At 39.9% G+C, this 144,179-nt stretch overlaps 2 protein-coding genes across 4 annotated transcripts; both read right to left on the bottom strand.

The window, feature by feature from the left end:
• Positions 1-30,814: 30,814 nt before the first annotated feature.
• Positions 30,815-39,966, bottom strand: LOC103185788 (transcription factor Sox-7-like). Its single transcript, XM_007904463.2, has 2 exons — positions 39,554-39,966; positions 30,815-32,523 (listed from the first exon to the last, which is right to left on the bottom strand). The coding sequence occupies exons 1-2, from the start codon at positions 39,777-39,779 to the stop codon at positions 31,667-31,669; spliced, it is 1,083 nt and encodes a 360-aa protein (XP_007902654.1). The 5' UTR covers positions 39,780-39,966; the 3' UTR covers positions 30,815-31,666.
• A 4,726-nt stretch (positions 39,967-44,692) lies between these two features.
• On the bottom strand, positions 44,693-104,407 carry pinx1 (PIN2 (TERF1) interacting telomerase inhibitor 1). 3 transcript variants are annotated; one of them, XM_007904460.2, is made up of 7 exons: positions 104,159-104,407; positions 101,118-101,227; positions 99,988-100,080; positions 97,813-97,885; positions 89,339-89,431; positions 84,453-84,550; positions 44,693-46,636 (listed from the first exon to the last, which is right to left on the bottom strand). In XM_007904460.2, the coding sequence occupies exons 1-7, from the start codon at positions 104,175-104,177 to the stop codon at positions 45,995-45,997; spliced, it is 1,128 nt and encodes a 375-aa protein (XP_007902651.1). In that variant the 5' UTR covers positions 104,178-104,407; the 3' UTR covers positions 44,693-45,994. The 3 variants fall into 3 exon arrangements, with proteins under 3 accessions (XP_007902651.1, XP_007902652.1, XP_007902653.1); XM_007904461.2 differs by lacking the exon at positions 104,159-104,407 and adding an exon at positions 101,704-101,809; XM_007904462.2 differs by lacking the exons at positions 99,988-100,080; positions 101,118-101,227; positions 104,159-104,407 and adding an exon at positions 74,424-74,502 and having other exon boundaries at positions 97,813-97,884.
• Positions 104,408-144,179: the final 39,772 nt, after the last annotated feature.

Raw genomic sequence — 144,179 nt, forward strand, 5'->3', positions numbered from 1 at the left:
CCCTCAAGCCAAGCGCCATGTCATTCCCCTTTGACTGATTAATTAACCAATCACGAGACATTTTTCACAAGGAGCAGGATGGTTTATTTCAGCTAATGTTCAGTCTCTAATGGAGACGCGTTACAGCCAACTCGGCTTTCTGGTCGGATAAACTGACTGAACAAAGGGCTGCTGATAAATCAAAGCCTCTCCCTTCAGCTCTGCAGTGGAGCTTAACAAAGCCCCAAGGAGCAAACAACCTGGGCCTGGCCTCAGCCAAAAAACTGCCACAACTGTCCTCGATTGAAGGTGCCGTTTCCTAGGTTTTCAGTTGTAGATCAGTCATCCAATGTGAATGATCGTACTGCAAAGAATAGCAACCGAAAAAAGGCTCGGCATGGTTCATCTCGCCATAAGCACAAACAGGACTAATGTTTCCAAAGCATTTCCTGGTTGTATTTCATTCATGGAAATTTATCTTTATTTGCCACTGTCCCACTCAGCAGTCTGGCCGCTGGGTTTAAATCCAGCACCAGGGGTAACTAATGGATGCTTCACTGCTTTGTTGTGTTGACCGGAAAGTTGGTTGCACAGCACTGTTCCCACTTGTGAGATACTATTTACTCAGTTAAAAATAAATGTCAATGGTTTGTACTCTTTAATGAGTTACATTTGTTATAGTCAGAATCTAACACATGCCTTTATAGACTGACCACAAAACTGAACTAAACATTAGTTAACATTGCTTTGAAACTCTATTTAAATCTGCAAAACATTTTATGCCCATTGCAAAAAAAACAAAGAACAATATGTGCACATATTTCAAGATATAATAATAATAATAATAATCCTCACATTTGATATAGCGCTTTTCACGTCGGGAGGACGTCCCAAAGCGCTTCACAGAACACACTGTAAAGTGAATTGACTGTATATTTGTGGGCGAAAGCAGCAGTCGATTGCGGACAGCAATGTCCCACAAACAGTCGTGGATTGAAAATGACCAATTTATTATTGTTTTTGTTTTTTTTGGAGGGATTATTATTAGGCGTGTGGAGTAAGGAAACTTGCCCAAGGTTTCGCCCTGCCTGGAATTGAACTCAGGTCTCTCGCTTGCAAAGCGAGTGCTCTAACCACTGAGCTACAGGACTCCATATGAAGAAATAGTGTCTCCTGTATGCTGAGCAGCCACCAGTGCAGTGATATCGCCTCAAAGGTAATCAAATGAAGATATCGTAATACCTTGCTGTAAGAACTTCTTCATAACTCTCATTCTACAGGGTTCCCAACAGCTGTGGTAATATCTGAGACGAGGTTTGGGGGGAGGAATCTCAAGATTAGAGAAAAGAACACCATCAACATGCAGCAAAATGTGAGATTTCCTTCTGGTTGTTCTGTTCTCATAATAATAATCTTTGTATTTGATATAGTGCCTTGTATCTAGGGTAACACATATGTATTTGCTGCTGAGCTCTTTCTCAGAAATGTACTTTATGGGGTCTAACACGCGGTTTCTAATGCGATTCCTTAATAAGGAAACGAGAGTACATCTCGCAGATCAGCAGGAACTGGACTGCCATCTACTTTCAGAGCAGAGTTCCCATGAGTCACTGTAATGAAATTGTAGCATTGAGTCAACGGCAACATTTGGAGCCTTTCTGTCAGCACACCAGCCCATTGCCTACTCCCATAAGGTGTCCTCTATAAAGGAGAGCAGTTCTGCAGCTTCTGATAATCCACATAGAAATTATCTTTACCAGGCACGGAGCCAGGATTACAGGTCCTTCAGGTCCTTCATTATACTTCTAACTATGAACAAACCACACAGATTAAATGTACTCTTCAAATAAAACCATATGCACAATGTAATACCAGGAGTACTGTCACTCTCTGATCAAATCAAGAATAAGCAAAATATCATGCTCTGATAATTGTACCAGTTTTACCAGTTAGATTCTTGTTTGTCACTAAGGTGTTGCCTTTAAAAGGTTCAATGGAACTGACAGCAGGATTTTCCAGTGTGAGTATAATATGTCTCATCACTATTAGAGAATGGGCTTGGTTGTTGTAACTATTTTTTGATCACTGCAGTAATGAATACATTAACACATAAGCTTGGCTCAGTTGATACCCCCTCGATTAGAAGCTATTAAGTTCAAACCCCATGTTTGGACTTTGAGCTTTCACTCTAGATTGACACTTCAGTGCTGTAGTGAGGAGTCACTCAGGGGATACAACATCTCTGAGACCACCGATAAAAAGATGCAATGAGCCATCAACCAACTGATTATGAGCTATGAATTTACACAGCTGGAACCCTGCTGTGAACAAGACTTAAGAATTTGATAAGATGTTTCAAAAGGTGGAAGGTGATAAAGGTTAAAATTTTACCAGCACACCAGGATTTAAACGAGAATAAGTTTCTGCTAACGTACGCTCCATTAACAAATAACACTTGTGCTGCTGAAAACCACTACTGATTGAGAAGTTGCCCATGGAAAACTAGCATGTGAATAGGGGTTAAGTAACTACATCAGTACATTAGTAGTATCTTTACTGTACATCAGCCTGACTCAGTTGTTAGCCCATTCAACTATGAGTCAGAAGGATGTGTGTTAAGCCCCGTATCAGGGCTTTGGGCTCATAGTCAAGGCTTACACTCTGATCCAGTGCAGTTGAAGTACTTCATTGTCAGAGGCGCTAGACTTCCGATGAATCGCAAAATTGAGTTTCTATCTGCCTGTTCAGGTGAATGTTAAAGATCTCATGGCACTGTTCCAAAAGAGAAGGGACTTTCTTAATGTATGATTCTATGATTGGTGCAATGTTTTAGGAGCCTGAAATTCTTCTGTTCACTAATCTTATTGAGAAGGCAGTCTTGATTAAGGGGGTGCAAAATATCAGGAAAGCACTGATGCTTGTTAGGGCTATTAATTCATACAAATGCCACACCTTCAACAAACAATTTTGTAGGTGGAAAATCCGGTGTATCGGGGCAGATCCGAATGATGGAGGAGTCTGGGAGGCAGAAAATATCAAAGGCTCACAGGTGAAGGAGCAGGCATTATTCCAGGTAGTGACTCCACTATAACATGTGAGTTTGAGGAAGGAGAATTGAAATACCAACAGCTGTGTCATCTGCTTGCTGGTTGTATAGTTGTAGACAGTTGAGCACAGGGAATATCTGAGTCTCCCACTGATAAGACAACTACAGTAAAACTTGCTTAAGTCTTATATTTATAAATCCGTTAATTGCCTAAGTCATACATTCACCCAAGTCCCATTCAGTTTCCTATCAAAACCTCTTAGCTTTCTTTGCGCTACTCGTATTATTCACCTCCTAACTCGTAACACTGGTCCCCTATCCTCCGTTACTCCCACACTTCATCAGCTGCATTGAATCACAAGAGACGTAGTCTTGATCTGTCGACGCAAACGCAGAAGAACTTAATTTCCCACGATTCAATGTGATTCCAACTCTTGCCGGTAAGTGGGCATGCGGGGACAGATAAAAACAAATTGAATCGAGAGAAATGTAGTCTTGATCCATCACTGCATGCACATTTACCAGCTACAGTGACAAACTACTGCAGTGTAGATAAATTATTGATTAAATCAGATTTTATACGATTTATAAAGTTTGCCTGTAACTCAGATTTCGTGCAAGTCATATTAAAAATTATGGTTCGACTGATATGTGAGTTTTACTATATCAGATAGACACCAAATCAAAATTATCACCCTAAAATTAATTCATAAAAATAAATTCCCTAAACCAATTTCTAATCTCAGTGTTCAGATGGCTGATTAACCATCAGTTGTTATCATTGCTGGTTTTATTATTACTGGTTTTATTGGGATCAGTAAACTGATGGAATGAATATATAGGGCAATACTAATCGTGGAACTGTTTGTGGAACACTGCTGTGCCCAATTGGCTGCCACGTTTCACCCACAAAATATACAGTCAATTCACTTTGCAGAATATACTGTGAAGCGCTTTGAGATGTCTTGACAATGTGATAAGGCGCTATATCAAATGCATTGATTATTATTATTAATATAGTAAATGAAACAACGTTCACCGAAAATAAGGCTTTTCTTTGTATAGCTCTGTGTAACATTTCTCCACAAAATACCAATCACTCCACATTACACTTGAAGCACACTGAGTCATTCTCCCAACATGAAAAGTGCTATATCACGTGTAAGGATTATTATTAAGGGTGGGCTGGGCTGGCAACTGAAGAACCCAGTTACCTTTGGCTCAAGTTTTGGAGTGTTGCAGTCACAATCATAATTCTGTTCCTTAAACGTTCCTAAGTTTCAGAAGTAACATTGTTACTATGGAAAATGTTAGCCTGTGAAATGTTCAAGCTCTGAAACATCTGTTTGCGAGACTGCTAAATAGCCAGAGGAATCGCCCTAGAGACATTTGTAGCAGAATATAATTTTGATAACAACAAGAATGAAGATTCTACGTGCCCTGACCTGCACAGCTGATGAGATCTCTCTATGTGCATATCATATAACTCTGACTAATATGGATTAGGCATCAAAAAACTTGTTCCTTTTCACATTCATTTACTGGACCTCAAAAACAGCTTGGTAACTAGTAAATTGTCATTTAGAATTTAACCCTGTCATGCACAGATGTTTGCACAGGTATTGTTTTTGTTGTCAGTTGAGTATTTGTAACTTTGAATTAGGATCCCATGAAATTAATGCAACTCAGCGAAGGCTCAACGCATTATTTGTACCTGCTAGAACAATTCATTATTGATTCTTGCAACAGAGTGATTGGGATCAGGAAACAAGATTTATATTTCACACTCTCCACATATCTCCAGTCAAGGGCTGAGGAGAGACCTGGGCATGAGCAGAGGTGATCTTGCTAACTCCAAACATTGTTTACTTTATTGATGTTAGGAAAGAGCCTGGAGTGTGACCAACTCCTTAAACATCATGGTCCAATAAACTACCAACATTTTTTACACCTTAGTTTAAATTTTGAAATCGGCTGCTGCACAAAAATATTCATAATGCTGCCAATGCATTGGTTCAATCTCCAAAAGAAGGTCTCGAATATGAAGTACAGTATTAAACCCAATTTAGAGTTCATGTTTAGTATTAATTTGATCCTAAACAGTGTCACAGCAACACATAACTGTGGAATAATTAGTGTGAAAATACAATTTCTGGATATTTGAATATATAATCTAATGAGCTGTTGTGATTTTAAAACAACTTATTAGAATATTATTCAGGACTTGGTTGGAATATGCGTTTCATATAAATAAAACAAAGGTAAAATCATAACTTTGCATATTCAAAACACAGAATTGAACTTCCAATTTTTTCCCCTCATTTGTTACTGGCTGATGCAAAGATATACTGTACTTGCTGCAAGGATGCCACACTAGGAATGTTTTTAAAATCAATCATTCATTCAAGCACATAGCCATACTTTCCATAACTCTCTTAATGAGAACAATTTTATACAGGTCACATTTCCGTGGAAAGCTGTGACTATACTTGGTTTCAGCCTGGCTCAGTTGGTAGTAGTCTCACCTCTGAGCCAGAAGGTTGTGAGTTCATCCTTGGACTTTCATCTTGTAGTCTGACTCTAGGCTGATATACTCAAATGCAATGCTGGGGAGATTTATTGTAGAGTGTCGTAAGTGTATTTTGTACGTGAGCATGACAGGCAATGTGCACCCAGCAATGTCCCACAAACAGTCACAATAGAAATTTGACCATCGTTCAAGAGTTACTGAAACTCACCTCAGTTAACTGGGAACTATTCTTGGCTCAATTATAACATTAAGCCATCTAGGAACAGCATCATTCACTTTAAAAATAAGCTTCCTTTGAGTTCATCAGGTCACCCTGGAAGTCAGTTCCTGTGTGTCACTTTTGACATCAGCACCACTTCCTTCACATCACAGCCATTTTGTTTTTAACTTGGGAAGCCAACCAGTCTCCCCCAGGAGCATACTGTCTTTCTAGTAATCATGTACACGTGTATAACAAGTGAATTCATACTCCAGTGAGGTACCTCATATCAGAAAGTATTATTCTGCATTTATTTCCTTTAACCCATTTAGTACCTTATATATCTCCACACAATCTTCTCCGACACATCTCTTATTAAGAGCTGTAACTTATTTAATTGTTCCTTATGAATCATTCCTCTAGCACTGGGAATCAGTCTCATACATTTTTTTAATAGTTTTATCACGTCGATACATCACAAAGTGTTTGACAGGAATTATTGTCAGGTGCACTGACTATTTTTGGAGGCAAACGCCACAGCTGATTGCACCAGCAGCATCACACAAATAACCATGAGGTTAATGGTCAATTAATCTCGGGGATTGATGGCCAGGACACTGGGAAAAACTCCCTTCTCTTAAATTGTCGCACAGGGTTCCACGTACAAGGACTCTGTTTCACATTTCATCCAAGGACATTACCGATGATAATGCTAGTTTGCTCCCATTACTACACTAGATTGTCACCTTAGACTATGCAAACAAGTTTTAACACTCAAACCCATTATCTTCTGACCCAGAGAGGGGAGTTACTCAATGAGCTAATCTGTATAGAATGCTCCAGGTATGGCATGACCAGAGCATTGTACATGTATTGGCCTTGAAGTTCAAGATCCTGGTCCTCACCTTCAAAGGCCTCCACGGTCTTGCTCTCCCCTACCTCTCCGACCTCCTAACCCCCTACCATCCTGTACACTCCTTCCACTCAGCGGGCTCTGGCCTGCTTCACGTCCCCCGCCTTGTTCATCCCACTATCGTCGGGTAGGCCTTCCGCCACTCTACACCCACCCTCTGGACCTCCATCCCACAGTCCCTCCATCTCACCCCTTCATCGCCACCTTCAAGACCCACCTCAAAACCCTCTTCTTCAACCGTGCTTCTGATCTCCTTGTTTCCCCACCTGCTTTCCTCCCTCCCCCACCCCGACCCTCAGCTCGGGTCCGTAACTCTGTCTGCCCAGCGCCTTGGGACGTCCTATCAATGTAAAAGGCACTATTTAAATGTAATTTTGTTGTTGTTGTTGGAGGTACATTAGTACACAATGAGAAACACAAAGGAATACACGAAGGAACTAAGAAGCAGAGCAAAGGACGAATAGAGAGTAAAATAAATTGGGGTGTTAACCTAGACTGTGAGCTCAAAATCCCAATTGAGCCAGGCTGACAATGCAATAATGCCCTAGAAGTTTATTAACAACAACAATTTACATTTATAGATTGCGCTTCACGCAGGATAGTGTCCCAGAGAGCTTGATAGTGGTGGAGCTGGGGGGAGGGGAAGGTGATCGTAGGCATGGTGGAATAGGGAGGCCTTCAGGTGCGACCTGAAGATGGTGAAGGAAGGGGCAAGGTCGAGGAATAGAGGAAAAGTAGTCCAGAGTTTTGGGGCAAACTCTGGACTCTGGACTACTCGCATTGTCGCTGAAAATGTGGTCACCAATGGTGGAATGGAGGGTACGAGGAACATGCAAAAGTCCGGAGCCAGTCGCAGAGGCAGCAAGTTGTGGGTTGGGGGTAAGCAGGTCGGAGAGATAGGGAGGTTCCAGGGCATGAAGAGATTTGAAAAAGAGGGTGAGGATCTTGAATGCAATCCGTTCGGCGATACGGAGCCAGCGGAGCCTGACTAGAACTGGTGTGATGGGAGTTTGGGATCAACTAGATCCTGTGCATGATGGAGCTGGGGAGATTGACAAAGAGGGCATTTGACAAGTTGAACCTGGGGTGACGAATGCATTGATGAGTACTTCGGCTGAGTCTGGTGTAAAGTTGGAGGCAGGCAATGTGGTGGAGGTGGAGGAAGGCAATCTTGGTGAGGATGTGGGGAAGGAAGGGCAGCTATGGGTCGAACCTGATTCCTAGGTTGCACATTGAGGTAAGTCTGAGGGATAGGCAGAGAAGGCTGAGGAGGTCAGAGACGCAGGATAGAAGATGTTGACAGGAACCAATGAGAATGGCTTCTGTCTTGTCAATATTTAGTTGTAGGAAGTTTTTGCTCATCCAGGCCCTGATGTCCGTCAGACAAGCAGAGAGAACATTAGCAGACCTGGAATCACTGCTGGAGGAGGAGAAGTAGATTTGTGTGTCATCTGCATACATGCAGAAGTTTACCCCATGTCTGCAGATGACATCGCCAAGAGGGAACATATAGATGAGGAAGAGGAGGGGGCCAAATATGGAACCCTGGGGTACACCACAGGTGACCGGCCGGGGTGGAAGGAGAAAGCATTTGAGGAGATAAAGTGAAGGAGGTTTGTTAGGTAGGACACCAACAAGTTACATTTGTATAGCTCCTTTTATGTCAGGAGGGGTAGGAGGGTGACCAAAGGCACGTTCAAAGAGGAAGGTTTTGAGACAGATTTTGAAGGAGGCCAGGTAGGGGGCGAGGCGGAGTGACTGTGGGATTTAGTTCCAGAGTGTGGGGGCAGAGAGGCTGAAGCCTGCCTACCAATGGTGTCGAACCAGGCTAGTGCGATCCCACTAAGGTGGAGGAGAGGTGATGGATGAGGATGGAGTGGTTGACTGTGTCGAATGCGGCGGAGAGGTCCAGGAGAATGAGGAGGCAGAGGAAGCCCTGGTCACAGAGAGAGGCAGTCCTCTAAAAAAGGTATGTGCTGGGTGAAGGCAGGGATAGAGAATATTAAAATAATTATAAATGTTATATTGTAACTTTAGATCAAAACTTTATTAGCATTTTTATTGCCTCCATAATTTTCCTTTTGTGTTCAGACTCATACAGGGGATGTTACAGAAACATAATACATTTTCAAAAGATGTGGTGTGTGAGGAAATGATTCAATTAAATAAACAGATGCACAGACTTGGGGAAAAAATCAGAGCATGTTAGATAAATCTTACAAATGAGTGTATAATTCTTCAGTAGATTGAACCGAGGAGTAGAGGAGTAAAGAGATCTCGGGATTCAGATCCACAAATCTCTAAATATACCAACACAGATAAGGCTGTAAAAAAGGCTGATGGGGTCTTGTGCTTTATATCCAGAGGAATAGAATACAAAAGTGAGGATGTAATGTTGACTTTGTGTAAAATGTTGGTTGGACCATATTTTGAGTACTGTACTCAATCCTGGTCTTCACACTATAAGAATAATATAGCAGTGATGGAAAGAGTACAACAAGGATCTAATTGGATGATACCAGGGCTGGCAGTTACTGCCATCAGGATAGACTGGAAAGGTAAGACCTTTTTTCATAAGAGAATGGACCTTTAAGAGTGGACTTAATAGATGTGTTTAAAATTGTGTTTTTAAAGGTGTTTATAAAGGGATTGAATGAGGTTAGCATTAATAGGCCCTTTCCTAGTTAGTTAGGGAGTCTATAACCAGGGGACACAAATATAAGATAGCAACTAGGGGATCAGAGAGAGAATTTAGGAGGAACTACTTAAAACAGAGGTTTTAAGATTGTTCAACTCTCTGCCCGAAGGGTTGAATCAGATAGTGTTGACGCAATCAAGAGGAAGCTAGGTGTTCACATGAAGGAGAGGATAATAGTAGGGTATGGGAGGGAGTAAGAAATGGGTCATTTGTAGTGTAAACACTGGCACAGACTGTGTGGGCCGAGTGGCCTGTTTCTGTGTTGTAAATTTCTTGTAAAACCTCCCCTCATCACAGTGAAGATCATAGATCTTCGAGTCACTTGATTGCCTCCAAAAGCATCATGAATAGAAATAACCTCAAAGGTTAGAATTTAGATTTGAAAAGTCCTTCTCTGATCCTAAGCAAGGTATATTTCAAAGCTTCATTGTATTTAAACCCTTCTTGATGTGTGACCTTGGAGTTTTCAATGCTGCCATCATGTACAGATCAGAATATTTATCCATTTCCTAACAGCTGCTTGGTTTAAATAAAGGTTAAACAGAACAAGTGGCTGTGCCTTGTAAGAATCGCACTTGACTCCAAACTATCTGTTCCTCAAAGCACGTAAGCACACAGATTGGCCACAAAACATGACCTCATATTAACCCTTTGCAGCCTGTACAAAACTCTCATCACATTTATAACAACTGATCCCCAATGGGGAATGCTGATAATTCAAAAACTACATCTGATAAGTGTCATTCATGGATTCATGGATGAATAACTAACATTCAGCAACATTTCCTAAGCACGTTCAAATCCCTCCACAGTCTCAGAGTCCTGTAGCTCAGTGGTTAGAGCACTCGCCTCGCAAGCGAGAGACCTGGTTTCGATTCCCGGCAGGACGAAACTCTGGGCAAGCTTCCTTACTCCACATGCCTGATAATAATCCCTCAAGAAAAAAAATGATAAAAAATTGGTCACTTCAATCCACGACTGTTTGTGGGACACTGCTGTGGGCAATTGACTGCCGCGTTTCGCCCACAAATATACGGTCAATTCACTTTACAGCATATGCTGTGAAGCGCTTTGAGATGTCTAGAAGATGTGAAAAGTGCTATATCAAGTGCAAGGATTATTATTATTATTATTATTATTTTACTACAACTGCAACCTCCTACTACCACAGCATCCCAATCATTCCCTTTGCTCAGTGAACACTGGCTACTTCATGCTTACCGCCCTCCATTATCTGTTGGCAGCTGTCAGCCATTCTGGTCTTGCTTTCCGAGACGCTCTGACTCTCTCTCCCTTTCTTCGTTCTTAGACACATCTCAAGATATACCTCTTCAACTGAGTTTTTGATCAACTTTCCCTTCCCCACTCCCCTTAACTCTTAGCCCCAGCTTCGGTGCCCATCCAGCACCATGGAGCACTATGAGAGATGCTCCCAGAAAGGCACTAAATAAATGTAAATTGTGTTAAATTGTAACCAATCTTTTGGAACATTCACAATGATTTGCAGATTGTGTTATTCTATCTGTGTTTTCCTCAGACATGCAGGTCAAGGTGTATCACAAGCATGCAGTTGTACAAAGTATAGAAACATGTTAGTTTTATATGGTTTTAGTGGTCAATTTGCATTCTTGTTTATGGGACCAACCCAAGCTTTCCAAGATTCACATTTCTTTAATCTATGATTCTTTTATGTTAACCCATAGTTCCCACAAATCAATACAATTGTAGAACTCTCAGTACTTTGGTTTGAATAGTGTTAAGCATGATGATGAGTTTCTGTGTGCCTCAAGAGAAGATGACTCAGAGTGGACCACATACAGGTGTATCAAATATTAATTGGGATTGAATAAATAAACCCAGATCACCAATTTAGGATACATCAAGACAGTAGAGCAGGGGTCTCCAACCAGTCAATCACTGCTAGGTGACACTCTCCCATATGATCAAAAAGACAAGAGGAAGGAGTGATAGAACTGTATAGTTATTATGTCCAATTAAAAACAAAATCATATATATGAAGTATTTCATGCATCATGAAATTACAATATAAACTTTATTGCTTAAACTGCGATAAATATCACACCTTCCTCTTGTCTTTATTGAGCATGGGCGAAAGGACACCTTGTGGCGATTGACCAGTTGGAGATCACTGCAGTAGAACAAGTGGTTTAGAGTTATAAAGGCCAATTTCAGGACACACAAAAAGGAAGTTTTTCTTTACTCAGAGGAGTAAACGAGTGGAACAGGTTGCCAGGAAATGTGGTAAAGGCAAGACACTAGACTCATCAAGCAGCTTGATTCAGTGATGGGGGGCAGTAGGGTGGGTGTTCTGGAGGGAAGAGATCTTGTGTCTCAGACATCTGGCTGACTAAAAAACTTCCTTGTCAAAATATTCACTCTCGTCTAATATCACCCTTTTTAACATTGATAAATATTCTGTCCTGTAAACCCTGTACAACAACAACATGCAGTGATATGGTGACCTTCACACAGGATAGCGTCTCGAAGTGTTTTACACAGCATTATGTTTCATGTTTTTGTACTTATTTCTCAAACCCTCCACCGTAAATTTCTTTCCGGGAGACAGAGCTTGGATTTTATTACTCCACCCCAGGCACTGGAACTGTTCCTAGCAGGATGCTCTGTGCAACCGCCTACCAGACTGGTTCCCAGACATTAGGACTCCTCCCTGCGTACATCGAGTGGTGTTCTCTGTCCTAGGTGTCTTCAGCACTTTTGCAGAGGGGTGGGGATGTGTTCTTTCAGTTCTGCAGCATGATTCATTTTGTTTGCAAATGGGCCAAAAAAATTAACCTTTCAGTGGCTCTAACATGGAACGCATTATGAAAGCAGATATATCTGGCAAGCTGAGATGCAGGATAATGAATATTACCGAACTGCCAGCCTTCAGATGAGATATTCCATTTCTCTATTTAGATAGGCACTAAAGATCCCATGTCACTATTCAAAAAGAGAAGGGAGTTTCTCTCTGTGTCCTGGCCAACAATCCTCCAGATAAAATTTAACATTAGTTTTGTGGCTATTTGCAGGACTTTGTTATACATAAATTAGCTGCAGCATACACCCACAAAATATTCCCAAACTGTAAAGGTTCTAAGTGATATGTGTTTTTTCAGTTTCAATTCAGATAGTAGTGATGTTTCATCACAGCATAAAACTACCCTTAACTTGAGGACAACAATAACAACAGCTTGAATTTATATAACATCCTTCATATCCCAAAGCACTCAATTGACAATTAGCTATCTCACACAGAGATCACAAGGATAGCAGGTGTGAAAATGAGAAAAATATACAGCATTATGGCATGAGATGTCTTCTGAGTTAAAGCTCATGAAGATTGAACAGTATAGATGAAGAATTATTTGTAGCTCAGTGGTTAGAGCACTCGCTTTGCAAGTGAGAGACCTGAGTTCAATTCCAGGCAGAGGGCCAAACCTTGGGCAAGTTTCCTTACTCCACACTCCTAATAATAATCCCTCCAAAACCAAAAACAATAATAAATTGGTCATTTTCAATCTACGACTGTTTGTGGGACATTGCTGTGCGCAATTGGCTGCCGCGTTCGCCCACAAATATACAGTCAATTCACTTTACAGTGTGTTCTGTGAAGCGCTTTGGGACGTCCTCCTGACGTGAAAAACGCTATATCAAATGCAAGGATTATTATTATTATTATTATTGTGTGTCTAACCAACGTGATGCTTGAGTTGTGAGTGCTTGTTACTAATATGGGGTGAAAAGTGGTCTATTCCATAACACTGATCAAACAAGCATTCATTTTGTTAAAATTCATCAATAAAGTAAATCTGGATTCTGAATCCTTCTTTGTGTTAATTACCTTTAGTTGGAGTAAATTTACTAACAGAATTCTTGTGAACAATAAAAAAAAGCTGTAATAATCTTGGTAAAAGCATTAATGATTCTTTAATAGATTTTTTGGGAGGTTGTGGGAGAAGGAAGCTGAACAGGTAAGATTTGATGTCAATAAATGGTGACATGTAACTCAATATTTTGTATGTAGGACTCGATTCTGAAAAGTCCTTACCTTCTAGTAAGTCTAAGGTACAGACAGAATTGTAAAAGAGCAGGGAATATTGCGGTCATGCAATTAAGTTACTCTATATTTCAATCTTTCCTGTATTAAACTGGTAATGTTACAACGCATTGTTTTACAAAGCTCATCTTAGTCAACACATTTTTTTCATCAATTTAGTTTTAGTGATCTTTCAGAATCTTTGGCTTACATAATTTTCTTGGTCAGTTAAGTGCAGTAGTTAAAGTAGAATCTGTTAGGACAAGGGGTGGACACTGAATGCTTTAAACAGTAGCCTGGTGGCAATGAACAACCTTACCAAGGCAAACCTGTCCAAATATTTGTTAACATTTATTTCCCCTCAGTAATATCCACTCTGGATCACTAGGGGAAAACAATCTATTTTTAAATATCCCTTAATGGCAGATAGGGAATTCTAACCCAGGTCAGGCCCCTGTTCACCATTATAGGATTTCAAAATAAAATAAGGCATTTTTAAACATTTATGCTGGAGGGAGACAGGCAATGAAAGAGAGAGCAGAAGACTGAAATTTCTCATTTGGACCAATATCTTAAAATTAAAGAGAAATTCCTATTTTCAATTTTAAACTGTATTCCCACAGTTCTTACAAATCTTGCTACCAAATTAAGACTTAATTTACGATTCATCTAAAATTCTGAATTGTCATGCTAGCTCAGTTGGTGACACTCTCTGCTCTGAGCCAGGGAGTGCTACCAACTGAGTTCAAGACCCAGGTCAACACTTTGAACTCGCAAGTCTGGGCCGATACTCCAATTCAATGCTGGGGGTGTGTTGCGTTGTTGCAAATGCTGACCTTTAAATCAAAGTCCTGTCTACTTGTTGAGGTGGATGTTATAGATCCCATGGCTATATTTTTAAAAGAGGAGTCCTAGCTAACCATTCCCCCCAATTAGCATTGATCATTCATTTCACGGCTATTTGTAGGACACTGCTGTATACAAATTGACTGCTATATTCATCGACAAATACATCGTCACTACACTACACAGTAAAATACATATCAAAAATATGATACAGAACTATATCAAATGCAAGAAATATTAGTATTTTAGGATAATTGTTTTATAGCCAAGAGAGACTTTGAACTTCTGGATCTTACAATAAGGGGCATTGCTCTGGGAGGAGATTCATGGTGTGTTTATGCTGCACCACAATTGTTTTAACTATTCTGTATTTAGAACATAAGAACATAAGAACATAAAAATCAGGAGCAGGAGTAGGCCATTCGGCCCCTCAAGCCTGCCCCGCCATTCAATAAGATCATGGCTGATCTTCTGACCTAACTCTAATTACCTGCCCTATCCCCATATCCCCTAATCCCTCTGTTTTTTAAAAATCTATCAGTCTCAGCCTGGTGCAGTGAATTCCATAAATTCACTATGAATTCCATAAATTCACTACCCTCTGAGTGAAGAAATGTTTCCTCAACTCTGTTCTAAAAGGCTGACCCTTAATTTTAAGACTGTGACCCCTGGTTATCGATTCTCCTACCAGGGGAAACAGACCCTCAGTGTCTACTTTATCCAGCCCTTTAAGAATCTTATATGTTTCAATAAGATCTCCCCTATTTCTTCTGTACTCTAGAGAATATAGCCCTAGTTTATTCAGCCTATCCTCATAGGTCAGTCCCCTCATCCCAGGAACTAACCAAGTGAATCTACGCTGCACCCCCTCGAGGGCAAGTATGTCCTTTTTTAAATAAGGAGACTAAAACTGCACACAATACTCCAGGTGGGGTCTCACCAAGGCCCTATACAGTTGCAGCAAGACTTCCCTACTCTTGCTTTCTAAACCTTTTGCAATGAACGCTAACATGCCATTCGCCTTCTTAGTTGCTTGCTGCACCTGCAAACTAACTTTTTGAGACTGGTATACAAGGACACCCAAATCCCTCTGAAAACTAACACTATCTAATCTCTCACCCTTTAGAAAATAATCTGTTTTTCTATTTTTTCTACCTGGGTGAATAACTTCACACTTCCCCACATTAAATTCCATCTGCCACCTACTCGCCCACTCCCCTGGCCTATCTATATCCCGTTGCAATCTTTTTGCATTATCCTCAGAGCTTACACTCCCACCTAGTTTAGTGTCATCCGTGAATTTAAATACGTTACATTCAATGTCCTCGTCTAGATCATTGATGTAAATTGTAAATAGCTGAGGCCCAAGCACTGATTCTTGTGGCACTCCACTAGTCACATCCTGCCAATTTGAGAATGACCCGTTTATAAGCATTTTAATGCACAAATCTCTTATTACTATTTATTGTTGATGTCAATCTGGTCTGTAATCTCACCTCTGAGCCAGCTGGGGGTTCATTCCCCACATTGGTGTTCACAGTCTATGTTGACACTGCAATGCCGAAGATGCTTTCCTTTGGTTGAGATGTTAAACTCAAGATCCCACCTGCCTGTTTAGGTGGATATTAAAGATCCCATGGCACTATTCAATAAGAGAAAGAAGATTCTCATAGTTTCCTGGCCAACAGATGAAACTGACCTTTTGAGAAGACTGTTTGTGTGACATTGCTATGCACAAATTGGCTGCTGCATTTGTCCTGAAATATAGTCACTACAAGAACAATTTATATAATGCATTTAATATAAGGAGGACATCTCAAAGCAATTTGCACAACTGACTGGAACCCTGAGCTGGGAGGGGGGAAGCTGAGAAGATCAGGGGAAGGTTGAAAGGTGGCTGAAAGCTACACTTTAAAGAGAACTCTTTGAACTGCCTATCAGCATTATAGGTTATATATCAATGATTATCTATAATAGTAAAGAGCCTCTGTTTACTATAATCAGAAGTGAATCTAGTGTCCCACTGCTGAGACCATCAATGAGAGGGTAGAGTAAAACCCAGACATGTCTGAATTGATTCTGGTTATTTAGTAAGATCAGAAACCAATATCTCATTTTGGAAGTTTGGAAAGTAACAACCACACGATGAAGAGCAGAAACTATAAATCAGCCTTCCTGCTGCACAGCTCTGTGCTGCTGCATTTGCAGCACTATAAAGGGACTCTAGTGGAGGGAGCAGGAGGCTGACAGTGGCAGAGAGCACTTGGTGGACCATATTGTTTGTTTACGAGCTGGATCTGGGTTCTAGGGCAGCTAACTCTAATCATTGGGTTTATGTCAGTGATTTGTAATTGATGTGTATCAGTGGTTTGCAGAGGACTGCCTTGGAAACACATAAATAATTGGCTTTACAAGATGTGTCGATGGAAGGATGTTGTTACGAGGTTTTGTCAACCACAGCTTGTGACCGCAACACCACACATATTTTCCAATACTTAATTTGGTGACTTTTTAAAACATTTATCTGAACCACACCTTGAAGCGGAAGTTTCAACTGACTGAGGATCACTGTTCATCAAAGCCCATATGTGTGATCCACATGTCCAATAAAGGCACGCGGAAACAATGCTTCAGCTTTACAGTTAGGAATTCATGAAAGTGCAACTCCCTAACTGAGATAGATGTGCAGCAGCAACATGTACTGCCAATTTGTTTTGAATCTCCGAAATGAAAGCCAAGTAAAGTCTATGAGTTTATCAGATTGTTCTTTTGAGATTCCATAACACCATTGGTAACTAGGAGACTAGGAACAACAAATGACCTAGAGCCTCCACTGCTTATTTTGCTAGCCTTTTGCAAGTGGTTGAAAACTGGATTACAAGGCTTGTTTAAATGACAGTAGGGAAAGGTGCCATTAGAAACTGGGATAAATAAATTAAGTGGAGAAAGGCAAAGGTTTTGACCAGAAAAGAGCTGCAGAAGCCAATGGTTTTCAGGAATCATCCATGTGTAGCAATCTACAGAAGAATGAGTGGGTGGGGTGAATTCAGCCAGGTGTCTGACACATGTGGACACCCATCACCATGGTTAATGGTATTCAAACCAGACTGTGAGATCCCTATATGTATGCCACCTGCATTTGGAACTTTCCCTGTGTCTGGAATAGAAAACATACTCATTCCGTGGAGAGAATGCATCCTGCTTACCTAGTTCTGCAGAGCATGAAGCATAGGTTGGCTAGAGCGAAGGCTTGGGGTCCCCTGAGTGTGCGTTCGGATACTTCTGGAGTTTAACCAACTAAAACCACATAGCTTGCCTTTGAGATTACTGTTTGGCAAGCTTTCCTGCTACTTGTCCAGTTAAGACCACACTGTGTGTTAGGGCTCTGGTTTGCAGAGTTAACAGGAGTTGAATGGGAAGAATCCCTGCCCCAATCTACCCCTTAAATTCCTGCCGAAGAGCCAGGCTGATCAGTCTGCCTTTTCTCATTTAATGCTTTTTCACCCAATGATCAATGTTATTTTTCTTCACATAAAGTAAGAATGCAAATATATAATTGTTTTGAATAATGACATGAATCAATTTTCAAAGCCATTTAATCTTAATTTTTCAGACAATAAAGAGTTTACTTGTAATTATTTTTAAGTCAGTCTTTTCTTGATCCATCAGCAATCACTGTGAGTTTATACTTATTTCAAAGCAATAAAGGACAAAAATATGCTTGTGTGACTTTTTGTTCAGTAGTGTGTATCCAATGAATATTCAAGTAACACGCTACAACAAAAACATCGACATGTTATACGTCATACAAAGGTACAGCACAGACACAGACCATTTGGCCCATCAAGTCCACACTTCTGTTTTTCTACACATAAACTACTTAATCTTATTCCACTCTCCTGCTACCTCCCCACAGCCTTGAATTTACCTCTTTATCAAACATCTAAATCTCCTTTAAAATAATTTATGGACTTTCCTTCAATAAGAGCTTCTATATTCTAACCACCTCTGGGTAAAAGCATTTTTTTAATCTCCACTTTAATTCCTTTTGTGATTATATAAAATTTGTGCCCTATCATTACTGACTTGCCAACCAGTGGAAATAAACTATTTAGTGTATCATGATCAGGTCACCCTGCTCAGCGCCAGTAAAATATAAGCTCTAACTTCTCAAGTCTCTCTTCAATAAGTGTAATCCTGTATCCCTAGTAACATCCTAGTAAATCTATATTATACCTATTCCTACAATAGGATGCCCCAAAACTGCTAATGGAACTCCAACAGTGATCTAACTAGGGTGTTGTACATTTAACACATTAAGATATGCATCAGTCGATTTACTGATGTCACAGTGTATTTATCATCTTAATGGTTTACACTCCAGCACCACAACTTTGCTGGCAGGTCTGGACCTGTCTGGTAACAACAATGTCCTGCTGTGCAGATGCAAACCCTTTACACTACTGGAGAAAGAGTCCAGGAGCTATCTATTTGGAACTATAAAAAGGAATGAGACAAGTTTATGGAACTTAAATTAATTCAGCATTATTGTATGATGTTATTAGATCCAACTGGTGGAACCAGCACTCAATGGGCGAGAGTGTGTGTCTAACTGTAATCAGGAGGATGCCAGTAATGCTATGTTGTGCTGTTCATGAAGAGGCTCGTGAGGAGGTCTTGGTACCTGCTATGCACTTATTGAAGAGTCAAATCTGTGTTTGTTAGATGTCTAATGACCAACTACTGTAGTGCGTATCCTCCTGAGGGGAGGAGGGGGAAAGTTAAGCAGGATTTCCTTAGGGTTAAAAAAAAACTGTGAATGCTGGAAATGTGAAAAGTAGTGGGTTAATAAACATCTGTAGGAAGAAAATATGTTAACGTTTGAGCGAAGATCATTCACTAAAACCCAGAAGTAGCATTAACTGAATGTAATCCTGCTCCAGATGTTTCAAGACAGGAACACTAAATGCTGGGTTGTTGTGAACAGTGGCTAAGCCCAATGAGGACTCGCATTCCCTTGCTTTGTGGTGGTGCAGTGGAAGAAGGGGTCACAAAGCACAAGGTTGGCATGAAATGTTCCTCACAGCAATGCCAAGTACAATATCCTTTATCAGCACAAGCCATAGGAAAATAAATAGCTCATGTGCATAAAACAAAAAAATGTTTCAAGTACCAGGGCCCAGTGTATATAAATCTGACAGAGGAAAGTTCCCTATTCAAGCCTCAATTTATTTTCAATCAGTGGAGTCACGGACATGTGTTTGGACAGGTCTATGCCTAGCTCCCATCTTATTCTGAGTCATTTTCTCCAGTGATAAGACCACATCAGGAAACACAGCTGGAGGGAGGAAGGAAATGGTGTCCGGACTAAATGTGTAAAAAAAAATCCAAAGGCCTCAGGAAGTTCAGTTTGATAGGAACTGATGGAAGTTGTACTTTGTTTTTTTGTTTGCTTGTTGCTCCCACATTCAAACAGAACCAGAAAACACAAAGTTGGCAAACAGCACCCAGCCTGGAGCTCGTAGCCCCTCGGGGGGGAGGTGGGGAAATCATTGTCATTTCAACTCATTATTCCCAAACATTGCATCAGCTTTCTGAGAAAATCGCAGGTGCTTCCATTTTTAATGTAATGGGAGCGATAGCAATTGTTGCACTTCTTAAACAGCACAGATCCTGCATCCTATTCGTCTTCAATAAATGTACAGGTGAGAGCTCAGTATTGGCAGTAAGTGGAACCTACCCTACTGTGGGTATAAAAACAGTCCGGATATCAGGCCACCTTGCAATATAAGACATACAAAATCTTCTTCCACTAAGAGTTAGACCATCTCTATGGTCCAGTGTCACATAGTGTAAGCCTTTCTCTCTCCACTACCGGTGACAGCCCTTCTCTCTATCCATCCATCCTTCCGTCGTCCGTCTATCCATCCTATGATTTTAACAGTCTCATTGCTGTTTGTGGGAGACTGCAATTCAAGCACTGGCTGCCTTGTTCACCCCCAACTTACACAATCACTACATTTCACAGTGAAGAACTTTGAGACATCTTCCCGACATGGAAGGTGCTAAACCAAATGCAAGGATAATTATTATTAGATAATTATTATGGGATTATTATTATGATTAATAATAAAACAATCTGAAAAAGTCTCTCTGTATATTACAGTAAATGTAAATATACATATAGAAAACTCCCACGTCTAGTTAAAATGCACATGTGCTAATAACATGCCCCTTATACAATTAAAGATTCTTCACACTAAATAGCAGCTTTCCTGAAGTGACCGTGAAATGCTGGGATCTGTGGGCAGCATGTTTATAGGCTAAACAAAACACAAAATACTGTAGATGCTGGAAATCTGAAACAAAAACAGAAGTCGCTGGGAACACTCAGCAGGTCAGGCAGCATCAATGGAGAAAGGAAAGTGAGAACGAAGGGTCGTGGATCCAAAACATTGACTCACTTTCCTTTCTCCATAGATGCTACCTGACCTGCTGAGTGTCCCCAGCGACTTCTGTTTATGTTTATAGGCTAAATGGCTTTAGCAACTCCTCTGTGGACAAAACCATTTGCACAAAGTTGGGGGTGTGATCGCCAATGGCAATTAATGAAATGAACATTTCTTGAAAGTAAAACACTCCACAATGTGGTGAGTGGTTCACAGTAACCAATTATCCCTCCCTCCTCTGTCATAAAATATTGTAACTATTTTAAATAGTCCTGAAATTCTTCTATTACTGTGAGTAGAACTTTTTTTTCTCAGATAAACAAATTTTGAAAGAGGTGAGGGAAGGAGTGAGTCAGAGGATTTCCAGAGTTCCAGAGAGCAAGAGCAGATTGATTGAAAGCCCACCTGCCAATGCTGGGATAGATAGGGATGGGGCCATGAAGCAGGCTGGTGCTCACTGAACAGTTGGGTCAACAGGATGAATAGAACCCAAACCAATACAATTACTATACTTTACAGTAAATCCAGAGAAGCGTTTTGAAATATCCTCCCTGCCATGGTAGGTGTTATATCAACAACAACAACAACTTGGATTTATATAGCGCCCTCCACGCCGGATGTCGTCTCGGAGCGCTTCATAGTAGCGGATCCCGGGGTCGAGCCAGGGGGAGGGGGAGGAAGGTGACCAAAGGCGCGGTCAAAAAGAAAGGTCTTCAGCCGAGACCGAAGGGAGTGAGGAAGGGAGTTCCAGAGCCTCGGGGCATAGTGGCTGAAGGCATGGCTGCCAAGGGTGGAGCAGAAGATTCAGGGGACAAGGAGGAGGCCAGACCCGGTGAAACGAAGGCAAGACCCCGTGGAACGAAATGCAAGGATTATTATTATTATTATATCAGCCAAAGTTTTATTTTTTATTCAAATCTATTTTGCGATCTTGTGTCATTCTTTTTGTTAAATTGTCATGTCAGATTATTATAGATTGATTGCAAATTTATAAAAGGGGTGTAAACGTAATTAAAACCCTCTAAAGTGTGTCAGATTGTCAGGTGTCAGATTGGAGTCAGCGATTGCTGAGAAAGGAACTGAGATTAAAACAAGCAATCGTAAAGATATACCAATTCACTCTCAGTTGTTCTTTCCACTTTGGTGGCTTTCGGAAATCAACCAACCCCAAGTCTCCAGTCACCTGCCCCCATCCTCCTGTTTGTCCCTTGTCCCCTCCTCTCCACCATCAGTAGCCGTGCCTTCAACCACTCCGCCCCGAAACTCTGGAACTCTCCCTCAATTTGTGAACTCAACCCTTTGGCCCCTTCCTCCCCACTTTCAAATCCCACCTAAAGACCTTCCTTTTTGATTGAGCTTTCGGTCACCTCTCCCCTCCTTCTTCCCCTCGTTTAGGGTCAGACTCCGCCACTGTGAAGCAGTCTGGGACAATTTCTTGCGTGAAGGGCACTACATAAATGCAAGTTGTTGTTGTAATCCCAAGCAAGGCTATTTGTGGAGTCCTGTAGCTCAGTGGTTAGAGCACTCGCTTTGCAAGCGAGAGACCTGAGTTCAATTCCAGGCAGGGCGAAACCTTGGGCAAGTTTCCTTACTCCACACGCCTAATAATAATCCCTCCAAAAAAACCAAAAAACAATAATAAAAAAAATTGGTCATTTACAATCTACGACTGTTTGTGGGACATTGCTGTGCGCAATTGGCTGCCGCGTTCGCCCACAAATATACAGTCAATTCACTTTACAGTGTGTTCTGTGAAGCGCTTTGGGACGTCCTCCCGACGTGAAAAGCGCTATATCAAATGCAAGGATTATTATTATTATTATTATTATTATTTGTGGTTAGGCTACGCCCAATTAAAACATTATGTGTATTCCTCCAAATACCAGACAGACAGCAAACTTAATTCTGGATTTGTTTTTTGGAATGATCCAACAGTCCCATCACAGCTTTCTCAAGTTTCAATTGAGCCCTTTTGATGCAAAAAATATTGCTACCAAAAAGAAAGGTGAATTAATCTCCTTATTTGAATTGATATTCGGTACCTGCACCTCGTTCCTATACTAAATCTGCAGCAAACAACACACGTTATTCACTACCTACACTTTAAGAACCAATTTTTAATGTTCAAAGTGTGTTTTGATGTCTGAAGTGATGGGATTAATAATGTGTTCTTTGATTGGTGTAAAAACATGAGACACTAAAATTGGAAGCCCAGAGTTGTGAAATTACTGAACTCTAATCTAAAGCAAATTGAAACTACAATCACAGTCCACCAATAAAATACACTGTCAATTCATGTAAATACTGTGAAGCGCTTTGAGACTTACTCCTGACATTGAAAGATGCAATATGAAATGTAATCCGTCTTCGCGACATCTCAAATCACTTCACAGAATTTTACTGCAAAGTGTAGTGACCGTGTATTTTATAGGCAAATGCGGAAGTGAATTACACCCATATAATTACACACAATTTTTTTAAAATAAATAATAATTTGGTCACTCAATCCATGACTGTTTATGGAACACTGCTGTGCACAATTGGCTGCCACGTTTCGCTCACAAAATATATAGTCAATTCACTTTACAGTATATTCTGTAAAGCACTTTGAGACATCTCAAAGATGTGATAAGGCGCTATATCAAATGCAAGGATTATTTTTATTATTATTATTATTATTATTATTATAATAAGCACCCATATTCTTAAGTGAAATACCTGTAATTGGCCAAATAATATAAAGCAGCGGCTGTATATCCTGTTTCCATAAACTCTCATTGTGTGGGTCACAAATGTGGAAACAGTTGATGCAACCTTTGATCATCTGTCCTCACAAATAAAGCAATGAAATGAACTCACTTAAGGCTATAGGTTATTTGTGGCAACTCAGACTCGGGACATTATGGCTGGATATTAAATGTTCAATTTGTTCAGCTGCTAGTCCAATCACAGATCCATCTCCACATCTACATATAAGGTCTACAAATTTTCTTAAACTGATTATTATCTTCACTTTATCCATCCTCTCTTTTGCCATTTCTAATAATCCAAACAATGATGTCCAGAATTATAAACGTTTGGAATCTTTCCTGAACATTTTGTTCTGCGAGCCGGTGTGAACTCTTTCTGCGCTGTAGATTTCTGTTTCTAGTTATCCATCAGGCAATAGAGGAACAAACAATGGTGTTGTTCAAAATAAATCAAATGTATGATGGGAGAGCTGAAGTAATGAGGAGATGAGCTTCTGTGAGTCACAGATAGTCCTTTCTCATGTCTGAACTTACTTATGTTTCTATGTAAAAACCAGAAAAGACCATTTGGCTCATTCTTCTCCAAATCCTATTTCAGGTGCCAACCTTTACCATAATTCCTTATCTCACTACAATAATGACAGTCAGTCTATTTGGGCACCGTGCCTGTATAAATAATAATAATAATCCTTGGATTTGATATAGCGCTTTATCACATCTTATAGATGTCTCGAAGTGCTTCACAGAATATAGAGTGAATTGAATGTATATTTTGAGGGCGAATTGCGCACAGCAGTGTCTCACAAACAGTTGTAGATTGAGTAACCAAATCGTTTTTTTTTAAGGAATTATATCCCCCGGAAAAGCGATCTGTCAATCAACTAACAACTGGGTTCCTACTTATTGCTAGGTAAACAGATGTGTGGAGTGAGGAAATTTGCTCAATGTGTCACCCTGCCAGGAATCAAACCCGGGTCCTCTCACTTGCGAGGAGAGTGTTCTAACCACTAAGCTACAGGAATCCACCTATACTTATCTATGTGGTTTAGTCAATCAGCATTCACTCTTAGTTTTACTTTAGATAACACATGTGAAATTGGCAACTAAGCTACAACTATAAAGATGGCAGTCTGTATAATCACTCCCTGCTGAACTAGTGTTGAAAAGGATTTACTTCTGAGGAGTCCATAACAATGCTTTAGTGCTCATAATACACCCGAGAACCAATCAAATGGAAAATATTGAATCCTTCCAAGGAAGTATTGATGACTCGGTTGAAGGTAAACACAGTCACTCATATCCTCCACAGCACCACCAACAAACACCTTAGGTCACTTCTGTGTTTCTAAATATGGTCTCATGTCTTGACTGTGAAGTCCCAGAATTCTTCCCATCAAATGGCATGATTCATTTTTTCTAGCCTTGAGATTGAAAATACTGTACTTATTCCAAAAAAAACGAGAGTTTATGCCAACAATCAATGACCTGTACACCCCGTAATAAAGGTTCCTGATCCACTTATATCCGTTACAACAAAAATTGGTGCTGAGCTCAGATGGCTTACTCCTGCAGCCAGTGTTTGCTGCTGGTACAGAGTGAGGTTGTGCAATGTCACAGGCTTCACAGTACACGTTTAGCTTTATCCAAGTGAATTATAGGGTCACAAGCAAAGAACACTGTCTAACATCCTGCGTGTGAGTCATCCTTAAAACATCTGGTAGTCAACAGGAGCCATGACATCATTTCCCCACCAATGCCCAGTGCCCTGGCCACATCAATCACAGCTTTTATACAGGACCGTGGTGCTAATGGTTTGCTTATTTCTATCCTGCTTACAGAGGAGTTTAGGTAATCATTTGTATACATGGAGTATGTTTGTAGGTATAAGTATTGTGTTGTACCAATAATTTGCCTACAAAATACACACTTTCCAGTATATCGTATTGAGATGTCCTCCTGACGTTAATGGTGCTGAGATTCTTGGTCAAGACACCAAGAGAAACTGGTGTCCATTGTTTGTGCCTCTATTGCCTGGTGGATCACTAGAAGCAGAAATCTACAGCACAGAAAGAGTTCATACTGACTCGCGGAGCAAGATGTTCAGGAAAGATTTCAAACAGTGGCATGGGATCTTTTAGATGCACCTGAACAGGCAGACGGGACCTTGATTTAATATCTCATCGGAAGACCGGCTATTCTAATAAGGCAACATATCCCAGCACTGCATTAGAGTGCCAGCCTAGACTACACGAGTTCAAACTCCCGACGTGAAGTTTCAAGCCAAAACATTCTGACTCAGAGGCAAGAGTGGTACTAACTCAGCCAAGCTGACACCTGCCAGAAAACCCCAGAAAAATCTTATAAAATAAGAGATCTGAAGAGTGCTCAGTAGATCTTTTTGATGTGGGTAGCCCCCAAAGAATGATTTGTGGTGTTTCATTTTATCTATACATTATTTTTTATCAACCAGCAGACAAATTTTAAAAGTAATATAACCCAATCAGGAGTAAAATACGTACTGTTCCAGACATTCTAACATCAACAGGTTAGTTTAATCAAAATCTTACTGCTGAACACAAGCTTTTCTTTAAAGTAGCATTAAAGTAGTAGTTAATCTAATGCAACTTCCTGATTTGCAAAGCTGCCAAGGGTGGGGCACAGCTGTTAGTGAGGTGATGTTTTACCTGATCACCTGTATACACCAAACAGGATCTAAGATTTCAAAACAGGATCAGGGCAATATGATATTCAAAAGATTAATTTGTGAAAAAAAATTGCAGCATGGCTAGACAAAATCTGACTGTGATAGTAAAGCCACAGCAATTCTGCTCCCCAAATACAATCTTTATAATCTTCTTCCTCAAAATCCGTCTTCTTAAACTCAAAGGCAGTAATTCGTTTGTTACAGTGTATTTGTTAGCTCTCTGAAACAGCTGTATGTTTAGTTCCATTCTTCTGCCCTTCCCACATCCACTTTTATATATATTTTTTCATATATTTATCTAATTCCTTTTCAAAAGCTATTAGAACCGTTACTTTAATCATCGTTTTTGGTAGATATGTCCATGTCTTACTAACAATAATCTGCAAAAAAAAATCCTTCTCACTTCTTCCTTTGTATTTTGAAATTAACATCTTTGTCTCTGGGTCCCAAGGCTGTGGGTTCAAGTTTGTCTTAGGGACTTTGAGCTCATGGTCCAGACAGACACTCCAGTGCTGGAAGAGCACTGTGTTATTGGAGGACGAGATGTTGCTGCCTGTACAGGTGGAGGTTTTTTAAAAAAATCATATCGTTTGAAAAGAGAAGGGAGTATACCCATACAAGCAATTTTCCAGTTAATTTTGTCATCCACCTCAGGAGGCTGTCCGTTCCAGCACCACTTTGCCTTGACACTGCAGTTCAATGCTGGAAGAGTGCTATGTTGTCAGAGATGATGTCCTTTGAATGAAAGGTTAAGCTAAGGTACTGTTTGCCTGTTCAGTTAGATATTAAATATCTCATGGCATTATTCAGAAGGAGAAGAGGGTTTTTCCCGGTGTCATGGCCATTAATCCTCAGATAAAATTGGTCAATCAATTCATAGCTGTTTGTGAATCAATGCTGTGTATAATGTTGCCATGCTTAAATACAAAATACAATCACTTCAGAAACTCTGAAGAGCTATAAGATATTTACAACATATCAAATGCATTCATTAATGCTTATATGATATATGCTATATCAAATGCAAGGACTATTATTTATGCCGGGTTAAAGCTTTTACAAGAGGTACATTTTGGAGGGACATTGTTGTATCAAAATATTTTCAAACAATTTATGTTTCAGGAATTACCAGCCAGGCTGCTGTTTGTGGGATACACTCGTGCCCTATTATACATTGTATTTACTGCAGCAATAATGTAGGCAATCCATTTTTCTCATATTTTATGGAATTGTTGAATAAAACAAATGTTTGCTTTGGCAGAAGCTATTGTGGCACTCTTTCACCCATAATGCATCCTAGTTTACCGGTTCCACTGTCAGACCTTATTCATCAATTGAGCTGAAATTTTTAGTTAAAAAAATGCTCCTGTTGGGGGTCACTGGTCCCAGATGATGTTAATCAGTGAGGATTATTCCCCCAGCTTGACATGAGCACACGTCCTTCCCTCAGTCTGGTGACTGTAGAAAAATGACTACAAACATCCTGGTGGAGAGGTAATGTGGACTAGAAACAGTCTTATCAGGCAGGAAGCAGAGAGCTCTGGCCACATCCGGCACTTCAGTTCAAATTCCCAAACTCAGGCAAACACTCATTGACCACGATTAGACCTTCTCATTCCTTGTTACGGCAAAATCTGTTAAACAGATTTCAGTGGAAGCTCATTTCATGAAGTGCCTTTAAATTGAAAAGTGCCATAGATTTCACACATCTATATTTGATCCACTTTCTGGATTCGTATTTAGAATATTCGTCTTAATTTTATGATCAAATTGTTCTGGAAGTTAAGTTTGAGAAGTGACATATTTTTATAGGCACCATTTGATCATGGACTTTGAAAGCTAAACTAAGTAAAACATTAAAGAGTGGAACAGGAAAAGCCCCGCACAAGTTCAGGAATGTGCATGTGTATCAGGAAATCAGACTCGCCTGGTTTAATGTTTTATTATTGTTTAGTTTCCTTGTCAACAAGGGAATGTGGTCCAAGTGGTGAGTTACAGCATCTCAGCTTGGCACATGAAGTGAGCTGTAGGGTTACAATCTTCACATGGTGTGCTTCCAATCTCTGCATGTTGTCAAAGGGAGAAATCTAGTGGAAGCTAAGCAGGCACACATAGGCCAAGGTGATTTCAAGCATCACCTAGTTTTGAACAGAGCCATCAAGAATACCAAAGTTCTGTAAACATAAAAGAATCGGGCCAAAGAATTGCCAGCTTCAGACCAAGAGGAAACTAAGATTTGGGAAAGGAAAAAGTAGCTGAATGTTTTAGCTAAATATGTCAATGGGATTCCCTGAACTGCTATGTTATGTTGTCAAGTGACCAAAACATCCATTGGCATTCTCAAACATTAAACGCTACAATTTGGCTCCGCCACCTCAATGATGTGACCTTGTTGAATTTGATGACCTGCCTTTAGAGTTTTTCTGTCAATCAGATGCCAATTTTTTTTTGCCTAGGATCCCATCTCCAGCATTGACAATGGGACTACAAATGCTCAGGACCCTTAAAGTTTTTCTTTAAAAGAAAGAAGTTAAAATACAATTTATTTACAGTAGTATTACAAGAGAAGGAATTGGAAAAAGACAAGAAAAGTAAGAGTATTCAAAATGTTTATTCTTACTTAAATTAATGGTTTACTATTTATAATTACAGCAATAAAGCAACTAACATCATTGAATAACCTATTTACCGTCATATCGTATTCAAGTAATGAGGAATTCAGAGTAAAGTGTACATAATTTATAACATATTTTTAAATGTGACAGTATTTAAAGTGTAAATGATTTAATGTTTTTAAGCTTATAATAAGAATCCTTGCATTTGATATAGCGAGTTATTATGTTGATGAAATGTCTCAAAGCTTTTTCCATGATATGTTGTAAAGTGGTGGGACTTGTTTATTTTGCAGCAAAGCAGCAGTCAATTTGCACATAGCAATGTCCCACAAACAACCATGGAGCGAATGACAAATTTTATTTGGGGGATTACTGGCCAGGACACCATGAGACACCCTTTTCTTTTCAAATAGTCCTGATGCGGGGCCCGATCGTGGTTGTTTCCTGATTGTGAACCCACAATCTTCTGACTCAGAGACGAGAGTGCTACCAACTATGCCACGCTTGGTAAATTGCAGAAATCATAAATGTTGGCAGGTTATGGTGAATGTGCAATATGTATAAAATCTAGAAACACTATTTGCTTGGCTGGAATGTACAACTAAATTACTTAACAGTAGAAAGTCTAGTGAACGCAGGTAGCAAAATGTTGGAGTTTTCAATTTCTTGTTTACACAATGGAAATATTCATTTAATAGAAGTTCACAGGAGTGAAATTTACTGTATCTGATAACTGGAGAGGTTAAATCCAGCCCGAATGCTGAACATGGGTGGGGAATCTATACAATTCTGGTAGATGGATCAAGAGCATCAGTATCAAGAAGATCACCATGCAATGTTACCATCTGAGCTCAATACTTAAAGATTTCTAAAGCTTTGAATAAGAACAGAGACACATTTTGGTATTATGGGGATTTGGCCACCTTGATTCTGTGGGGTTTTGAGAGAAAATATTCAAAGTAAATAGGTATATTCATTGTAATGTCATGTGCTTCATGCAGATCCAGAATATCTCTCACATCTTAGACGCCATGGGGCAAGAGAAATGAAAAGTAAATAAAGTATATAATAATAATAATCCTTTCATTTGATACAGTGCCTTATCACATCTTCGGGACATCTCAAAGCGCTTCACAGAATATACTGGAAAGTTCAGTGACTGTGTGTCTTGTGGGCAAAACGCAGCAGCCAATTACACTCAGCAGTGTCCCACAAACAGTGGAAAAAGAGGAAAAATAGAAAAAAAAATAGGAAAAAAAGAGAAACAACAAAACACAAAAGAAAGAAGCAAAGAGCGAAGGGAAATGAAGAGGAAAAGGTTGCATGTGTTATTGGGATCAGCACGCTATCTTTTCAGCTCTGGCACATGTATAAATGAAAATAATAATCCTTTTCAATATTCTCAGATAGATGAAAATAATAATTCTTGTAATTGATATAGCACCTTATTGATTAATTGAAACGGTTCAAACACTTCACAGATTTGCACAGTAAAGTGTAGTGACTGTATGTCCAGATGAAGGGATCAAAATCTCTTCTCTGTTAAAAGAGTCGAACATATATATAATGACAGTTGTTGAAGAGCAGAGGGAGCTTTGTGCTACATCAGGATGTGCTACATTTGGCCTCGATGCTAATGTTCGGGGTTTTAAAATCCCTCTGTACTGAGATTCAACACTTAAATGAAAATGTGGAAGATGTAAAAAAAAAATGAGAACTGAACCACAAATAGGGCAAAAGAGAGAGCAAAAGAAGCTGTAGGAAAGAAAATCTGTCAAAAAAATAAAAATGGTAACAAGACACAAAGCGATGGACACAGTATATAACCTGGGTAAATAATAAAAATATTACAATATAACCTTAAACATCCTTTTTAGGTATACAAATGGAAACGTTAGAAGTGTGTGAAAATAGCTTAAATGTTTCCAAACTCTTGGTGCATTCATTCACAATTATGCGTCTGAAGAAAAATACACAGGAAAACTGGAATGAGATACAAGTTGAAAAAAAAGTATAACCAGGAGGAAATAGATACGATTATACTTTAATTGAGTAAAACCCAGGAAGACAGCACTTGTTCATCTCAACCAAGAATGAGGATGTTGTGAGATGAAAATCAAATATGTAATAGGTAGAATCAGATAACGTTATTATTTTATTATATTATTAAGGAATTATTATTTTAAACATGATGTTATTTCCAGGTGAAGTTCACACATTATCCATTGCTTTTGTAAATTATTCCACCCTTGGGCACATAAGGCACCCGATTCCAGGCAATGCAGTTTTGAAGCAGTCACTAAGCAACAACGCTGAATGGTTTAATTTCATCATACTTTCCTTTTGTGGAAGGCAAGTGCCTTTAGATAGATTGCTTTAAACCAGAAATAAAACGGTAACAGGAAGAGAGGTCTTTAAGCACTTCTCAGCAACTTTAAAACAATCTAGAATTTAAATTCATGAAACAATTATTAATACACTAATAATTGGTGAATCATTGATTAACAGATCAGTTAATCCACAACATTCAGGTATGCTTAGAATGCAATAAAACAGAATGCTGCATACAGTCAATTGTCTTAAGAAAGCTAACAATAAACAGAAACAAAGCAAGCTTTGGATATTTAAATATATCTTGCAAGCTCCTTACAAGCGCAAGCAATTTAGCCTAAAGTTTAGAGAGAAATGTTCCAAGAGTCAAGCAGCCTCAGCCTTCCACTTTGAAAGTGTTGTAAAAATCTGCTTCAAACTCCCCCAAAAATGTTTTGGCACTTCATAATTTATGGAAATCATTCTTTAGATTGTTTTGGCACCCTGAGGAAATGTCCTTGTCCAGAGAACTGTGGTAAATAATACTGTTTTGACTGGAAAGAGTTTGCTCTAGGAACCACTGTAGTTATTGTAATAGGCTGCAGTAGCATCTGCTAAAACAGATATAAGGCTTCTCTCTGAACCTGTACCTCCTGATGGATTGTCTTCAGATGAATGTTCATTGATTGCCATCTCTTCCGGATTTGAACGAATGGAGGTATTCAAGTATTGGTCAAACTCATTGCGGTCCACTTCTCCTAAAAGCTCAGCTTGGCTGATGTGTTCCAGGCTATCTAGATGATGAGGGGGAGAAAGGTGGACAGAGGTATTTGCATGTACAGAATGGAAGGGAGGATGGTGGATGCGGCTGTAATAGGAGGGTGGAGGTGGGCGGCTGGTTACAGGATGCATCATGGTAGATCTAGTCTGGGAGATTACGATCTGACTGAGGTGTCCACATTGGATGGGACTTTGACCGTATTCTGAACAATATGTTCCTTCAGTCATCTGGGGACGAGGATCATCTGGACATTGAGGTGGAAAGAAGCTGTGATCAGCATCGATGACATCCAGAGGGGACATCTCAGGGGTAGGTAGCCCATAGTTGTCAAAGCTGTTGTTTGTGGTCTGCGTTTCCCTGAATCTGCTGATTACAGGAAGTCTTGAGGCCGATGAATAGCTTTTATCCTCCTCTTCCTCCAGGCGTCCCCTATAGGCTCTGCCGCTGGGGACAGGTGGCTGATCATGGGGGAAGTTGTTGAGGAGGAAGCTCGGGTCGACCCGTTTACACAGACGTTTGATTTGCTTTTTCCTCCGAGGTCTGTATTTGTAATTGGGATGATCCTGCATGTGCTGCACTCGTAATCTTTCAGCTTCTTCCACAAAAGGTCTCTTCTGTGTAGGAGCGAGCGCCTTCCACGATCTGCCTAAAATACAGCCCACAATTTCAATTAGAAGTAAAAAAAAACTGACTCTCAACAAACACCAATCACATGATACGCACATATTGTAACCTATATAATTGACATTTTCACTTTCTCCTATCAAATTTACATGTTATTAATTCTACCCCTGCCAACCCCCAACCCCCCCAAAAAAATATGGCCACTCAATCCATGACTGTTTGTGGGTTACTGCTGTGTGCAATTAATTCACTGCCGCATTTCGCCCACAAAATACAGTTAATCCACTTTACAATATATATTCAGTGAAGCACTTTGAGACATCTCAATGATGTCACAAGGCACTATATCAAATGCAAGGTTTATTATTAAACTGTAAATTTGCAGTCCCTTAAACAGGTTTGTATGATGCACCTTTATTATAGGCGTGAAATAATAATAAGATTTACTGTAAAGTATAGCTTTTTGAAAGACAACAAAATCTACTAGAAGTTAATTTTTTTATAAAAACACACACATTCCCTTCAGACACAGAGGATCCTCAATAATTAGATATATTCTTTTTTGATTCATCTTATTGTCTCTCCAACTGTTTTCCCCTCTCCTATCTCTGCTGAAAGTCTCTCCTCAGTCACTGGTTGCGGTATGGTTTCACAATGCTGGCCATCCTCTAGTAACTCACTCAAATGAGTATCAATGTGTGAGCCTCAACAATGAGCGGCAAAAGGCTGTTAAATCCCTGGGGAGAAATCACAGCAAAGACCAATCCCATACCCATTCAAGGAAGCAATGAACATGTAGACACATTTTCAACAGGGGGCAGCGGGTAATGTGCAGGCACATGTTTCTCTGGGGACAGGGAAAAGTGCAGCGGTGCGGAGAAGAATGTGTGGCTACATTTTCCAACATGGATCATCAGCACGAATGGGAACTCTGACTGATACTTCACCCACAAAACATACAATTAATTCACTTTACAGTATATTCTGTGAAGCGCAGTGAGACATCTCAAAGACATGATACAGCGTTATATCAAATGCAAGGATTATTATTATTATTATTGTTATTATATTCCCTCTCCTCCCCAAGGATTCCTAGGCCAATAAAAGTAGCCGGTCCATACCCAAGCTGAGATCAGCAAAGTTCAGCACAGATTTCTTTTCAAATGTGGTGCATGCCCCACAATATGAGCTTCAACCCTTCACCTAGGTTTCTCAATAAAACGTACTGTGACGGAGTATGCTTTTGCAATGAAATATAAACTGACAATTTTTACTGTGGGCAGTAAAATAACACTTTATGATTTCACAATAACTCTTCCGGTATCACAGCTGCCCCCTCAGGACACCGGGTGGAAGAATAACTACTTTCAGGGTTTAAATGTGAAATAAATCAATATGGTTTTGACAAGAAATAAGTTACGCTTTGTTTGCACATGTGGACTAAATGAAATATGTGACGGACAATTCTAAAATCTCTCTTTAAAAGACTGAAATGGTAAATAAAAGACCCTTTACTCTGCCTCACAACAGAAAGCGATTAATATCCTGACTTGATCTTTGTGTTTTTTCTGAAAGGAAAAGTATGCGTCAGAAATAGTGGGATCTGATCTGAGAACTTTACATTCGCCTTAAATTATATTTAAGACTTGAGAGGCGCAATATAAATCCAAGTTGTTGTTGTTATTGTTCTTACCCCCTTTCCCTCAATTTTCTTCCCCCGTTTCCTGAAGGTGCTGAATCTTCATGAAGACCAGACACGCTTTGATATCACGCCTATGTGATGGTTCTTCATGCATTAAAGAGTATTGGCAAGCTAAACTACCACCTCACCCAACGCCCACACAGAAACATGTTCTACCAGAGGTCACAAGGTAGCCATCATTGACCATAAATTCCATTTAATTTTAGCAAGTAATCCATTTTGTCTTAAACATACGAACGGGCAGAAGTGTGGAAAATTTTTTAATGCAATTTAGAAAACTGCAGAATTCCAGGTCTCTGGAATGCAAACTCTGGCTGATTTTTCCCCACCCTAGCCCAGGAGCACCGACACCAATTGATATTCTGAAAATGGGTGAGACAGGTACTCAGCACAGCCCTGGGACCTCACAGGTGTGTGTGACTCACTTTTACTGCAGGCAGTGAAATGCTTCCTTGAGAAAAAATTACATTTAAAAACTGAAATGAAACCATCTCATGCAAAATTGACGGCAGCCACAAAAACCACAAAACGTTGAGCATATTAACTCCTTAACTTTGAAAAAATAGAAAAACTTTGGCTCTCTAAAATAGAAATAATCATCTGAAACACTAAACAGTCTCTTCTAAACGCGTAGGTAAACATTTTATAGAACAATGATGAACCTCAGTTCTATAATAAGCGATCACACAATTTAATACTCATGTAGCTATGTAAATCTAAGCTATATGAGGTTCAAAAAACATTGTCTTAAAATTTGAAACCAAGCAAATTAAGAGTGAATTTATGAATTTTCCAAAATTCTGCACTTAAGACACTGGTTTTAAGGCAAAACCTGTAAGAATTTCGGGTCTCTGGATTCCGCTCTGGCTGTTTTGACGTTAGCCAGCTGTCTGTGTCCAGCTGGCTCTCAGGACTGTATAGAATTACATAGAAAGATACTATCAATGATTTAATTGCATCAATTTTGTTACCAGTCCTTTGGTTGAGGAATTGACCCTCCTTCAGTTTCTGTGCAATTGGTCAGGACTAAAGTGAAAAATAATAATACTACTACAAATAATAACAACAACAATAATAATCCTTGAATTTGATATAGTGCCTTATCACGTCTTTGAGACGTCTCAAAGCACTTCACAGAATATACTGTAAAGTGAATTGACTGTATACTTTTGTGAGTGAAACGCAATACTCTCCCATGGTTGTTTCAAAAGTAACCAATGAACGCTGAAAGTAGTTTAGCAACCCTAATCTCTAGTGCACATTGTTTAGAATATAATCACAAAGTTTCTGTGAAGTATTTCTCAACTCCAGACAGGATTGTGGAGTCCTGTAGCTCAGTGGTTAGAGCACTCGATTCTAGGCAGGGCAAAACCTTGGGCAAGTTTCCTTACTCCACACAGAGCCTAATAATAATCCCTCCAAAAAACAAAACAATAATAAATTGGTCATTTTCAATCCACAACTGTTTGTGGGACACTGCTGTGCAATTGGCTGCCGAGTTTCGCTCACAAATATACGGTTAATCCACTTTACAGCACATTCTGTGAAGCACTTTGAGACGACTAGAAGACGTGAAAAGCGCTATATCAAATGCAAGGATTATTATATCATTATTATTATTATTATTATTATATTATTATATTATCATTAGTTCATTTAACTTCATATATTGTTTCAAAAGTCCGATTGAAACTGAATCTTCTCTTTACGTTGATCATATAATTTCAAACCATAATATCCACACATCTTTTTCCTGGTAAATCTTTTTATTTCTTAGCCATTTAAAAAAAAAGTTGAAGAAGTATTTCTTTTAACATGGCATTAATCCGGAGAGATGTTTGAATAGATTATTTTCGATTTCAGATACAGGAATCTTCCTGAAAGTCAATAACAGTATTTTGGCTGGAAAGACAGCTTCACTTTCTACATTTAGTTACAAAAAGGATCTTCCCTCAGTTATAACCAGTGCATCGTTAACCTGCAATGGTGTATTTAACAGTAAACATTGTTTCGGAAGAGCTAAAGCTTGTTAGGAACCGTGAGGTTGCAAGCTCATACACGTTCTCTCTCTATCTAGATAAATAAATATTCTTTAAGAAGGCTTTATCGGTTAAAGTATAAACTGGGGTTTAGTCAGACATATTTAAATGCATGTAATTTTGGGCTCCACTAGTTTTAGAGAAATCTTCAAGTTAATGTTATACACACAATAAATTTTGCTTTATTATTTGGACGACATTGAAGTACATTTCCAAAAGATTGTGGTTAAAAAAGAGTTGATTGTACCATAATTAATATAATTTCTAGCCCATCTAAACTGAGGAATATTTGATCATAGATAACAATAGACTGATTAGGAACATTTGCTCAGATTTTCAGCGTTACTGTGAGAGGTCAAGGGGGTGGTGGGGGGGGGCTAATGTGAACCCAAACTATCAATACAGGAATGATCTGTCCTGAGGTGAGACTGAGCAAACTCAATGAAACTGAGTATGTCCTAGTTCCCTTCCTTTGCGGAGCCTAAATACAGAAAATATCTGCACATTGGCTGCTACCACTTCTGATGACTCAGTGTAAATAGCAGGAATCTATCTCATGAATGAAAGCTGTTGTAGAAAAAATATATTTTTATAAATAGGCATCAAAATAAGGAATTCTAGATTATACGCTAAAATGTAAGAAATATGAGTTATTGTAAAACGGTCATTAACAATAAACCCTATGAATAGCTTGGTGCCTCAAAAAATCTCTGTTAGACAAACTTTGAATCTAAAGGTTGGTTGCCTGTCCGTAAATGTATTGAACTGCAAGCTTACACGTTCTTATAAGAACCTAGCAGAGAATGCCTCATTTTGATCTATAAGAAGAGAAGGAAGGTTGGTCCACATTCTTCCGAGAGTGACCCAAATCTACTCTTATTAGAGGAATCATCTCCTTTACACAGCTTTGGGAAGTACTTCAGGGAACCAGCCATCAAGCCCAGTGAGACACTTTGCTGACTCTCTGAGGCCCTTCCCACACCACTTCTCTCTCTGACATTGTTGCCAATATAACCCAGTGAAGTAACAAAATGCATCTTTGCGGGGATTATATTTGCGCAGATGTAAGTGTTCAAAAAACTGAAATAATTGTTAAGCTTCCTCCAGTTGTTAACTCCCATTGCCCAACTCTATGAGCTGTACACTTCCTTTTGTCAATAATAATAATCCTTGCATTTGATATAGCGCTTTTCACGTCTTATCAACGTCTCAAAGAGCTTCACAGAATATCCTGTAAAGTGAATTGAATATATATTTGTGGGCGAAACGCGTCAGCTAATTGCGCACAGCAGTGTCCCACAAACAGTCGTGGATTGAAATGATCAATTTATTATTGTTTTTTTTGAGGGATTATTATCAGGCGTGTGGAGTAAGGAAACTTGCCCAAGGTTTCACCTCAATGGCAAATAGTAACAAATGCTAGTACTCTGGTTTTAACACACAGATTATATTCCACCATTAGTAATAGTATCAATCGATGGGGAAAAAGTTGGGGGGATCCTTTTTTCTGCAATTCTTCTAAATGTATTATTTTCCAGTTGTTTCCCTCCACTGCCAAGAAGAACAGTATATTATTCTGCTCCTTGGTTAGGCTTTACAGACATTTTCCCTGGTTCTCCTCTCTCCCCCTCTGTGCCGACCCCACTTTCATAATTACATTTAAAAAATGTATTTGTTGCTGGATCTTGTGTTGCAGCAGTCAGGTGTTTGGGCTCCATCTAGTGGATATATTTATTTTTCACCCAAATCAAAAAAAATGCAGAATCTTAAACCATCGAAAGGCTACAACTTTAAACAGTGAGGAACTATGAGAATAATCTATTTAGAAACAGGTTTGTTGCGGAATAAATTGTCCTTAATATTACTGGGTTAAAATTTGTACCCACTTTCCTTTCAGATGATAACTTGTCATGTCCCAGATTGCTACTTTTGTATGAACCAGACTTACACTCAATTTAAATCAAACAATATTACAATTAGGAAACCCTCCCAAGTGAAAATTGTGTTGAAAAATTCTGCAAATTTAATATGGAGGCCTCTTGACTTTCAATCTGTATCTTCTCTTGGAATTTAAGACTATTTCTTGTTCAGTTGGAAATTAAGTTTCTCTGCTTGTGAGTCAAGTGGAAGAGAACCATATTGTACTTTAATTCATTTTAGCTGTGTGGAAATCGCTTTTCTTTTTACTGGGTTATTAATACGTTTGATTCCATGATTGAGTTTGACTCTAGACAAAGGCGTCATAGGATAAAGTTGGTGCAAAGTGACACAAAAGCATTGAAACTAATAGTTATTATAATTCATTGCTATATTCGAATTAATTTCTATACAATTATTATAATCAAGTTTTAAATGTAATGTTTTTTACTGAACTGCTTCAATATTTGTATGGGCAGGAATGAGCAAAACTAAATGTGGTTTACATAGTGAATTTTCACAACTGTACACCACACAAATGTTTGCCAGTGTGTATTAATTACATGCTAGAGAAAATAGACGTCATATTCGATTTACTACATATTAAATTAACTTCCTCTGCCTAAATGCTGTAAAAGGAGAATATTTCTATGCAATTTCGCATGTATATATGGAACCCTCTGTCATGTAAGGTCATCAAGCATGGCAATCGGTTTCCTTGTATCAGAGAACTAGCGACGATAAAAAGCTTCCTAAAAAAGATTAAGTAAATCTACTTTTATATAATTTTAGAAATTGATATAAATCACATCAAAATTAAACTCCAATAAGGAAAAGGAAATCTAAACATTAATAACCAATTCTACTTTTAATCTCTTTTTTTTAATTCAGTCAACCAATAAAAGTTGAAGAGACAAAATTATTTTAATAAAATGTTATCTTTTGATTTTAAAATGTTAAGCATTTTATTCCTTCCTCCTCAGAGATGCACGGCATTTTTACATTAGTTACACTATGTAGCAAAATATGAAAAAAAAATTAAAATAGAAAATATACATTACATATTCAGTGAATGAACAGAGCTACATTATTAACTGAAATCGATCAAAAACTTCAGATTCACGATAAACTTTGCCTTTTTTAAACTCCAAGTGGTCTCGCAATACACACTGGTACATTTTCCCCCAGAAATTAAGTAATTAAAAATTTTAAAAGATCTTTTGTGATCCGCCGACTCTAAGACAACTTAAATTACTACCACAAGAGCTGTATTATATTTATGGTGAATGCAATACACAACTTTAAATATACCTTTAGGTTCGTGCAGTTACCACCTGTGCCTCTAGTGTAGAAAGCTTTAAAGTATTCATTAAAAACTTTGTAGACATACACACCTAGCATTTTGCTGAGCTCTGCGTTGTGGAGATCAGGGTTCTGGATTGCAAGTTTCTTCCTCTCGTCCTTTGCCCACACCATGAAAGCATTCATGGGTCTTCGGATTCGAGGCTCAGTTTTGTTCCTGGCTGGAGATTCGTGAGCGGTGATCCCAGCCCTGGGCTTCCCTTCCCCTGGAGGACAGCCCAGATCCTCCGTCCACGAGTAAGGGCTCATCAGTGCCATCGCTCTAGATCGGATCACTTTTGTCAAAAATAATCCGTGCAACTTCGCGAAATGTAAGAGTAGAATTAAATTACAATGGGTGCTGATGCTTTAAGCTTGAGAGATCAAGTCTCAGATCAGGAAGAGAGTCCCAGATTCATTTATTCCCTCAGTGTCAGTCGATGTCAACTTTATCCAATGAAGTGGTTTGCAATAGAAGCTCCTCCCCTGAACTGCTGCAATCAAACTGCTCTGACTTGAAACAACCAAGTCAAAACTGTAGAGCAGAAAAAGGAGTGTTCCCTTTCGACCCTTCATCTTACCAGCAAGTTATTTTTCCACGAGAAACTGTTTGAAGTGACAACAAATTTGACTTCAATTTTCTTTTACAAACATTGCTGCAGGCTATTGTGACTACATTCATTAACTGAATTACTTACATTGCACTTATCACTGTGGTGTAAGGAACAAGCAGAAATATCAACACGAACACTCGTTCTTAAGTTGCACTGTCTTCCATCCCACTGTTGCAGCAATTGTCCAATTGGCACAGAGGTAAATTGCTCTTAAGTGAGATGTAAAAGAGTGTATTTTCACTAGCTTTATTTGATTTGTTTAGCATTTAACATGACCATTGATTTATATCTGTATTTCATAGTTTTAAATTTGCAAGAACTTAAAATATATATTCATGTTTGAATAGATCAATTTCATAAATCTAAGTGGTATATTTCTACATTAGAATATCTTTCAGTTTGGATTTTAACAGGAGAACCATTACGGGGTTCATATTCTATCTGCTGTGTCATAGCTGCATCAATACTGTGGATTTCGCCGAGCACATTTTTTAATAGGGATTGTGAACATAAGAATAATTCTCATCACTGAATCTGTGTAAAAATATAACCAAGTACAACCACCGATCATTGGGATGGACTGTTTACTGATAATTACCATTTAACTGGAGAGACGGTTGCGAAACAAGGACATTATTCACCCCAATTCATGTTTCTTTATCTCGCTGATAATGCCAGAATTCTGATGTATAAAATATTTCATTGGAGGTCACGTTATGTTTTTTTTTATCCTGCAAAGAGCAGAGTTGATAGATCAGGCAAGATGAAGTATTAAGAACAATTGTTGTGATGAGTATCCTAATGATTTATCTCCATGCTATTCACCAGAATCATTTCAGTTACAAAGAATTTAGCAGTGATCAGTTTTTAGCCAATTTATATCCCGGTCGGGTTTTTTCTGACCAAGAAATTCACACTTCAAATTTATACTTGAATTTCTCTGCTGAGATCTGTTAAGAACAACCAGTGTGAATTGGTTTGTGCACATTAACTGATAATAGCAAACGCTCTGGAAGCACAATCCACACGCAAGATTCCACTGTAAATCCTCATTTATAGTAAGTTCTCATAAGGTAAAAATTCAATTAAAAAATGCCTTTCACCCATCATCTCAAAACCCACAAAATATTCTTATGCCTGTGATATGTATTACAAGTAGAAAACAGTAAAGTAGCATTTTAAATATGTTTGATACAATTTCCATAATATGAATTAAAGTTAAGATTTTCTTCATTAGCGTTGGTCTGGTCAGATTTATTTAAAATATTAGATTATACTCGTATACAAACCAGAACAGAAGTTTGTAAGAATTACAGGAAGAAAAGTGGCTATACAAGCTCTGATCTATTACAATTTATTCAGAACAAATATTAAATCTGACCCACTCTGCCCACTTTTAGCTACAACGTGTCATGAGAGTTGTGGAAAGCATTGAATTCATAGATCAAGAGGACAAAACCAGTTAAAAAGGAGAGTTACACTCAAAATTGTCCCTGCTCAAGGTGTTGTTAGAAAACGTTGTGTAAACTAGCAACAGAGTCCCTTTGTACATAAAACAAAGTAAAAATATTTAAGCCAAATCTGCTGGAGTCACATCACTGGGACATTCATCAGCAAGGCATGCAGAAACAGAAACTGCAGCAAGTTCCACCTACATTGTCATGACGTTTCTGGAGGTGCTGTACTGCATGTTTGAACTAGTGAGAAGGTATTTTTAAGGTTCCTAAATTGCCAACATGATGATGTCAATTCTGCTGTCATTTTACAACTATTTCGCCCACAAAATATACATTAATTCACTTTACAATATGTTCTGTGAAGCGCTTTGTGACGTCTCAAAGACGTGATAAGGCACTATATCAAATGCAAGGATTATTATTATTATCGTATAAAGTATACAATCATTTACAATCACATATTTTTCAAAGTAGGAAAACTTGTACAATTTGTGTGCAGTGTAGAACAACAACTTGCATTTATAGAAAGGAGATTTTATTATCGTCACAATTTCTGTTCCCAATCAGATGTGGCAGACAGGACAGCAATCTACCCCGTTTTCAAGCAGTTGAATTGCTTGCCGATACTCCACACTCATTGTTAAGGCTTACACATGAAGAATAGTCGTTTGGGTGAGGTACTGGAGGGTGACTAGTGTTCATGAAACCATATCCACCAAAAGGCTAACCTCTTCTGGAGAGGAAGAATTGAAGAAACTTTTGTGACATTTTACAACACATTTTGAAAACCGATTCCAAGTCTGTTTTCTAATGAGGTAATGCCCAACCTCTTTAATCTCCCCACATAAATTGAAGACTTGTAGAACTTGCATCTTGGCAGCTCACCTTTTTACTTTCTCATTATTTATTATGAATACCTGCACGGTTGAGAACAACAACAATAATGTAATCTTGTTGTTATTGTCAATCATGAAGGTATTCATAATAAATAATAATATTGCATTTGATATAGCACCTTATCACGTTGTTGAGACTTCTCAAAAACTTCACAATATACTGTATATTTTAAGTACCAAATCTTGTGTATTCTGGCATTAAGATCCTATAATTAGAGGCCCGTAATAGCTTATTGTAGATTAATAAGCTAAACAGCGGCGAGTGGCATGCTAAATCCTTTACTTCACCCCAGAACATCCAAACAAATAACATTTCCATTGTTGAGAAGTGGACTTGTTACCATTATCTCAATGTTTTCATTTGGTGATGGAAGCATTAACCAGGGCTTTCTCTGCGTCCTTGACCTCTCTGCTGTCTTCGACGCGGTCGACCATTCCATCCTATCCTCAGGCTCTATTCTTTGCCCTCTTTTCTTTAATATTTACATGCTACCACTCAAGCAACGTCACCCACAGGCATGGGGATAACTTCTACAAATATGTGGATGACACCCAACTCTCTCTCTGCATCTACCCTCTATTCCAGGACCACTGCTTTTCTGACTGATTGCCTGTTGGACACCAAGTCGTAGATGAGAGCTAACTTTCCCCACTTCAATGCCGACAAAACAGGCTGTCCTGCTTGGCTCCCATCAACGTCTTCTCACCACAGCATCAATTTACACGGTGCACACACCGTCTCACAGCCAGTGTGGAATCTCGGTCACTTATTCATCTTTTAAATTACACATCTCTGCTCACTGGACTTCCCAACTATTCTTCCCTACAAGCTGCAATCCATCCAGAACTCTGCAGCTCATATCCTCTCCCAAACTAGGCTCCGTGAGCTTATCATCCCCAACCCTGACCGGCTCCACTGGCTCCCCATCCCCCAGAGGATGGAGTTCAAGATCCTTATCCTCACTTTTAAATCCCTCTTGCCCCACCCTTCCTCTGTAACCTTCTTGAACCCTACCAACCCACCCGCTTGCTCCAGTCAGCAGGCAATGGTCTGTTTCACATCCCCCACCTTGCCCAACCCATCATCGGCGGTCAGGCTTCTAACCTTTCTGCCCCACCCTCTGGAATTCCATCTCGGAGTTCCTTCACCTCGTCTCCTTCATCACTTCCTTCAAGTACAACATCATTTCAAGATCTTACTCTTTGGCTGTCATCTTCCCCTCCCTCCACCGCCTCAACTGTCCAGCATCCTCTCAACATGAAAGCCGCTTTATTAGTTCAGGAGTAGCATAGTATGAGGAAGGGCGTTAGCAGTTAACACAAAACTTGTGGTTTTCACCAGGTGTACAATAGCTCCTGGAATTGCACAGCAACATTTCATATCATTCCCAAAAGGAATACCACTAGCAAAGACTTGATCAATTCTCCTGCCTGAAGAAGCTTTTCTAAAAAATGCCTTCTGTGTATAATTTAAACAAAGTACACATATTACTTGCTAAACCAGGTTTGCAACGACGTTGAACTTTAGGGAACTGGTCTTCCTTCCCTCATTACACTAGCTCCACCCTGTTGTTATGCCACCGAACAACATGTAAAGCAATATTTATATACAACTGCAGAAAATCTATCACACCATTGCAAAATGTACCAAAAGTAAGGTACAGGCGTCATTTCTTTCTACAATAAGCTATTACGTGCCTCTAATTATAGGATCTTAATGCCAGAATACACAAGATTTGGTATTTATAATATGCATTTAGCAAAGAAAAGTTAATAGTTTATTTACCCAAAACATAAGTGCTCAAAGTTAATATGTCAAAGGCTCAGAAAGTGAAAAAAATTACATTTGTAGAATTTAATATTCGCTATTACTTAGGGTCACATTTAATTATAACTGATGTACACAACAGCACTGGAAATATTTCAGACATAAGCTGTACTTTTAAATTTACATGTTGTGGTTGTAGCATCACCAATTCTCAGACATCATAGGAGATGTCAGGAATAAAGAAAGTCCTTTGGCCCATTTGATTTCATATTTCCAGAAACTGGACTGAACCAGGGCTTCTGAGTATTAGGCAAGAATTCTACCCTTGAATCACTATCACAGTAATTAATTAACACTAGCCTGTTTATTTATTTATCTTTTTTTTTAAGTGTGCTTTCCTAGAGTCTAGTTAACTCCAGAGAGATCCCATACCATCCTCCCCCACGGATTAATTTTTAAAAAAGATTCATATTTTATCATTCTCAAACATTATGGATCCGAGTTTCAACTCTCTAGACCCAAGTCTGCTGTTCAACCAATCAAACCACACCAGACATTGTACATGCCTATGAACACTACTAAAACGTTAGTTGTCATGACTGAGCATGATTCAGGTTCAGTGGCACATATTTACACGTCAAATGTCCCCAGCACATGTTCTCGTCTGATGAGACTGAACCAAAATAATGCTCTGCATTTGGCAACTTTAATCTGAGCACAATGAGTCAGCTAGTTTGCGATCATGATAAACTTTCTCAAGGCTTCACACCTGTGGCTCTTGCACCTTGGGATTCACACCTCAGGTCAATTGAATAGTCAAAGTTTGGGTTTTAATTTATTTACATTGTCTGGGACGAGCTTATTTTATTGAGTCAAAAAAACAAATGGGGTCGACGATGGAAGAAAATGATTTAAGGTGGAGACGCTTGCCATGAGTTGAGTGAGGAATTTTCAGAGAAAGAACTTGACAACTACCAGGGTAAAGCTCACCTCAATGCCAGCCTCTGGGGCTCCCAGTGTGCTCTTTATTTAGCTGACTATCGCAGTCCTACTTCCGAAGACAATTTTTTGAGCATCTATTTCCCTTAACTCTTTCAAACCTCCCTCTCCCCACTTTAATGCAACATCCGTGCTCTCTGTGTAAAAAGACGCTCTACTGTAGACCACTCACCTGTTGGTCACAACTCATAATCTTTGTTATTCTCACTAGCTCAAGGTCTGACTGGAAGAGTCATATATTCACCTTTCCATGAACTGAATGTTGCAGGAATTCCCCTCTTCGGCCTTTAAAGTGTGCAATTGTCCATTTCTCTGCCCTTTTGTTTTAGTATTTTTGACTTGCGTTAAGGAGTGGGAATGGTCAGAACAGCATTAAACACAGACAGCTTGTCTATAGGTGCATTTTCTCCATGTGTCAGGCCTGTTTATTTGTATTTCATCACCCCCAGTTAATGAAAATATCAATGTCAGCCCTTTAGTTCACATATGAATTTCAAAGAAAAGATTCATAAAATTACCTCATATACTAACTATTCCTTGCTCTAAAAATGAACTAACTGCACTTACTTCAGGACATTCACCACAACTTCAAATGTTTCTCAAACATTTTATTTTGTAGAACGAATACAGTTTGATTTAGTGGGCAAACAAATAAATTGTGTTAATCCATTTGTTTTTTCATCATCTTAATTTCAAATAGGTTTTTGAATATGTTTAAGTATTCATTCAACGCTTTCCGGTAAAAAAAAATTAAAGAGGTTTACTGAACCTCTAACTCTTTTTGCTTTTTATTTCCTTTTTTCCTTTTCCTTTGTGTCAAGATATGGCTGGATTGAACGTCCTCCTTATCTTCCACAGATGTTTCCTTTTTCTTATTCTTTTTGGTCTTATTGTGCTTTGCCGTTGAATTGTTTACTGCTGCTGTGCATTGATCTTGGGTCTCCACTAAATCAGCCTCATCCAAAGTGCAAACATTGTGATCAAGACCCACTGAATCACTGTTTTTCACTTTCCTTTGTTTCTTTGATTTCTTCTTAATCTGATGATTTTCCTTAACTGAGGAGATTTCCATTTCCCCAATGCCATTTAAACTCATCTCTACTTCTGTATTTTTGGCTTGTTTTATCGACAATTGATCACAGGCATAGGTTTCTTCAGTTTCTTTTTTGTTGCGCTTTTTCTTCTTTTTGGATTTTGCTTTATACTCAGCCAAATCTCTTTCATTTTGAGGTATATTGTCCACATTGGTTTGATGAGGTTCCTTCACTACTTTAGATTTCTTGAGTTCAATCATCTTTTGGGCAAAGTACTCCTGCATTGAAAGAGTACTTGTCACAGTGTTTGATTCAGCCTCTGGCTCATTAGACTTTGGATCACCAAGAGTTTCCGCATTGCCACTGTCCTGAAAAAACACAAATGAACACTGTGAATGACCCATTAGAACCAAAAATAAACTGTTCAATCTCTTCTGCTCATCAGTTAATGGAGGCAAGCCCAGTTAAAACTTACAAATGCTTCAGTTTTCTTACAGAAACTGCTAACAAGTTTATTATAGATCCTAGCTCTGATGCATGCATGGTTCATACTGATTCCAGTCTGTTATTTGTACTAATCTACAGACACAAATACAAAAGGTAATGAGAAACAAATACAGGATGACTCCTTTACAAAGCACCTCACTATACTTTGTTTTAACTGGGATCTCCAGTGGACCTCTAGGTATTGTATGGCTGGTACAACTGCAGTGCAAAATGACCATCTTTCTGCACATGTGTACACAAAGACACTAGAAACTCTCATAAGAGCAGTCCCTTAACCCAGCGACTGACTAGTTGGCTACCAAGCACTCTGGGATGCCCACCAGTGTGAAGGGCGCTATATAAATGCAAGCTGTTGTTGTACCTACACTACGCAGGAAGCCCACAATTCAATGCCAGAAGTCAGTGGTGACGTCAATAGCACGGACCCATTTTAACATGTTGCCTAATTTTTTTTACCCCCAAAACTGCATTATAACGGAGTCACCTGAACCATTTTTAAATTCATCCATTAATATTGAGATCAATGAATGGATTAATACAACATTTACATTGTGAGTAAAAACCTTATGAAAACCATTATGCCGTAAAAGCCATATCTCGTCTTTTGAGATTTGTAGAACTAAAAACTAAAAATTGAATTTCTATTGTGGTTAGAGTACAACTCAAGAGTACTTTTTTATTTAAGGCTGGATGATGCTGTGAGGTGTATAATTGCCCTTTCATCACTAGTTTTAGCTTTGATTAGACTCAGGATTGATGGACGACGTCACCTCTGTCTCACGCCTGCACAGATAACAAAGACATTTTGGCAAACTCAAACCTGTTTATAGCAAGCATGATTCTACAGAACACAACTAGCCACAATCTACCACTAACCCAAGCCTCTCTCAGGGAGCTGGCAAGATTCCCGAGTGTATGAAATAAGAAAATTTACCATGCAGTTAAGGAATGACCACAAAAGATGGGGGTTAAGGCATAGCTGTTCTCAAAAGAATTCAGCATTTATACAGAAGATTTTATTTTAGCAAAGGTTCTGCCTATTATAAAATTATTATTGATGGTTATTTACCATTGATAACTTGCAGTTATGTGATCAATGTCAAAATCTAGGCTTATATACAATTATTTCATTGAATGGATATTTACCGATTAAACTTAAATATGAAACAAGGAAGCCAAAATTAAATAGTTTGTGCTACTTTTGGCGCATTTGCTGAAAATTATGTACTGAGCAAAACAGTTACGACCAAAAAACACATCTCAGATCATTTTTTGCATCTCCAAAATATGCTGCATAGGCCTTTATCATCCATATGTGTACCACCAATATCAACTACCTTTGGTTTCCAAAGATAAACATCTCACAAGGGCACTGTGCATTGCATGATGCTCATGTTAAAAATTGCAAATTGCCCACATCAGGCTGAAACAATAAATACATTTGATTGAAGACAAGGATTTTAGCTGCTGTTGGCCTAATGCATGGCTACACTCAAAGAATAGAGGCCTGTAGCTTCAAAAGCTTTGCTCTATCTGAGCAGGGCTGAACGATAACTGGGTGAGTGTTATGGATAAGAACAGCGTTTAAATGCTGACCAAAATCCACTGTTTGCCATCCATATGTTTACCAGCATTCACCTGTAATGCTGTATTGTAAGCACACCACAGCAAAATAACACAGGGATTAATAGAGATTTGAGCACAGTACAAAGAATCTGCAAGTTCCATGGTTTTACATAATCGATATCATCAGCAAATATCAGAACTGGTCAAAAAAAAACCTGTCTGAAGCAGTTGGCATGGGCACAAAAGGAGACTTCATATCTCAGTGAAGGCTTGTGGCCAGATGTATCAAACCGCACTGACGCCAACTCTAGAGGCGGCAAAGTGCTGGAGAATCGCAACGTCTGGCTGCAAAAATTGAACAATGATCAAGAACAGCCAAACTCTGTTCTGTTTGACGACAACAGGAATAATTTACATGTATATAATGCCTTTCAAGTCAGGAGAACGTCACAAAGTGCATCATACAACTGACTCCACACGAACTAAGAGATCTTAGAAGAAGGATGAGGCGAGGCCATGGAGACATTTGAATGTGAAGACAAGAATCTTGAATTCAATCCACTGGGGCTGGGAAGTGAAGATGCTAGGACTGACTGACAGAATGAAGCCAGGATAGAGCTATGAAGGTGGATCAGGGAAGAGAGATGGTGAAGAAGGTTGGAGTAATTGATAGTATCAAAAGCAGCAGAGATTTAGGAGGACAAGGTTGTAGAAGGCGATTTGGTCATTCATGAAAGGAGAGAACACCATGGTGACCTTGAGCATGGCAGATATTTACATTTGACCTCCCTTTCTGCCATCTTTCACCCACTCACCCCCAACCTGGATTGGGACAGCCTCCTGAATTGAAAGGCGCTATATAAATCTGAATTTGTATTGCATTATGCAAGCTTGGAAACTTTGCTTTGACCATAGTGAATGGCATGTAGCAGAACTGGGACAAAAATTATCTTTAGTACTAGTGTAACAGACACTTGTGTATTAGCAACTATCATATTGTCTGAAACTAAAAAGAAACAAATGGTAGATTGCACAAATGATTAAAAATTCCAAAAAATATGCAGGACACATTTAGATGAATTAAAAACAATGAAACACTCCCTCGGTGACATTAACCAAAGGCATGGGGTCCACTTCCACATATAAATGGATGACATCTTTACCTTCGATTCCAGGATCACTGTTTGCCTGTTAGAATGCAATAAATCCCACTGGTCAATTTAAGGAATAACTCTAAGGAATGGGATACGAATCAATGGCCAAAATGGCAAGATTTCAATCTCCTATTTAAGCACATTCTCAGAGTTGGTTGGAGTTCTTCACTTCTGACTGACATGTAAAAACAAATCTCATGAGATAGACAATAACTATTGTTCCACCTTCTGGACTAATTAAAGAAATTGAATTGTTCTGGAATTCTGCATTATAGGGCAATCTTATGATGCCGAGGTAGAACAGGTTCACTTACAACATAGATAATCTGTGAACCCATGTTTACAGGAAGTTCCGGTGCAAACTGTTTGGCTTCCTGTGCATGCACTCGGCGTGCAAAAAACAGCTGTCAGCCAACAACTGCTCTTGTGAATGTAAGCCGGAAATGATGTCAGCAACAAGACGATCTAGAAACAGGGAAATCAGCCATTTTTCTTCATGGGTTTGTTATAATTTGGTCTCCAATTTCACAGACACAATTTTATGGACTTGAAACAGTATTATAACAGGGTTCCCTTAGACATATGAATTTCAGCAATGATGCAATTATCACATACCAGAAACAAAAATTACTGTTTATGGTTTGATCTGATACTCAAATAAACAATTAAGCTACATTAAAAGTCAGATGGATTATTTTCTGATTAAAAATGGGATTAAAGGTTATAACGATTTAGATGACCAAATTGATCAAATAATCTACAAAATATAATGGTTTTCCTCTGTTTGAACTGCAGGAATTTCATCTGGGGAATGTAAGTGTTGATTCAAATCCTATAATATAGAACTTTACAGCACAGAACATGGCCTTTCAGCCCATTGTGAAAGTGTAACCAATTCAGTCCCATTTACCTTTTCCTCCTACACGTTCAAATTATTCCTTTTTAGATATTTAATTACTTCCCTCTTTTGACAACTAATATGGAATTCTACATTGTGGGCAAAATCATAATCTTGATAAGGAGATTGGTTCAATTTTTTTACCCTAAAGTAATACTGGTAATTCAAATAATCAGTGTCAAATGTACAGCATATGTGTTGCTATAAAGAAAACATTATTTAGAGATCTTCACAACTCAGAAGAGCCAACAAAGACTCCCTATAGTTGACAGCAATTAGAAGTGAAGTGTTTGAGATGTTGATAAGCTACAGCAAATGCAAGGATGATTACTTTATGATTATTCCTGTTATATATAGGCTTGAAGTCTGAAATCCACATGCCTTAAAACCACTGTCTTAAACATCATACAGAATTTTTAAAAATTCCTAAATTATATCTCAATTTTGAGGCCTGTTTCACTCTCAAACCAGCTCCCATTAACTTCTGATGATGTAGAATGCAAATTCTCTTTGGTGTGTAATATTGTGGAACACACTCAGACACTTACAGAGAGACACACTCACAAAGTAAGACTAAGTAAGTTGGGCTTGTTCATACTGGAAAAGAGAAGATTGAGAGCAGATATGATTGCAGTCTTCAAGATTCTAAAGGGGCTACACAATATAGATCATGACAGGCTGTTTCAACTAGTCCAGAATAGTAAAACCAGAGGACATGGCCTGTGATTGAAGTGGGGGGTAAATTCAGTACGAATCTACGGAAACACTATTTCAGTGAGCGAATAGTGAACCTTTGGAACAGGCTCCCTAAGGAGAAGGTTAAAGCAGGAAATGTTGATTCTTTCAAACACAGAAGAGATAGTTTTCTTTTAGGAAATAACATTATGGGATATAGTACATAGGTAGATTGGGACATATGTGCATGCGGCTGCTAGGAAGGAGGAAGGCGAACTAGATGGACCTTGGTCTTTCGTTCATCTATCATTTCTTATGTTCAAACAGACGTAGAGCAGCTCCTTCCTGCAACCACCCAACCCTCCAAATGCAGAAGAAAGACACAGCAACTTGAAAATGATCACCAATAATGACTTGCTCACCACAGCTCATCATGCTTACATGATCCAGGAACAGGACGAAAGCCAAAAAAGCTCTCTGCAAAAACAGCTTCTGGCATTAGTTACACAACAGTAATTGTTTTGATCTCTGAAACAGTAATTCCAGTAGCATATAGCTGAATTTATGGGAATGCTGGGATGTATGCTCCACTAAGCACAGAGCTACCAGGGCATGGAGACAGATAACTGAATCCCTCCCTCTCCTCAAGACAAATTCCAGATGAACACAGGATATTAAACCTATCATTGCAAGTTGTAAGTCTGAAAACCAAAATGCCTCACTAAAAGTAGGATTGAGGAGAAATTGGATATACTAAAATTAGATTGTAAAAACTTGATAGACTAAAATAACTACTTAAATCAGTATATGATGAGGCTGAGTAAATTTGGTTATATTCACCGAGAGCTTAACTGGTTAGAACAGGATCATATTGTGTAGTTTAATATAATGAAGCGAATGATCTGCTAAAGTCTTCTTTGCAGTAACAAAAGATTTTATTTGAATGGATTGCATTCCCACAATTTCTACTGAATTCTTTTACTGACAGAGGTGTCACCTGTCTCTAAGGGGAATTTTGACACATTACTTTCCTGTGGTGTGGATGTAAGCAAGTCATGCCATTGAGTTATGATAATAACCAATCGAGCAGTTCCTTTGTCATCAAACACAGTGGGAATTACATTTTAGTGGTTAATACTGAAATTAAATCACAGTCTTAAGCAAATAACTGGTAACAATTTCTCTTATCTACAGAGAAGTATTGAAAGGAAGGCAGATATAGCAATGAAAATACATTTAAAAAAATACAAATACAATTTATAATAATACAACATCTTTCACATTAAGAGGACATCTCAAAGTGTTCAACACTCAAACTCTCAAGCGAGAGACCTGAGTTCAATTCCAGACAGGGCGAAATCTTGGGCAAGTTTCCTTACTCCACACGCCTAATAATAATCCCTCCAAAACCAAAAACAATAATAAATTGGTCATTTTCAATCTACGACTGTTTGTGGGACATTGCTGTGCGCAATTGGCTGCCGCGTTCGCCCACAAATACACAGTCAATTCAATTTACAGTGTGTTCTGTGAAGCGCTTTGGGATGTCCTCCCGACGTGAAAAGCGCTATATCAAATGCAAGGATTATTATTATTATTAACACTGCTGGTTGGGCATTGCCTTTTACTATAAATAGCAATACTACTACTATTCTATCCGAATTGTACATCAATATGAGCCGGTAGGGTGTGAGATTCAGAAAAACAGCTAATGAGTAAACTGGAATAAAATACAGGTGTGAAAAATGCAACCTGTGGTGTGATAATTATTACTGGAGTAATCAATAATTATCACATTAGCACAAATTGTGGTCAAATCGATTAACAATTATTTGGTCCAATGTTTTCTGAGGTGGCCAATGGTTTTGCCACCTGGCCATCATTTTCACTTCACTGAGAAGGGAAAAATTTAAAGCACAATTCTCTTCCTGATTAGGTTGTGTCAGTTAACGTGGATTTGACCAGCAACAAAATGGCAGCTGTAGAAAATGTTAGGGTTTCAGGTCAAAGTTGGTGGGGGCGGCGAGAAGAGATGAAGGAGATATGGTTCACACCCGGAAAACATCCAATAGTTTTCAAATGACCATAGTTTTTTTNAGCCACACTTTAGTAATGTGGCTCGATAATACTCTTCAATTTTACTTCAGGCCTTCAAAAAGTGAGATTGAATTCAAGAGAATTCAACAATTTCCCATGTAACTGACACAGTATGGTTAAAAAATACCATCAACTTCACTGGAACGTTTTTAGATTGGCAATGTTAGTTAGTTACAGAATAACTAATTTAATTTTCTCAGTGAACTTTGCTGACACATTAAAATGGAAAAGATATCCCAAATTTAAGAATAACTGATATAACCTCATCAGGGAAAGAAATAAGCTTTAAATTCTTCTCTTCCCAACTGCCATTTTAAGTACCATTTTCGGTTTTAGCCCCACCACCATCTTTGTAAAACCTCTATGAGTTTAGAGAACGTTCAGCAATTAGTTTGCCTGGACAGCAATACCACCAATTCAGAGCACTCCAGCACTGCATTGGAGTGTCAGCACAGACGATCATTTCAAAGTCCTGATGTGAGGCTTCAACACAGAGAATAGTTGGCCAGCTGCATACGTGCAACGTCAAACCAGCTATTGCAACAAGTGTGTTGCAACCGCAACAATATGGAAGAGGAAGAGTATATAAACCAAGTAACTAGAGTAAAGAGCTTGATAGTATCCCAAATGATCTTGTTAAATTAAATGAGTGGCAGATGAACAATTCTTTGATGATATTCAAGATTTTCATGCAGATATGTGTTTGATAATTCAGGTTTGAACATGAATGCCCGTTAGAAAACATGAAAAAATAAAGAGGGTGTAATTGTTAATCAAATTCAGCTGTGACAAGTTGATGGGCAGACATACTATGATGTATCTGTGGAAAGAAGAGTCAAATTACCTTTTTTCACCCCATGATTTAGTTTGGAGCCATTGGAGCAAAATAAACTGCTGTGATTGTTTGTTCTATACAACATTGCAGGGCTGTACTAGACAGCCAATTTCAAATATCTTCAATAAAAAATTTTGTTTGCCAAATTATAACCATTGAGTATAATTAATAGCTAAACTACTAAGACACCAACTCACATATTAATTTGATCAATAATATTGGACACAACAAAACAGGAAACATTTTGCACTTCAAAAATGGTTACACTGAAGAGAACTTTTGAAACTCGCTGGTATTAGTTTGTAAAACAGAATTTACTGAAATATGTGCTGCAAAGAAAAATATTTGAAACAGGTTTCATTTAATTTTTTTCTGTGAACTATTATTAACTCATATTAATACAGGAGTATCTGGAAAGGGCAAAAACATAGTTTTAGTCTAGTGTTTAGAATTTCCTTCTTGAACAATGAGACATACAACAGGAGGGAACCTGCAAGTATATGTGGCAAGAAGTGACCACTATTTTTTTAAAAATCACCATACATAACAGCTATAGTTTACAGCTTGGGCAGGTTTTTCCAGATTTTACACCACCTGCCAGGCTGATAATTATAAAATTATTCCTTTAAGTAATGCCAAGCTAAACATTGCTGACCACTGCTTAGAGACTGAAGTTCAACATGCACTTTAAAATTAAGAAATTTCTAAAGCCCTGAAAACAAATTATCTGGATGTGCCTTGCGCAAACTCCCTTCAGCTACTGTTAACTCTTCCCCAAGTCCCCTTTGTCTTCTTAGAATGATTTGAATACTGTTAAACATGATGATAGGTTTCCACATGTATCACACAGTCGCTTGACTAAGAAAACATTTGCAAGTAAATATACCCTTAGACTGGATTGATTAACTAAATATTTGAGTTCACAACAGCAAGTGTATTATTAAGAACCATAACCCACAACATTGTTCCATAAGCTCTTTAGGCCATATGTAAATGTCAGCATTATAATAAAATATATTAAATGGCTAAAAGCAGCAAAACTGATAAACATACAATTAAAACCATTTAAAAAAATACTGTGTATATCTGGCTGATAAAGAGTGCCAAGAATTGTGCTAAATTATCATTCCACATCAGAGTAAACATGGGAACTGACCCAATATGGCAGGTGTAAAGGTAATCATGCATCAAAACAACCAAGAAAGGCTAGAAGCAGACTTTATTGTAAAATGGCTACAAAGTAAGCACATTTTATCATCAGCCTCATTACTTTATGAATGTCATTACTATAATAACTTACATAACCTGTCTGCATGCTTGAGTGGACATTAAAGACCTCATGGCAATATTCGAAAAGAGTTTCTCTCGATGTTCTGCCCAACAAGCCCCCATAGTGAAACTCAAACCACCTGTCACATTGCATGGAAGAAGATGAACTGACAATTTTTTGAACACGAAAATGGTTTCCAGTGTCACAAAGCACAAGAGCAGAGGGAATCAATCGCTGCTCCAGAACTTTTTTTTACATCTAATCCACATGCTGTATTTGCTGAGGGTGTAACATTGCTCAATTTAAAATGGGGATGGGAAGACTTGATTTATCACTGTGATAAGTTGATTACACAATAAAAAGCAAGATATACCCGATATAGCCAGCAATTTGCTATCACCATTTAATGTAATGGAACAATACACTTCAAGCATTTTCACTAGACTGGGTATTCTGTCAATAGATTACTTAACCTCAAGGTAGCAAGGATTTATATAGTATTTCTTTTGGTAACACTTTAAAGATTTTAAAACAAGAACAGTAACATAAAACATTTAACACTGTAGATTGTATAAACATTCTTTTATTAAGATAACTGTGCAGAAATCTGTGCCAAATTTAAAACATTAAGGCTATTGATGTTTAATATTTATCTTAGCATCTCATCTGTTATCATAAACGTTTAAAATAAGGCATACTTAACATTAACTGAAAAGCAAGCAACTGAATGGCATTTTAATAAATTGGGGATCACTGAGTAGATTCAGAGTATTTGATATCATCCTTCCAGAATACCAAACCTATAATCTTCGCATGAGAGGAACAAATTGCTACCACTATGCCAGGCTTGCACAATTTATTATTAAGGGATATGGAGAAAAGGTAAGGAAATACAATGAAACAACCTATGATCTAATAAAACGACAGAACAACCTCAATGGGCTGAATGGCCTACTCATGTTCTGAACTATCCAGTTTATTCAAAGAACTATATCTAAAGGGAATAAACTATCGTTTGTGTATTCCACAAACTATGGAAAGCAATACAATACACTACACTAGCCAACTTATTACATGGATGAAGTCTTAAAGTGTATTATCTGGAAGCCCTTCGACAGCTAAAAATAATCACTACAGCAAATTAAACTCGCAATAATTGGATAAAGTAAATAATGTAAAGAACAGAATCATACAAGTACTATGATACCATTAAAGTGGACTGACTTGATGATTAGCTTTTTAGGCTGTTCTAGGTAATGCAAAAATAAGGAAGGTTCAGAGAAGTTTATTATTTCATGAGAATATCATTGACATCTAAATAATATTTTTGTTCAATTTATGGAACTGTATGTAAAATCCTAGCAGTAAATGCCTCGTATTATATCAAATCACAGTATGATGCTTTGTGTTTTGCTTGCTTGGAGACTTGCCGTGCTGTAGCAGCTAAGTGGTACTTGACATTTCCTTTGAAGTTTGAACAAGATAGGAGGTGGTAATTTCAGTCTAAAATCAATGTTTTAAAAAAGTGGTAGACTAAAGTTGCGATGGTCATGCCAAAATTAGATGGATATGATTTGTACAAGCATTAGGCTTCCTTAGATTTATGTTTCATTTACGTTTAATCGTACCACTGATAACATTTTGTCAAAGGTTTTACTGCACTTAAAATCCAAAAAGCCTGTCCAGAATTACAATTTTCACAACAAAAAGTATGCATGGGGAGAGCAATTTGTTTTGCGGTGGAGGTGAAGAAGAGACAGCCTTTTCATTTGAAAACAGTGCCTGAGATTTATTTTCAGATAACCACACCACAATGTGTATGTGGTTGGATTTTGCATCCACTCAAGAGAACTTGCTGCAATACAAGAACATCATTCTGTGAATTGAAACTTCATGTTGAATCAGTAAATTTAGCAAAACAAAAGTTTAGGAAGTAAATTTCACCTGACAAATAGTTATCAGATATTTCACTGAATTTAGCAAACAACTGTAACAAACATCTAGATAACAGGGAAAAAAACCATACAAATGTAGTTATAAATATTGTCAAGAATAAACAGAAGTATGTTAGGATGATTGTTGCATTAATGGCTTTCTGTCGATAATGTGAAATTAAATTGCTAACCTTATCCTATTTTGGAATTTATGCAAAGCTGCAACTTTATTGTTCTGACAATGAAATGAATGTAGCAATAAAGATATTTATGGATCAGTACGAGAAGAGAGGTGGTGATGGCTCCATATGGACCCAATTAATAAGAAAAAAAGACTAGTAAGAACTTGGCAGCCAAATAATTGAATACAGCTCAGAATATTGCTGCTTTTAAAAGCATAAATTTTAATTTTTAAATACAAAGGATGTTAATTATATATATACACACACATAAAAACACCTTTACCTTGCATCAATTAGTGATCAAATAGGCAGAATATTCACATGGTACCTTCCCTCTGCACTATTCATACGTGCCTTTACAGGTTGACACCAGTACTTTAAGGAATAGTATTCTATATTGCAGATCAACAAGATTACATTTGTATAGCGCCTTTCATGTCGGGAAGACAGCCCAAGGCGCAATGAAACACACTTAAAAGTTTGAATGAATCTATTTTCAACAAGGTTTTGTCCATTTCCAGCAAGGCAATATCAAAGTTTAAGATTCAACAAATTAGCAGTCTTAGCATACTAGGGCTGATTGGTGAGCAGGACACCCCCCGACTCCAGAACACCCACCCTACTGCCCCCATCCCCCCGATCACAGCATCAAGCTGCTTTTTAAATGAGTCTCAACCACCTTTCCTGGCAACCTGTTCCAATCGTAAAGAAAAACTTCCTGGTATCTGTCCTGAAGTTGCCCTTTACAAATCTAAACTTACGTCCTCTTGTTCTACTGCCATGATACATCCTAAAATATTGATCTGAGTTTACATTTTCAATCACATTTAAAATTTTGCACACCTCAATGGGATGCCCTCTGAGTCCTCTCCTCTCAAGACCGAAGAGCCCGAGCTTGTCTAGTCATTGTGCACATGGTCTCAGAGTGGAGAGCTGAGATTTACTATCTTTTCATTTGATATGTTTTATCACATTGTCAGATATCTCAAAGTGCTTCACAAGATTTTCACTGTGAAGTGTAGTAACTATGTATATGTAAGCCAATGATACCAGAGATTGATTGATGAGCAAAGACAACAGGAACTTGGCCTATTTTCATTTGAACAGAGAAGTTTGAAGGGAGACCTGATAAATTGCGCCTTTAAATCATAATGAGTTTTGATAGAGTAATTGGAATGAAATTATTTACAATGATCACAGCATCAGTGACTATGGGGCAACAATTTAAGATACAACATAATTTACTTTTACATAGCACCTTTCACATGAGAAGGATGTCTTAATGCAATTACAGTGCTGACTGGGAACCCAAGGTAATATTAAGATAATCAGCAAGAGAGAAAAGGTGTAAAATTAGAGGGATTTATTTTGTGTAAGTTTTGAGATGTGAAATGCCCTTTTGAGTATGCTGATTTGGAGGCAGACAGACATCTAAAAAGGAGTCATTTGAAGGGGTATTGGAATAAAACCGGTAAAAGGAACTGAATAAATTGCGTTTTCAAAGACTCAGCACAGACATGATGGGTCAAATGGTCTCCTTCTGTTCTGTAAATTTCTATTGTTCTATAATGGGGTCAAATGGACTTTGAACTTCACACTGTTCCAGGGAAATGCATCGAACAACATTACCATGTGTAACATTTCCCTTATTGCACAGGGAAGAGGAGGAAAACAACATAAACCTTTCAGCATCTGGCCAGAGAGCTGAGATCAGCAGGTCTTCTGCTCACCACCATGACTGAGGAATAATACATGACCTGGATGTGGGTGTGTTTGTTGATCTCATAAGAAAGAGAAATTAAAATGGGAGAGAAAGAGTTTTCCAGTTATATCCTCAGATGCAAAGATGTTTTAGTCAACTCGCTGAAATATCAAAACTGAGGTCAATTAATACATTTCATTACTGTGTCCACAGAAGTATACTGAAACAACGGCCAAAAAAAACTCAAGCTACATCTTCAACGACCCTTGGCAACATGGGTTGCCAGGCATTCCTTCTGAATTTTGTAACCAAGGTCCACCAATCAAACGGTTATTACAAAAGCCGAGCAGTGGAGGTCCAGGGTACTCAATATGTGTCAGAAAGTTTGCAGCTCAATTAACATGTGAAGGATTGGTTGTCAAAAAAGCTTCTGATTTCCAGGTGCCTGTTCACCAACAGCCAGGACAGAGACCTGTGCAGTCCCCACAATTTACTTTAACTTGAAGGCAGCCACTTCATCATTGGTTAAACTATTTCATTAATAGCAGGCATTATTGCTTTGAAAGTCTAATTAGTGGTTTATTTAGTATAAACTTGTAATTAGCTGCAGTGAATTAGATTACTGTTCTACACAGTGACTGCGGGGGAAACAATGTGCTGGTTAAACGATAAAGCATTCTCGACTGAGGGAAGCACTGCTACACTTCAGCGATTTAACTCTTCAACAAATATAATAATGTAGTTAAAGTACCAACACCATTTTGAAGTGGTGCTTGCAGAAGGAAATTTGGAGGTTTGCAGACTATATTAAACATTTACTATTGTTTTTGCCTTGGGCTGAGTCCAAGTTCTGTGTGTGTGGGAGATGCAGAGCTCTGCTCCCCACAGTCAAATACCAGTGATCATTTTTAAAAAATATTATTGAAGTTCTAGAGGGTGATCCATTGAAGTCACCTAGGAAGTTTTACACTTGCAAGTTTAAAGGTTAGCTTTGAAACTACTGTGGCGTAACCCAACATCCACTACTGACCTGCGCGTGGATTTGGATCTAAAACCACTTGGAAAAAAGACTCCAAATCAAATTAGGTAATGCCAGTCTGTCTACTTCAAACCACATTTGTACGACGCTACTACCATTGATTCAATATTGAAAACACATTTATTCAATAAACTGTAATATGCATGCAGCAAAATAAGATTTTTGGATACTTGCTTTAGAGAACATGCAGTGTAACTGAATAATCCAATATTTGCTGCATCTAATAATAATCCGTGTATTTCAATATGTATCTTTCTTGAAGGATAACTGATGCTTTCAAGATGGGGTTAAACAACATGGGCAGAGCTGGAGAAAAGCTAATAAAAATGCTGTTTTGTTAAACATGGAGGTTTGAAGTAATACTTCAGTTAGTGGGGCTTTTTGTTTAAAGCTTTATGGTATTTCCCCACTTTCCCCCCTACAACATTCTTAGTTATAAAACTCCTCTCCTCCAGCTCAAATTCAATTAGAAGTGCACGTAAGACAGTGGTTGGTCTAAACTTAAGACTGAAAATATAATTTTAGGATTGATTCATTGACTTTTAATCAATGTAACTGCTTTACGCTTACAGTGAATACATTTCTTCAACATTAAAATGCAAAGATTTCTATAAAGAAACTGGAATGTCTTATGAAGGTAACATTTTTTAAATTAAATTCAGCTGCCAAGACTAACTCACATCATGACTGGCAGCTTTTCGGTAGTATTACCAGGGGGCATGGTACCCACGCTTCAGACTCAGTAGCTATGCAATCCTCACGGGTTCAATAGTAAAATCAAATTAATCTGAACCCTGTTTGACTTTTAATTTAGTGCAGCAAATAAGGTCCAGTATATGAGGTGGTGGAACCAGGATCAATTTCATTAGAGGATGTGCATATAAAAGAATACTTTGAAAAGCTGTTAGATGCAGACCTTTTTAATGAGGAAATCCCCCAAAGTGGTAATTCCCTCTGTAATGTTTAGAACTGATCTTCCACATTTCACCATTTAAGAATAATTACTAGAGGGGATGGAAGTGATAGAACACAAGTTTAAAAATAGTAAAAGGGGATATCCATTCATGGCTACGCTAATTCACTAACTCAGCACCTGCTGCTACGACACGACTGGGGCTATCTCTTTACATCTGTACACTCTCCCCATCGGTTAGTATAATTATCCAAATCATTGTACTATAAACATGAGCAAATAATTTTTTTAAAATAGCAGTTTTGCTTCTCCAAAGCCTCCATGGTTTAAAATGACCACTGCTACACATGTAATTGACAAATGAAGAGTTATTTTTACCTAATTTAAACAGCAGCTGCTCACTTACTAAAACAGCTCAAACTAAAAACAGTGTTATCAATTTTCAAACTGAATGGTATAATTATATCAATAAGGGAGAAAAGTAACTATGCTAGAAAATGCAGTAATGCCACAAGTTATAGTTAACTGTCAAAACAAATTCATTTTTAGAGATCCATTGCCCCATCCCTTCCATTTCCAAAACATTTGGTTATTTAGTAAATGAGCAAATATTTTCCAGTTAGTCAGATATATCAATTGTGCATCAGTTGTGTGGCTCTTTAATGAGACTCAGGATTTTCTTTTTGAACACATGTATTGACTAATTTGCTTATGCCAAAGTTCCAAATTTTAGTTAGGTTTAATGTAGTTTTTCTCTTGACAGATATCCCTTGTATTTCAACTCATCAACTGCTCTTGTAGTTCAACGAATGTGACAAAACAACAACTCACAAGTTAGAATAATACTAACCACAATTCAGGGTCATACTGTTCAAAGAATTTTGCTGCCGCCATAACCTCGAAGAATAAAGGAGCTGATAATAAAATATTGAGTTGAGAATTATTTGTTTTTGTATTATTTACCTACACAAATCCTTTCACTATTAATAACAGAAGAACGGTGAAAGCAGATTAGATCTGGATTCGAGTTTAAATCAGGGGTCCAGGTTAAGCTAGGTTTGTATATACTGCTCAATAACCACTTCAAGATTTACAAATAAATGAATACACTTAATGCAATTTAAGACTATGAAAGTGAGGTGTACATAAATGAATTGCGTACAGGCCCCAATTAAACTGCCAGTAGATTCCAGGTACTGAACCTCGATACTCTTGCCCCCATCACTTCCCGCACTGTCTCCTACTCCCGCTCCTCCCCCTGGTACACCACCCACCTTCGCTCACTGAAATGCCAGGTGCGGGCTGCTGAGCGCACCTTTGTCAAATCCGGCTTAACGGTCCACCGACAAATCTGGCTGGACCTCCTCAAAATTTACCGCTCCACTCTAGCCTCGGCCAAGTCGTCCTTCTACTCCAGGATAATCCTGGAGGCGAAGAACAACCCCAGGCTACTGTTTTCCACCACATCCCGACTCCTCCGTCCCCCCCGCCACCCCGCGCAGGTCATCTCCTCCAACCTTCACTGCGAGGAGATGCTGGATTTCCTTGAATCCAAGATCAAGGGAATCCGCTCCGCGGTCACTTCCCCTCCAACTTCCACCCACCACCCACCCCTTCCCTCCCACACTCCGACTCCTACCCATCCTCCCCTACACACCTTCGTACCCGTTTCCCCACCCTCTGTCACTGAACTCATCCTATCCCTAAAACCAACCACCTGCTCCCTTGACCCCATCCCCACTCCACTCCTTATCTCCCAGCTCCATTTTCTTGCCCCACACATCACTGACATCATAAACCTGTCCCTCTCCTCTGGCTCTGTCCCCATTCCATTAAAAACTGCCATCATCACGCCCACCCTGAAAAAACCCTCCCTTGATGCGTCGCAGCTATCAAGCTACCGGCCCATCTCCAACCTCCCCTTTCTCTCCAAGGTCTTGGAAAGAGTTGTCGCCTCCCAACTGCGCTCTTTCCTCTCCACCCATTCTCTTTTTGAACCCCTTCAGTCAGGTTTCCGTGCTGCTCATAGCACAGAAACTGCCCTGGTCAAGGTCACCAATGATATCCTGACTATCTGTGACCAGGGCTCCCTCTGTCTCCTCGTCCTCCTCGACCTATCGGCAGCATTCGATACGGTCGACCACGCTATCCTACTCCACCGCTTGTCCTCCCACCTCAACCTTCAAGGCACTGTCCTTGAATGGTTTAGCTCTTACCTTTCCCACCGTCTTCACTTCGTCTCAACGAATGGCTTCTCCTCCACCCCCCGTACTGTCTCATGTGGTGTCCCTCAGGGCTCTGTCCTCGGTCCCCTCCTCTTCACCCTCTATATGCTCCCCCTCGGTGACATCATCCGCAAACATGGGGTTAACTTCCACATGTATGCGGATGACACCCAACTCTACCTTTCCTCCTCTACTCTCAACTCCACGACCACCGATGTCCTGACAGCCTGCCTGTCCGACATCGAGTCCTGGACGAGAGACAACTTTCTTCAGCTCAACGTGCGAAAAACCGAGGCCCTCCTGATTGGCTCACGTCAGCGCCTCCGCACCTCAGGCGCTGACACCATCAGCATCCAAGGCTGCACTCTCCACCTCTCAAAGCCAGTCAGGAACCTCGGCGTTTTGTTCGACCCTGAGCTGTCCTTTCTCCCTCACATCCGCACCACAACTGGCACCGCCTTCCATCACCTCCGGAATATCGCCAGATTACGGCACTACCTCACCCCTCACGCTGCTGAAACCCTGGTTCACGCCTTTGTCACCTCAAGGCTGGACTATGGGAACTCTCTCCTCGCCGGCCTTCCCGGCACCTCCCTCCACAAGCTGCAGGTCATTCAGAACTCTGCAGCTCGTGTACTGTCCCGCACCAGGCTTCGGGACCACATCACTCCCACCCTCGCTCGCCTCCACTGGCTCCCCATCCCCCAGAGGATTGATTTCAAGATCCTCATCCTCACCTACAAGGCCATTCACGGCCTTGCTCCCTCCTACCTCTCCAACCTACTATCCCCCTACCTACCTGCCCGTACCCTCCGTTCCTCTGGCTCCGGTCTGCTCCACGTCCCCCGCCCCAACCGCCCTACCATCGGTGGTCGGGCCTTCAGCCTCTCAGCCCCGAGGCTCTGGAACTCCATCCCCCAGTGCCTTCGCCTTGCTTCCTCCCTTTCCTCCTTCAAGGCCGGTCTCAAAACCTTTCTCTTTGACCGTGCCTTCAGCTCCCCTCTCGACTCTCTTCCTCCTCCTCGCTCCCTCCCTTCCCTCCCCTCACCCTGACCATTTCCCCCCTCCTCTCTCCCTCCCTTCCCTCCCCTCACCCTGACCATTTCCCCCCTGCTCGGGTCATGACCCAACTGTGCAGCGCCTTGGGACGTCCTCCTGACGTGAAAGGCGCTCTATAAATGGAATCTTGTTGTTGTTGTTGTTGTATTGGGTTACTTTCCAGTTGTAACAAAACAAAAGCCAGAGTACAATTGTAGCTTCTTACTGTAGAGAATGACAAGAATAGGCCCCAAGATGGAGCAAAATTGATAAGAAACGCTTCATGCGTGACAAACTGAATCTGTTCCTGTGGCAGCAAAATCCAAATAACTACAACAAAATTACATTTATAGAGCACCTTTCACGTCGGGAGGACGTCCCAAAGCGTTGAACAGTCAGGTGTCGGGGCCCAAACATGGGGGAGGGGAATGGTGTAGGGGTGAGGGAAGGCAGAGAGGTGGGAGGGAGACCAAAGGCACAGTTGAAGAGAAGGGTCTTGAGACCGGCTTTGAAGGAGCCAAGGGAGGAAGCGAGGCGAAGGGACTGTGGGATAGAGTTCCAGAGTGTGGGAGCAGAGAGGCTGAAAGCCCGGCCACCGATGGTAGGGCGGGTCAGGCGGGAGACATGGAGCAGGCCGGAGGAGCCCACTGAACAGAGAGCGGGCAGGTTGGTAGGGAGTCAGCAGGTCAGAGAGGGAGGAGGGGGCACGGCCATGGATGGCCTTGAAGGTGAGGACAACGATCTTGAATTCGATCCTCTGGGGGATGGGGAGCCAGTGGGGTCGGGCGAGAGTGGGAATGATGGGGTCACGGAGCCTAGTGCGTGAGAGTACACGAGCTGCAGTTTTGGATGATCTGCAGCTTGTGAAGGGAAGAGTTGGGAAGGCCGATGAGGAGGGAGTTCCCATAATCAAGCCTTGAGGTGACAAATGTATGGATAAGGGTTTCGACAGCCTGAGGGGTGAGGCAGTGGCAGAGTCTGGCAATATTGCGGAGGTGGTGGTAGGCAGTACCGGTCATGGCGCGGATGTGGGGGAAAAAAGACAGTTCAGGGTCAAACACGATACCCAAGTTCTGGACTGGCTTAGTGAGGTTGAGTGTGCAGCCGTGGAGGCTGATGCTGGCGCGAGCCAATCAGAAGGGCCTCGGTCTTGCAGACGTTGAGTTGGAGAAATTTGACCTTTCTATTTAGCTTTGTGCCAATTTAACACAGAAATTGTGTCCAAGAAGAAGGTCTGTTAAACAACTCACAAACAAGGTTTCTGCCAAGGGCTATTCTGCACCACAGCATAATCCAGGTGATGTGACTCAACCTCCACTAAAGTCTGACCCTTTAAAGTGTGTTGAAGTGCAGAACTTTTAAAAGGGTCATAAAGAACTCGAGGAGAAATTCCCCCTGGATTTGGAGTGGGACTTTTTTTCTTAGTATTGCAGAACATGAAAATGCTTGAATTCCATCTAAATTTTGAAACCTGTTTGATTTAAGAATTACAGAAAATTTTGCTTGAAAATTAGGATTGATTTTTTTTCCAACTTATGCACGTTCTGAAATTCTAAGAAAAAAGTCTAAACCTACATCAAATAGAATTTCTCCCCCCACTTTGTTGGCCCAGCTCTTTGATAAAGGTGCTCAACATGTTAGGGAATCAGGACATACAAATCCCATTTCCCACACCCAATTCTGCAGGCAATAAACGCAATGGCTAAATTTTGGCTATGATTGTCAATTACACAATGTTGGGGTAAAAAAAACTGAAGGTATACAATGCCAAGATAAATGAAGAGTGTAGTGGTAAAAGTTCTTCAGCAGATTAGTTTGGTTAATCCTTAATTGCATATCATAACATACTTGAGCCCCTGGTTTTCCTGCTGCCTTAATTTCTTGAATGTGTGTGCACCACTCCCTCACCACAACACATCGACAAATACATCTCCTTTTCTTGAAAAGGTTTATGTCCAACTGCACAAATTAGCTACTTGTTCATCCGTGCCAGGATTTACTTCCAGACATTAAGGCTTCTGAAAGTTTTCCAACACAAATTAATAATTTGCCTTATGTTGATGGTAGGAGAAGGGGAGGAGGGTAAAAACATCACTTTGTGAAGTACAATAACATCAGTTTTGTTGAATTGCAATTATCCACTGTAGTACCATAGAAACTTGGCACAACATTTTTTTTAGTGAATATGGAGCAATGCAGCTTTCATTTAAGTATACCCTGCATCATAATTTTCACAGGAAATTAAACATTTAACATTCAACATTTAAAAGTTCCCAACATTATAAATTGAAAAACACAACATTTAATTATATAATCTGGCACAGTTAAGAGGTTTTCCTGTACTTTTATCCTGTTCAAATGTTTGTAATGAACAGGACTTTGCCAAAGCAATACTTTTTTTTAGTAACTAGGGCATGTCAAAAATAATTAAAATTGCAGCTCAACTGCCTCACACTCCTCTTTGGGTTGAGCAATTCGGCTAGAAGATGCCAGATTGGGTAAAAGATTTACATTATCTGCCAAAAACCTGTACAGATTATTTCAGGTTCCAAATGTATGTAAGGACAGACATCAATTGTTATCCGCAGTTTCCACACTCAAATTTGTGTTTATCTTCACTCATAGAACTAGGAGCGTTCTAACAAATTGTAGCTTTTTTAATTCATCAATATTTAATAAATTATTAAACTATGATACAATTATACCTTCACTTTTTAATTTTATTTATAAAACTAAATATTAACATTAAATCGGTACATAAATAATTTTAGTTTGATCTTTAATTTTTAACTGGTCATTTGATTAGCAACAAAGTTGGACAATAAAAAAATCTTATCTGTTAAAATGAGATAGACTTCTGGAATGACACAGATTTTAAATTGTGATAGAATACCGTGACTGAATGTAAACATGGTTAACTTGAGTTTCCTTTTGAATAATTTGCCACAAGGAAATTTATAAAAAGCAGCAAAACAAACTCTTATAAAGATTCCAACTTACCACATGGAGACATTTATAAAATGCTATTTCTTTGTACACATTTTATGTAAATTTAATAATAAAGGCAAAATAAAGGTTGTACAAAATAATTATGGGGTGTTAAATTTAATTTCCAACTTACAAACTGGTACACATCTAGTTGCCTTAAATAATACTGTTCCTTTAAATATTTTCAATAAAAAAACACATTCATTAATCTAACATGAAATATAAAGAAAATGGCATGGCTAGGTCATGTCTATTTCTAACATAATGAATCCATCTCTATGAAGCAATGAATAGAAAGGGATGTGACACATAACCAATGGTTTGAAATATAGCCCTTCACACAGGAAAAATGATTTTGGTAAAGCACAGCAATTTTTAAAAATCAGTTTGACTCAGCCACTATATTTTCTCCTATAGGTCCTAGAATGATGGAAAATGTAATTATATTGACTCAGTTCTCGTAAGTAAACAGTGAAATACTCACTATTAAGTTTTGTTGTTAACACTCTTCATAAAATATTTTATTACTGCACCTTTTTAAATGCAATCCCCAAAATTTACTATGGCTTAAGAAACTTTAAAATTAAATTTGTTCTATTTTATTGCTTCACCATCTTTCCACAATTCTATCATTTCTATTGCCAGGGACGCTCACTATTCTGCCCCAATTTCACGTTGCACCTGACAGAGTGGCCAGTCACCTTTCATTCATGGTAGTGTAAATATATTAAGGACCAGGGCAAGTAGTGAAATGGCACATTTATAAAGTTCTGCACACAGCAAATCAGATACATTAACAATTGGTTTATTTGTATTTGTCAATTTATATATGATGCAAACAGAAACCATGTTTAAATAATATCAAATTTCTGCATAGCAGAATGAACAACATTTTTTTAAAGTCTCAAACTCCCTCGACTGAAGTTTATTTGCCCTCACATCACCGTTTCCCCATAAACCATCTCTTCCACCATAGTACCTGCCACACAAACTCCATAGCAAATTTAGGAAAAAGATATTGAGCCAGTAGAATTTGTTTTAAAAAAGAAACATGCAGTTGGCATACCCTTACTAGCTTTGTTTACAAAATTGAAGCCGGTCCCATTTTTGCACAGGAATAAATTGTAAACTATATTGAAAATATACCTGGCATTCGACCGTGAAACTAAAGTACTATCCTATGTCTGACAAGTAAAGTTAAATCTATTTTAAATTGCTAGGTTTAAAGTCTTTCTGCCCCAAGTCTAAGTGAAATAAGTTGGGGTATCTCAGTCCAGTTGCAATGGGCACAAATTCACAGCACAAACACTGCCTATAATTCAGCAGTATTTATATAGCACCCTTCATGCGGAGTAGTGTCCTGGAGCAGTAATTGGCAGTCCAGCTCAAACAGACCCAAAGAAAGCTGTGTGGGAAATGGTAATAGGGAGGGGGGGGTTGCCTGAGGCCGAGGTCAAAATACATTGTGGAGACAGAGTAGAACGAGCTTTACTCTGAACCAAACCCATCCATGCTGCCACCTAACATGGGGAAACTAACAAGTACAAAATGTAAACAAGTAAGAATGCTGTTTTCACCAACACAGACATCTTTCATCTTTGTGCTTAACAAGTGCACTAGTTCTACAGCTGAGTTCAATTTAATTGAGACCCATTATTACTCGGGAAGTAAACTTGATCTCGCTTTTAAAAAAGTATTTTATATATTCTTTGTGGAAGAAAATTAAGTTAGAAGTTAGTTTCACAGGTAGACTCAAGGGGCTGAAAACCACCGAACCTCCAGAATGAATTAACTGTACCCCAGGATATTTAGAGACAAGGCAGAAGATTTATGAAGCATCGACAGACAGACATACAAGGGAATCAATCACCACTGGTGAAATTTGAGCAGACTAGAAGCAAGCAAATGTGGATTCTATATTCAAGAAAGAAAGATGACAAAACCATACCTGGCAACTACAGACCCATTAGCCTAACCTCAATAATTGGAAAACTGATGGGGGTCAATCATCAGAAAGACAATGGAAAATGACTTTTAACTTATTATAATTGTTATAATAAATCATTGTTATAACTTAATAAATGACAGCCAGCACAGGAGTAGAGGAGTACAAGTAGGAATATAGAATAGTAAAGCCACTTGATGTAGTCCACCTTGAATTCCAAAAGGCATTAGACAAAGAAACGCATGAAAAACTCAAAATGACGTCACTGAGTATTAAGGTTAACTCAGATATGAATTTGAAACTGAATGAAGGAAGGGAACAGAGTATAATTTGGGGGGAGCTGTGTCAGAATGGGGGGTGGGGGGGCAATATTCAGTCAGAGAACTTAGGGAGTTGTGCTGTCATTTCTCTTGTTCCTTGTACACATGAATGATCTAATTCAAAAGAAAGAAAAAAGCTGGATGGATGAGATCAAATAGGCTGAGGGGCCTTCTTCATCTGACCTGATCTTATGATCTACCACTTGCAAGTGTTCTACCTGTACACAAGTTCATATAAAGATTTTTGCTCATCTTAAAACATTAAAGCATAATATATTAAGCAAAGCAAATATATTACAAGAGAAACGTTCAGGGTATATTCAATATAAATGCTTTCTAATAAGCTAAAACTTTGACTAGCGGGACTAATGGGGGCAAGATCAGGTCTGATGAGACGGTACTTTTTTTCAAAAATGTCAGTAAATGCCAGTTGTTTGAATTGCTATTGTTTGACTCCTGCGAGTAGAAGATGGCCAATAAGCTATCTTCTGCCTGCGAGAATCAAACCAAATCAAGCTGATAACCCTGGCCACTGTGAAGGCCAGCAAGCACAATGAGGCGGGGAGTGGAGAGTGGGCCGGTGGAAGTCTACACGCAGACAGGCTCAGTTTCAAGCCTGGTCTGGCTAGGTATGAATTCTGGATGCCCAGAGCCTGGGTTTACTGTATACTGCTATTAGAAACCTACCCTTATGCCATTTCATGTTGCCAATAAAATTGTGGTCTCTAGAAAGTTGTATCTTCATTAGAATGATACTTGATCTTATAAACTAGTAAATTAACAGCAAAACATTAGATCAGGTAGAAACTGCTGGTGGGGAGAAGGGAAGGATCTCCTAGTTTACCAAGGTTTGATTATGTTTTACATCTATGAAAGATTTAAGAATTCAAAAAAAGTTCTGCCTATATTTCTGAAAAATCTTTCTGAAACACAATTCCAAGTGCATGGAGAATGTAACACATTTGTATTTATCCCAAATAGGGCTGCTCATTGTGAGGGTATCGTGACCCATGTAGAATTTTAAATTGTTTGTATATTATTGACTCAAGTTTGCATTCAATGTCCAACAAGTCATTGGCAAAACAAGCAGAATGACAGTACAGTGAACACCTTCAAATGTCACCATATTTCAACTTTATTACCAACTTGCCTAAAATAAAATGACAAATGCAAAACTCTTCTCCAAGTTAGCAGGCGATCTGTCGTGAAGCATTGTAGTGTCAGTGGCTGCTGAGACTACAGTGCAATGCAGCAACAGTTTAACAACGGCAGCGGAAAGGAGAAAGCATCGTCTGCAATCTGCCTGCACCGAATCGCAGGTAAAAAATTACTAAGTATTTGTGATGTATGAATTCTGGAACCAACCATTTATCAACAGACTGGTTTACCTCTGTAGCCTAGTCCCTCAAGCCAAGCGCCATGTCATTCCCCTTTGACTGATTAATTAACCAATCACGAGACATTTTTCACAAGGAGCAGGATGGTTTATTTCAGCTAATGTTCAGTCTCTAATGGAGACGCGTTACAGCCAACTCGGCTTTCTGGTCGGATAAACTGACTGAACAAAGGGCTGCTGATAAATCAAAGCCTCTCCCTTCAGCTCTGCAGTGGAGCTTAACAAAGCCCCAAGGAGCAAACAACCTGGGCCTGGCCTCAGCCAAAAAACTGCCACAACTGTCCTCGATTAAAGGTGCCGTTTCCTAGGTTTTCAGTTGTAGATCAGTCATCCAATGTGAATGACCGTTACTGCAAAGAATAGCAACCGAAAAAAGGCTCAGCATGGTTCATCTCGCCATAAGCACAAACAGGACTAATGTTTCCAAAGCATTTCCTGGTTGTATTTCATTCATGGAAATTTATCTTTATTTGCCACTGTCCCACTCAGCAGATGGCGAGACAGGATTAACATTATTAATTTAATTCTGGAGTTAATGTGAAGTGATATACAGCTTTATAATAAGAGTAAGACGTTCGGATAAGTCCGCAAAAAATGGAAAGAATTAGTTGGTACCGCAAGATGAAGACTTAGCTGTTCACATCCAGGCCACTGGGTTCAAATCCAGCAAGGGTTGGTTGATGGGTGCTTTTCTAGGTTTAATGGAAAGCTATTTACTAGAAAGCTCATTAGAAATTAATCTTTCATTGCCACTATCCCACAAAACAGACTGAAATAACATTAGTTCAGTACAGTGCTGGGTCACAGATAGACATTCAGATAAAGTATGTGTAGAAATGTTGAAGCATTCACTTCAAACTTTTCTGATGGCTCAAAAGCAACCCCTGCTTGATGGTGTGGACCTCATGGGGATAGGTTTAAGTTTAGCTACGCTAATCGCAGTCAAGTTACCCATCAAGACTCAAACATGAACAACCAGTTGGATAAGGTACAAAAGGATAATAATTACTCCTACTCAAAGAGGATTGAGAAGTCTTCAACAGAAGAGCTGGGAAGAGAAAAATTCGAGCAAAACATAAAAATGTGGTAAGGAACATTTACTTTTTAAAATCTGTGGAGCTGATTTAATCAAACATTGGGATTAGTCATGGTAGATGCTCTCTCTCTGATGGGTGTTTACTACCCAATTGAAACTCTTTTACACTGAATCCTTCTGTATGGCATGGATAGCAGTTTTGCCAAACATATCACACATCAGATGGCTACCTCCAACTCTTATCCTTAAAGAAAAACATTTAAATCTAAATCAATGTTACTCTGAAGGCAATTTATTTAAATGTGCAGATTAAGACCAACTAAGAGTTAATTGACCAATAGATTTAGATATCAAGAATGTTTTAGGTAGCTTAATGCAGCTGTGTCATCATGCTACAGGAATCAAACACAGTTGAGTATGTCACATGGGCATAGATAACTTGCTGTAATTTGCTTACAAGTACATGATCTAGTATAGGCATCAATATAAATGCTGTGAATAAGTATAACAGCCAGATTACAGAATAAGAAAGACAGACGCATTACAGTGATTGACATATGGCCAGTTCAAATCATTGCTGCATTAGAAACATACCCAAAATGGTAAAAGAGCTGCTGAGGAATGTACTCTGAATTCCGAATGATCCAGGATTATCCACACAAGTGAACTCCTCAATAGCACGAAAACAGTTATAAATTTGTATTCAATCTAAAGATACTCTGGAGTTTGGAGTCATTCAATTACTGTTTTATCCGTCTACAGTTCAGGGTTGCAGTGTGTGAAAAACCCACCGAGCTACAGGTGACAGGTTTTCTATTGTCCTGCCAAAAGTCTATGTATTAAACTCTGAAACCACTCAGTTATGAATCTAGAACTCATCATTTACTGATTTGTTTTAAATATAATCTAGGCTGACACTCCAATTCTTTGCTGGGGATGTACTGCACTAATAATAATAATCCTTGCATTTGATATAGTGCTTTTCACGTCTTCCAGACGTCTCAAAGCACTTCACAGAATATACTAAGTGAATTGACTGTATATTTGTGGGTGAAACGCAGCAGCCAATTACACACAGCAGTGTCCCACAAACAGTCATGGATTGAAAATGACCAATTTATTATTGTTTTGCTTTGGAGGGATTATTATTAGGCGTGTGGAGTAAGGAAACTTGCCCAAGGTTTGGCCCTGCCTGGAATTGAACCCAGGACTCTCGCTTAAACCGGATGAGATGTTAAACCAAGGTCCCATCTACCTGTTCAGGTGGACGTTAAAGATCCCATGGTCTATTTGAAAAGAAGAGTTCTTCCCAGTGTCCTGGCCAACAAATTCCCCAATTTGGTCACTCACTATTACAGCTCCTTTACAGAACATTGCTGCTTGCATCCAGGCACTCCAATTTACAATGTATCCTGTGAAGAGCTTTGGGATGTCCTCCTTGCATAAAAGGCAGTATATCAAATGTAAGGATTATTGTTAATGTATATAAAAATATGATTTTCCTAATAGACAATAAATAGTGTACAGGATTGAATGATAATACTTTTAGAAAAACAGGTAATGCACATCTTGAATTTTTAAAATCAGTTTTCGTTTCCATACTTGTTTTTTTCTTTTTGTCAAACCATCTGACATTGTGGTAAAACCCCAAACTAACACTTTCTTATTCACTACTGCTTAAACAAAGTGTTTTGTAAGACAAAAGTATTCTAATTAAGACATTCACAGTAAATTTAACATAATTTTGAGAGGAAGAGGCGGTTTCAATAACACACAGTCCTGCATACACGATATCAGGTCTTTCAACACAAAAAATCCAATGAATTGAGATGAGGCTCCCCCTCCTGTTCACAGGTCAAGATGCATCTCCAACGACAAGAAAGCAATTCAAAGCAATTAAACATTTAGATATTGCTTCCAGACCATATTACAATTTTTTCCTGTTATGGGTGTTCCACACTGTATTCATTGGATAAGGAAAATATCCGTTTATAAGGTGTGTAAAATCATGCAAGATCCTGGACTTTATCATTTTGTGGTTTACAAGTGCGCAGAATCTAAGATGCCTGTTAAATTTGGAATTTAACACAATATTGAAATCTTATAATATAATAATAATAAATATAATAATAATCCTTGCATTTAATATAGCGCTTTTCACGTCTTCAACATCTCAAAGCGCTTCACAGAATAGAAGTGAATTGACTGTACATTTGTGGGCGAAACGCAGCAGCCAATTGCGCACAGCAGTGTCCCACAAACAGTCGTGGATTGAAAATGCCCAATTTATTATTGTTTTGTTTTGGAGGTATTATTATTAGGCGTGTGGAGTAAGGAAACTTACCCAAGGTTTTGCCCTGCCTGGAATTGAACCCAGGTGTCTCACTTGCAAGGCGAGTACTCTAACCACTGAGCTACAGGAGGTTACTACTTACAAAGAAACAGAGGTCTGGAGGTGCCCATCTTATCCAACTGTACTTAACAATAACAAGACTGGTGCCAACCACATCAGTTCTGTAAAAAAAACAGAAGTAAACGCAACAGTAGTAGAATAATGCAATTAAGGGTAGAGTAAAATCATGTTTGATTGTAGATTAGTAGATAGCAAAAATTTAAAGCTGCTCATTAACCAGTTTTTTTTAAAAAATCCTTGCATTTGAAATAGTGCCTTATCATAGTGATGCATCTCAAAGCGCTTCACAGTATTGGTAATCAGGGTTAAGTGTAGTGATTTATTGGAACATGGCAGCAATTTGCATATAGCAAAAGTCACATAGACAGCCCAGAAGTGAATGACCAATTTAACTGGAGGATTTTTGGCCAGGACACGGGGAGAAACCCCATTTCTTTTTGGATACAGCCATGGGATCTTTAACATCCACCTTAACAAACAGTTTAGACCTCAATTTAACATCTCATCTGAATGACAACAGTGACAATGCAGCACTCTCCCAGCATTGCACTGTATTATCAGAGCTCATGATTTCAATAAAACAAATGAAAACAATAATATTCCCCACCTATGCACAAAATCACAAAGGCAAATAGTGATGACTTCTTCATAATTCTGACCAACATGTCACTTGGTTTCAAAAAGAGAATCCATGCTTAGTAGGAATAGAATACCTAGGACATTAATTTTGCACACAGCTGAGGTGTGGAATATACAAGGATATGGTTTAGGCAAGTAACGACCAGCGTAGAAACCAGATTTATTTTAAGGCTAAATTTTGAACCATGCTTTTAGTGAATTTGCAGCATAGATCTTACAAAATGACATAGATCATTGTGAAAAGAATCTCCAGTAACAATTTAAAGGCATCTTAGCTAACCACAGTGTTATACGGATAACATTGAAACAAAGCTTTTAAAAATCCTGAGTAAATTATTGTTTTCTAACAAATCTTCTCTTTCTCCCCACCCCTCCAAAAACATTCAACAACTATTAATATGCAACTGTCAAGGTGCAACAACTGACCTGGCCAAAATACACATGGTCAAAATTTGAAAATTGAATGTTTGGGGTTTATGGCCCTGATTCAGAGGAAAGAAGAAGTGTTTCTTCCCACTCAACATCCTTATGTTGCTGGCACACAGCATTAGACAAGGATCTGAGAGTCACAGTAGACATGTCAGATTGAATGTCCAGAAAATGTAGTAAATCAAAAAGAAAAGCTAACAGAACGCTAGAGATTATTCTAGTTATGAGGAGAGACTAGAGAAGCTGGGACTGTTCTCCTCAGAGCAGAGAAGGCTAAGGGGAGATTTAATAGAGGTGTTCAAAATTATAAGGGATTTTGATAGAGTAGATAGAGAAAAACTGTTTCCACTGGCAGGTGGGCCGGTAACTAGGGGACGTACATTCAAAATAATTGGCAAAAGAACCACGGGGGAGATGAGGATTTTTTTTAATTATATAACATAAATATGTATATAACACAGTTATTACAGTCTGGAATGCACTGCCTGAAGGGTGGTGGAAACAGATTCAATAACAACTTTCAAAAGGGAATTGGATAGGTACTTGAAGAGGAAAAATATGCAAGGATATGGCGAAAGAGCAGGAGAGTAGCTCTTCCAAAGAGCTGACACACACACGATGGGCCAAATGGCCTCCTTCTGTTATGAATATTTTATGATACTATGAAATCTATAGTTATCAGACTACACTTTCAAAACTGTTCAGTTTTGGTCACCTCGACGCACAAAGAAATATATATCTGCACCAATAAAGGGTACAAAAACGAGAAAAAATCCAAAATACAGATGAAGAAATATTAGAGAAGTGTTAATACCTGTAAAAAACAATACGTAGTATACAAAATAATTAAACGTTATGCTTGAGATAAATCCAGACTATTCAAAGTACTTGATAAAATAGGACATGGGAAAATGCATGAAAATTATGTTTTGGATACCCATCAGGAAACAAATTACTTGGTGATAAATTTTCAGAATAATGTAAGCTGCACAGTATGAGAAGAAATATATTAGGACCATAGAAACTACAACTGGGAGTCTACTAGTAGTATAAATGCACCAATAAGCTGAATGCACTTTCCATCTTCTTTGCCCCATTCCAATCTAAAAACAAAGGTCTCTCTGCCTTAAACAGTAGTATTCAAGTGGCAATGCTTCAGACAGAACATTTTAAAGAACTAGATAATACTCCTCTCGGACACAGAAAAAGGGAGATTCACATTTTACTTCTCGTCTATCATATTGGTTTGGATAGTGTTGAGGGCAGAGATAAAAGTTTCATTTTAACCTTCAAGTTTACTTGAACATTAGCAAAGCTATTTTCAAAAGTCAGAAAATTTTGAGCAGAATGGAAGAATTTAAAAATAATTTGTTAGAGTAAATAGGAAGTCTGCAAAACAATTACCTAAAGAATAATTTTATTTTCGGAAAGACTTGCATTTAGTGTGAACAGGTCTTGTATATAAATCCCAAAAGAACAATCAAAACACTGTATAATCATAACTCTCTACTTCCTTCTGTTTCAGCCTTATTTGTTATTAACTTTGACAACAGACCCACAAGGACATCATATACAATTGTAGACATTGAAATGTGAATGTTTGTTTAAACAAGCTATGGATTTATTGCCCACGTGTTCAGCACGTTACTAAACAGTAATAGCACTGGCTAAAGTGGGCATTCATTCTCTTGCCAGAGTTGGCCCCACAAAACTCCTATACTATTCTTATGAAATCTTACCTTACTGGATATCTGTGCATCTTATTCCTGCTGCACGACCAAATAGATGATTCATTTATATACCAGGGTTCATTTTCTTTTGCAAGTTTAAAAAGACCTTTTTGTCAGTGTGTTTTAAACAGAATTAACAATAAAAAGTCAGGCTAACTGGAAACTACAGGTGCAGCCATTAATGCGGCAAAAAGCTCCTGTTAACTTCAGATTACTGACTATTTTGAAAACAGCCAGTGATGTCAATGCATTCAAGCTAATTTAGACCTGGGAACAACAGCAAAATAATGATACCAGATCAATATAATTCCTTAACGAGAAAACAGATTCAGATTAACAAATAGACTAACTCTGAATAAGGGAAGTGTATTCTTATTCTGAAAAGATTTCCATGCAAATATGATAGGGACAGAGATTTTGCTATAATGAATGCACATCCCATTTAGACTGTTCCCCCAATAAGTGCTCCAGCTGCTTTTATCAGCCTGATGCTTAGAAGCAAATATTAGGCTACGTCATATGAGATTTTGCAACACCTACATTATTATTAGATTTTAGAATTTATTTGCTTTTTTAACAATCATTTGTGAAACAGACAGAAGTGCAAGTAGCATTTTATTTATAGGCAGGTAAAAAATGTTTAAGAAAGTTCACTTCCAATTAGGACTACACAGTCTCTTTAGAAACTTGGCATAGCAAAGTTTCTGCTATTAAGCACAAAGAGCACACAAAAATGGGTCACTATAAATTTAGGAGCATAAGATTCAGAGCACATATGAATCCTTTGAATAATGGTGGTGGAGTTTTTTTCCTGGCAATTATTTGTGAAAAAATACATTTATATTTTGGAAGGTCACAAACTTGAAGCCATCGCTCATAGGTTGTTTGAACTCATCTCTTTTCCTTGATATACACTACCAGCTTTCAGGTGAGCATCTAGATTGAAGCTCATGTTACAGTAGAATTTAGAGAGATGGGGTGGGGGGCGAATGGAAAGAGCATGAATGCATTAGCCTATTCAATGTCACACATCCCACCAATTACTGTCAGAGCAGCAGTGCACCATTGGCGGCCATGCTTTCAGTCACTATGCCTCGAAGCTCAGGAATTCACTCCCTCAATTCCTCTGCCTTGCCCCCTCCCTCCCCACTTTCAAATCCCACCTAAAGTCCTTCTTTTATGATCGTGCTTATGGTCACTTTCCCCCTCCATCTCTCTCTGGCTTAGGGTCAGACTCCACCACTGTCAAGTGCTCCGGGACGCTTGCCCCAGTGAAGGGCATTTTATAAATGCAAGCTCTTGTTGCTTAAAGCTTTGCAATTACGGCCACAACTAGGATGGTCAGCTTATCCGGCAAAGTACTAAAGTAGAGCAAAAATGTAACATGAGAAATTAATTATTGAAATAAAATAATATTTTAGTATTTCCTGTTATTCATACATCTAACCAAATGCTGGCATCAGCCTGACTTAGTTGATAGCACTCTTGCCTCAGAGTCAGAAGGTTGTGGGTTCAAGCCCCATGTCAGGTCTTGAACTCATTCACATGGCCTTGAACTCATTCACATGGCCTTGTCTGACACTTCAGTGCAGTGCTATGCTGTATTGTTGGAGGTACTGTCCTTCAGATGATACGTTAAATTGAGGACATGTCTGCCGGTTCAGATAGACATTAAAAAATCCCATGGCCCTAATTGAAAAGAGAAGGGAATTTCTCCTAGTGGCCTGGCAAACTATCCCCCTAATAAAATAATTTATTAACTTCATTGCTGTTTGTGGAATATTGATGTGCACAATGTGGCTGCCATGTTCGCCTACAAAATACACAACCATTACACTTTATAGCAGATCCTGTAAAGTGCTTTCATATGTCCTCCCGCTATATCACATGCAAGGATTATTATAAAATGCCTTCACATACCAGCCATTCTCACAAGGAAAAGTATCATGACAAGCGGTGTGTGTTCATGAGCTCAAAGAGCTGGTGCAGTTAGATGACCAAACATTAGTGTACTGAAAGGGATGATTAGAATTGGAGTAGGTGGGGAGGATTTTCTTTTTTAACTCAAGAAACTCAATTTGCAAATAATGAATTTTGAAGTGATGTAAAGCAGTATGATTGATATAAGCATAATTTAAGAATTTATTTTGATCGTACTAAAAAGCACAATTGTGTGATACTGATCAATACAGACAGGGCGGTCCCAGGTATACTACCTGGTCCGTGTTGAAATATTCAATAACTACAAGGATAGCAGTACAGTACTAGACAATACAAATGGCCTCAGCATCCAGACTTTGGAAACAGCAGAAAAATGAATCACAAGTTTCCACTCCCAAATAGGACTCAGTGATCCATGCTGAAAAATGCATGAATGTACTTCAGGTGAGGACAAGAGGGCTTGGCAGGGATGCTCCCCCACAGGTGAATAACCTGCCAGCGCTCACACTTTAGGCAGGACATAATGAATGGGCAATCTGACACATTCCCACAGCTTGCTGAATCATACTCTAGCACTGGTTATTTTCTTGGCTAAAGAAGTAAAAAAAGTTTGAGGTTACCCCAGGGTTATGGGTTAAGAGGAGTGGGGAGTGGGACTAGCTGGTAGCTCTTTCAAAAGTGCCAGCACTGGCCTCTTTCTGTGCTATAAGATTCTATAATTCTAGGTTAAAATTAGGGAGGAGAAAACAAGAACGCTGACGTAATTTTTTTAAAACAGTACCATTTAGGGGGCAGTCCCAATGGTGTAGTGGACAGAGCTGCAGCTTTCAGACCAACAGTTGGCTGATTTGAATGCAGGTCCCACTGAGTTTGCTGGTCTCAGCCAGGGAGAAGGCTACACAAGGAGCTTCATTGGCCCCACCTTCCCTTGAACAGGTGCCAGTGGGGAGGGAATTAGAAAAAAAATTGGACTCAATTTTCAAAAAGTAAATAAATAACTTTTTCTAATTAGTTTTATAAACCCTCTTACAACCTGTGGAGTCCTGTAGCTCAGCAGTTAGAGCACATGCCTCCTGTCTTCGAGATGACTCAAAGTGCTTCACAGAATATACTGTAAAGTGAATTGACTGTACATTTTGTGGGCGATACACGGCAGCCAATTGCGACAGCAGTGTCACACAAATAGTCGTGGATTGAGTGACCAATTTATTATTATTAACCCCGGAAAAGCGATCCGCCAATCGCTAACAACCGGGTTCCTACTTACTGCTAGGTAAATAGATGTGTGTGGAGTAAGGAAACTTGAACAACATTTCGCCCTTGCCGGAAATAGGACCCAGGCCTCTCGCTTGTGAGACGAGTGCTCTAACCGCAATGCTATGCAGATCTTGGTATAACATCTTTTAAAAATTTGCAATGCTACCTGGGAATAATAGACAATTTATAATATACAATGTTCACCATTTAAATGTTTGAACTTGTATAGTTCAGGCTGACACTCAAGTGCAGTACTGTGAGTGTCGTATGAGCCATTAAGCTGAGGTCCCATCTTTCTATTATTGTAGAATTTAAAGATCCTGTGACACTATTCGAAAAGAGAAGGGAGTTTTACCCAGTGCACTGGAAATAACATCAAAATAAAATTGGTCATTCACTTCATGACTGTTTGTGGGATACTGCTGTATGCAAATCGGCTGCAGCATTTGTCCACAAAATTACAGTCAGAACACTTTACAATATATCCTGTGAAGCTCTTTGAGATATCTTCTTGACATGAAAGGCATTATATCAAACGCAGAGTATATTATTATGATGCCACTGGGACCTATGCGATACTCTCCATTAACACAATATTAGACTTTCAATAACATTACTAAATACTGAAAGTGACTGCTAAACAATTCAGAACTGAATTATTGCTTTTTTAAAATAGATTTTGCCTTATCCAATATTAAATTATCCTGTCTGAATGCCTCACAATCTTGCAACATCTAAAGTGATCTACAAGGGGCATTATTCATCCAAGTTATCTCAACAATAAGGACACAGAATAAGAACTCAGTGTTTATGCCTTTGAGAAACCCTGGACAGTCCCCTATTTACTTTGTTGGTGCAGCCAGGGACTTATTGTTCAATTCTAAAGTTTGGACAGGTCTATGCCTAGCTCCCATCTTATTCTGAGTCATTTTCTCCAGTGATAAGACCACATCAGGAAACACAGCTGGAGGGAGGAAGGAAATGGTGTCCGGACCAAATGTGTAAAAAAAATCCAAAGGCCTCAGGAAGTTCAGTTTGATAGGAACTGATGGAAGTTGTACTTTGTTTTTTTGTTTGCTTGTTGCTCCCACATTCAAACAGAACCAGAAAACACAAAGTTGGCAAACAGCACCCAGCCTGGAGCTCGTAGCCCCTCGGGGGGAGGTGGGGAAATCATTGTCATTTCAACTCAATATTCCCAAACATTGCATCAGCTTTCTGAGAAAATCGCAGGTGCTTCCATTTTTAATGCAATGGGAGCGATAACAATTGTTGCACTTCTTAAACAGCACAGATCCTGCATCCTATTCATCTTCAATAAAAATAGGCCGGTCTTAGATCACATTGAGAGTACTTTTGGCAAGTAGGAATATGATTTTTGCTGTGGGAAAAACTGGAAGGAAAAAATATCCATAGGTTGATCAACAGGCTATGCAGTCAAAGGTATTGGGTAATTTTGACATTGGAACTTGTACTAATATCAACAACTTATATTTATATACCTAATGTAGGGCAGAGTCGCAGAACGCTGAACAGTGGTGGAGCACAACGCCATGGGCATGGTTGAAGAGGAAGTTCTTCAGGCACGACCTAAAGACAGAGAAGGAAAGGGCATGGCGGAGCGATAGAGGAAGAGTGTTCCAGAGTTTCAGAGTGTCGGGGCTGAAAGCGCGGCCGCCGATGGTGGAAAGGAGGACACGAGGGGCATGCAGGAGGCCGTAGACAATCAAGTGGAGGCAGCGGTTTGGGAGCTAAGCAGGTCAGAGGTAGGGAGGTGCCAGGGCATGAAGGGATTTCAAAACGAGTGTGAGGATCTTCAAATCGATCCATTCAGCAAAAGGAAGCCAGTGGAGCCTAGCTAGTACTAATATAATTATTACAGGTTTAGCTGAATAGCCATATACAGAGCAACAGTAACCAGTTTAGTAATTGTTAGGGTCTGCTCAATGGCAATACTAATTCGCAGTCCTGCTTAATGGGAAACCTAACAAAGAATCAGTCATTCAAATAGGCACTCCTTCAGCTATTTTACAACAACCTCTGGTGACTCCACTCCAATCTACTTCCAGAACCAATTCCCATGGGGCAATGAAAATTCCTTGATATTCAATATCATTAATTACAAATTCCCTAAGAAATAACACAAATCATTTCCACAGTTACGTTTGTTTACATTCTGTAATAAATTAGATACTGAAGGATCTTGTATTCGTTTTCTAAACTTGTATTCCTGTCCCTGTTGTCATTTGGAAGTACATGTCTTCCTTGGTAACAGAAAAGTGGCCGACTATGACCAGGAAAATTCTATAAAATATGATTAATTCTGTCTCCTTTCAACTTTAATATGAATTGAAAGCACGGAGAATGATTTAATCTTCTGCATATATAAAGCATTGTTATTTATTTCAGAATCATATATTAGCCATGCAATCAATACAAATAATATTCAGGTATTTAGTCATTCTCCATGTTGAACACTTTTTTAAAAAAAGATTGGATGTTGAATAACAAAACTAAAGTCTGTAGCAGCTCTATGACCAATGCAATTATCCTCATGAAGAAGAAGTTGAAACTAGCAGCTAAGAAGTAGCTTGGTGAAAAGCAGATCCGATTGCAATGTTATTCCACTAGAGAATTTCAAGTGAAGATGATAAAACTGTTGTAAAAGAATATTTATAAAATTCTATTTTGCTTAAAACAGGATTTAATGGAAATAACACATTTGAAGGTGTTTCTGTGACAGGCAGTTTGGTGTACTATAACCAATTCCAGCAACCAACAGAAGAAGAAACAAAATCTATACAAAATTGTACTGTGGTTGTGACATTGCATATGTGGATATACAGGTGTCTTGTAGAAATGATGTATGTAACCTGATCCACATCTAACGACTGATCCTTGAGAATGCATAATGCTGAGAGATAATGTGATCACATTTTTAAAAAGTGGAAAACACTTTGTTGAGATTGCTGGAATTCACAGCAATGTTTACCATTAATGCCCACAAAACACAAATGCAGGAACAATTCTGAATTTACTGCCTGAGTCAAGGGTAGCCCTGTTGGGACAGAATCAGGCATTCTCTCCAACTGGATGAACTAATACAGATGTCATAGACAAATTTCACTGAATATTGCCAACAACATGCCTCAGCTATAGGTGCATCCACTTGCAACTAATGAACCAGTTTCTGTTTAGCACGTAGTGCCTTTGTGCTATAACTTAAAACCGTTGAGTTTATGTACCACAAGCACACAATTGACAAGAATTCTAAAACCACCCCATACATACTTACCAGACAGATTCTATCCTATTGAGATTAGTAGAAGGTGCATAGTTAAGCAGGGATGTATGCACAACCACATTTTGAGGGCCATTTATTGTGGACATTTTGGTTTCCACCCAACCTCTTACCATTGCCGGATGAACCAAAGGAGTACAATACATCTGCTTTCATACGCTACGTCTGGTTTTATATGAATGTACTTTTACCTAAAAGAATTCCTACAAGGCAGACTTATGTCAGAGTTGGGCAATGGGATTGTTTCAATATGTCTGTTATGTTTACCAACTGTGTGTCTCGATGGAGGCAGTACAGCTGATTCAGAACATCACTATAAACCAAAATTCAGTGTTAAAATATAACAATGCAGGACTGATCCTATCTGACTGGTATGCAAATTAATATGACTTACTTATTGTACTGGATGGTCTTATTAGATACCTTTAATTACCTGGTGTTTTATCAACAAAAGATAACCAGAAAAAGACAATATAACAATGCACAAATAAATAATAGCTTATACATTATGCATAATTAGTTGAAAGAAACTTACCAAAATGTTCTGCCTCAATTACCATTGTGAAAATGCATTTCAAACCCAAACAACCCTGTGAATGATGCTGCATTTGCATTGATTCAGTAAGTAAATATTTCAAAAAGTAGCAGATATTATTTGGGTGCTACCAAAAATTTAGAAGAAATTTATGCCTCTTCAAAATAAAGTTAACCATCAATTCCTTAGTTGGTTTTGAAAAATGTAAAGTTGCTTTACCTCCACCTGCTCTTTATCTTGGGATTCTCGGCCTCGTTTGGATCTTTTTCCAAAAATGCAGGCAAGATCAGTCTCACTGCGCGAAGAGAGGTCTTTCCCTGCAATACAAACAGTAGCATTTTGCAAAAGCTCAATTCAACACTGGTCAAACCACCATTACCATTCCCCTGACCCCTCCCATGCTACCTCCCTCCACCATTCTCAGGCCTACACACAACCTCTGGCTACATCTGCCCTACCCCCACACCAATCCCCGACCCTCACTCACCAACAATTGCCAGCCGTACAATAGTCAAGATAGGTTTCATGCCTGTATTATTAGGACTTAAGACTGTCTTGTTTACACTTGTTGACCATAACACTATACAGTGTACAGTACAATCGTATTAATGAGAATCAAATAAAAGGAATTTCTTATACATATACAAAGCCAGGTTATCAATACTTCTTAGCAAGATATTAATACTTCTTAATGGAAATGCGCAAAACTTGTCATGGATAAAATGCAGTAGTGTAGATCATTTTAGAATATAAATCTACCATCTTTGCATTTACAACTATGCATAGATTTCCCGTGCAACAAACCTCTCAGAAAGTGATGTGCTGAATATTTCTGCCACAATTAGAAAAATATAAAAAAATTCAAAAATATTCTGTAAAGAAACAGTAATGCAGCCAGTCAGTCATTTGCCTCTTTATTTGCCTACTGTGAAAATTTCCCAGCTGCCTTTTAACTAATATAGGTAAATGGTCACTCTGTAGTCTGACAGTTCCTTCAAAGGAAACAAATCTTTTTTCCATTTGAAAACCATCCTGAAATAGGTGAGATGCAGCAGGCTTTACCTGAAGAGCGGCAAGTGACCAAGCAAGGTATGACTTCAATAGTTTGGATGCAGTCAAATCACCAAATCACAAGCTTGGAACCTTCGAAAGTTAATTTTTAAAAACAAAACTTCTCATATGCATCATAGCCTTGCAAATGGACGTCCACACACTTATTAATCATACCTACAAGTTTATAATTGTCTTCAGCATGTAGGGGGCAGGGAGAAGATGATTTTAAAATCGACCATCTATTTGTGCTTTGAAGATCCCAGATTCAAACAGGTGAAACTCCCTTCTCCTTTCACAGTGACATGGTATATTTCACATCCCCATGAACAGGCAGCAGGATTTCAGTTTAAATCTCATCAGAAGAATAGCACTTCCAATAATGCAACGTTCCACCAGCAATATATTGGGAGTGTCAACCTAGACTGGTCAACGTTCCAATGTGCGGCTTCAACCTACAACCTTCCGACTTAAGAGGCGAGAGTGCTAGTAACCGAGTATGCTATGTTGGCCTTGGGATCTATGTTGGATGGGCGGGGGTGAGAATAGGAGACAATGAAAAAATCTGACAGGAGTTTCATTACCCGATTACTGTTGTGAGCCGAAAATGGCAGTGTCAAAGTTGGGCAAGGATAGAAAAGCCTCGACTACAATGCATCTTCTTATTCTTCTCCCCCACCCACCCCAGTAAATGAATCTGCCAAGATACTGTCCAGCCTCATGAATTCTCAAACTATTGGAGAGCAACTGGCATGGAACGGTACCCCACCTGGAATCAGTCTCCAGGAGAGCTCATTTACTTCATGGTGTTTCTGGAGCCTTGCTGTGTACAAACTGCCCACCAAATACAGTCACTGCACTTGCCAGCAAATATCTGTGAAGCACTTTGAGACATTTTAATGCTGTACCCACAATATTCAAATAAAAGATTATTTATTACCATTATAAAATGGGTAATGGGGAGGGTGGGGGGAGAGTTACCTATCAAAATTATTAAATTTGTATTTGTTTAAATAAACCTGCCAGCTCTAAAATCTCTGAATCTCACATAGTGGTTAAAAGATTTTGAAGTTTGAACAGACTAAAAATCGCCCAGGGAATGTAATTTAAAAAAGTGTATCGTTAATCTGTGTCCGAGTGTGTGACTCAGCCAATTTTCCCATTTGAAAACCATAGGCTGTGTAAATAATTATTCTTCATATTTTGACTTGATCTTCATGTTGATGAATCAAGCAAATGGTACAAAAAACAAATTATATTATCCAACACACTGCAAATGCCCTCCAGCTACAAGGTAATTTCTCTAGTTTCAATTCTAACTGTTGAAGAGGATTCTTTGAGGGTGTCTAGAAAGCTAAGGAATCTCTCCTAAAAACAGATTTAAGGAATACTTTTGCTAATCAGATTCCCTTTTTTCATTCCAATTGGAAATGAACAATCGAATGTACTCTCAAAAGTAGTTTTCCAATGTCTCAAATAGCAGGAACAATTCAAAAGCTTCTTCCCAGAGTACATAAATTGATTCCCATTGTATCAAGTTGTATATTTATGTGATCCATTCTCTGCGGGTGTTCATAATTTCAATTCACCCATTTCCATCTGTAAGCTATAGCATCCTGTAATACACTTCTGGAGAACATTAATTGTTCAGGAAAAAAATATCCCTACTGCAGAAGCTTGTAGTTTGTTTCAGATTTCCTGGGAATTTAAATCTGTTTCTGGAGCCAAGACGAGACAAAATAACATCCACACAAGCACGTTCAAGTCAGAGTTTTGAATAGGGGACAAGTGAAATACTTCCCCCACAAGTATTTTACACCAACACAATATGGATTAATTGGCTAATACACTGAACAGAATATAACATTTATACACTTAACTCAGTTGTAACATGGTTAAGTATATTGCATTTCAGGTTTCTAATAGGGAAAAACAACTTTAAAAAACAGCAATTTGGCTAATTATTCTTTTAATTGTTTTAAAATAGGTTATATATTTCTTAAAACAAATATATCACAGGAAGATACCCTGTTTTAATTCCTCAGCATGGTTTTTCCTCCATAGTTCAGAATTATACTGTATTGAGATCCAATCGTGCTGAGTTAGTTGGACTAAAACAGAGAGGTTAAAAAGATAGCAGGGGGACTATGAAGAAAATAAAAAAAGAAAAACATTCACTTTACAAGCACAAGCAAGTTGAAGAAATTTCAAGTAGTTTATAACAGATAATCTGTACAGAATTTTATTCTGAATCCCATACAGCTCAAAAACCATCATCAATTCTGCTTTGAACTCAGATGAATATACAGCTTTATTTACTGGATTGGATTTATCCAATATCATATGCTGGTCATTTTTAAGTAATCCCCATGTTTTGCAGGGATTCAACCAACACTTAATTTTATATAACTGAGGTCAAACACCATTTTTCTGATCCATTTCTGATCAAGGCATATCAACAGGCATTTATATAGGGCCTTCACACAGGATAGTGTCTCAGGAGCGCTTAACAGTGGCTGGAGCATGACGGCGAGCTTGGAGGAGGTGACTGTGAGCACAGTCGAAGAGGAAGTGATCTGAAATTGGAGAAGGAAGGGCAAGGCAGAGGGATTGAGGTAAGGAGTTTCAAGATGTTGGCTTGCAGTGGCTGAAAGCATGGGCGCCGAATCTGAAGCAAAGGGGACAAGGGACAAGCAGGATGCCGGAGCCAGCCAAGCAGAGGGGGTGGAGTGGAGCTGAGAGTAAGCAGGTCAGAGAGATCGGGAGGTGCCAGTGCGTGAAGGGATTTGTAGATGTGCTTCAGGATCTTGAGGTCGATCCATTCTGTGATTTTGAGCCGGAAAAATTTGGCAAGAACCAGTGTGATAAGGATAAGGAGTTTAGAGCGGGTAAGTGTAGGGACGGCGGAGTTTTTAAATTAGTTGGATTTTCTGAATAGGCGAGCTGGCGAGAAGGACTTTGGAATAGTCAAGGCAGGAGGTGACGAAGGCTGGTTGAGTGTGAGGTACGTTCAAAGGTGGGCAATGTGATGGAAATGGAGGAAAGCGGTCCTGGTCAAGGACCAGATGTGGGTTAGGAAGGACAGTTGAGGATTGAACTTGACGACTAGGTTTCACACAGGTTTGCTAAGAGTTAGGGATAGGCTGGGGAGGTTGAGGAAGTCAGAGCTGCAGATAAGATCGCTGAGTGGGTGCATGTAAATAAGGAAAAGAAGGGGGCCAAGGATGAAGCCTTCAGCTATGCCATAGGTGACTGGACAGGGCTGAAGAAAAAAAAAATTTGTGGAGATGAAATGTTGGCATTTGGTTAAGCTTTGAAATCTATCCTGACCTTAGCATCATTTAAAGACCTTACAAAAATTATGACCAGAGCATTAAGTGTATGAAACTGAAAATTATGACCAGAGCATTAAGTGTCTGAACATTAAAAGCTACTCAACATGATCGACCTGGGAATTATAACGAGTTTCTGGCACATGTCTTAACACCCTAGCCTCCTAACAGCAGAGGAAATGGACTGGAAAAGAGCAACCCCAATCAGGGCAGCCAGCCACAGGCAAGTTAAAATATTTTAAAACTGATTACCCCTTTGAATTAAAAACAAATGTAAGATAACCCACGTCGTAAGTAAGTAGTTGGAAGCTGTACAATAAAGTCATTACAAAATCTTATCTGAGTATTTATTGAACTTTGAAATCCCAGAGGATCCTTTCAAGTAAAGCTGTTTTAACTCTACAATTCACATTGAACTGTGAGAAATTAGTGATCTGCACTGGTAGCAGAGCTGATGTGACAGATTATGTATATGAAGAGAACCTCAAGATATTTCTAATAAGTACTTTTTTTGTCGTTTTACAAATATTTCCTACATCAAATGCAACAATTAGGAATGACCCCTCCAAAAATTGCACTGCTGCATCTCAATCTCCTCATTTAGGTTATAAACTTTAACATAAAGGTGCATGTAAAATACACAATACCTTTTTATACATGAAAGTTTAAACATCTTCTTAGTAACTACACATTACTGCATATCAGATGCCCGTCAGACCTCACCTTTGGTAAACTTCTGGTAATGGACTCGTTTCGAGGAAGATTTAGATTTCTCTTCAAGGCTAAATGTACCTTTCTCCTTATCCACTGGTGTGCCTGTCAAAAACAAAAACCCATAATATTTAATCAGTGCAAGATTACCTGCCACTTGGAATCAACTAAAAACAAAATTGTCCTCATTCCTTAGAGTAATAGTCCAAGGAAGGCGCTCTATTTGCAAGCATTATCTTATAATTTGACTACAGTGGTCAGACATGACACAGTGTAATGTGTAAAGAATGCTGGTCACCATGCCCAGGCTCCATGTCCAGCTCCGTCAAAAGCTGTATCATTATATTTCCTTCCAAGATGGTAGTCTTTTTACCTAATGTTCATTTTCAATCTCTCAAACTCAAAATCTAGCACCCGATCAAACTTCAACCAGCGCAGAAGCATTGTGAAATTAATTGCACATTCTTCAGATGTTGAGGATTATATTCTAGGTACAGAACCAGAAATACACAATATATCCCAATCTTATCAGATTTTGAAACTAGGGAACAAGTGGAAGGTGATCAATTTCAAGTACATTGTAAGTTGTTTAATGTGTGATCGACATACAAAGATTGTATGTCAAAGGAGAGATAATCAAAGTGATTGGTTGATAACCTATCTGAAAAAATAAAGCAACTCCACTGTTATGTCTCTTGCTCAATTTGCCAATAAATACTTAAGTTATTACCTACAAAGCACCAAGATATTTCCAAAATATAAGGCTCTATTTCAAATGTAAGCCTTCCCAACTCTTCCCTTCACAAGCTGCATAATCCAGAACTCAGCTGCTCCTGTCCTCTCCGCACCAGGCTCTGTGGCCCTATCACACCCACCTGGCTCCATTGGCAATCCATTCCCCAGAGGATAGAGTTCAAAATCCCCGCTATCGCCTTCAAAGCCCTCCACAGCTTTGCTCCGCCCTACCTCCTACCAACTAACATATCAACCTATGTTGGTTAGAAGGGAAACTAAACGTCTTTGATTCAATTCTAAAAACACGTATGGACTATGAGAATGCAGACTATTTTATAATAATAATAATAAATAATAATACTCCCTGCATTTGATATAGTGCCTTATCATGTCTTCGAAATGTCTCAAAACGTTTCAAAGAAGATACCATAAAGTGAATTAACTGTCTGCTTTGTGGTGAAATGTGGCAGCTAATTACGCACAGTAGTGTCCGACAAACAGTCGTGGATTGAATGACCATACTATTATTTATTCACTTATTTATTGAAGGGATTATTACCCCCGACAAAGGAATCCGCCAATCGACTAACAACGAGATTCCTACTTACTGCTAGATAAACAGAAGCGTGTGGAGTAAGGAAACTTGCTAAATGTTACGCCTTGCCCAGGTATCGAACCCAGGTCCTCTCGCTTGTGAGACGAGTGCTCTAACCGCTAAACTACAGGACATTAGTTTGACTAAAGTTACAAAACTTTGGCAGTCAGGACTAAATTTATCTATGTATATGGTAACATTAACAGTTGCATGATAGATTTAGCTGAGTGGCAATAGAAAAACAATAATATTTAATTATATGTACATAAATGTTTGAATTTTCAGACGGAAGAGAGCCCTTACCTGCAGGGCAAGGTCTTTGGTACTACTTCAATGACTGTAGCATTATAAATCACTTTGTTGGGAGTAAATCTATGGCAGAGGTTTACCAACATAGTGACATGCAATAGTGCAGAAAGGGGAGATGAAAACTTTGTGTAGCTAAGACGTGGGATAATGAAAAATGAGAGGACACAATGCACAATATATGCCAAGAAAATTACACTTTAAATCTTATCACTGCTTTTCTCTCATTTCAAAGCATTTCATTATGCACTGTGAACTGCTGTACCATTTGGTCACGAGCGATGTTTACTTCGGTTGCCAGCACCTGAGTTATGACAATGGTGAAAGGAAATATAAATATCAAATAATACAAGCATATTGTCAGCCACTTCCTAAACTCAGCACTGGCCAAAGTGCACCTGCTGACATACCCTTCAAGGAGCGGTATCACCACAGTTGACCTGTAACTGGCTGTGAAACAAGTCTGCTGGAGATACTTCCACCTCTACTTTGTGCTTCATTTCCTCCCAAGACAGAATACATTCTCTAGGGAACGTTGGCCTAAATCAGTCTGATGGAAACCACAACGCTTCCCAGCATCACTTCAGAAACTCTGCGACAAGTGACAGCAACTCACTCATCACTTCTGTTTATAAAACAAGCATCTAAAATTTGGATGGAATACAGATGGCATAAATCCAAACCCAATTCCAAATGAGAGCCCCAACCATTTTTTGCTGTTTAATGGGGACAACCGAGGGCAGGAAGGTAACATTTAGTCTGCAAAATATTCTTTGTTAACATGGACAGGAAGCCATGAAGACTCCTCAAATCGATCAATCGTAGATGTACAGTATTATAGACCATTTGACTTTGGTTCTAATACCTTTATTGCAATGGGGCACTCAGGATTGAAAGCAGGACTTCAACAAGTGCCCGATTTAGCATTCAATGCCCCTGAATATAAAAAAAACTTTGTCTTTTTAAGCTCTTTCTGCCTATAATCTATATGTCTGCAAATCTGGATCTTCCAAGGATGGGTAATCCAAAAGTACAGAAATTTCACTTCAAAGTTGGAATCCTGTGGAGATTTGAGGGATGGAAATCTCCTCAGTCTATTTACTAAATGTCCTCAGTTTCTTTGTTACCAATAGGTAACGAGTCTACAGCATAAACTAACCACCTCCTCCAGAAGGTCGGAAGTGGAATTCAAATATAACACTGACACAAAAAGGTGTTGGTGTTTTGAGGTTGGGACAAATAAAAAATTGATGTTTTGTTGTGCAGAGTGTGGTGCTTTTGTCTGCATCTAATCGTGCTATATCTGAGCAGGGAATGACTGGTTCTGACATTTCTAACATCTCTCATCTGGCGGAATACAAAATTCACCAATAACCTGCGACAGGCAGAAAAAAGTTTACTTAGGAATATAATATTAAGGCTGCTTTTGAAACTGACATTTTCTAGGCTTCTGAACTAAAGCTTATTAATTGTTTTCAATGTCACAAAAATAATGGAATCATGCAATTGCATTGTAGAAAGTTCCAGTTTGCAGTCATTAATATAACCTGTATGAAGACATACAAATAATAAATGTCCATTCATATACAGTCCAGCATAAACAATTTTGCCTGAGTTTCAGGTGGACGTTAAAGATTCAATGACATTTTTAAAAAAGGGAATCTATCCTGGACAAGAATCCTTCAGTTGAATTGATCATTTATCTCATGACTCTTTTGGGGCATTGCTGACACAAATGGCTACAACATTTGCCTACAAAATCATTACACTTAAGAGTAATTTTTGTAAGGCACTTAAGAGACTTTTCCATGAAAATGGAAGTTCTTTCTTCTTCAAAAGAATAGGAACATTTTTGAATGCAGTTGGAACAGTTCCAAACATTCTGTGCACTGTGTGATCAGAAATCTGGCCTCACCATTGAGCAGTTATGTCTGGTGGCAGCTGGTATCCCGTTGTGTATTTGGACCAACAGCTCACATTCAGCAAATATTTGTACGTTTGAGCCAAGCTAGCTACTAATCCAGAAATGGGAAAGAACTTGCCTGAGCTCAGACAAAGTCAATCATATCACGGCTGCGTAACACCAATTCTCATCAAAGCAAAGTGGCTACACATTAGCTCACAACAGTCCTGGATAAAAGGTGTCCTGTAACACTGGCCAAAAAGTAAAAATCTTTTAGTAAAACAAAAACATCAGGCAACCAAGGAGACACCAAAGTCCATTCTCAGTCCAAATCAAATCCTGCTAACTTACCAGTGGTCTAAAGATAAGTAGAAAGCTCTCAACACTGAAAGCCCTCCAAATCTTGCTCCCATCACACCCACAACACTGGTGCATAAAGCTTGTCCAAATAGTTCCCCATCATGGTATATAAGCATATAGCAGAGGTATTTACTTCGGCCCAATCATGAAGCCTGGACCACGAAGTGAGGTGGATTTGTAGCAAACAGTGGAAACAGCTGCAGAGAGGGAGAGCTCCGACCATAATAATACTGTGCATAATAATATTCTTGAGTACCCTGGAGGTGGAGTTAACTTCACAATGAGCACATCTATTTGCCAAAGCCCCTCACATGAGGACCTGGATTAATCAGTTGGTGTAAGCCTGGTATGTGGCATTGAACCCCTATAACATCAAGGTGGCTAGCAAGTTACAAGCTGTACTGTAAAGGTCTTCCCACGACACTGAAGATAGACATACATCAAATAAAATAAATTCTGAAGTTTGGGACAACAGCTGCTGGAAAGCATGACCTGAAGTCCAGGTTCATGAACACATACAGTACTCATATATTCAGGCATGGATTCACCTTGATTCATATGCAAAGAGACAAAGGTACAATATACCCTTGTCTTAGTCATGTCACTCCATTTTTAAATTGACAATGAATTAAATTATAGACAAGATACTAACCCTAACCCAATCATCAAAAGTGCAGGGAAGGGCAAGCAATGCACAATACTATCCTTTCATGTCAAAGATAGACACAAATTAACTTGGATAATTGTGGTTCACCCTATACGTTGTTCACCGTTTAATACAGGAACATGTCTAAGTCCATTTTATTTTCACTTGTATGAATAAAACAAAGTAGATGTAAGATATGTCCAATTTAATGATAAACCAAAGGAAGAATAAAAATTCAAACTCACGTGGAACAGTCCCATTCAGCACCCATTTTACCATAAGTCGCATCTGCAAGACCCCATTGAATCTGGAAGTGCGACTTCTCAATCCTCCAGAATTGATCAAATCAGGCGCAACTTCTTAGGTAGTTAAAATAACTGAGTGCTTCACTTCTCAACAGTTTTTCCTGTTTATAAGTAGCACTTTGAAGGTTACAATGAAGCTACCTGTTTCAGCATTATCACTAGACTTATTCAATAATAAATTGGCTCCAATGTGTGCTGGTGGGGGGGAATCATATTTCAGCAAATATACACTCACGCTGTGCCAGAAAGTGATGCAATACGCACTCTTAATTCATTATCTCATATTGTTCCCACTACATCAGTATTTCACCTGATTGTTATACAGCATAAATTGCTCACGCTATACTTTAGAAAGGATTATTATTATTATTAGAAAGGGGAAGTTTGCTTTCTCCTAGTCACTGCCATTTCTCAAGTGATTCAATTTGTGCACCTCCCTTTCCTCTGTCTCAACTCTCACAACCCTTAATGTGCACCTCACCAGGCTTCTTATCAATCAGAATGTCTGCCACCATTTCAGCTACCTAAAATCTGCTCTGCTTTCCAGAGATACTGGGTTCAAGTAAGATTCAAGTGGACGTATAAGAAAACGTCATGCTCCCATTGCCCATAACTGCATTTCACTGTAGTAGTAGCAAAGCATATAATAATTGTGGGTCAGCTGTGCATGCACTTTCATTATTATGTTTCATTGAAAGTGACAAATAACAGGTTACTAGAATCACAACTTGATATGGAACTAGCAAATCCTCCGGGACCCAGTGTGGCGGAGGTTCATCCAATGCCACTTGATGTCAACTTCGGTTCTGACTTATTTGAAGTCAGACTGTGGTCAAAGGAGGCTCGTGAGGATAGAAGTGGAGTTCTAGTGGGACAGCATCAAGCAGATCCAAATACATTGCAGTCATATATTGGATGAACAAAGAAACTCTGTTAAAGGCAAAGAATAAATACAAGGTCCAAAACCTTAAGCAAAACATTACAATGAACATGAATAGCTTCATACATACACATTTGAACAAAAAGCACTTAATAAACCTTATGGTAAGAGGCATCACTGCAACTATAAAATACAGGATTAACTGACTTCAACCATTCAAATCCTGCACAAAGCTCTCTAGGGCAAACCTTTACAACATACTCCAATTTAGCATTGGCCAGATTATAGGTCAGATGGCCTGAGGGCTGGAAGTGCAGTAAACCAGCATCAGGTATAGTGCAGGTACACTGAACGAGGACATGTAATAATAGGATCGTGTAGGAGTGGGAAACTGACTAGCCAGCTCCCACCCTTAAAAACTGGCCACCTTCACTTACTGCGTGCATATACACTGTGTAAAGGAAGTATGACTGATGTCACTTTCCGAAGGAAACACGGTCAGCAGGACCTACACAGAGTGCATTTGACATAATCAATGCTTCCAACATCAAACACAATGAGCAACAGGTAACATCAGCAGCGACATGAAAACACAGAAGGGTGGGGGGGGGGGGTGAAGAGTTGCATTTCATTTTAACCAAGGAACTGAGTTCATGGACCCAGATCAATTCATTAAAACAAGGTTGCTCTGCATGGACAGACTCTAAAACTGTTAGGGCAATCACTGAAACTTAGACAACAGTACCCTCTAGTGATGGATATCTTAAGAGTTGCATCTACACCAGTCACAAAACGTGCATTCCTGTGCGACAGTTGTAAAGCATATAACTAAAACTGTAAAATGAGGAAACCACCTTAGGCTCCTCTGGATTTTCAACTCACCTAAACTCTAAAGCCTCCGGACAAGCAAAACATTACAATGAACATGAATAGCTTGATACATATACATAAACCTGAGCTGAACAAAAAACGCTCATTACACCTTATGTTCAGCAGCATCACTGCAACCACAAAATAAGACAGGATTAGCTGACCTCAAACCAAGCTTGCCAGGCAGTGCTCTCAATGGTAATACATGCAGATTTTAGTGGCTAAACTCCAGCAGTACTCCAACACACGTTCTATTGTCCGCAAGCCTTGGCACTTGCCCATTAATGCCTAGTATATTCTGTGAAGCGCTTTGAGATGTCAAGAAGATACGAAAAGCATTATATCAAATGCAAGATTATATTATTATTTACACTGCAAGTGAATTGTTTGACTCTGGTGCCATTGCAGTGGAGCCTGTTACTGCCCTTATCCGTCATCATGCCATCATCAGAATTGAAAAATTCAGAACAACAACAAGATTGCATTTATAGAGCGCCTTTCACGTCGGGAGGACGTCCCAAGGTGCTGGACAGTTGGGTCGGGACCCGAGCAGGGGGGAAATGGTCAGGGGGAGGGAAGGGAGGGAGCGAGGAGGGGGTAGAGAGTCGAGAGGGGAGCTGAAGGTACGGTTGAAGAGAAAGTTCTTGAGACCGTCCTTGAAGGAGGAAAGGGAGGAGGTGGCGAAGGCACTGGGGGATGGAGTTCCAGAGCCTCGGGGCTGAGAGGCTGAAGGCCCGACCACCGATGGTAGGGCGGTTGGGGCGGGGGATGTGGAGCAGACCGGAGCCAGAGGAACGGAGGGTACAAGCAGGTAAGTAGGGGGATAGTAGATCGGAGAGGTAGGAGGGAGCAAGGCCATGAATGGCCTTGTAGGTGAGGATGAGGATCTTGAATTCGATCCTCTGGGGGATGGGGAGCCAGTGGAGGCGAGCGAGGGTGGGAGTGATGTGGTCGCGAAGCCTGGTGCGGGACAGTACACGAGCTGCAGAGTTCTGAATGACCTGCAGCTTGTGGAGGGAGGTGCCGGGAAGGCCGACGAGGAGAGAGAAGGTTTAATGTACACCTCAGAAGCCACAGTTACTGAATATAGTTTCAAAGGAGCCAAAGCTTTGTCCTAGAGACCCAATAAACACAATAATAGATGCTGGTAAGTGAGATATTGATTTATCTCTTTACGTCATGAATGGAAAAGACAGCAGATTTTTTGAGAGTGGATCTTTCTCAGATTTAATAATAAATTGGTCATTTTCAATCCATGACTGTTTGTGGGACAAGTGCGCAATTGGCTGCCGCGTTTCGTCCACAAATATACAGTCAATTCACTTTACAGCATATTCTGTGAAGCGCTTTGAGACGTCTAGAAGACGTGAAAAGCGCTATATCAAATGCAAGGATTATTATTATTAATACTGGAATTAGACAAGCAGGATGAGTCTCGCTCGGTAGAGAGTGCGTATTCCATTCCAGACATGAACATTTTTATATGCAAGTGGCATACAAATCAAACTCAATCCGTTCTGAATACTTTTAAGCAGGGCAAAAATTTATGCAATATGTAAAATTTGCATTTGTAAAATTTAAATATCGGGTTAATTTTGCACAAGTTCACCAATGTACTTTAAAGATCCGAACATACATCGCAGTGCGTTACATTTTAAACAACTGAATAGATTCAGTGATTGGGTAAAGCAGGTTTCAAGCAACTGCAATAAGTGCATGAAAGAAAGCCTAGGGGTTGGCTGGAGAAATTACACTAAGATTTAAATACACAAGTTACTAATTTTCCAGATTATTGAATGTTCCAGTAACAGCTGAACACACTTACTCCGAATTGAAGCAGACTGGTATCAACAACATTCCATTCAATGTAAATACAACATACTTACCATTTTGTGCATGGCAACTATTTAGTTCAGACAAAAGCTGATTGAAGTCATCTTGATGCGCAATCCAGTTGTCCTAATTTCAAAACAACAAGAAGCATTTATAATAGTGCCATTCACACAAGGTAGCATCTCAGAGTGTAATTTAAAGTATGGCATTGATAGCCTTTTATACTAGTAATATACAGTAGTTAATGTTGATTCCAGCAAAACACAAGTGACTGATACTGCAATATAAATATAGCAAATGAAAGGATTCTATTAAAATAAGCTGTTTAATAAAATTATTGGCACATAATAGTTTTTTCTCCTCTCCAGTTGGATTACACTAGTTTCCCTTAAAGCAAAGCTAGAACTTTTATGAAAACAGAGACTGCAATTGAAAATGTCATCCAATTTAGTAATTTTATTATATCCTTTGGTTTATGATGAACAATTTTGAGCAGTTGTTTCAGCATGGCATAAAGAGTGAAGTTTTCACTCTCGAGTGCAAATCAGGACCACAAGTACATAGTTATCAAAAGAATATTTTAAATATAATATTCTTGATCAAGTTTACCAAAGTCATGACAAAACTGTTTTGGCTCAAAATAAATCAATTGAGATCAACCGTTTCATGCCCACTATTTTCCAGTCTTTACTATGTCACCATAGACAGCTACCAAAAGGAGTTTCCTCACAGGGAAGTCAGGAGAACACTAGACAAGGAGGTAGAAATTGGGTCCTGAACTAATTTAAGAAATAGCTTGATGCTGTTTTAAGAATTAGCTTGATGCTGTAACGGGAAGACAGGTAGAATGGATACACTAGAAATGTCTAGAAGGATGAGACCAAACAAGGCCTTCTTTACCATAACCTATGCTCGCTGAACTCCCTAGCTGCTTCCAATACAAGCTGATGACTTTGCAGCCCACGTACTCTTCAGCAATAGGCTGTTCCCATGACCCAGTGGATCAAGTTCAAGATCATCTGTAAATCCCTCTACGGTCTCACCCCACCTGTGACCTTATTCAACCCCACCGAACCTGGCCCCTCCCTTCACTCAGAGGGCACTTGCTTGCTTCATGTCCACTCCCCACACCAGCAGGTGAACTTCCAGGCATTCTGTCATGCTGTTTGGAACTTCAAAAGGGAATCTCTCGGACTCATTCCTTCGTTCCCCTTTTCAAGGCAATTAAAAAAAAACTCTTTGACTGCGCTTTCGGACATTTTCCCCTTTCCTAGGCCCCCTCAGCTCCCACCCCTAGTTTGGGTGCCCAGCCAGCACTATGGGTGCTTTGTAATGCCTTCCTGACATGAAAAGTACTACATAAAACCATCTCAAAGCGCTTTGAGACATCTCGAATATGTGATGAGGCGCTATATCAAATGCAAGGATTATTATTATTTATACATCTAAATTGTATTGTAACCTCTCTTGTGATCTGGTCTCTTTCATGCTCCTCCTAGTGAGGAGCAGCCATGGCAGAGGCCTAAGAAAAGCCTCAGTGCAAAGGGAGACCACAAATAAAAAGCAAAGATGTTTCAAAATCAGTGCCGCAATGCATCTCCTGATGCTGAGAACAACTTTTCCTGTGTATACAAGACAGTGAGCTTTTCTCAATGACCTTTTTCCATTATGTTCTCATACAAGTTGAACAATAACACTCGCAGGCACTATATGTCACTACATCAGTTATTGAATCATGTAATAAATCAGGATATTTTTCTACTTTTAAAAATGTAATATAGCAAAATTTTTAGAAGCTCATAGTGACTGCAGCCATTATGTTGTGTTTAGACAACACTTAAAAGCTGACAATTCACTGCAGTGCTGAGGGTGTGTTGCATTGTCGGAGATGCCGTACTTCAGATGAGATGTTAAACCAAGGTCCTATCTGCCTATTAAGGTGGACGTTAAAGATCCCATCACAGTATTCAAAGAGTCTCTCCCTCCCGGTGTTCTGGCCAATAATCTCCCAAATAAAATTGGTCACGCACTCCACTCCACTGTTTGTGGGACATAGCTGTGTGTAGCTGTCTGCTACGTTTTGCACACAAAACACACTATCAAAAAACACTTTATAGTGTATGCTGCAACACTCTTTGAGATGTCTGGACAACTTAATAAGGCGTTATATCTAAATGTTAAATTATTATTATTAACTTTGTCCATTCATGTCCCGGCACTAAACTCACCTCATGATTTACAGCTGCTCCCAGGCCCAACTTGTTGCTCTTCAACAGGACTTTAACGTGCTCTGTGGACCCCTGCTCTTGAGCTCCAAGACCCTATGAAAGAGACAATATGGCAGCTGCTTTTTATTCACTTACAAAAATATACACTCACTATAATCTGTAGTATATGCTGTGAAACGCTTTGAAACGTTTCGGCAATGTGAGAAGACGCTATACCAAACCCAAGAAATTCTATTACAATAAAATTATTAGTCGTCAACACATGAATTGATTAGTGGCATTTATTAGTATCATCTGTTAAGTATTCAGAACTCTGCAACTCCATTAAAATGAAGACAGATAGTTTCTCTAACAAACACCCTTCTAACACTACTTGTTTAGCCTCCTTGTGCAGCCCCAGCTGAGTCCAGCAAACTCAGCATGAACTGGATCTCAAATCAGTGAGCTTCTGGTCTGTAAGCTGCAGTGTTATCCACTACACCATCAGGGCTGCCCTGTGGGTCAGTTTCATCACACGACTGGGTGCAATAATTCTTTCAAGTTGAATTCCCACTATCGTTTAGAAAAACAAGATCAAATAATCCAATAAAATGCCTATCATAGAGTTGATTTACATGATGTTTAATCGTAATAGAATTTAAAACTGAATTATTAGTTAAAAAACTGAAATGTTCAACTCATGAATTAGCCTTTCATTCTGGGTTTCCATTGATCTTAAAGTACCAAACATAATATGCTGCAAACTTCCTGTGCATCATTTTAAATATATATTATATATGCTTGCAGTCACCTGCCCCTCCCCAGCGTCTTGCTCCGCCACTGTCAAGCGCTCTGGGATGCTAGCTTGTGTGTGAGGCGCTATATAAATGCAAGTTGTTGTTGTGGTTATTACATATTACTGAATAAAGTCAAACCTGTCTTCAACAACCTCTCAGGGGATGGGTCAAAGGGCCTTGATATAAAAATAGCCTCTGAGTAGGGGTTCACTGGTATGTGAAGCAGGCTGTCTAGACTGTTAACAGGGGATGGTTGCTGAATGGAGGTGGTTGTTTGAACAGGTTTGACTGTACACTGTATATATGTTCCTGGACATTAACACATATGCCAGCTACTCAGTTAACTGTACTTACTTTTCCTTTTGACCAACCCATTTTTTCCAACATTTTCTGCCCAAACTTCGATTCATCTTTGCTCCAATTGTTGTTCCTTGGATCCACTGACCACTTCTGCTTTCTACGAGCTGTAAAGAGAGCAAACTATATTGTAAATTCAACAAACCTCAACTGTTAAATCTCTTAATAATCCATATACTTAGCATATTAAAATCCCTCATTATTTTTGTCAATGATTTGGAATCTTAGCTGCTATGTTACATGCTACAGTAATGAAGTGTTTTTATTCCCATGTGCCCAGTGAGTGCAATCCCTGTATTAAATGCAAATACTGCTTAGCACAATTTTCTAACACTCTCCACTAAAAGAATAGTTTGCAGTTTTAAAGTAAATATCACCCGGGGAGCACACAGTAGAATGTCAGCATAAAGTACTTGCTGTGCATATCCACTTTGTTCATCTGTGACCAGAGTTCCCTCTGTCTCCTCATCCTACCGGACCTCTCTGCTGCTTTTGATACTGTTGATCACTCTATCCTCCTCCACTGCCTCTCCTCAACCCTCATGGTCCTGTCCTTGACTGATTAAGATTCTAACTTTCATACCATCTCCACTTTGCCTCCACAAATGGTCTCTCCTCCAGCCCCTGCACAGTCTCGCGCAGCATTCTTCAGGACTCTGTCCCTGGTCCTCTCCACTTCAACATGTACATACTCCCTCTTGGTGACATCATCCGCAGACATGGGGTCAACTTCCAACATATGCAGATGACACCCAACTCTATCTCTCTGCTGCCACTTTTGACTTCAGGACCACTGCTGTACTGACAGAATGTCTCTCCAATGTCCTTGGATGCACACTCCACCTCACTGAGCCAGTCTGGAACCCTGGTATCTTGTTTGACCCTCAACTGTCCTTTCTACCCCACATCCGTGTCATGACCCATTCTGACTTCCCCATTCCCGCAACATCACCCGGCTCCACCACTGCCTCTCCCTTCAGGCCGAGGAAACCCTCATCCACGCATTTATTACATCGAGGCTTGACTGCGCCAACTCCCTGCTTGTCAGCCTTCCCAACTCTGCCCCCCACAAGCTGCAGATCATCCAGAACTCTGCAGCTCATGTCCTCTCCTGCTCCAGGCTCCGTAACCCTATCACCCCCATCCTCGACCGGTTCCCTATCCCCCAGACAATAGAGTTCAAAATCCTCAACCTCACCTTCAAAGCCCTCCAAGGCCTTGCTCCTTCCTACGTGACCTGATAACACAATATCAACCTGTCTGCTCCCTTTGCCCTACCTTTGGTGGTCGGGCCTTCAGCCTCTCGGCCCAGACCCTTTGAAATTCCATCCCAGTGCCTTCACCTTGCTCCTCTCTTGCCTCCTTCAAGGCATGTCTCAAGACCCTCCTCTTCGAGCATGTCTTCAGCCACCCTCCTACCCCTACCCTCCATGCCCTTCATTCTTCTGATCCCAACCCCCTGCTCAGATCCAAATCCCTGACTGTCCAGCACCTTGGGACGTCCTCCCAATGTGAAAGGCACCATACAAATGCAATTTGATGTTGATCTTGTTGCAAAACAAAATCTTGCATAAAATAGTTTTTTTGATCAAGGTCCCAAAGGGTGTTTTTTTCCCAAGGGTTTGGAACAATGCCCAAGTAAAGGAAAAAGGTGAGCCAACAGTAGAAACTTTAAGGCGACCTCACAACGTGAAAGAGACTTAAGAAATGTAAACCTCATTCATCTCCCTCAGTCTTTCTCTCTCTCACACACACAGTTGCTTTCTTCTATTCTTGTTCAGTCTCTCTCACTACGTGTCTCACAGTCACTCAATGTCTTTTTCCCATTCACTTTAGGTGTGCGTGTGAGTCTTCCTCTCTCTACGTCATTTAGTGTGCACAAGTGTTTCTCTCCCTCAGTCACAATATGCACGTGGTTGCGTCTTTCAGTCTCCCTCAATCGCTCTCTCACAGTCTCTCTCTCCTCTCTCACTCTAGGTTTCTCTCTATCTCACTCTCTGTCTGTCTCTCTGTCGGTTTCTCTCTCACTCGCTCAGTCAGTTATTCTCACTGTTTCTCTCTATCTCACTCTATCTGTCAGTTACTCTCTCTCTGTCTCTCTCTCTGTTTCTCTCTCTCTCTGTGCTTCTCACTGATTCTGTCTCTCTCTGTGCCTCTCGCTGATTCTGTCTCTCTCTCTGTGCCTCTCACTGTTTCTGTCTCTCTCTGTGCCTCTCGCTGTTTCTGTCTCTCTCTCTCTGTGCCTCTTAGTTTGTCTCTCTCTCTCTGTGCCTCTCACTGTCTCTCTCTCTCTCTGTCTCTCTCTCAGTGCCTCACTGTCTCTCTCTCTCTCAGTGCCTCTGTGTCTCAGTGCCTCTCTGTGTCTGTCTCTCTCAGTGCCTCTCTCACTGTCTCTGTGTCTCTCGGTGCCTCTCTGTGCCTCTGTCTCTCTCAATGCCTCTCTCACTGTCTCTGTGTCTCTCAGTGTCTCTCTCTCTCTCTCAGTGCCTCACTGTCTCTCTCTCTCAGTGCCTCTGTGTCTCAGTGCCTCTGTCTCTGTCTCTCTCAGTGCCTCTCTCACTGTCTCTGTGTCTCTCAGTGCCTCTCTCACTGTCTCCGTCTCTCTCAGTGTCTCTCTCACCGTCTGTGTCTCTCTCACTGTCTCCGTCTCTCTCAGTGTCTCTCTCACTGTCTCTGTGTCTCTCAGTGTCTCTCTCACTGTCTCTGTGTCTCTCAGTGTCTCTCTCACTGTCTGTGTCTCTCAGTGCCTCTCTCACTGTCTCTGTGTCTCTCAGTGTCTCTCTCACTGTCTCTGTGTCTCTCAGTGTCTCTCTCACTGTCTCTGTGTCTCTCAGTGTCTCTCTCACTGTCTCTGTGTCTCTCAGTGTCTCTCTCACTGTCTGTGTCTCTCAGTGCCTCTCTCACTGTCTCTGTGTCTCTCAGTGCCTCTCTCACTGTCTGTGTCTCTCAGTGCCTCTCTCACTGTCTCTGTGTTTCTCAGTGTCTCTCTCACTGTCTGTGTCTCTCAGTGTCTCTCTCACTGTCTCTCTCAGACTCACGTTCTGCCAACATCGCCATTTTGGGTCCTGACAATCGTCACTGTACAGAAAACGTGGGCGACCAGATACCAATTCCCGGCGCTCTCCGGTCGCATTAACATTTACAGGCCGCGCGGGTCTGGGTTGTGACAAACCGCCACGTCTTCCTACATCTGAAACTGATATAGTTTCAGATGTGGAAAGAAAGGCCACGATATATTTTTTTCAACGAGCGCGGCGGCGCGTGCGCGTGCGCATGCTCTGTGCCAGGGAGGGCTCCGCGAGCCGGGCCCTGCGCGTGCGCAGGACAGCCCCGGAGGATTGTGGGTCCAGAGGGCATCCGGTGCGCGCGCGCGCGCGCCGAGTGCGTGGCGTCACGCTGCGGCTCGGGACAGCGGCGGTGACGTTGCAACCACGTGGAGGGTACCCGCTGTCAGCGCCGGAGGTGAGGCCCATCAGGAGGGCCTCGGTCTTGTTGACGCTCAGCGGCGGAGAGTTAACGGCTCTCGTCCAGGACTTGATGTCCGACAGACATCGTGTGGAGGCAGAGGGGGGGAGAGAGAGGTGGGGGGGAGAGACTGACCGGCCGATCGGCAATCACGGTCTGCAGCGCTGCGTCCTCCCAACCGCTGCCCTGGGAGGACGTTATAATAATAATAATAATAATAATCCTTGCATTTGATATAGCGCTTTTCACGTCGGGAGGACGTCCCAAAGCGCTTCACAGAACACACTGTAAAGTGAATTGACTGTATATTTGTGGGCGAACGCGGCAGCCAATTGCGCACAGCAATGTCCCACAAACAGTCGTGGATTGAAAATGACCAATTTATTATTGTTTTGGGTTTTGGAGGATTATTATTAGGCTCTGTGTGGAGTCATATCGATTTTACACGACAAGTATAAACTACATTCTGCACTATAGCAAACTCTTAATTCACTTCTCTTAGGTGTTCTTCTATTAAATCAAAATTATAAGCCTCAGATTCACTGTAAGATCCTGTTTGATGATAACCTTTGGTGCAGATCAGACTCAATACTGTGTATACAACTGACCAGTTTTATTGGAATGAATATAGTTTCCATATCACATAATGCTTGGATACTTGCTGATTGAGGTACTGTAGAACATACTGTGGTACATTTTTGCCATTATTCATAGAAATAAAATGCAATGAAGCTTGATTGTCTATTGAAGAAGCAATACACCAACAGCTCTATCCAATTTGAATGTTCTTGTGTTAGGACTTTTAAAAAAACAGTACATTGCCTTTAATTTGACCGGGGAGGGAGGGAGGGAGGGGGATGTTGGAAGTGGACTCGGGCACCATAAGATGACCGGCCGGGCCTCGCTCAAATAGGGAATCCGGCCCGCGGGCCGCCTGTTGGACGACACCGCTGTAGATAAAGTATGGCAGAACCGGGACCAGTCCCTCCGTGTAACTGCTTCCCATAGGTGAAGGTCAGCAGAACCCAGGAGGGTCTCTGTGGAGTGGGTTGAGACGTCCTCGACGTATATACTGTATTGCTTATGCCATGTGTTGGTTGGGAAACATTTCACGCGCGTGTAAAATGTGTACTTTATCGAATCTGTATCTTCAATAAATATATATATCTTTTAATTATTACGTGGAAACAGTTCATACAAGTCCCATTGATACAATGGTACATTCAAGAGCAGTTCTGCGTCTCACACCTACTGCGACTGGAACATTTAATCACCATATGGATGCACTCACGGATGCCCTCAAGTATTGTCTCAGATTCACACTGTTCCTATGTCCCATTGGCATTGTATTTGACACTTCACATCTATATTTTCAAGATTTGAAATATTAATATTAAACGTGATACCATGCCATTCACGCACAAAATACACAGTCACACCACTTTATGATCCGTGAAGTGCTTTGAGATGTTTCAATCATGATTTATTTTAATAATATTAAATATTATTAAATATTTTTTTATTTAACTATGTTATTATTGAAATAATTACTATATCAAATGCAAGGATTATTATTATAATAACATGATAAGGCACTATATCAAAAGCAAGGATCATTATTATATATCATAACATCTAATTGTTTTCAAATAACCCTAATGTTTTTGCTTTATTACTCAGATTATTCTAAATATTAATCACTGAGTGAATACATTTGCCAGATATGTACTTTTAATTCATTTTGATTTATGTCCCCTGGTCTTAATTTCTTGACTTTCTTTAAAGTAATAGGCTGGATTTAACTTTATTTAGCCATTTAATATATTATAAGATTTGATGATGTTTTCCCCATTCAGATTTGTTCTTGATTGTAAAGATTAATTTTCTTTAATCATTTTTCATAGTTCATTTCCTTATACTTTAATTGCATTGCAATGGGGTTAGGGTCATTATTTTACCTTATTGGCACAATACATTACGTACAAGTTGTTGACTTACTTAGTATCCAGTCTCGTCCTTCAGTTGAGATGATAAATTGAAGTCCCTCTACCTGTTCAGGTATACGTTAAAGACACTACTCAAAAAAAGAGAAGGGAGTTTCTCCCATTATCTTGATCAACAATCCCCTAAATTCACTTCATGGCTGCTTGTGGGACTTTACTGTGGGCAAATTGGCTACAAATACACTTTGCAGTAAATTCTGGCAAGTGCCTTGGCTTTCAAAGTAAATTCTCTACTGAATAGTGTATTAGCAACACATTGCCAATAGATGGAGACACAGACCTTTAATATGTTTCCCCGAAACATTGCAGGTATAAGCAAAAACCCAAATGCTTAAAATCAGAAATGGAAACATAAAATCGTGTGAATAAACAGCAGGTAAAACATCAAGTAAAAAGAAAAAATAGAGGGGTGAACTTTGCTGTATTAATTAAGAAACCCTAATTTGTGCAAACCCTGGATGGATAGATAAATAGTGGATCAGTATCTACAACCTGTGTTCATCTGGCATTTGCTTTTGTGTTTGCCACTTCGTACCACAGATGATCTGAGAATTGAATGTAAATGGGTGGGACATTGATTTTCCAAGTCAAGTAAGGATTAAGATGGGATTTAACAATGAAGGTAACTGCAGTCTGGATCATTCATCATGCAATGGTAAAAGCATGTAACTTCTAATTCAATACTCATATTGATTTACAACACAAACATCTTCCATTGCTGTCCATGGTTCTCTCACTGAGCACTGGGGGTTGGATCCATATATCACTGTGGTCTCTCCACCCTGCTGGTCTCCTTATTCAATTATTGTTGTAACACAGGGCATTGGTTTTCCCAATGGAAAGAAGAAGATCCTTCTGAAATTGCAAGGTAGGAACACCCATCTTGGGAGTGGATGCACAGCAGTTTCCTGCTAAGATTGAGTTAAAAGAATGTGACAGCTGAACAACATAGAAGTATAATAATAATCTTTGCATTTGATATAGCGCCTTATCATGTCTTCGAGATATCTCAAAGCGCTTCACAGAATATACTGTAAAATGAATTGACTATATTTTGTGGACGAAATGCAGCAGCCAATTGTACACAACGGTGTCCCACAAAACAGTCGTGGATTGAAGTGACCAATTTTTTTTTAAAAATTATTACCCCCGGAAAAGCCATCTGCTAATCGACTAACAACCGGGTTCATACTTACTGCTAGGTAAACAGAGGCATGAGGAATAAGGAAACTTGCCCAACATTTCTCTCTGCCAGGAATCAAACACAGGTCTCTCGCTTGCGAGGCGAGTGTTCTAACCACTGAGCCACAGGACTCCACCTGGGTGAAGATTAGTGCAGCTGAACTGTGACAGAAATGTCCCCAAATAGGATTGAGAGGAATGATAACTTGTTTTTTGTTGAATTTAGATGAGGAAGGTTTAATGGTCAGGTTATCGGGAGAACTGGTCTTCCTTGAAATAGTACCATGGGATCTTTAACATTCATCCACCCAATCTATTAGAATAAGTAGACAGGACCTGGGTTTAACATCTAAAAAACAGCACCAGCAATATACAGACTCTTTCGATAGTGAACTAAAATCCTAGTATGGAGCTACAAATGTTGCCCCACTTTTACTGCACTAAACATCTGTATTTCCACTTTTTATAGCGTGCAGTGTACACTCATCTCTGACCTTTATTTTGTATATACACATTATAAATACGGCACACATTATGAAACAGTTGGTAAAATATTTGTACAAAAACAGGAATGAATTTTGCAATGAAAGTAACAGGGCTGACACAAATGTTATTTCAGAGCAACACGAATAGTTTTGAACAGCCCAATGTCCTTTAAATGTACTCATCACCACTGTTTGGCACTGCTATGCAATGGGTTATACATTCTTGGACATCATTGTTATCGCAATCTCCTCAGTAAAATGATTCTGTAGCAACATTACACAGATATTCCATGCAAGAGCAAGATTCCAAACATGATTTACAAGTCCTCTCAAGTGTAAAGCCTTTTGTTACTGCAATTGCATTAAAACATTAAATGAATTGAGTACAGATCACAAGAGGTATGTCATTCCTGTCTTACTACTTGTATCAAATGCAGCACTGAAATTCTACGGTAAAACTCAAAGCAGATTGTTCACAAGATCACACAAATCGGTTTTGATTAACAAGTCACTTCGACCCATTTGATCTTGAGAAGTATCTACTACTGTCCTCCCATCATTGTAACAAGCTATTTTTAAATAAGTTCAGCGTTCTGGCTTGAAATCTTTTGCCACAAAATACACAGTCACTACACTACACAGTATATCCTTTTGAGACATCTTGATGACTTGATAGGCGCTATATCAAATACAAGGATTATTAGTATTATAACCACCCTTCCTGATAACCTGTTCCAGTTGTTCATTACCCTCTGAGGAAAGAAATACTTAATCAACAGCAGGTTGGCAATCTAGTAAATACACAACACATCCTCCTTTCAATGAGAAGGCGATGAAATTGAATAATTTAATTTAAGATAAAATTGTCTTTGTAGCTAACATTTTTACATTTTTAGTTAAGATAATTGATTATTATTTCAATTTGGAAATTTGTTCTAAAGTTGCGGGAAAGTTTCTGAAATGATTTTTTATTAAAGTTATCCTTTTCATTTCCCCCTATGTTGACATCTTGATCTAAGTCTTGTTTAAGAGTGAATGAGGTCTTTCCTTATGATCAACAGAAGAAAGTCAGAGTGCAAGATTGTGCACCTTTTATGTTGCAATACTTATCTTGCACTGCAAATATTGACTCCTTAGTGGCGACATTCTTCACACTCCTTTTAGCTCTGGCAGATGAACTAACTCTCACACAAATCTATTTTCTGGAATACTGCCACACATGAGCAATTAGATCATGAGTTTCAGTGTATATGCAGTCAGGTTAATGTACCTAAATTGGTTATAAAATAGCAGGAATCAGGTATAAAACACCTGGTATCTATAAATTTCAACAGTAATACATGTCCTTGTACAGTGATATCACAATCAAACAAATAATAATGTATCAACTCAGATTAATAACATAACTCCATTAACAGACCATCTTTTTAAGAAGGTCTTGCTCCTGTTGGCACATCAGATCCACGTTGGATTTTAGTACTGCCTTGTCTTTTTTTGGTCACCCGGGTATCCTGATACATGCACAAACCCATCACCATGCTTAAGAGCATCCAAACCAAACTGAGTTTGATGCAGGGGACCCTGCTTGCCTAATTCAGGAGAGTATTAAGTGCAGATTGGCAAGAGCCAAGGCTTGGGGACTCCAGAGTGTGAGTTGAGATACTGCATAGCTTGCCTTTCAGAGCACTATCTGGCAAACTTTCCAGTGCTTGTCCAGCTTGGACCAACATATCCATTAGGGCTTTGGCTTACAGGGTTAAAAGGATATGAGTGGGAAGAATCCCTGTTCTCAGTGACTAGTTTGTCCTTCCAAATCCTGCCGATGAGCCAGGCTGCCTGTGCTACCATCAGCAGTGCCCTGGAATACTGCAGACATAACGAGTCAGGAGTCTGACTTGGAATTCAGCCCAAGATTTTGCACCCAAGTTATTCCAATGCAGCTTGGGATCAGTTATTTTCCCATTTCTTTCAAAGTCGGCATTTTAACCTTTCCAAAAACATTTTGAAACAGCATTCAAGTAGATCTGAACTGATTAAATGAATGGGCCAAGGCATAGCAGATGAAATATGGAAGCATGATTTTCTTTGCACAGAAAGGTGCAATGATCCATTTAGCTCATTACAACTTTGGCACAGTAATCTATTTTTCTAAATCTCCCTGTTTTATTTATCCCATTTCCAGTTCTCTCCCCATATCCTTTAGTGTTTTTACTGCTTATGTGCTTTACCAGTTCCATTTGAGCAATTCTCAATGGAGACTTGTAATTGTATAATCCTATCTTAATCCTAGTGAATCCTGTGCTCAACCCTCTCCATCTATTTGATATCCTTTCTGTTATGGGGATTCCTACAGTGAACATAAATAAATGTATGGAAATGTACACTGGAATAAGAAAAAGCAAACATGTCTACAAACAGAAGGGATATCTATTAGCAGAGGTAAAAATGGAAAATCATTTTGGTGGGATTATTGATATTTCATTGAACATTTCAGATAAAGATAATCAAAAACTAGGCTGCATCTTTAGGCCATTTGACGAAAAGTCAAAAGAAGTTTTATGATGGTTTTCTTTGTGCGTCAGTCACCTGGCTGACCCCGTAAAAATTATACAGAATTGTTAATAAAATTCAGCCCTAATTCGGAAGCTAGTTGGGGTTAGTACTAGTTGGTCCTATCTACTTGCTCAGGTGGATGACACTATTCGAAAAGAGAAAGGAGTTTCTCTCACCCGGTATCCTGGCCAACATACCCCCAAATAAAATTGATCACTAACTCCATGGCTGTTTGTGGGATATTGCTGTGCACAATTGGCTGCTGCATTTCGCCCACAAAACTACAGTCAACCCACTTTACAGGAAGTCCTCTGAGGAGCTTTGAGATGTTTCAACAATGTGATAAGGCACTATATCAAATGCAAGGATTATTATTATATAGTTCAAGCTCCATGGGATTAACAGCCTTCTATATTGTGATTTCTTTGATTTTGTGAGGTCTTTAAAATGTGAAAGGTGTAGATATATCAATATAAGGGGGCTATTTGACTGAAATATGACTAATCCTTGTTAAAGTGCTTTTATTCTCTCTTTGCTTATGTTTCTCTTTTGACTTCCTGTCAATGGCCAACTTGTCCTTTGAATGGAAGGTAAGCGTGGTGACTGGTTTCAGCATGTGTTAGACACTAGGCGGACCAAACAAAAGTTCTCTTCTGTCCCCATTTCTCTTTCGAATGTGCCTTGTATTTCTCCCCACTCACTCTGCATACATCCACCTGTATGTCTACATGATCTGTATGAGTGACACAGCTTGGGATTACTGAGTAATCATTATTTATTATTTACTATTATTTATTATTTACCCATGTAAAATTATTTACATGGGTAAATAATAAAAGTTGATAATGGTCACCAGAGAATTCATTCATTGCCATATGTCAGTGCGAAATTGCTCTTTCTAGTGTCCCTTGTGAGTACTCGTATAAGGAGGAAGGCTGGAAAAACTCTGAGAGAAACTTATGTACAATTATCCAATTCCCAGCATCCATTGCACACTTTATGTATGCATAGACAACAGAAATAACATTGTGCATGCCGAGTAGAAACATCTCCAAATCACTTTAAAATAGCAACCACTTGTAAAGCAGTAATGGCATACAGACAGACACCTGGCAACACAGTTCTCCCTTTGTACCACAGAAATTCGCTAGTGCAGTCAGAGATGTCAATCAGTAGGGAGGAAGTCTTTAAGCCACTATAACCATGAGACACTCGGAACTTTGGCAGCATACTACCTGCTTATCTTAACACAGGAATACTTAACTATTTATTGATTCTCTGGGTGTAAATTTCCAGTAACACAATCCTTCTGCCTGTTCAGCCTGTCGATATGTTTCTCCAATTCAATAAATTACTCCACCGTTTTCTCCATTCAGTTTAAAATTGAAATGAATATTTTTTTCTTTTGGAAACCGCCACACATGTCTCCCATTTATGCTTTGGCTGATTTTCTGTTTTATTGATTCCCATCTTGAAAATAATTCCAGGCGTATGGTATTCCTTTCATTAATTAAACCTAGCAAATCCCATATTTCCTATAATAATTTCTATGCTTCTATGATTCTAAGCAACTCTTTGAAAATGTTGTCAATAAGAGAGAATGGGAGATGCAGAAAGTTAATTTTATTAAAGGAACAATAGCCTGGAGGAGCAAGCAGTCTGCACAGGTGGTTAGGAAACTATCAAGAGATTCAGAGTTTCAAAAAGGAATTAGACAAGTTCATGTCAACAACAAATTGTATTTATAATAGCACCTTCCACATTGGGAGGACATCCCAAGGCAATGGCAATGAGGGGTTTGCACCCAAGATGCAGGTTGGGATCAGAGAGGGGTGGAGGTCAAGGGAAGTGGAGGAGTGAAGATGACCAAAGCCTCGGTCAAAAAGGATGGTCTAGAGATAGACCTTGAAGGAGGCAAGGAAGGGGGCAAGGTGGAAGGGCTCTGGGATGGATTTCCATAGGGTGGGGGCAAAAATCTGAAGGCCCGACTGCCGATAGCAAAGCAGGGTGGGGACATGGAGCAGGCCAGGGCCTTCATAGTGGAGGGAGAAGACAGGTTGGTGAAGTGAAATAATTCAGTGTTATTAGATTAGCGGTAGATATATCGAAAGAATCTTGTGGAGAACTGGATATGTAGGCTATGTGGACCAATAGTAATTCATCCTAATCCTGCCTGGAATTACCGTACTATGTCACTATTAATAATGACCTCTCTTTTACTATACTTAATGCCAGGCCATGCCATCTCTTCTGGAACAGCGAAGGAATATATATGGATGCAATGTATTTTATTACTCATATCCTCTCTGTAGAGTGAATATAACAGGTTCATAACTCTCATGTTTGACTGCAACGCATTCCTATAATATTGCTGCGTTTGTTGTGTGTCACAATGTATGAACTTAAAATATACAGAATCAATCAGTCCAGAGATACATCAATCTTCATTGACCTGTTGACATAGTAAGGATTAACCAGTCTCTACATATCAATGCCCTTTTCTGTTTCATTATTTTGGTCCTTTGCTTTGTCTTTTATTCATTTTATCCCACAACATCCAAAGCCCATAGAGTTGGAAATGTAGAGCAATCTGCTCAGTAATGACTGAATGGAGTTATTGCTTTTAGCCTCGACTCTCTGAAATGGAGCCATTAGTTTCTTGATAAGTTTCTGCATAACTCACGCCTTACAAACTCTCCACGTTATAGACTCCTATGCCAAAATGACTAGCTCAGGAATTTGTCTGAAATCGTCCTTAGTGAAAGCAGATGTAACATTATCATTCAACACAGCTGCCAATTCTTGCTTTTCCATAATATTTCTACTCATCTTATCTTTTAAGGATATGTTTTGTCTTTAACACACAGTCCATTTTTTAGATGACAAAAACATGTCTTCATCTCTCTTTTGGTAGAAGAAGCAATCCTCCCCCTCACTCCTTCCTTATTACTCCTTGTATTCCTGTTTTTATTTATTTAAAAACAAATCTATTTGGCATTCAGGCTGTATTGACCCCTTTATTTAGCAACTTTGATCTTGGCCTTGATATATTTCCATTCTCCCACACAGGGAAGCACATCTCGGTATGTCAAACATTCTTCATATAGTATGAGTTTAGATAGTGTCCAATAGATGGCTGATCACTAACCTTCTCTCAAGCAATCTTATCTATTAAATACTTGTAAGAGAAATCTTATTGCAAAAACATGAGAAAGGCTAAAATGTTACATGTATCAGAGAACAATAAAGCCCAGTGAATGCCAACAGGTAATAAGTAATACCGCAAGGCTCAATCCTATTCTGGGGTAATGAAAGCACCCATTCCTATTTACTTAAACAAATGACACCTTCAAGCATGGAAATTTACAGCACAGAATGTGGCCATTTGGCCCATTGAGTCTGCACCAGGGCTCTGAGCAATACATCCATTCAATCCGACTGCCCACCTTATCCCTATACTTCTTCAAGTCTCCACGTTTCATATCTTTCTTCTTTCGAAGTCTACGTCTCTCTTGAAACATACCATGGACTCTGCCTTTACTGTATTTGGCATAGCATTTCACATCCCAACCCTCTGAGTGAAAAAAATGTGCCTAATCTCTCCTTCAGCTCTTCTTGTGACTGTTTTATAAACCATGGCCTCTTGTCACTGATTCCCCTACTGGTGGAAATATTGTATAGGAAAGGAGGAAATTAATCAGCTTGGTCTGCAACAGGTAGCAGTTATGAGCGCATATTTAATAAAACATTGCAATATAATACAGTTTGCAGCAATTTCTAACAGATTCCTTAATAAGGGATCCAAGAGAGGATTGCTTTCACTTGCCTTCCATGCAACATATGTAATAAAGAAATTTATAACCTCTGCATTTCATATCATGTTGAAGAGTAAGGACATGCTTCCAGTTTTTTTATTAAGGGAATCATGTTACAAATCATTGGATATTGAGCCATTCATAGTGGTTCTTAAGTTTTTTTTAAAACAATAATTGCTTATTTTTTAATTTTTACAGATTTAAACATGGACACAGTATACTTTTCATAGAATATTATGAATGAATCAAGATCACAATCTCTGGGTCAGCATGTCTACATTATTATTTCAGAACATTTGCAGATGACCAGATTATAGGAATTCACTTCAAAAAGTCACAAAGGGCAGACGTGCAGTTTTGCTCATCTGGCTATACCGATGCTTTGTAACTAGGCTCCAGAACTAGTGAAATGCCAACTAAAATAAATACAATAGAAAACTACACATGGCTCTTTTATTGAACTCAATGCTGCCGAACTCAGAATAGTTAAAATTTATATTAATAATTTACTTTAATTCGGTTGTACAAATAAAATCTATAATTTTTAAGCCTATAAGGTGAGTAAATTCAATTGTTATTTTTGCTCCAAACAATTTCAGACATTTTGATATTATGGGCACAATACAGTACTAAATGTAAGGATTTTGATATTGTTATTAAAATTTATGCAAGAATTTAACACAGACTATGAGCACAGCAAATTAAATTGAAATGGAAGCATCTTACAATGGATAGGTAATTAGCTGATCGATAGAACCCAGAGCTGGTGGTACAGGGAATGTCATCAGGCTGGAAGAACGTTACCAGTGGAGTTCCACAGGAGTCTGTGTTTGGGACCTCTTTTATTTAACATCTCCATAAATGATCTGGAGCTAGGAGTCACAATTCAGTGGCTAAATTTGTAGATGATGCAAAACTAATGAAGGTGATAGATTGCAAAGATGAATAGAATAGGTTCCAGGAGGACTTGAACATACTTGGGAATTGAGCAGATTGATGGCAGGGGAAATTCGATGGAGAAAAATGCAAAGTGCTTCACATGGACACACAGGAAGGGATTATTATTTAAATAGTAAGAAAATACTATGTATGGAAAATGAAAAGGACCTGGGGATCCTGATTGACAATAAATTTAATCTCTCCCTATAATGCTCAGTAGCAGTGAAGAAGGCAAATCGGATGCTGGGTTGCATTAAAAGGGCAATATTGAGCTGAAATAGTGGGGTAATTCTGCCACTTTATAAAATCATTGTTGCAACCGCACTTGAAATACTGTGTGCAGTTCTGGTCACCAAAATATGAAAAGGATATTGCAGAAGATTGAGAGGATACCGAGGAGAGCAACCAAAGTGATTGAGGGATTGGAGGGATTGGACTATGAGGAGGGATTAGATAAACTGGGCATGTTCACACTGGAGAAAAGAAGGTTGAGGGCCGATATGATTACTCTCTTTAAGATTCTAAAGGGACTAGATACTGGAGAACATGATAAGATGTTTTATCTTGTACTGAACAGTAGAACCAGAGGACACAGTCTGCGATTGAAGAGGAGTAAATTCTGAACAATTCTGAGAAAACACTACTTCAGTGAGTGAGTAGAAAACGTATGGAACAGCCTCGCTCAGGAGACAGCAGAAGCAAAAAGTGTTGATTCTTTCAAGTATAAATTAGATAGATTTCTGTTAGGAAATAATGTCTCAGGATAGAATATATAGTTTGGGACATGACAAGCGACTACCAGGATGGTGGAAGGCTTTTTTTGCCAAGCAAACTCTTGTGTTCTTATGTTCCATTGCTTCGTCTTTGAGGGATAATAATCCTTGCATTTGGCATAGTTGGGAGAATGCCCTGAAAGCACTTCACAGTATTCACCATCAAGTGTATTGACTGTGTATTTGTAGATGAACATGGCAACAGTTTTGCACACAAAGTTATAATCTTCCTTTGGCCTTTAAAAATTCTTACATTTGGGTAAATGTAGTGTGGTGTTTCAATTTCAAGTTTTTTTGGTTTAATATTTATTTTCTATAGTTGATCGGTTGTGGGGGAGAACAAAATAACCACTCTCACCACGTAAAAGATAAGATTTATCCAACCAGATAAGCTAGACCTGAGGCCTGTTCTTCTGCTTTTCTTTTCGACATGATTGTCTTTTGTAGACCTGAAGTCTACTGTTTTGATCTGTATAAATGCATTTGTCCAGGAGAGATTTTGCCCCGCTTCATCTGATCAACAATAGGAGGTAACAATGAAAACAAATTAGAGGTCACTAATAGGATCTGTAATAATAACACTTCAAAAATAAAGACCACAGTGAAATTTCTATGTGTAGGTGGGATGCATGGAACTCTCAATGTTTCTTTTGATACTCTTAAGCATGGTGATGGGTTTCTGCACCCAGATGACCAAAAAAAAGGCGGACACTTGGATCTGAAACCTAAAATGTGTTTTTTCCCCTTTTCAGACAAACTACTTAGTAGTCCTGGAGCGTAGTGGTTAGAGCACTCACCTCGTAAGTGAGAAGACCTGGGTTCGATTCCAAGGTGTGGCGAAACCTCAGACAAATTTCTTTACTCCACACGTCTCTCCAACAACAACAACAAAATTACATTTATAGAGCGTCCTTCACGTCGGGAGGACGTCCCAAAGTGCTGAATAGTCAGGTGTCGGCGCCCGAGCATGGGGGATGGGTTGTTTAGGGGAGAGGGAAGGCAGAGAGGTGGGAGGGCGACAAAAGGCACGATCGAAGAGGAAGGTCTTGAGACCGGCCTTGAAGGAGGCAAGGGAGGAAGCGAGGCAAAGGGACCGTGGGATGGAGTTCCAGAGTGTAGGGGGAGAGAGGCTGAAAGCCCAGCCACCGATGGTAGGGCGGGTCGGGCGGGAGACATGGAACAGGCCGGAGATTGCTGATCAAAGGGAGCGGGCAGGTTGGTAGGGATTTTTAGTAGTAATAGCAAATTAGCAAATCAGTTGTTGGTTGATTGGTGGATCGTGTTTCTGGAGACAATAATCCCTCAAAAAAAAATTTGGTCACTCAATCCACGACAGTTTGTGGGACACTGCTGTGTGCAATCGGCTGCCACGTTTCTCCCACAAAATATACAGTGAATTCACTTTACAGTAAATTCTGTGATGCACTTAGAGACGTCTCAATAACGTGATAAGGTGCAGTATCAAATGCAAGAATTATTATTATTAGATGCCACCTATTGGTTGTCAAATAAGGCCACGGATAACTTTGCCATTGTTTCCAAGCAGTTCTTATGGTTCATGTTCGGTTGTAATTGTGAACGAATAGTGTTTTGGTTTCCACAGCCACTATTGTGAATCATAGATAATAGAGTCTGACAGAAACAACCACAAGAGGTGGATTAAGTCACAGAGCAAACTAACTCAATAGAAAATGTCACAATCAACATGCACATATGAAATGATGCCATTGTTTCCAAAGGAAACTATTGTTATTTCATATTGTGTTCAAAACATAACAGAGTATGTTATTCTGGCAATGAAACTAGAGGAAGAAGGAAGGAAAGGTTAAGAGGCTCTGAATACTCTCCTCCCCCTTCGCCCAGCTCCCCTGTTCTCACAAAAAATGACAAGTTGGATCATTCCACGTACTGAGGTTTCCGAACACACAGTGGGTGTTTGAGAATACGTGATTGAAAATCGCATTGCTTCAAATAGGATTCAATACTTCTTCAGGTGTAGTTTTCAAAAGTTTTCCCTCCAGCATTCCCTAAATGTATTATGTCGGAACATCTGAGTGGTGGAGGGAGAGCTGGAGTTGGGAAGAGCAATCCACTTGTCAGCTGCACTCTCTTATCTACCACAGCCACATGGTGAAATTACATTGGCAGAGGAAATTATATGGTCAATCCAAATTGACCGATGATATCTGACATTAACTGACTTTACTGGAACTAGGCTTGACTTACACTGAACAATGTGTTATTCCATGCCACACAGAGGAAACAGCAGAAAATGATGTTGAGAGCAGAAACCCACATTTTCACCTGCAGTACTCACAGCAATTATTAAACAGTTCACAAAATCAAAAGATGTAATTCCAGGGAAAGAAAAGTTAAGCACTTACAACTGACAGCTGGTGTCGATTTTAGTGCATCACAGCCAGAAAAGTCAACAGGAAAGTTTATAATGGGTTTCCATTACAGACAAGTAATGGGTAGATCTCTATTTACAGCAATTGATATATAACACCCCCAAAGTATCCAATGTTGCAAGGCCACAAAAACCCTACAAGAAGCACTTAATAATTTACTTTAAATGGCATATAAAAACGTAGATCAACAGAAAAACGGTGTATTGTGCAAAATGAAAATCATTAACATGGATAAAAATAGAGGCAGTTTTTAGGAGGGTGGGAACTAGGTGGAAGGGCTCCAGGATGGAGTTCCAGAGAGTGGCTGAGGGAAAGGCAAAGTGTCTGAAGCTGTCTCACTTATGGTGGGGTGTGTAAGGTTTTTAATGTGGTATGACCCTGAGGTAAAATAGTACAGAGGCAATGGATAAATCAAAGGGTTAATTTATCAATCAGCAAGACAGTTATTAAACAGTTACAACTTTCATGCATACAACCGCAGATGATGATTCAGGGCAGGCTGATCTTGACCTTCCTGGGGACACCAACAAACCAATAAATCTTTTGAGCCATGAACCCACACTGCCCATGGGATCCAGTATCTCAGTGTCCAATTGTGTCCAATGATGCTCCAATGGTGTCCAACCTCGTAACATTTGTTTAGTTCTTTTAAACCCCAAAGTTCGGACACGTGATGATGAAATAACAAGGTGTAGCCAGAGGCCATTCCACCCAATCAAAGTTCACAGTTTTTATTGTCCAGTCATATTCCTGAATTGATCCATCCAATCACCTTTCCACACACCGGAGGCCCTAAGGTTATCAAGGTTTTAATCTTAGGAATTTGGGAATTCCTTTAATACAAAGTGTGAAAAGTTCAATTTGACAGTTCAATTATCCTTCCTTGACACCTTCACGTCCTAAAATCCTTTCAAGATCTCGTCCAAGCAGACTGCAAGGCACCACGAGTTCCATTAATCAGGACAATGTCAGGTTAACTCAAAGCCACACATTTCTGACCTTGTGAATGTTGACTTTTGGGTCTCCTTAGTTGGTTGCAGAGTCTCTTGAATCAACACAATGTCCATTTAATTTACTTGAGGTAGACTGTTAGACACCATTCTTTGAAATAAGGAAAGGAATAACACCTATCCATCAAGTCTTCATCAAAGTGGAGTCCTGTAGCTCAGTGGTTGAGCACTCGCTTTGCAAGCTAGAGACCTGAGTTCAATTCCAGGCAGGGCGAAACCTTGGGCAAGTTTCCTTACTCCACACGCCTAATAATAATCCCTCCAAAAAACCAAAAACAATAATTAAATTGGTCATTTTCAATTACGACTGTTTGTGGGACATTGCTGTGCGCAATTGGCTGCCGCGTTCGCCCACAAATATACAGTCAATTCACTTTACAGTGTGTTCTGTGAAGCGCTTTGGGACGTCCTCCCGACGTGAAAAGCGCTATATCAAATGCAAGGATTATTATTATTATTATTATTAAACATATCACAGAACCCCAAAACACAGACCTCACTCCATTTGGTTCAAATTCCCTCTTTCACATTCCTTAAGATCCATCAAGATTGTTCCAGTTCTTTACATACACTTTGGGATATTAAACAATAATTTTAATAATAATTTTAAACCTGTTGTTACGGGTAGAGGAGGTGAGACACACAAAGCAGGCCAATGTTTGCTGAGAGGCTAGAGTAGCCAAAGTAGCGGTTGCAATAGATTGCAGAAGTAGGGTGGAATGAAGGCAACAGAGGCATTTGAAAGTAAGGACAAGAATCCTGAAATCAATGAGGAGCCAGCAGAATTGATCAAGAATGGGAGGACACAGAAAACAGATCTCTGGATGGTCTGCATATTATGTAGGGAGGAGATTGGGAGTCTGGCAAGAGGTGAGAGCACTCCCAACTGAGCCACTCTGGTGCATTGCCTAAACTCACGGCCAGATATTGTTTGAGGATGGAGGGAAGGGACCGGTTCTCATTATTAATCTTTTATTTGTCCAGCAATGTTAGTCAGTCAGGCACAGTCAGTTAGTAAGTCAATCTGTCAGTCACAGTCAGCCAACAACATTACATTGAAGCAACGTGTGTTGTTTATCCGTTGAATTAAATAATAATGATTCCTCAATTGAAAAGGATTTCTATTCTGAACAGCCACCCAGCCTATTACAACTTAATTCAACATAATTAATTTCATTGGAATGTTGATTGATTAACTGACTTACAGTTCATAGCGGACAGGATTAGTTTGTATTTATTTCAGAACAATTTATTATGGAATGATTTTATATTAATGACAAATCAAAAGAAATATAAAAGTCATTCTATAACATTGCAATGTGTTAGATACTTGTCAGCTGTCAGCCTGTCTGACAGCTGACAAATTAGCTGCTGAATTTGCCTATAAAATACAGTCAGCAGACTTTACCAGTAACTCTATGAAGTACTGTTAACACATTTCAATGACATAACAAAGCATTATATCAAATGTAAGGATAATTATAAACTGTAGCATCCTCGTGCCTTTTGTGCTGTACTTCAAGTGTAGCTCCAATGGGGAAACAGCGTGGCACAAGCATGATGGGTGAAATGCGATAATCTAAATTATAAACGTCCAATCAACATTCCATCTTACTCGGATTCTGTACTATAGTTAGCATTAATTCCAGTAAAACAAAGGCAGAAAGTTAGGGTTACGCCAATAAGTTTTTTAGCAAATGTAAGAACTCCATCAAAATGAAGCTATTTCATGGAACTATTGGTGCTACACTACTATAATTTCTTCTTTTCCTAGGGGATAAGTACTTGGAATTGAGTAATTGCTGTACACGTGCTCCTCCATGCTGCCCTTAGAATAGGTGCCATTAGCTTGCTTCTTATTGATGTTAGGTTAATGGCTTTTAAGTGCCTGGGTCAGTTCTGTCGTTCTTTTACAGTAATGAAAAGGCATTACATTTCTCTGCTGCTAGACCCGTGAAATCTCTCCAGTGGAAATAAAAAGAGGAACTATGAATCTGAAATGAAATTAGAAAGTGCTGCGAAATTGCAACAACTCTTGTGAAAAACAATAAAATGTGAAGTTCAATAGCACCGATCAACTACCCGCGATTTTACGCAAAGTTTAACAAATTTCCCCGCAATTTGGGGCAAATATTTCAGCAAAATTCTATTGGCCCTGATTATAGGCTACATGATAAAAGTACAGATCAAGTTGAAACACAAAAATTAAAATAAAATACATTCACTATCATTTCATAGACTGTGTGCAACACAGCTGTTTTCCTGTCAAAGACGTTCTGTGACAGTCAGTCTCAGATATGCTTAGTGAATACTTCACAATGATACTTGCCTCATGACTCGCAATCCCTGATAATCTGATCTGGGTGACCAGAAGCCCTGTATGGCTCAGGGCTCAGTACATTGTGAGCCATCTGCCTAGGACTCGACAGTCAGACCGATTGGAAGAGAAGATGAAACCAACATTAAAGGCAAATGCTGACACCATCATTCATTTATTCATTCACTCACTCAGAGAAAAAAAGGCAGCTTCAGCAGTTTATTTCAGTGCGATTACTCGTTATCAATGAACCTTTATGGGTGGGCTGATGAAAAGAATTTGTTTGTTATTAAGTGACGTTTTAAAGAGCATGAATTTACAGTCTAGGTGGAAATTACAAGATTTCAAATACAATTGTTTGGCTCGAGTTGGTAGCACTCTTGCCTCTGGATCAGATGGTTAAGCACGCAGTCTGGTCTTAAGAAATGTAGGCCAGTATTCTAATGCAGCACAGAAAGTGCTTTTCCTTCAAATAAGCCATAAAAACATTTTTTTCTATATTAATTAGCCATTGAATTCTGGTTGTGGGACTTTACTTAACCTTCGTGGACCAGGCCTTGCCTGGATCGAATCCAATCTCTCTCACTATCTCCACTTTGTTGCCTCTAACGGTTTCTCCTCCAGTCCCGCACTATCATGTCTAGCATCCCCCAGGGCGCTGTCCTTGGCCCTCTCCTCTTTCATATCTACATGCTCCCACTTGGTGATATCATCCGCAGACATGGGGTCAACTTCCATATGTATGTGGATGACACCCAACTCTATCTTTCTGCCTCCACCCTCAACTCCAGTACCACTGCTGTCCTGACAGACTGTCTGTCGGACATCAAGTCCTGGATGAGGGCAAATTTCCTACAGTTGAATGTGAACGAGACTGAGGGCCTCCTGATTGGGTCGCGCCAGCGCCTCAGCACCTCAGGCTCTGGCAACATCAACTTCCATGGTTGCACACTACAACTCACCAAACCAGTCAGGAACCTCGGTGTCTTGTTCGATCCTCAACTGTCTTTTCTACCCCACATTCAAGCCATGACCCGCTCTGCCTTTCCTCACCTCCGTAACATCGCCTGACTCCGCCACTACCTCACCCCCTAGGCCGCTGAAACTCTTGTTCATGCCTTCATCACCTCGAGGCTCGACTATGCAAATGCCCTGCTTGTCGGCCTTCCCAACTCATCCCTCCACAGACTGCAGATAATCCAGAACTCTGCAGCCCATGTCCTCTCCCGCACCAAACTCTGTGACCCCATCTCTTGCCTGACTCCATTGGCTCCCTATCCTTCAGAGGATCCAGTTCAAGATCCTGGTTCTTACCTACAAAGACCTCCACCCTGCTCCACGTCTCTCGACCCACCCGCCCCACCATTGGTAAGAGAGCCTTCAGCCACTCTGCTCCCAACCTCTGGAATTCCATCCCCCAATCACTCTGCCTCGCCCCCTCCTTAGCCTTCTTCAAGTCCCACCTCAAAACCCTCCTCTTCGACCGTGCCATTGGTCACCCCCCTTCCCCTCCCCTTCCTTCTCCCTCCCTGACCTCAGCTCGGATCTGAAATGCTGTACACTGTCCAGCGCCTTGGGATGTCCTCCTGATGTAAAAGGCGCTATACAAATGTAATCTTGTTGTTGTTTTGTAGATGTAAATGGCTGTACTGTTTGCCTACAAAACTGCACTTGTGAAGTAATTACTTGAGAAGCACTTTGAGATCAGTTGATATAAGGGTAGTATAAAGCTTCAGGCCATTGGGAGTCACCCTAACCATGGGAAATAATTCCTCCAGAAAAATAATAATTTGGTCACGCAATTTACAATGGTTTGTGGGACACTGCTCTGCAAAATTGGCTGCCACATTTTGTCCACAAAACACACAGTCACTACACTTTACAGTATATCCTATGAAGTGCGTTGAGATGTCTCAACAACGTGATAAGGCACCATTAAATGAAAGGATTATTATTATTATTGACAGGTTTCCTGCAGCATATCCACTTAGGACCATCTTTCCCATTAGGTCTTTGGCAGGCAAGGTTAATAGAGCAAAGTGGGAAGAATCCCTCCAAGTCCTGCTAACAAGCGAGGCTTTCTGGTCCACCATCAACAATGCTGAGTACTGCAGATCCACCTAACTCAGGAACAGGACTACAGAGACCGCCACAGAGGTTAGACCCAGTTCTAATATTCCATTGCTTGATGTATTACCAACTCCAAAGAGACCTTGCTTATCTTCCTGTCAAGGAGAATAATCACTAACAACCCTTTTGTTGGATACAAATAACTAAATTAAAAACAACAACAACAACTTGGATTTATATAGCGCTCTCCACACCAGACGGAATCTCAGAGCATTTGTAATTCCCTCAGTACACATAGGTTTAAACATAGATTCCATAATACAATGTCCAAAGTAGATGAATGGACTTCCCTCTCCTCCTCCCTCTTTTCCTTGCATAGACTTGTCAACGCTCTTCCCCCCCCCCCCCCCTCCCCACCCCCATAGCCAGTATATGCCCATTTGTACATATTGAAAGATAACAGTTTTTGCAAACTAATGTCTGACCTTTATTCGGTTGCACAATGTTATGCACATTCTGCACGGAAAGAAAATAATAAAGTGTCTACTGAGGGTTACAGTTTTTAAAATTTAAAACACAAAAAAAAGCTTTATCTGTAAAGCTCTAACTGTTCTGGCTGGGGATGAAACAGATATGATGTTTTGGAAAGGAGCTGAACCCAGTGATCCAGGGTATATTCTGTCATATGAAAGTTTCCATAATTCTGGCATACTGATCATGCGCTGTGCTTTATTGGTTGATGACGTACATTAGTGCACATTTTGTTCATTTTTGTTTGACGATATTTACATTAGAAAAATACAATGTGTTGGCTTGAAGATGACAGAAAATGCTGTGAATCTTTCAAATGCCCAGAAATCAAGTTTATTAATTGTCAGTTTATTTGCTGTCAGAGCCTGTTTGGAGCAAGCCTCATGCCAGCATCTGACCTCATAGTCAAGAGTAGAGATGGCTAACTTGCAGCCCATGGGCCGCATGCCACGTAAAATAGTCAGGAGGGCTACAAGTTGGCCATCCTTTGTCTAGAGTCACCTTGAATCAGTTAGTAGTACTCTTGCCTCTGCGTAAGAGGTTGTATGTTCAAGCCCAATGTTAGACTTAGAACTCTATCTTTCTGCCTCCACCCTCAACTCCAGGACCACTGCTGTCCTGACAGACTGCCTGTCAGACATCAAGTCCTGGATGAGGGCAAATTTCCTACAGTTCAATGTGAACAAGACTGAGGCCCTTCTGATTGGCTCGCGCCAGCGCCTCAGCACCTCAGGCTCTGGCAACATCAACCTCCATGGTTGCACACTACAACTCACCAAACCAGTCAGGAACCCAGGTGTCTTGTTCGACCTTCAACTGCCTTTTCTTCTCCACATCCAAGCCATGACCCACTCTGCCTTCCCTCACTTCTGTAACATCGCTCGACTCCACCACTACCTCACCCCTCAGCCGCTGAAACTCTTGTTTATGCATTCATCACCTCCAAGCTTGACTATGCTTGTCAAGCTTATCAAGCTACCGGCCCATCTCCAACCTCCCTTTCCTGTCCAAGGTCCTTGAAAGAGTTGTCGCCTCCCAGCTGCGCTCTTTCCTCTCCACCCATTCATTATTCGAACCCCTTCAGTCGGGTTTCCGTGCTGCCCATAGCACGGAAACTGCCCTGGTCAAGGTCACCAATGACATCCTGACCATCTGTGACCAGGGCTCCCTCTGCCTCCTCGACCTCCTCGACCTATCGGCAGCATTCGATACGGTCGACCACACTATCCTCCTCCACCGCTTGTCCTCCCACCTCAATCTTCAAGGCCCTGTCCTTGAGTGGTTTAGGTCATACCTCTCCCACCGTCTTCACTTTGCTTCCACGAATGGCTTTTCCTCCGGCCCCCACACTGTCTCGTGCGGTGTCCCTCAGGGCTCTGTCCTCGGTCCCCTCCTCTTCACCCTCTATATGCTCCCCCTTGGTGGCATCATCCGCAGACATGGGGTTAACTTCCACATGTATGCGGATGACACCCAACTCTACCTTTCCTCCTCTACCCTCAACTCCACGACCACCGATGTCCTGACAGCCTGCCTGTCCGACATCGAGTCCTGGACGAGAGACAACTTTCTTCAGCTCAACGTGCATAAAACTGAGGCCCTCCTGATTGGCTCACGTCAGCGCCTCCGCACCTCAGGCGCTGACAGCATCAGCATCCAAGGCTGCACTCTCCACCTCTCAAAGCCAATCAGGAACCTCGGCGTTCTGTTCGACCCTGAGCTGTCCTTTCTCCCTCATATCCGCTCCACAACTGGCACCGCCTTCCATCACCTTCGGAACATCGCCAGACTACGGCACTACCTCACCCCTCACGCTGCTGAAACTCTGGTCCACGCCTTTATCACCTCAAGGCTGGACTATGGGAACTCTCTCCTCGCCGGCCTTCCCGGCATCTCCCTCCACAAGCTGCAGGTCATTCAGAACTCTGCAGCTCGTGTACTGTCCCGCACCAGGCTTGGGACCACATCACTCCCACCCTCGCTCGCCTCCACTGGCTCCCCATCCCCCAGAGGATCGAATTCAAGATCCTCATCCTCACCTACAAGGCCATCCACGGCCTTGCTCCCTCCTACCTCTCCGACCTAATATTCCCCCTACCTACCTGCCCGTACTCTCCGTTCCTCTGGCTCCAGTCTGTTCCATATCCCCCGCCCCAACCGCCCTACCATCGGTGGCCGGGCCTTCAGCCTCTCAGCCCCGAGGCTCTGGAACTCTATCCACCAGTGCCTTCGCCTTGCTTCCTCCCTCTCCTCCTTCAAGGCCGGTCTCAAGACCTTTCTCTTTGACCGTGCCTTCAGCTCCCCTCTCGACTCTCTACCCCCTCCTCGCTCCCTCCCTTCCCTCCCCTCACCCTGACCATTTCCCCCCAATGCTCGGGTCCTGACCCAACCGTACAGCGCCTTGGGACGTCCTCCCGATGTGAAAGGCGCTCTATAAATGGAATCTTGTTGTTGTTGTTGTATGCAAACGCCCTGCTTCTCGGCCTTCCCAACTCCTCCCTCCACAGGCTGCAGATAATCCAGAACTCTGCAGCCCGTGTCCTCTTCCGCACCAAACTCCGTGACCCCATCTCCCCCATTCTCGCCCGACTCCACTGACTCCCTATTCTTCAGAGGATCCAGTTCAAGATCCTGGTCCTCACCTACAAAGCACTACATGGCCTCGCCCCACCCAACCTCTGCGACCTCCTAACCCCCTACCAACCCGCCCGCTCCCTCCGCTCAGCCGGCTGCAACCTGCTCCACGTCCCAACCCACATGACCCACCATTGGCGGGAGAGCCTTCAGCCACTCTGCTCCCAACCTCTGGAATTCTATCCCCCGTCATTCTGCCTGACCACCTCCTTAGCCTTCTTCAAGTCCCACCTCAAAATCCTCCTCTTCGACCATGCCATTGGCCACCCCCCTTCCCCTCCCCTCTACCACCCTGACCCCAGCTCGGGTCTAAAATGCTATACACTGTCCAGCGCCTTTGGGACATCCTCCCGACATGAAAGGCGCTATACAAATATAATCTTGGTGTTGTTGTTGGGCTCATAGTCGATGCTGACATTCCAGTTCAGGACTTTGTGTGTCTATGTAGTAGTGGGGTGGAGGGGAGGGGAGGTTGTGATATTGAAGATGCTGTGATGAGATGTTAAATCAAAGTACTGTTAAGGTGGGCATCATTGATCACAAGATTGGTTTGGCTGAAGAAAACCATTTGATCTTGTCCTTCCAGAACAAAACAACAATAACAACAACAATAAATTGCATGTATATATGTAATGCCTTTTATGTTGGGAGGTCGTCCCGAAGTGTTGGATAGTGAAGAGTTTGCACCCACCATAATACCCTCCTCTCAACACAGCTTCTTTTTTTCGAATGTGTCCAGTGTCCTGGTATTATTCACTTCTGGTCTTTATCCTGAAAGCATGCTTTACAAATCCTAAACCTACGTCCTCTTATTCTGCTGTATCGGTGTACCTCAAAATATTATTCTGGATTCACTTTCTCAACCCCATTAAAAATCTTATATAGCTCTATAAGGTGTCTTTTCTGAAGACTGAAGAGCCCTAGATTGTCTCATAATTTATTCTTCCAACACAAGGATCCAAAAAAAATAAATAATTTGGTCACTCAATCTATTAGTTTCTACGGCCCACTGCTGTGTACAATTGGCTGCCTCATTTCGCCCACACAATATAGTCAATTCACTTTACAGTATATTCTGTGAAGCACTTTGAGACATCTCAAGATGTGATAAGGTGATATTTCAAATGAAAGGATTATTATAAGTAAATAAAAGGATTATGCTCTGTACTCCACTCCCTCTAGGATCTAGCCCTTATTCAACTTTGTGTACCAGTTAGCAGCCTATGTCAATATTCTTGTCCTATGTCAATATCCCCATCCTCACCTACGAGGCCATTCATGGCCTTGCTCCCTCCTACCTCTGTAACCTACTATCCCCCTACTTACCTGCCCGTACCCTCCATTGCTCTGGCTCCGGTCTGCTCCAAATCCCCCGCCCTAACCGCCCTACCATCGGTGGCCTGGCTTTAATAATAATAATAATAATAATCCTTGCATTTGATATAGCACTTTCACGTCGGGAGGACATCCGAAAGGGCTTCACAGAACACACTATAAAGTGAATTGACTGTATATTTGTGGGCGACGTGGCAGCCAATTGCGCACAGCAATGTCCCACAAACAGTCGAAGATTGAAAATGACCAATTTATTATTTATTATTATTATTATTATTTATTATTATCCAGAACATCGCCAGACTACGGCATTACCTCACCCCTCACGCTGCTGAAACCCTAGTTCACGCCGTTGTCACCTCAAGGCTGGACTATGGGAACTCTCTCCTCGCCGGCCTTCCCGCCACCTCCCTCCACAAGCTGCAGGTCATTCAGAACTCTGCAGCTCGTGTACTGTCCCGCACCAGGCTTCGGGACCACATCACTCCCACCCTCGCTCGCCTCCACTGGCTCCCCATCCCCCAGAGGATTGATTTCAAGATCCTCATCCTCACCTACAAGGCCATTCACGGCCTCGCTCCCTCCTACCTCTCCAACCTACTATCCCCCTACCTACCTGCCCGTACCCTCCGTTCCTCTGGCTCCGGTCTGCTCCACGTCCCCCGCCCCAACCGCCCTACCATCGGTGGTCGGGCCTTCAGCCTCTCAGCCCCCAGGCTCTGGAACTCCATCCCCCAGTGCCTTCGCCTTGCTTCCTCCCTTTCCTCCTTCAAGGCCGGTCTCAAAACCTTTCTCTTTGACCGAGCCTTCAGCTCCCCTCTCGACTCCCTTCCCTCCCCTCACCCTGACCATTTCCCCCCTCCTCGCTCCCTCCCTTCCCTCCCCTCACCCTGACCATTTCCCCCCTGCTCGGGTCATGACCCAACTGTGCAGCGCCTTGGGACGTCCTCCTGACGTGAAAGGCGCTTTATAAATGGAATCTTGTTGTTGTTGGTTGTTTTGGAGGGATTATTATTAGGCGTGTGGAGTAAGGAAACTTGCCCAAGGTTTCGCCCCGCCTGGAATTGAACTCAGGTCTCTCACTTGCAAAGTGAGTGCTCTAACCACTGAGCTAGAGGACTCCACAACCACTGAGCTACAGGACTTTCAGCCTCTCAGCCCCTAGGCTCTGGAACTCCATCCCCCAGAGCATTCGCCGCCTCCTCCCTTTCCTCCTTCAAGACCGGTCTCAAGACTTTCTCTTCAACTGTGCCTTCATCTCCCCTCTCGACTCCCTACACCCTCCTCGCTCACTCCCTTCCCTCCCCTCACCCTAACCATTTCCCCCCTGTTCAGGTCCTGACCCAACTGTCCAGCGCCTTGGGATTTCCTCCTGACGTGAAAGGCGCTCCATAAATGCAATCTTGTTGTTGTTGTTGTTGTTCTTTGAAAGATCTTAGTGTCTCCTCTGATTCCACAGTTCTCAGCAATTTGGTGTAATCTGCAAATTTAACTACCTTACATTGAGTTTGTCAATTAAGTCATTAATGTATTCAATGAACAAGAGTAGTCCCAGGACAGACCTCTGAAGCACACATTTAATCCATGCCCATGTCTTGCCCTTGATACCTAGTGACATTAGCTTGTGAAGGATTCTTTCATCCCATAACGCTGTTGGGGAAGAAAATGATTTTTNCCTGGTGTCCTCCAAATACAGTTGGTTATTATTCATTGGCTACCATGTTTGCCCACAAATATAGTCAATTCGCTTCAATTGACTTCAATTGACTTGACTTCAGTTTATTATGAAGTTTTAAAATGTTTTGACACTATAGACATTCTCTCAATTTCAAGGATTATTAATATAAGGTAATTGTAAGGAATTAAAATAACATTAAAATGTAAGTTCTTTCTTCACTCAATTGAATGAACTTATATCAGTAACAATCGAAAGTTTTGTTTAAACCTACAATTCAGGTTATCAGCTTAAAGGATTTAAGGAAGATTAACAGTATCTGAGTTGGCAAATAAGTGTAGGTCAACACTATAGCAATGTTTCCCTAAGATCTCATGAGAGGATAGAATGGAACAAAAGTACATTGCACTGAAGCTAAGTTTTTATTCTGTGTGTCACATTGATAATTATAGAAGGTGGAAATGAATGACATTCGTTCCAAAAACCATAATGAAATGTGCTTCTTGCTATGTTTTATGGTTATGGAAACTAATGCAGTAGAAGTATGTCTCAGTGATGTCAACCTCAGCTCTGAGTTTCCAACATTTTTCCATGGGAACTGCATGTAGACAAGCATGTAGAACGCAATCAGTTATTCAGCTGAGCAGAAGCATGTTATTTGCCTGTATGTGTGATGGATGTGGGCCACATTCCAGACATAAATATACCATCACATTGTAATTCAAGGCAATGAAGACAGCTGAGGTCTAAGTTGAGCAATGAAGAAGCTCTCAAGAATTCCTCAGCATCTGAAATGCAATTATGAGAACCATTTAATCAGCTGCAGTTATATATTCTTATTAATTATCCTCAATTTGGAGATTCACTTCTATACATAGCTGGCATACGTGGTTAGCCCAGTCTAAAATTAAATATAACTTTGAATTGACTAGATTAAAAATGCTATAACCCCAATACGTACATTTAATACTATTGATTTTGCAAATTGATTACCGAGTAATGTCTATGACTTACTTTTAATATATTTAATACAACTTGCACTTATAGTGCTCCTCGCTGATCTCCCCAGCTCCACCATACAGAAAATGTAATTAGTTCAGAACTCCGCTGCCCGAATACTCACCCGCACAAAACTCCGTACCCCCATCACACCAGTTGTTGCCAGGCTCCACTGGCTCCCAATTACCAAATGGATCAATTTCAAGAACTTCTCACTCATTTTCAAATCGCTTCATGCCCTCACACCTCCATACCTATCCGATCTGCTTACCACTTAACCACCCGCTGCCTACACTCGGCTGGCTCCTTACTTGGCATAATGTGAGAGAATTTTATATTCTATAGTTTTCAATAGATCCCTTGGTTTTGCACAAATTTTAATATAACATGAAATGTCTTCCAAACACTGTCTGTTTGACTGTCATTTTCTATCAGGCTATCTGTGATGACCTAGGTTTGAGTAATAGTAATAATAATCCTTGCATTTGTGTTAGGGCCTTTTCTCATCAGGAGGATGTCCCAAGCACATCACAGGATAAAGTAAAGTGCACAGGTAAAGTGCATTGACTGTATGCTTGTGGTGGCTCAGAAAGTTCTCACATTGGGGTCTATTATGCAACAATTTCTAATAGGATTCCTGTGTAAAGAATCTGAATTGGGACTCCTGTAAACCAGAACAACATCAGATGCGCCAGGCCCTCTCTGAAAGTAGATTGCATTCGGAGCAAAGTTCCCTTGGGGCCATGTGACTTATATTTAGCTTCCTGTTTTAGGAATTATGTTAAGGTCACCAGAAATTAGACCCAATTTTCTTTTCACCTTTGGGACCAGGGTTTTATTGCAGTCCAGATGAATTGGATGAAGCTCTCTCTGTTACCTGCCAGGGTTCACTTCATGGGATGTCTTTGGAGCAGCCCCAATGCCAGTGGACATGGAACTGCTTTACATCAGCACTGGAGATAGGGCACAAGTGTGGGTGTGCCACAAGTGTGTTGATTTGAAGCAATTTATAATGTTTTTGTTTATAATAAAAGGTCAGTTTTTTTTACATAATATTGTATTGGTAACATAACATCAGTAATGAGCTTTCAGCCATTCTGTTCTCACTTTCTGGAAATCCAGAATCCCTCTGACTTGCTCACTTTCTCTTCTCATTCAAGGCACATCTCAAAATGCACCTCTTTAATTGTGTTTTTAATCGTCTTTCCTCTCCTCCTTCCCCCCTCAGCTCCCACCCCCAGCTCAGGTGCCTATCCACCAATATCAACTGCTTTGAGACATCCTCCTGATGTGAAAGATGCTATATTAATATAAATTGTATCATACTGTATAAATATGAAATAAAAAGATAAAATGCTAATGGTGCACAGCAAGTCAACCAATATCTGGAAGAGAGGAGAGGTTAATATTTTAGATGTGACCTTTCATCAAGAGCTGGTCCTTGGTTAGCTATGAAAGAGTGAAGCAAGTTAAAGATTTTTCTTTACAGTTTCTTTACAGCTTGTAAGATAATATTGTAAAACCTTTCCATCAGTTCACAGGGGAAAATGTAAGCTTGTCTGCTGATAGGTAACAGCTGTGCTGTTTTGCTAGTCACCATTAGACTACATTTTGATCCAGTTTAATCCATTCCAGCACCTTGGGATCTCCCCCCAGTCCACAACCCGCACATTTTCCCCCCCAACCCCGACGTGAAAGGCGCTATATAAATGTAATTTGTATTTATTTAACAATTAGATTCAAAAATAACAACTTGTATTTATACAGGGTCCTTCACACAGGCAGTTGGTAGTAAAGATGACATACTCAGGGAAAGATGTCAGTATTGAATTACCCTATGCTGACTCATCAGGAACTGCAGTGTCTGTGTCAAATGTAGGTGACTGACCTCTCTCTGTACCGTGCTCATGACTAAGAGAGAAAGAGAATGCATACTTTCCAAAGGCTGAATGCGCATCAAATTTTCAGAACATTCACCAAAATCATTTTTATACTTAAACCAAGTGTAAAATATCAACACTGGGTCTAAATCTGAATGCTTGCGAACTAGACTCACGCTGTTTATTGTGGCCTCTGGTTTACAAATCTGGGAAGCGAATGGCGAATCCTGTGAATCGTGGAGTCTTTCAGGATTAAACAGTTTTCAAATCTCATTTTACAACTCCAGCAAGTCAGACCCCAATTTAACAGGCAAGTAATAGAGCACTGAAAAAGAATTGAAACTGCACAATTTGTTGTCAGAGAAAAAAAACAGCATTCTCTTTGTAAGTAGAGCTTTCACCTAACGATATATATAAAACTACACAAGTTGTTTTTCCCATTCGCACTGAATTGTCTTAGCAAGACTACTTTCCGAAGAATCCAGTATTATATTTAGAACTGTGTTTATCAGTGAATGAGGAATCTGACTGTCATATTTCCCTAAGGGTTTAGATAACCTCATAATAAGCAATGCAATTTCTCAAATGGTTTCCGGATGCCATATGAGCTCAGACATTAAACTCTATTCTTTCCTTTACTCTCTTTTGTGATGGCCCAGCATGTCAAAACTATACGTATGACAACGTTTACAAAATTCTACAAGAATTATCTATATATATATATATATACTTTCATCGGGGAGGGTGGAGGTTGGAGTGGGTGGCTCTAGGTGGATGGCTGAAGACACGGTCGAAGAGGAGGGTCTTCAAGGAGGCAAGGGAGGGAGCGAGGCAAAGGGAATGTGGGATGAAGTTCCAGAGGGTGGGGGTAGAAAGAATGAAGGCCTGACCGACGATAGTGGGGCGGGCCAGGGGGGAGACAGGGGGGAGGCTGGAGCCTGCTGAGTGGAGGGAGCGGACAGGTTGATAAGGAGTCAACAGATTGGAGAGGTAGGAGGGGGCAAGGCCATTGAGGGTCTTGAAGGTGAGGACGAGAATTTTGAACTTGATCCTCTGAGGGATGGGGAGCAAGTGGAGACGGGAGAAGATGGGTGTGATGGGGTCATGGAGCTTGGTGTGGGAAAGGACATGATCTGCAGAGTTCTGGATGATCTGCAGTTTGTGGAGGGAAGAGTTGGGAAGGCTGACAAACAGGGAGTTGACATAGTTGAGCCTGGTTGTAGTGAAGGCAGGCATAAGGGTTTCAGTGGACTGAGGGGTGAAGCAGTGGTGGTCGGGCAATGTTGCAGAGGTGGGAGAAGGCAGAGTGGGCCATGGCACGGTTGTGGGAATAAACAACATTTGAGGGTCAAACAAGACACCTAGGTTCCTGACTGGCTTGGTGAAGTTGAGTGTGCATCCATGGATGCTGTGCAGATCCATGGATGCTGTGCAAAGACAACAATAATAATAATGATCCTTACGTTTGAATTCGCACCTTTCACATCAGGAGGACTTCTCAAAGTGATAATCTGTAAAGTGTAGCAGTAGTGAAGGTGTATTTTGTGGGCAAACGTGGCAGCCAATTTGCACACAACAATATACATATACAATGAGCAGTCCTATGTGGGCGTTGATGATTAGTTGGAGTCTAGTTCCACACGCCTAATAATAATCCCTCCAAAAAAACAAAAAACAATAATAAATTGGTCATTTTCAATCTACGACTGTTTGTGGATATTGCTGTGCGCAATTGGCTGCCGCGTTCGCCCACAAATATACAGTTAATTCACTTTACAGTGTGTTCTGTGATGCGCTTTGGAACGTCCTCCCGACGTGAAAAGCGCGATATCAAATGCAAGGATTATTATTATTATTACTGCAGAAAAGTGGAATGTGTGAGAGCTGTGTTTATATATGTGTACAATACTCATTTTCATATTGCAATAAAGCAAGTCCATGAGAGGTGTACTATCATGTTCCATTTATAGCCATGGATTATTGTTGAATCGTATGACTGCAGAAAACCATTGCTGGAATGCATCACACACCACCTGACATCATCGGAATCATGTGGCAACTATTGGTGGTTTTGTGAGGCAGCAAACATTTGTTAAGCAAGATAGAATGATGCATTAGGTAAGACGGCAATGCAATAATGAACTATGTGTGAACTGTCTCTGACCTTCAGCCGCCTAATTTATCTTCAATTTGCCACAAGAGTCCACATACTTCCATCATTGTGAAATTCACGAGGCAGCACTACAGGCAACTAAAACTGTGCTAAGTCCTTATGAAGCATTAATCTTTCTTAGCTAAATATAACCGGGTTGTTCCAACAGCCACACAAAATGCCATGCCAATGTTGTAAATACTGGATATCAACTGTCTGAACTGATGCAAACCTTGAACTGTTCTGATGCTGTTTATCATTCTAAATTAAGAAGAAACGCGGAGAGCTCAGAATGTTTTGACTACTCCTCATGTGAACAACACTCCCCTATCCCACCCCCACTGCTCCTGCAATAGGAAGTGGAGACATTAGACCTGCCCACTCAAACATTGGCTGCCATTCAGTTAAATTAATATCAACAGACAGAACATTGGTGCTAACCGGTAGACTTAGAGAAAGAGAATGGGTCAACAGAAATCAATTCTCCCCTTTCTGAATAAACTGTCATGTGCATAAAATATTATTGTTACAGATTATTGTTTGCACTTCACCGCTAAATCCTTGGAGATTGGATTATTTTAATTTCCCCTCCTGATACCACCAGACATGAACAGTGAAAAAGTTACAAAGAGAAGTGTCTTGCTTACTGTGTCTTACTTATTGTACTCTATTATCTATATCTAGTTACTTTTTGTCTTGTGACTTATTCGTAGGCAACAATTGTCAATCGACAGACAATCTAACTGCAGTTTAAATTGAACGATTGTTTCTTCAAAATTTCACCAACGATAAATGCAGCAGCAACTTGCAATATATTCCCTCCCTTCATGGCAAGTCTCAAGCCCTCCCTCTTTGACTTTGCCTTTGGCCACCTTCTTACCCTCTCTGTCCTCCACCCTCCTTTACCCCATTCCACACTGCTCGGGTCCAAATCCCTGACTCTCCAACGCCTTGGGACATCCTCCCGACGTGAAAGGCATCATACAAATGTAATTTTGTATTGCATATATTGTGATTCACATAAGACGAATGTCTCAGAGCTCTTCACAAAAACAATAGGGAGCATTGAGCAGAGAGGAGAGGAAGAAGAAATCTTTAGCCCAATGCATGAGTGCAGCAAAAGAAAGGGTAGCTACTTATTTGGATTCATTAGGAAATATGGTGGAATTAAACATGAAGAGCTGATATTAGATATTAGCTGATATTACTAAAACACACAGATTGGGAAAGTGGAGATTGAGAATGCGGAACTCACTGTCAGAAGCTGTGGTTGAAAGTATTCACACAACTGAGCTGGGGGGTGGGGGGAGGAGGTGCAGGGAAAGTACCTAAAAACACAATCCAAATGATATATCTTAAGACAGATTTTAAAGGTGAGGAGGGAGGGGACAAGGTGGAGGGATTCCAGGATGGAGATCCAGATAGAAGGGCAGAATGAATGAAAGCTCACGCACGACTGGTGTGGTGTGGATTGGGCAACAGAAATTAAGCAGACCAGTGTTTGTTGGGCAAAGGGAGCAGCCTAGGCACTAGGGGTGTAGAAGGTCACAGAGGCCACGGAGAGAATTGAAAGTGAGAACAAGGATATTGAATTCAGTCACTGGGGGAAGGGATCAAACACCAAATTTCCGATCTCTAAGACCAGCATAATTGATTGTCACTGTTGTTCTGCTTCCTGATCTCTTGTTGGCAATCCATCACACTGACCACTGACATCCCAGTGAATTAAATCCATTTCATTTACAAATGAATGACAATGTACAATTTACAAATGACTGATTTTTCATCACATCTATTCTGGATCTACTGCTTTCCAGTCTGTAGTGGGAGTTAGATGGAGCACAGAGTATTTATTAAGAATCCATATGTTTCCTCCTTGCTTTCGTTCAGTGTAAAGTCAATTCAACAAGATGAAAATCTAGCTTAAACCAGATAAATCCATGACTGAATTATTGCACTTCATGTCATAAATGATTGATGCCCTTGGTTTGTTTCACACTATCAATACTGAAAAAGCATCAGGCCAGGAGGCCAATAAATTATCACTGTGCTACAAAAGATTTATTACTCTATTACTCATACTAATGTACTTAAGATATATTATTACATTAAAGATTTACTGTTCAGACTGATTGTGGATAATTTCTAAGCACTAAATGCATTTGTGTGATTATGGCTATAATATAGAACGCACAGGTTTTCAACTGAACTAAAGGCATGCAACTGCAAAAAGTATGAATCAATAGGCAAACATAAACAAATTAAATACATAATGTTATCTATTTATCCTAAGCATGGTGTATGTTTCTGTTGCAGTTTACATTTTCAGTAGAAAACTGGTAATTTTGAATGATTTTTTTTAGACACACAATTTTGAAATGATCTGTAACAAGTTTTACTAATTAGTTAGGCTAATTTGACATTGGCTGGTGTATTGCTCTTATATATACACCAAACATTGCTCCAAATGACAAACATTCACATCTGCACCTCTGAGGTTCTTCTACCCTGCACTCTCTCTGCTCTTACAACACACATCCCCTAACCCCTCGGTCCATCCAAGCATTGGTCGAAAAGCTTTTAATCACTTGGCCCCATTTTCTGGAACTCTCTCTCCCTAAATATTTTTGCCTTGCACCCTCCTTCTCTGTTTTCAAAATCCATCTAAAATCTAGCTCTTAACTAGGATTTTGACCATCTCTTTCTCCTCACCCACTGTCTCTGACATTGTTTGAGCTTTCACTCTATCTGTTTCTGTAAAGTGCATTGAGATATTGTCCTATGTAAAAGATATTATATAAGAGCATGTTGGTGTTGTCTGTATTAAAGTCTATTTTGTGCTTTTATTGAAATCTGGAGTTAATAAAGGAAATGTACCAAAATTACAGCAAGCTTAACAGCACTGTAGGTGATGTGTTTTGGCCTATAGATCACATGTTTTGGAAGTTGTGAGTTTGTTTTACTACAGGAACAAAATTATCGTACCCAATATTCATCATTGGCAGATTATTACAAGATTAACAGGCTTTCATTCTCAAAACTGGCATGCAAGGTATCCCAGAAGTGTGGGTAATTTGTCTAAGGTAATCCTAAATTTCACTGTCTTGTAATTTTTCACACCTACTCTTCTCAACAGATAACTTTCGGAGAGGCAGAACAGGTGTGATAAGACCAATAGTCTCCCTCTAGGCTGTAAATGTCTATGGTTTTGATCATAATATGATAACATAATGTGGAGCCCTCCAGCATATTGGTTAGAGCACTCACCTTGCAAGCAGGAAGATTTGGGTTCGATTCCTGGGCAGGGCGAAATGGTAGATAAATTTCTTGCTCCACATGCCTCTGTTTACCTAGCAGTAAGTAGGAACCCAATTGTTAGTCGATTGGCGGATCGCTTTTCCTGGGGTACGAATCCCTTCAAAAAAAAAAACTTTGGTCACTCAATCCATGACTGTTTGTGGCACACTGCTGTGCGCAATTCGTTCACATAATATACAGTCAATTCACTTTACATTATATTCTATGAAGCGCTTTGAGATGTCTCGAAGACATGATAAGACGCAATACCAAATTGCAAGGATTATTATTATTATAATCATCTCCTGCTATATTGCAGCCAAAAAATTTGCAATAATTTATTTGGATGTTATGAACAAAATTAGACATGCATTAATGAGTGGATTTATTGTCTGAAATCTGGTTGTAAAAGCCTCTTCATGCTTTTGTTACAGCCGCAATTTGTATCTATAGATTGATGAAATACCCTTTAAGAGCCTTAACACTATAAATTCAAAATGTGCTTGGAGTGACAGGACATTCCCACTCTACGTCTGAGGATCAACGCTTGCGAAACCTCAGTCAAACTTTAGCAGGTTCAGCCCCAACTTTAAATTAACACATTCTACAAAAAGCTGTGCATGTTTTCAGTCTGAGAACAGGTCAGGTCATTAATCAATTAAGAGTCTTAATCAGAATACAGGCAGAAAAAAAGCACTTGTCTTTTTATCAAAGCAAACCTCTCAAAGTTTCTTACAGTAGTTATTGTCAAGTGGAGGGTATAATCCTTACATTTAATACAGTAAAACTCACACATGTCATATCATTTGTTATTATTGTTATTATAATATTATTATAGTTGGGACCATAACATTTAATATGACTTAAACAAAGTCCAAGGTGCAGGTAAACTGTACAATTTATAATAATAATAATCCTTGCATTTGATATAGCGCTTTTCACATCTTCTCGACGTCTCAAAGCGCTTCACAGAATAGACTGTAAAGTGAATTGACTGTATATTTGTGGGTAAAAAACTTAATCAATAATCTACACTGCGAATGTGTAATTCAATGCAGTCGGTAAATGTGCATGTGGTACTTCATCACTGCAGCAAGTAAGTGCGCATGCGGTGACGAATCAAGACTACGATTCAATGTGTCTTGACCCCTTGCCACATGCGGACTTACAAGCATTGAATCGCAGGAAATGAAGTTCTTCTGTGCATGCGTCAATGGATCAAGACAATGTTTCTGGCCATTGAATGGATTACCATTCATCCGAAACATGGCACCAACAATACCGCACAATGTATTGGAGCACCAGCGTAGATTGTGGGTTCAAAGTATCGATGTAGAGTTTGAATCCGCAACCTCCTGACTTAGAGGTCAGAGTGCTACTAGCTGAGCCAGGCTGACACGATATTCCATTGCTGTGAACACTTTCATGAAACATGTATATTGTTTTAGCTCCTATGATCCTTTGTTCCTTTTAATGAAATGCAGACAATACACCCTGTTGCGTGCGAAGGTATATATAGTATTGGAACTTGCTACAATGTTGTAATTGGAGATGAAGGGTGTGGCCAGAAAATACCAGCTTATTCTGTTTGCCAGAATTTTGTATCAGTAACCGGTGAATAGAGGAACTAAAAGCACTTGTATTTTATATTTTAAAGCTTCTTTACTTAATAAGGCAGAGACATATAAATTTGCATTTGTTCAGTAAATATAGTTACAATAAGCAGGGTTACCACAGACTTCATCGGCTTCTATGCTCATCTTTAGCAATGTCACTGTAATGACAATATCAAAGTTCATAAGCAGTAAGCAAACATCTTTTGCTTCTCTCGTTTCTCTTGTCTCTGAAACTGGAACTCACAAGCATTGTGAATATGAACTCTGCAATTTAATTCTACGATGAATTCTACAATTCAACTCAATGTAATTAGGCTTATAGTGTCTACAAATTATACCAATACAGACTAACAAGCAAAGCATTTCTAATTGCACTAAAACAATATATTTAAGCAATAACATATTTCTCAATCTAACAAACCCCATCGTCACCTGAAATGTGATTGGCATGAAGACCAAGTGTGTGCTGAACTCCTCTGTGTGACACAAAGTGTTTTCAGACGGTTATTCTGCTTTGGCAACTAATCCAAAATAGTAGTTCATTGTTAACCCGATTTTGTATTCCCCACAAATTCAAATTAATTGTCCACAAGAGGCTGCAAAAAATACAGTGCAACATTAAACAATGAAACTATTGTGAAGAGATTGTGTCAAAAGTTGCTAACCAATGAAATTTAGCAGTATGTTACTTAGTCATTCACTTCTGGCTGTTTGTGGGACATTGCTGTGTACAGATTGACTGCCACGTTCACCCACAAAAAGCAGTCACTCCACTTTACAGTGGATCCTGTGTTAGTGATTTGAGACATCCTCCCGATGTGAAAGGTGCAATACCAAATGCATTGTATTAGAACAACAGATAAATTACCCACACTTCTGGGACATCTCAGAAAATTGTAAAGAAATGCATCTGCCAGCCAATGTACCACCTGAGAGCAAATGGATTCATGTTTAGACAACAGATGCCAGGTTTCAGAATGAAAGCCTGTTAATCTTATAATCTGCCAATGAAGAATCTGCTGATGGCAGCACAGCCAGCCTGGCTCATCGGCAGGACCTGGCAGGTCAAACCAGTTACTGGGGGCAGGGAATCATTCCACTCAGTCCCTGTTAATCCTGCAAGTTTCTGTATGTGTCAGATACCGGCTTACCAAAAGAAAACATGATCTATGCTATGTTTGCTATAACTTTGGAACATTTGCTCTATTGACTCCAGGTTTCAATTAAAGCGCAAAATAGACTGTTGTTCATGAGTGTTTCTGGTGCAGATTAACTGCGGGGTTTGCCTATATAACAACATTCACTTTAATTTGTAATCACTTTGAGAAGGTTCTTTTTCTATGAAACTAATTTGATACATATAAATGCAAGGTATTATTATTTATTACCATTATTATTTGAAGAAAGAGTGACTTGAAAGCATTTACTTGGAACACAATACAACAAACTGTTTGCCTCAGTGGGTAGCACTGTGAAGATTGTGGATTCAAGCTCCTCGCCAGGATTTGAGCCTGTAGTCTAGAGCAGGCATTCCAATGTTTCGCCCACAAATATATAGTCAATTCACTTTACAGTATATTCTATGAAGCGCTTTGAGATGTCTAGAAGACGTGAAAAGCACTATATTTAATGCAAGGATTATTATTGTTATTATAGTCCTGAGGGAATACTGCATTCTGGAGGTGCTGACTTTCAGTTGAGATGTTAAAGCAGCCTGGTTGTGGATGGTAAAGATCCCACTGCGCTAGTTGAAAACGGCCGTAATTTGACACTGATTCGCTGTCAAGACTCTCTACGTTCAAACACAAAATACAGAGTCACGCCACTTTACAGTAAATCCTATGCAGCGCTTTGAGATGCCAGCCTGACATAAAAGGTGCTATAGCAAATGTAAAGATTATTATTAGTAGTACAGTAGTAATAAGTGCTAGGATCCTATGAGGTAGTTCGCAAACAGCGGATTGGGAAATTCTCGACCAGTAAAATGCAGAGCTCAAGATAGGCCTACTTCACATACCCCACACTTGCCCCACCATCAGCAGTCAGTCTTTCACCCTACCTGCCCCCACTGTCTGGAACTCCATCCTGGAGTCCCTATGATTCGTCCCTTCCCTCACCTTCTTAAAGGTCCACCTCAAGACTTGCACTTTCACCGTGCCTTCAGTCATCTTTCCTTCCCCTCCCTACCCACTCCCCTGGCCCCACTCCCAGCTCAGGTGCAAACCCTGGTCTGTCCAGCACCTTGGGACGTCCTCATGATGTGAAAAACAATCACATTTTTTATACTTTAAAATTGTAATTTTTAAATTTTCAAAATCCGATGTTTAAAATAAAAATGTTTAAAATGAGACTTTTCATTGACATGATAAGGTGCTATATCAAATGTAAAGATTATTATTAACATACATTAAATATAAATTTGTTGTTCCAGGTTGTCTCAATTAATAAAGCAAATCTGGTTTGAGAATATCACATAAAAATCTTCACAATATTTAAATTGTTATAATTATAATACGAAGATTTTTCAGGCTTCATTTCTCTGCAATCCATCCTCTGCTTCTTTGGATAAAATCCCCTCCCCTATCCTTCTGCTCCCCAGCCCAGCAGCACACATCCCAGGACGAGAGGATAGAGACATAGAGACGTAGGATATAATTAGGCACAGACCTGAGTGATGTCACATTGTATTGTTTGTATAGGTAACAGTTGATTTTAGATTTCACAAGGAAAATTTGTATTTATAATTGTAAATGACATGAAAATTGTTACCCAGCAAACTCCATGGAGGCGGCAGGAGGGTCACTGTCATACTACAGCCGAAAGACTGGACAGTATCAGCGTGATCAGAAATTACAAAAGGTTTGTAATCCAAATACCACCAAACATTAGCTCAAAAGTGGCCTGACATTATGAATTGCCTCCTATGGGCAGCAAAGTGGAAAATTTTGGTTAGTGCTTTTGAAACTGTGCAAGAAAAGGGTCTTCAAACGAGAAAAAAAAACATGCTTTGCAGGTTTAATTTTTACAATTTTTTTAATTAGGCACCAACCAGAGCCGTTTTTTGGGGTTGGAGCCAGGATGGGCGGAGGGATAAAAGGGCGGAGCCAGGCTGGGAAGAGAGGGAGGGGCAGAGCTAAACTGGGAGGAGGGATAAAAGGGCAGAGCCAGGCTGGGGCAGGCCAGAGGGCCAGGAATAAATGGAGTAAACAGAGACTATTTCCACTGCAACAGCACCAGAGAAATAATGGAGAAATTCTTTATAGAGGGCTGTTAGAATGTGGCTGCTTTACCGCAAATGACTGCTGAAGTGAGTCCAAAGTATCATTTAAAGGAGAGCTGTTAAATTAATATTAATATTGGCTTGACTACACTAGCTCCCTTCTTGCTGGACTTCCCAATTCTTCCCTCTACAAGCTGCAGATTATTCAGAACTCTGCAGCTCGTGTCCTCTCCCGCACTAAGCTCTGTGAACCCATCATCCCCATCCTTCCCTGTGTTCACTGGCTCTCCATCCTCCAGAGGCTCAAGTTCAAGATCATCGACCTCACCTTTAAAGCTCTCCAAGGTCTTGCTTCTCACTATCTCTGTGACCTACTAAAACTTTACCAACCTGTTTGCACCCTCTGCTCAATGGGCACTGGCCTACTCCATGTCCCCCGCCCTGCCCGCTCCACGATTGGCAGTCGAGCAATCAGCATTTCTGCCCCTACCTTCTGGAACTCCATCCCAGAGTGTTTCTGTCTCACCTTGTCGCTTGCTTTGTTCAAGACCCGACTCAAGGCCTTCCTCTTTGACTGTACCTTCGGTCATCCTCCCACCTCCGCCCCTCTTGCCCTCTACTCCTCTTGACTCCAGATGTGAAAGGTGCTATATAAATGCAATTTGTTGTTTGTCGTTGTTGTTATTAAAGTTTACTA

Source organism: Callorhinchus milii, unplaced genomic scaffold (assembly GCF_018977255.1).
Source record: "Callorhinchus milii isolate IMCB2004 unplaced genomic scaffold, IMCB_Cmil_1.0 Scaffold3, whole genome shotgun sequence".
In the NCBI taxonomy this organism is placed as follows: Eukaryota; Metazoa; Chordata; class Chondrichthyes; order Chimaeriformes; family Callorhinchidae; genus Callorhinchus; species Callorhinchus milii.

Bases quoted from the DNA above. Each gene is read 5' to 3' on its own strand.
- pinx1 (XM_007904460.2), bottom strand. The intron at 100,081-101,117 runs GTAAGTACAGTT...TCTCTTTCATAG, and splicing joins TGGGTTGGTCAAAAGGAAAA to GGTCTTGGAGCTCAAGAGCA. The intron at 84,551-89,338 runs GTGAGGTCTGAC...TTTGTATTGCAG, and splicing joins TTACCAGAAGTTTACCAAAG to GGAAAGACCTCTCTTCGCGC.
- LOC103185788 (XM_007904463.2), bottom strand. From the start codon at position 39,779: ATGGCACTGATGAGCCCTTACTCGTGGACGGAGGATCTGGGCTGTCCT. The intron at 32,524-39,553 runs GTGTGTATGTCT...GCTGTATTTTAG, and splicing joins AGAGCTCAGCAAAATGCTAG to GCAGATCGTGGAAGGCGCTC.